We start from the raw sequence: 144,179 nt of genomic DNA, 5'->3' as shown, positions 1-144,179 counted from the left end.
TTCAGACCACGGAGCTGCTCATTGGGGGACTTTTTTGGCTCCACCCACGTGACCCAGCCAATCGGCCTCAAGAGCAGGAGGATTGTGGGAGGTGGAGAGAAGCTTGTGTGGGGAGAGAGAGGCTTGTGGAAAGCCGGTGGTGGCAGTTGAGGCTCTGAGGGTTTTTCCTGAGAGGCTGTTTTGTTTGGCGTGTGTGGTTCTAAAAATAAAGTTAGTTTCTTTTGACAGGTGGCTCCTGATTGTGCCCAGCCAGACTGCGGCAGGTATAAACCGAGGAGTGGGGTAACTGGAGAATATCATGCTAAGTGAAATAAGCCAAACCAAAAAAAAAAAAAAAAAGGCTGAATGTTTTCTCTGATAAACAGACGCTAATCCATAATGGGTGGTGGGGGATTAAGGAATTTTGGATTGTGCAGAAGGGAGTGAGGGAAGGGGAGAGGATGTGGGGTTAGGAAGGATTGTGGAATGAGACATATTATTACCCTATATACAGGTATGATTACATTCCCGGTGTGTTTCTGCACCACGTACAGCAAGAGGAAGGAGAAGCTGTGTTCCATTTGTGTACAATGTATCAAAATGCATTCTACTGTCATTTATAACTAATTAGAACAAACTTTTAAAAAAGAGTCATACTAATAATTAAAACACCTGAAAAATCAATTACCCTTAACAACTTTTGTTTGTTTGCTTGTTTGTTTTGGTACTGGGGATTGATCCCAGGGGCACTTAACCACTAACCCAGATCCCCAGCCCTTTTTAATATTTTATTTTGAGACAGGTCTCACTAAGTAGCTTAGGGCCTTGCTAACTTGGTGAAGCTGGCTTTGAACTCATGATCTTTCTGTCTCAACCTCCCCAAGTTCCTAGGATTACAGGCATGCCCCAACATGTCCAGCTACAACCTACTTCTCAAATGGAAAAAATTCTGGAAAAGGAATGTCACATGAATGTGTTTATCCAGGGAGTTATATTATTACCCAACAGAAATTCATATCTTTGTGTACAAAAACAATGAAGTAAATATGTACCAGAAACATCAGAGCAGAATCAGAGCCCCAATTGTAACTCTTAGCTACTAAGAGTAAGGGAGTGAATATGGGTTATAATCATACAATAAAGACACTGTGCAAAAATAGAAATGAAAAAAAAAACACCACTACATAGGAACATGTATGTTTTTCACAAATTTGATGAGTATAGAAGCTGAACACACATACAAAATATGGACTTTAATTTCATTGACATAAAATGCTCGTAATGAATAGTGGTGGACTAGTCTGACTGGTGGACCATGTAGGAGTGTAATGGGCTTTTAAGGTACAGTCAAAGTTTCATTTCTTGTTTTGGGTAGCAATTACTGAACAAATTTACTCTGCAACAAATTTGTTGAGCTAGACCTTATAATTTATAATTTTTTTATATTTCTTTATATAAATGAACTTCCATAAATCTTTTACTAAATAAAACAATTCTCATTAAAGAACTTCATGATAGACATATATGTATATATTATCCTTTCTCAATATTGCTTTGTTCTCATGTCAATAATTAATTTAGTTGAATATAATTGGCTCATTAAAAAATAATGTGTTGCTGTATTTGTATATCTTTTATACATATGTCTAAGACTAATAAAAAAATAACTCTATACAAAGTAGAATAGTGTTTCTGAGGAAGAGTTTTAAACTGGAAATGAACCGTGTTCTCCATCAATCAGAAAATATTAAATTCCCAATCTCCAGTAACAGAAATTAGCAGATATGACAATCCCCATGATTTAATATTTGGTTATCTATGTACCATAGATTTATGAAAGATGGTGTTTATTCCTCAAACAACATACTGTGTATGAGAGAAGATAGGTAAAAATACAAACAAAATAAATTGTGGTTGATTATGACAGAGGTAATGATAATTCAGCTTTAAGGGCTTGGTGAATGTTGAGCACTATTCTAAATGCTTTAAATAAAGCCCCATGACACCTTTATATGTTGGTAATCACTTTATGCATTTTTAGAAATAAAAAAAACATGACATACAATTGGGTTAAATAGTTTTCCCAAAGTGGCAAAGCAAGAACCAGAGCAACAATATAAATCAAGTTCCAACATCCATGCTCTAAATCATGTATGTGCTGTGTTGCAAATTTTCTATGAGAAGAGAGTAAGACCCCTTGACTCTAGACCATTGATGCTATATTCCAGTCTTCCATACCTTATTTAAAAATTCATTTAAAAAAATCACCCCTCTGCTTGCCTGTCTTCATGTGGACCACATAGGAATGGAGGATGTAAAGAAAGCAAAAGGGGAAACCAAGGACTAGAGATTGAATCACATGGGACAGGGCTCTAGGCTCACACTGGCTGCAGTCAGTCACATATTGAAATGTGGGGAAGGAAGGTGGGGTAGAGGAAATTATTTTACTTCTGTAGAACAAATGTCTTGCTCTCCTCTAATTTTTATGTATTCCTTAATTTAGGGACAGTGATTGGAATTTCTCAAAGACAATTGGGGAAATCACTCCCCCAAGAAATCCATTTGCAGTTCAGATCCTAACTGGTCTTTATTTGCTTCCATAGCTTGAAAGAAATAAACACTCTCCTACTAACAGGACTCAAGTCAAAGTTGGGGTGCAGACAGAAATCTTGAGGACCACTGTTAAAACTCCAAATCCCTAAGGCTCAGGGTGCAAAAATGATGTAAGAAAGGAGACAGAAAGAGAGGGAGGAGGGAGGGCAGCGAAGGAGAGGCAATTAGTGCCCTAAGTGAGGAATGGTCTCTGGGGACACATTTATGAGATAAATGTTTCTACTAGCCAGGCTCTGGTGCATGTTCTGAGAAGATGGTGTTATAACCAAATCCCTCACAAAGCTAAAGATTTGAAATTGCTGACAATGGCATTGAAGAATGGAAGAGAACAAGGTTTCAGGTCAGTGAGGGTATATATTGAATTTTCTCACTGAAGTCTCACACTTCATTGGAGACTGAAGGCATCAGCATAGAGTAAGACAGGGACTAGGTAGCCAGGATCTCAATAAGAAAAAAGCAATGGCATGATATGTGAAGATCAGCTGAATAATAATAGTCTAACGTCTCTGAAACCTGGCTACTTTAAGGGTTACCTCTTCACCTGTAAAACTATTCTTAGGAGAGATTCTGAAATACACAAGGCAAACAGGAAGCAACCTGGAGGATGGATGGGACGATTTGCATGCTTCTACTTCTTTCTCTCTTCCTGTCTGACCTTGTCCATTTTAACCCTGTGCTTTTCTTCATGGAAATCACTTTCCTACAATTCCAGATTAAGTTCCAAACAGAGACTCCCTACTAGATTCTTGAAGATGTGTAGCCCTGAAATCATCAGTAGTTCAAACACTTGCTGGATAAAAGTCTTTATTTGATCAGAGATCAATCTACCAAATCAAAATTGAGCTTGGGTGTAGCCTGGGAAAAATCTGCTTCTAGATCAAGTATGATATTTACATACCAGTGTATCTTTAAAGCCTGGAAAGAGTCCCAGTGTAAAGAGGCATTCAATATCTTCAGAATGAAAACAGGAGAGTTTTTTCTTTTTATAACCCTTATAAGGACCCTCATGATCTTACCAGGTATTGGGGTTCACAGCTTTACCTTCAGAATTAATGAGCCACCAGCAGGGTGCGCCAATCTATGTGCTTCAATGATTTGAGAACCTGTCAACATTCAGGTATGTAAGATGGTTAGAGGGTCAATCAATATGAGTAGGCAAACCAACCAGTGATTTAAAGAAAGAACACAAACTATGTGCTGGGCAGAATGCCAATATCAAGCATTGAAAATATGAGCCACAGGAAGCCAGGTAGAGAAGTAAAAGTGTGAATCATGGTTTATCCAGAAAAGAGGGATAAGAGACGATATTTATAAGTGACAAAAATGAAGGGAGAAATTAAGGGTCTTTGATAAAGGAGAGAGTGATAGGACAAGTAGGGAAAATATTAAAAATAAGGATGATGAGGAAAAGTCTCAGTAGGGTCTCTCTTGGTGTCTGCATGTGGCCCTCAATTTATGTGCAGGAGTTGGACACTTTGAATTTCACCTTCTCATTTATGAAACAAGTCCACTTTAAAGCACAGACTCTGGGAAAAGGTGAGTGATTGCAGGGATGCGGGAAAGGTCTTGGGTCTTTAACGCCTGCAGAACTCACAAGTTGTCTCATGAACCTCAGAGGCAGCTCTGAGTAAAGCAAGTAAATACTCAGTTACTCATCACAAAACACAAGTGAGGTAGCAAACCAGACTGTACTCCTAAAGATTTCACCCACGCCTGATGTCATCCTAACCTACAGTGGATGTTTGATGAATGGATTACCTTCATTCATGACCAATACAAATCTACAAAATAGCAGATGTTGGCTATTGTAAGAATTCTACCAAAAAATGAAATGTGTGCAGGGCTGCAGTGTCTTGACCCATGATGAAAACTCAACAATTATTCATCTCTTACTTTTGCTTCTCAGCACCATCTTCACTTTGTGTCCCATCTCTCTTTTTTTCCCCTCTCTCTTTTTCTTCATCTATTATATGTCTACTTATTATTAGAACACAGTCACTTAGATTAATATTTCGTGTTACCTTTTCTCCCTAGCTCTCTTAAGTCAGAATTGAAATTTACTAAGGGGAAAATTTATTTGTTTTCACCACACAATGAAAAAGAAAATAACCTTTTAGGTGATGGGTTTATTAATTAGCTTCATTATGATCATCATTTCATAGTGTTTACTTACATCAAAACATCACATTGTACACTTCACATGCATACAATTTATGTTTGCCACTCCTGCTTTCTTTTTATATATATAATGTATATATTTTAGTTATACATGGACACAGTATCTTTATTTTGTTTATTTATCTTTTATGTGGTGCTGAGGATCAGACCCAGTGCCTCACATGTGTGAGGCAAGCTCTCTGCCAGTGAACCACAACCCCAACCACACTCCTGTTTTCTTAACCCTGCATAAGTTGCCTATTTTCTGAGCCTTTCACTCACAGGCAGGGGCTAACAATTCCTGGTTTTTCAATCTTGAGAACAGAGTTGCTTGTCCCCCAGCTTCCCTCAGGCTAAATGCTACAGGGTCACAGTCCTCTGTGGCTGTGTCAGAAGTTCCCACACTCCCCACTGTCTTTTCATTTTCTCCTGACACCCAGACACATCAACTGCTGCTCCAATTAATTGGAATTTAATACTTTCACCTACAGTCTAAACCACCATCATTTCCTGTTTCATAGGCTTCTATCATTGGACATATCAGAATAATTCTGAGGTGTACTTACCATGATGTCTATATCAATATCAAAAACTCACAACTGAGAATACTTTACGAAGTTCCCCACAGGCAATTGTCTTCTAGTATCATTTACAGATGATGACACAAAATATCAAGATTATGTGACTTCCCCAAATTCACTATTATTAGAAGTTAGCAAAGGTGAAACATTAACCAAACTCTTTTGAATATTAAAGCACTATAATTTTAGATACATCCCCCATACCCAGAAATGGGCAAAAAGAGGTCAGGTGAACCATGCATCAGTTCACACCAAGATATTCTTTCCATACATGTGGACTGTATAGTCTATATCAACTTCAAAAGAAAGTAGCTTTGTTTTCTATGATTGGTACAACCAGAAGTTACCTTAACCGGATAATACCTTAGAATTCCAATGAGTCACAGATTCTTCTCAATTTTAATAAATCCTATGAGAATTTGTAGCTTTTATTTTTTAATTAAAAGCTTCTTACTACAGTGATAGATGCTTACCCATGTTTATAGCAGCACAATTCACAATAGCCAAACTGTGGAACCAGACTAGTGTCCATCAATGGATGGAAGAATTAAGAAAATATGGTATATATATATATATATATATATATATATATATATATATATATATATACACACACAATGGAGTTTTATTCAGCCATAAAGAAAAATGAAACTATGGCTTTTGTAGGAAAATGGGTGGAACTAGAGACCATGATGTTAAGTGAGACAATTCAAACTCATAAAGCTAAGGGTTCCACGTTTCTCTCATATGCAGAAGCTAGAGAGAAAAAGGAAAGAGAGATGGGTGTGGATCTCCAAAATGTCAAGGGGATAGCAGTAAAAGAAGAGAATCTAGGGGTGGAAGTTATGAAGAGCAGACTTAAATGCTGCAGTATGATATTGGCCCACTTATATTGTTATATTGTGTACGTGTATGAATATTAACAATAAATCGCATCAATATGTACAACAATAATGAATCAATTTAGAAGTGAGGAACTAAAAAATAAATAAAACCAAAACAAAACAAAATTTCTTCTTGAAATGCCTAAATAATCAATTTCTAATTCTGCATCTCTAATTAAGGGATATGCAAGAATAGTTTACCTTGTGCTTTTACCAAATAGTGCCTTGAAATAATTATCATAATATATCATTCTATTGCTTATTCTTATATCTATGTTATATAGTTTTGAATTCTTTGAAACAGTTCATAAATAAGTAGAACATTACAATGCTAGACAACTTAAAGTTTATTTTTTAGGAGATAACATACATGCAAATCAATCTGTTGACATTTTGTAGATTCCAAAAAATCTCTAGACCTTCATCAGTTCAGTTTTCTTTCCAAACACAATGCACATCACTCAAACCCTGAAATTAATTATTTCACTTTATTCATTTATTTTTTTTATATTTTGTTCTTTATATTATTTTGCCATAGCATGTCCAACATTGCTTAGAATCTTTTTTTCCTACTCATCTTCTAGGCTTCACATACTCTGGGAAAATTTCATATTTGTCCTCAATACCACCAATCACGATGAGGAGCAGTATGACAAACAGCCTGTAAGTACTGACTATTGACTTACAGTGATTTCTTCTTTCACTTTGTTTGGGTGGTAGAACACACCAGGACATCAATCAGGTCTACTTACACATATTGCAGTATGTTCCCCAATGGCCTTGCATATACTATAAGCCCTGAATAATATGTAGAGTTGTTATTTATACATCTTATTCTCTCATACCTAGGAATCTTTGAAAGATGATTAAATTATCCTCTTTGCTGTTACTGGAAATCAGAAAAAATGAACATCTTATGAACAGGTAGCATTCTCAGCGGACAACTTCTAAATAACTAGTCTTTATTTCTTCACCTGAAAAGAATATTTTCTTTTTTTTGCAATACTGGCCATGTGGTTCAACACTACTACCTCTCCATTCCTGCTCACAGGCTTCCCAGGCATGGAGAAGGCACATCACTTGATTTCTATCCCTTTATTGGTGGCCTACATCTCCATCCTCCTTGGCAACGGCACCCTCCTCTTTCTCATCAGGGATGACCATAACCTTCATGAGCCCATGTACTATTTCTTAGCTATGCTGGCAGCTACAGATCTTGGAGTGACATTGACCACAATGCCCACAGTGCTGGGTGTTCTATGGTTAAACCACAGAGAGATTGGCCATGGGGCCTGCTTCTCTCAGGCATACTTTATCCACACTCTTTCTATTGTGGAGTCGGGGGTCTTGCTTGCCATGGCCTATGACCGTTTCATTGCCATACGCAATCCCTTAAGATATGCTTTCATCCTTACTGACACCCAGGTAATAAAAATTGGGGTGGGAGTATTGGCCAGAGCTGGTCTATCAATTATGCCAATAATCATTCGCCTGCATTGGTTACCCTATTGTCGATCCCACATTCTCTCGCATGCATTTTGTCTACACCAGGACGTCATCAAGCTAGCCTGTGCTGACATCACCTTCAATCGTCTCTACCCAGTTGTGGTTGTATTTGCCATGGTCCTGTTGGACTTTCTTATCATCTTTTTCTCCTACATCTTGATTCTCAAGACTGTAATGGGCATTGCTTCTAGAGATGAACGGGCCAAGGCCCTCAACACATGTGTCTCCCATATCTGTTGCATCCTAGTCTTCTACGTCACTGTAGTAGGACTGACATTTATTCACAGGTTTGGGAAACATGTTCCTCATGTGGTTCACATCACAATGAGCTACATCTACTTCCTTTTCCCCCCTTTTATGAATCCTGTCATCTATAGCATTAAAACCAAACAGATTCAAATTGGTATATTTCGTCTATTCTCTCTACCTTGTTGTAAAGCAAGACTCACTGCTCTCTGAGTAATAATTCTTTGAAAATGATTAATCTGATTGTGTAGGCAGGAGCCACTAAGTAAAAAGATTTCAAAGCAAACCAACCAGTCCCTCTGCTATTTATGTCATCCTTCTTGGCTATTTAATTTTTATTTTTATATGATAAAATATATATACAATAATAAGAACATTTCTTAAGTGTAGAATTCCAAAGTTAACTGATTTCCCCAGGTAACCCATACATTCAGTGAGCCTATGGCACCTGTTACATAACTACACACACTTATGTGGTTCTCAACTCTGCAATATGGGTGACAAATATATGAGTCAAAGTTCATAATATTCCATATGGTCTGCAGGTATTGTCACTTATACATCTAGAAATAGGCTGTTTTAAAACCTCAGACATGCACCAAGCTCTCTTGCTCATATAGTGTTGGCTACTATTTCTAGAAAATAGCACTAAGTGAAGAAATGGGTGTTAATCTGTCCTCAGTTTAGTGTGGATACTCTGGGAAAATATATCTGTGAAAAGTATGTCCAGTTAAAGTTTTGATAAATAATTTTCAAATAATAATGCTGAAAACCATACTTTCACAACAGAGATAAAATTCCAATTCTGGAAAACCATCACCTTGATGAATTTGTCTCAGATATTGCTGAACAAAGATAAGTATTCTCATGTAGTGAAGTGGTACTAAAAGTCTAGATAGGAAATCCCTCATAAATATGACTTTGTGGGTGTTCTTTTTTATAATTAAAGTAGCAAAGTTGACATTGTTGATAAAGATGGAGGCATGATACATGTAGTAGCAAGTATCTGTATGGTAACGACTTAGCCATCAGGGTGCAGAACTCCATATAGGATCATGCAAGAGAAAGGATAATTCAATAGCCTAAAATCTGAACTCTGAATCATTGAACTACTATAACTCCATAACTGTGGTATGCATGGTGGAGGTAAAATCCAAGTCCATGTAAGCCAACCTGGAGAGGAGCATGGACTTGATGAGGGAGAGTTCTGTCTTTATCTTTTCTAGGATGATGGTGTTGCACACGAAGAGAGTGTTGACAAAGCAGAAGTTTATAGACAGCCAGGCAGGGAGGCCTCACAGCTAGAGATGTTATGAGAAGGAAATGGAAAGTTCTTTGTGTTTGTCACCATATGACTGGTGAAGGCATTATGGATGCTAACCCCGCTCTCTGTCTTAAATCTATTCCAAAATCTTGGATATTGTTAAAATATTTGAATTATACGGATGCAATCATGGATTTAGGAAATGTTCCACAATTCCTTACAAAATGAATGATGATCATTCTAGAAGACCCTGAGAAAATGGACAAATTTGGGAAAGTGGACTAAGAGCATCTTTATTGTTTTTGGAGCTTGGGAATTAGACTGGTAGTCACTTTATCTTAGTCCATAAAGTGAGAGCTTGAAATGACTTAAAGCGGAATATTGGCATTGAGTGGATTGATGAGGAAGCAAAATAAATAAACCACAGATAAGTAGGAATGTGCAACACCAGAGAGATTATTTGCTTTATAAATTCAGGCAGTTTTCTATGCAATCTGGGTCTGCATTTATGTCACAGTCAGATGCTGACGGTCATTTGGTTTTCCTGAGTGTTCTTCTCCAGGCAGTGGTCCAAAAATCCAGACTTTTTCCAGCCTTTAAGTTCACCATATCAGAGGGAGAGTTCTGTCCTTATAGAGGGAGCAAGAGTGAATGATAAGAAGTGCTTATGCTTTGGTCAGAAACACATTATTATCTCTACAATATTTGAGTCAGAACCTTACAGATGTTATCTTAATCACAAGAGCTGCTGGAAATCTAAGAGAAATACATAGATTTTAGTTATCAACATTGTATCTGCCATCATAGTCATAGTTTCTTAATCTGTAAAGGATGTTACTATAGTACCCAGCTTCCAAAGTTACTGTGCATATTAAATGTGCTAATATATCAGTAATGCCTTCTGCATAGTATCAGCCATAATAATTACAATTATTACTATTACTACTAATATTATTACCTTCTTGACATTTTAAAAATCTATGTTTAATTTTTACTTTCATGTCATTGTACATATTCATGGGGTACATTGTGATATTTCAATACAAATATACAATGTGTCATTACACAGGACATGATCAGATCAGGGCAACTGATATATGCATTACCTCAGACATGATCATTTCTTTGCTTTGAGAACATTTGAAATCCTCTCTATTTGATATTTTGAAATATACAATTAATAGCTGTCAACCATTTTTGACAACTTCTGTGCTATGGAATATTAGGTGTATTTCTCCTATGTGACTATACCCCTGAATTGTTAATGACTTCTCTCTATTTCCCATTTTTCCCCAGTTCTCAATCTCTAGTAGCCACTATTCTATTGTCTAGATCAAGGTTTTTATTTACCACACACACACACACACAAAAAAAAAAATATATTATTTGTCTTTCTGTGTCTACCTTATTTCACTTAAAATAATGTCCTCCAGTTCCATCCATGTTGATGAAAATAACATATTTTGTGAATTTTATGGTTGAATAATGTTCTATTGTATATGTACCACAAGGTTGCTACCATTCATCCATGGATGAACACCTGGGCTAATTCTATATGTTGGCTGTTATCAATTATGCTTATATTATTATTGCCATCTTTAGATGATCCTAATGTGTCTGTTAAAGTTGTGGGGGTTTGGAGCAAGAACATGAAGATCATCATATAGTCAAGAATTAAACATGTATCCTGCCAGTTACAGTGCTGTACACCTGTAGTCCCAGTGACTTGAGAGGCTGAGGCAGGAAGATCGTGAGTTCAAAGTCACCCTCAGCAGTTTCATCAGGCTCTAAGAAAGTTAGGGAGACTCTGTCTCTAAATAAAATTTTTAAAAAGGGGCTAGGGATGTGGCTTGCTTGATGGTGAAGCACCCCTGGGTTTAATTCCTGGTACCTAAACACAGAAAATAAAACAACAAACCTGTATCCTTAAGTATCCTTCTCTAAAAAGAGAAGTTTAGTTCTTTCTGGGAAAACATCATAGCAAGACCAACACCTTTCAGGAAAAATCACTTGCTCTATATTCATGCAGAACCAAACAGGGCCAAGCAGTGCTGAGATATGTCCCAAGGCTAAGAAAGGTTATGGAAATTGTGTGCCTGGGAAGAGACACGCTGCTCTGTTGGTGACTAAAAGGCAGATGTGAGGTAAACTTCTCTTCTTCTCAGATAAAATGATTAGTCTAGAAATATTTAGAAGGTTATACCCTGTTCCTTGTGTATAAGTATTCTGTGAAAACAGAAGGAGATCAGTGGAAGAGAGTAAGATTGAGGGGGAAGAAAGAAAGACAGGAAAAGGGAGAAACTATGGAATAAAAATGAGCAAATTATGCTATGTACATATACACATATACCACAGTTGATTTCACCTTTGTGTAAATTCACAAGACACCACTAAAAAATAAATAGAAGACCTGTAAAAGAGAGGAATAGAGAGAAAGAAAGGGGAACAGGAAGTACTAGGGACTGAAAGGGAACAATTTATATTTCATGCATGTATGGTTATGTCAAAATGAATCTCTCTACTATGTACAACTAAAGCACTTTAATAAAAACATTTTAAAAACAGAATACATAGCCTTGCCAATGTTTTTCCCATTTATATTAGAAACATCTACCCTCAGACACTCTTGGATATGATACCTTGAGTTACCCAGCCACAGAAATGTGAAGTCCAATGCAGAGTGTGGTAGATGGTCTGAATACTCTCAAGTTCCATCTGTCTAGCACAGAAAAAGAAAGAAACTTGTACCATGTACTCTTTCTATGGATGAATCTGTTTAAGTTGCACATTGTATAGTTTTGGACAAATTATTTTACTTATTTAAGTAATTGACACAATTGTCATGTCTTCATTATAATGAAAAGAAACCTGGAAGTATATATGTGAGAATCAGGTAAAAGTGCTCAGTACAATGCCTAGCAACAGTGTATCCTGAGGACCTAATTGACTTTATCCTGTTGTGATTATATCCTGAGCTCTTGTGAGAATCTAGGCTCTACTTGTCAAATTTCCTCAGAAAAAATCTGGTATTTCCCCTTGTAGTTATAAAGCTGAAAGCTAATGCTTATTCTTATTGCAATTCATTTTGTGAGTTTTGATTCCTGTTCTTCAGCTGTCCACAATGATTTTGGATCCAGCTGCTCCACAGTGATAACATTTAACACTGATACCAAGAGGCTGGGGCGGATGATCAGAGGCATCAAGACCAGTGAATACAGCGAGGGGAATTGGTCAGCAGCCAGATAAGGGAGTGGTTTGGGAAGGGTGTCTCAGGAGGGAATGCTCATGAGCTGGATGGAGAATAAAGAAAAGAGGAGAATGACAAACACAATATAGACATGCCAAGACGAGAGTGATTTCTATGAAGTGAATGAGTAAGACAGCAAAGAGAGAAGAATCTGGCCTTTCTATATATTTTTTGGCATGCATACATGAGTGTGGAGCAAAAAATCCCATCATTAGAACTATAATGAACCAACAAAAAAATGAGAAATTAAAGATAATAAATAATTTGGGCATGGAACCATTCTGACTGAGAGAAATACCTCAGGGATAATCATAGAAAAGGGTGGTCAAAATTGAGTAGACATGGAAGTTGACATCAACCAATTGAAAATAATTGAGAATTGACAGACAGTTACATCCATGTGATATGGGATCCATATAAATGGTACTACTTAATTAAAGAGGAGTGAGTTATTGATAAACCCAACAACAAAACATCTAAACCCAAAGGCTTTATACTGAATTATAGACTACATGATTTTTGTGGTAGGACACTCTTGAAAAGATAAAATAAAATAAAATAAAAAAACCTATTGAGATAGAAAACAGATCAGTGGCTGCCGGAGTTTGGGGATAGAGTTTGTTACTAAAACAGTATTGAGGGAGATAGCTTGGACTGATGGAACTATTCTATATTAATTTTACAGTATGCCAATTAACACAGAAAGACAGAGACATAGAGAGAAACAAAGAAAGAAAGTCAACAAACCAGATCCAATACAATTTGATTTTTTAATAGATAAGAAAACTAAAGAATGTCAAATGTCAGGAGAGAGATGAATCATCTGCCCATGGCTTCTACATGCATGCATGCCTAGGCATAGCCAAGCTCACAAACCACAAATGAAGAAGAGGGTGCATGATAGGACCTAGAGAAAGGACTGTTTAGAGGTCTGGTAAAATGTTTGGAAGTGGAATGGTGAAATAAATCTCTCAGATTTCAAGTGAAAAAAAACAAAAGGAAGGAAAGAAACTCTATAATATATTCACTACCATGTTTAAGTCATTCATTAAATATCCAAACATTATGAAATAATTGCCGAATTCCATGTCCATAAACAGTATTATGGAAGTTGTGTTGCTGAGATGTTTCTGCTGTCTCTTCTCAAAAAAACTGCAGAATGGGCACAAACATGAACTAAATTAGTTCCTGTAAAGCTCTTGGAACAACACCTGGAACAGGATGTTTGCTATGAGTGAGAGAAATTAAAGTGTCATGAGTTCTATAAATTAGCCCTAGCCACACCACACAAAAATTTTATTTTTCTAAAGAAGGCATTTGGGGATTAATAGAACAGTAGGAAGCCATCCCTGGGAAGATCTTAAGCTGACAGGGCAAATCACAGGATGTGAGGGAGAATAGTCTTCAGACTGCAGCCCTCAGAGAGAGAGATGGCCATGCTGCCTACATTCAGGTCAGTCCTGACTCAACATGCTCTGTATAAGGAGGGTCTAAGGCTCAGAAAACTGGGTGGTAATGATCCCGAGAGACTTTTCTAGAAGTTGTACTTCTTTTGAAGAACACTGTCTACTTCAGTTGTGCAATAAATGTCTTTATATATTGCTGTATCACTGATTGGATGTTGACCTATTCATGAAAAGGGTTTTTAAAGTAACCAATTATTTTAAAAAGGAATACATAGGTTATGAGTTTTATTTAATAGTCAAAATCCTTTAATGTGCATTTGTTATTTATTCACATTAAGTAATTTTTAATATTCATGCTTTTTTCATTGATTTTTTTTGCAGAGGAACCTTTTTTATTTCTATTCTTTGATCTTTTTTTTTTCCTTTTTTTATTATTAGCTGTTTAAAACATTATAAAGCTCTTGACATATCATATTTCATACATTTGATTCAAGCAGATTATGAACTCCCATTTTTACCCCGTATACAGATTGCAGATTCACATCGGTTACACATCCACTTTTTTACATACTTCCACACTAGTGTCTGTTGTATTCTGCTACCTTTCCTATCCTCTACTATCCCCCTCCCCTCCCATCTTCTCTCTCTACCCCATCTACTGTACTTCATTGATATAGGCTGTTTAAAGATCAAAACTGTATTATGATATCTCCTTTTTTCAATACATTTCAAAATTATTTATTTATTTATCCTAATTAGATATATATGACACTTTGATTCATTCTACACAACGCAGCATAACTTTTCATTTCTCTGGTTGTACACAATGTAGCATTGCACCATATGTGCAATCATACATTACCTAAGGTAATGATGTCCATCTCATTCCACCATTCTTCCTGCCTCCATGCTGTCTCCCTTCTCTGCCCTCCCCTTTGCCTAATCAAAGTTCCTCCATTATTCACATGCCGTCCTCCACCCCATTATGGATCAGCATCCGATTATCAGAGAGAACATTTGGCCTTTAGTTTTTTGGGATTGCCTTACTTCACTTAGCATGACATTCTCCACCTCCATCCATTTTCCTGCAAATGCCATAATTTCATTCTCTTCTAATGCTGAGTGATATTCCATTGTGTATATATACCATAGGTTCTTTATCCATTCATCTATTAAAGGTCATCTAGGTTGCTTCCACAGTTTCACTATTCTGAATTGAGCTGGTGTAAACTTTGATGTAGCTGCATCACTGAAGCATGCTGATTTTAAGTCCTTTGGGTATAGACCAAGGAGTGGGATAGCTGGGTAAAATGGTGATTTCATTCCAAGTTTTCTAAGGAATCTCCATACTGCTTTCCAAATTGGTTGCACCAATTTGAAGTCCCACCAGTGATGTATGAATGTGCCTTTTCCCCCATATCCCGGCCAACATTTATTGTTGTCTGTATTCTTATTAACTGCCATTCTGACTGGTATAAAATGAAATCTTAGCGTAGTTTTGATTTGCATTTTTCTAATTACTAGAGATGTTGAACATTTTTTCACATATTTGTGATTGAATGTTTATCTTCTTCTGAGAAGCATCTTTCAGCTCCTTAGCCTATTTATTGTTGTTGTTGTTGTTGTTGTTGTTTGGTGTTAAATTTTTTGAACTTTTTATTTATTGTCTATCTGACATGCATATGGCAAAAATTTGCTCCCAAAATGTAGGCTCTCTCTTCACCTCATTGTTTCTTTTGCTGAGAAGAAGCTTTTCAATTAGAAACCATCTCATTTATTGATTCTTGATTTTATTTCTTGTGCTTTAGGCGTCTTATTAAGGAAATTGGGGCCTAATCCAATGTGATGAAGATTTTGGCCTACTTTTTTTTCTACTAGGTGCAGGGTCTTTGGTCTAATACCTAGGTCATTGATCCACTTTGAGTTGAGTTGAGTTTTGTCCAAGGTGAGAGATAGGGGTTTAATTTCATTTTGCTATTCATGGATTTCCAGTTTTCCCAGCATCATTTGTTGAAGAGGCTATGTTTTCTCCAATGTATGTTTTTGGTACCTTTATCTAGTATGAGATAACTTGATTATGTGGGTTTGTCTCTCTGTCTTCTATTCTCTACCATTGATCTACATGTCTATTTTCTTGCCAATACCATGCCATTTTTGTTATAACTTTGTAGTATAGTTTAAGGTCGGTATTGTGATGCCTCCTGCTTCATTCTTCTTGCTAAGGATTCCTTTGGCTATTCTGGGTCTTTTATTTTTCCAAATGAATTTCATGATTGCTTTTTCTATTTCTATGAGGAATGACATCGGGATTTAAATTGGAATCACTTTGAATCTGTATGGCACTTTGGGTAATATAGCCATTGTGACAATATTAATTTGGCCTATCTAAGAGACCTGGTCCTTTTTAATGTTTTATTTTGAAACAGAATCTCACTAAGTTGCTTAGGGCCTCACTAAGTGGCTGAGGCTGGCTTTTAAGTCACAATCCTTCTGCCTCAGCCTCACAAGCTGCTGAGATTACAGGCATGCCCCCACTACACCCAGCTACAACCTACTTTTTAAATGGAAAAAAAATGCTGGAAGAAGTATGTCACATGAATGTATTTTTTGTTTAGGACCAACATAAATTCATATCTCTGTACACAATAACAATGAAGTAAACATGTAGCAGAAACATTGGAACAGGACCATTTGTAATAATTCCAATTGTAACACTTAACTACCAAGAGCAGAGGAGTGATTATGGGTTACAGTCACTGTGCAGAAATAGAAATGCTAAATGGGAACATGGATGTTTCTCACAAATTTGATGAGTGTAGATGATGAACACACATACAAAATATAGACTTTGATTTCAAAGACAAAAAAAATGAGGTGAAACTAGTCTGAGAGGTGGAGCAGGTAGGAGCACGAGGAGCTTTTAAGTTACTGTCAAAGTCCTATTTCTTGTTTTGTGTAGCAATTACTGAACAAACTTATTCTGCAACAAATTTTTAGCTAAGTCTCTATAATTTGTTCATATTTCTTATACAAATAAACTTCCATAAACCTTTCACTAAATAAAAAATGCTCATTAAAGTCCTTTGGGTATAGACCAAGGAGAGGGAAAGCTGGGTCAAATGGTGGTTCCATTCCAAGTTTTCCAAGGACTCACCATACTGCTTTCCATATTGGCTGCACCAATTTGCAGTCCTACCAGCAGTGTATGAATGTGCCTTTTTCCCCACATCACATTGTGTTATATATGTGTAATAAGAATTGTGATGCATTCTGCTCTCATGTATTTAAAAAATAAAAGCAATTTAAAAAATGTTCATTAAAGACCATATGCACGCGCGCGTGCGCGCACACACACACACACACACACACATCACTGTGTATGTATATATATATGTGTGTTTCTGACATAAATTATATGTATATAATTTCCTTTCTCAATACTTTTTTGTTTTTGTTACATTAATAATTTAGTTAAATCTAATATGCTTAATGAGAAAAGTAATGTATTTCTGTATTTGTATATCTTTTATAATATGCCTATGACTAATATGCAGTAGACATTTTTAAAAAATTCTCTGCTAAGTAGAATAGTGTTTCTGAGAGTTTAAAATGGAAATTATCTTTGTTCCCCATCAATCAGGAAGCAATATTAAATTGCCAATCTCCAGGAACAGAAATTGGGAAACATGACAATCCCCTATGATTTAATATTTGGTTATCTAAGCACCATAAATTTATGAAAGATAGTGTTTATTTCTCAAATAACATACTGAGTATGAGAGAAGATAGGTTAAATACAAATAATTTGAATAAATTTGATTGATTATGACAGAGATAATGATTATTCAGCTTTAAGGGCTTGATGAATATTGAGCACCATTCTAAGTGCTATATTTTAACTTAGTTAAATCTAATCTTTACATAAATTACATAAAAATTAAATCTAAGCCCCATGACACCTTTATGGTTAGTCATTACTGTCTGCATTTTTAGAAATAAAAAAAGAAAAGACATGACATACAATTGGGTTAAATAACTTTCCCAAAGTGGCAAAGCAAGAACCAGAGCAACAATGTAAATCAAGTTCCAACATCCACACTCCTAATCAGGTGTATGCTGTATTGCCAATTTACTATGGGAAAAGCGAGTAAGATCTCTTGACTCTAGACCATTGATGTTATGATTCCAATTTTCCATACCTTACTCAAAACTTCATTAAGAAATTACTCCGATTCTCTCCATGTCTTCATGTAGACCACACAGAAATGGAGGATGTAGAGAAAGCACAAGGGGAACCCAAGGATGAGAATGGGTTGCTCCACTTTCTTGTAATTGAATTACAGAAGGACAGGGCTCTGAGCTCACATTGGCTGCAGTCACACACAAAGATGAGGGGAGGGAGGGGGTGGAGGGAATTCTTTTATTTCAGTAAAACTGATGTCCTGCTTTCCTCTAATTTTTATAAATTCCTCATTTTAGGGACAGTGATTGGAATTTCTCAAAAACATTTGGGAAAATCACTCCCCCAAGAAATCCACTGTAATACAGATCCTAACTGGTCTTCATTTGCTTCCATAGCTTGAAAGAAATAAACACTCTCCTACTAACAGGGCTCAAGTCAAAGTTGAGGTGCAAACAGAGATCTTGAGAACTGCTGTTAAAACCCCAAATCCCCAAGGTTCAGGGTGCAAAAGTGATGAAAGGAGAGAGACAGAAAGAGAGGGAGGAGAGAGGGCAGTGAAGGAGGGGCAATTAGTGCCCTAAGTGAGGAATGGCCCCTGGAGACACATTTATGAGATAAATGTTTCTACTAGCCAGGCTTTGGTGCGTATTCTGAGAAGATGGTGTTATAACCAAATCCCTCACAAAGCTAAAGATTTGAAATTGCTGACAATGGCATGGAAGAGTGGAAGAGAACAAGGTTTCAGGTCAGTGAGGGTATACAGTGGATTTTGTCACTGTGGTCTCCCTGCAGGCACCAGGGCAGAGTAAGACAGGGGCTAGGTAGCCAGAAGAAGAAAAAAGCAATGGTATGATATGAAGATCAGATGGATAATAGTCTGACAACTCGGAAACCTGACTACTTTAGGGGTTACCTCTTCACATATACAAAAAAAAAGGCCTAGGAGAGATTCTGGAACATACAATACAAACAGGTGTGTGGGAACAACCAGGAGGATGGATGGGACAACTTACGTGTTTCTACTTCTTTCTGTCTTCCTGTTTGACCTTTTCACTTTTCTGAATTCCATTTTAACCCTGTGCTTTCCTCCATGGAAATCACTTTCCTACAGTTTCTGATTGAGTTCCAAACAGAGAATCTCTACCAGATTCTTGAGGTGATGTAGCACTGAAATCATCTGCAGTTCAAACACTTGCTGGAGAAAAGTTTTAATTTGATCAGAGATCAATCTACCAAATCAAAATTGACCTTGGGTGGAGCTTGGGGAAGATCTGCCTCTATTCAAGGATGCTGTATACATAGCTGTGTATCTTTAATATCTGGAAAAAAAAGTAGAGTGGATACAGACAGTTGTTACCTTCAGAACTGACAACAGGAGAGTTTTCCTTATCATAACCTTTATAAGGACCCTCATGAACTTACCAGGTCCTAGGGATTCACATTTCTACCTTCAGAATTAATGAGCCACCAGGCAGGGTGTGCCAGTCAATCTATGTGCTTCAATAATTTGAGAACCTGTTTGAAGTCAGGGATGTAAGATGGTCAGAGAATTAGTTAATATGTGTAGACAAACCAATCAACGACTCAGAAAAAGAACACAAATTATGTGCTAAGCACCATGCCAATAATCAAGCATTGAAAATAAGAGCTAAAGGAAGCCATGTTGAATAAACAAAAATGTAAATCACTGTTCACCCAGAAAAGAGGGATAAGTGACAAAATATAAATGGTAAAAAAAGAGGAAGGAATCGGTGCCCTTGATAAAGGAGAGAGTGACAGGATAATTAGAGAAGAGATTAAAAATAGGGATGATGAGAAAATCTCTGAATAAGGTCTCTCTGAGTGTCTGCATGTTGCTGTCCGTTTAGATGCCACATTTGGAGACTTTTGATTTTAACTTCTCCTTTATGAAACAAGTACACTTTAAAGCACAGACTCTGGGAAAAGGTGAGTGACTGCAGAGATAAGGGAAAGGTCTTCGATCTTTAATGCCTAGGGAACTCACAGGTAGTCTCATGAAACTCAGAGGCAGCTCTGAATAAAGCAAGTAAATACTCAGTTACTTATCCCAACACAGAAGAAAGGTAGCAAGCCACACTGTAGTCAGGTAAGGGTTAACAATTCTGCTTTTTCACCCTTGAGAACAGCTGCTGGTCCCCCAGCCTTCCTGGAGCTAAATCCTACAGCCTCAGAAGTTCCCACACTCACCACTGTCCTTTCATCTTTGCCTGACACCCAGATGCATCACCTGCAGCTCCAGATGAACTGGAATTTAATACTTTCACTTACAGTCAAAACCATCATCATCTTCTATCTGTTTCATAGGCTTTCTTTTATTATTATTATTATTATTATTATTTATTATTAGTTGTTCAAAACATTACATAGCTCTTGACATATCATATTTCGTACATTTGATTCAAGTGGGTTATGAACTCCCATTTTTTCCCTGTATACAGATTGCAGAATCACATTGGTTACACATCCACGTTTTTACATACTGCCATACTAGTGTCTGTTGTATTCTGCTGCCTTTTCATAGGCTTTCTAAGAAAATTCTATCATTGGACATATTTCAGAATGAATAATCATGAGTTGTACACACTGAAATCTCTATATCAATATAAAAAACTCAAAAGTGAGAATACTCTTTATGAAAAATTTTCCCATTGACAATTCTATTCTCTCTTCAAACTTTGTGTCTACAACATGATTGAGTAAGATGACAACTACCAGTGTTACTTATAGATGATGGCACCAAAGCTGAAGATTATTTGACTTCCCAAATCCACTACAGTTAGAAGGTAGCAAAGTTGGAACACCAACCACATTCTGAAGATTAAAGCACAGTAATCTTTGATAGACATATCCCCCAACAATAGGCAAAAAGAAGTCAGGTGAATCATGCATCATTTCACACCAAGATATTCCATAGCATGTGAGCTGTACAATCCATACCAAAAACAAAAGAAATTAGCTCTGTGTTCTGTGGTTGGAACAACTAGAATTTGATTGCCTGAACCAGATGATACCTTAGAATTTCAATGAGTCACAGAGTCTTCTCAATTTTATTAAATCCCATTAGGTTCTATAGCTTTTAAAAAATATTATTTTTAATTAAAGGCTTACTTACTACAAGCACACCCATGTTTATAGCAGCACAATTCACAATAGCCAAACTATGGAACTAGCTTGGTATCTATCAATGGATGAAAGGATAAAGAAAATATGATATATATACATAGTTCAGTTTTATTCTGCCATAAAAAAAACAAGTGAAACTGTGGCTTTTACAGGAAAATAGATGGAATTAGAGACCATCATGTTAAGTGAAATAAGTCACACTCAGAAGTCTAATGGTGATATGTTTTCTCTCATATGCAGAAGCTAGAGAGATAAAGGAAAATATAGATGATATTGGAGCTCCTAAGAATCAAAGGGATATCAGTAGAGGTAAAACCCTAAGGGTGCAAGTCAGTGAGGGCAGGTTAAAATGGTGGAGAATGATATTGGCCAAAATATATTATTATACTGTGTGCATGCATGAATATGTAACAACAAATTCCATCAATATGCACAACTATAATGCACCAATAAAAAAGGCAATAAAAAATAAAACCAAATCAAACAAAATTATCTTTTTTAATTTTCCTAAATAATTAATTTCTGTTTTCTTCTCCAAATAGTTTATCTATTGCTTTAACCAAACAGTACCTTCTAATAATTACCATAAAATATTTTTTCCTGCTCATTTTTATATCTTTAAAATATAATTTTGATTTTTTTAAAATTCAAATGCATCAGTAAGTAGAGTATTACAATGCTAGATAACTGAGAGCTGTATTTCTTTTGGAGATAACATACATCTACATCAATCTGATGTCATTTTGTAGCTTTGCAAAAGTCTGTAGAACTTCCTCAGCTCAATTTTCTTTAACATATTGCACATAACTTAATCCCTGAAATTAACTATTACATTTTATTTGTATATGTGGTTTTTTTTTTTATTTTTTTCTTTATATTATTTTGCAATACAGTGTGTCCAACATTGCTTAGAATCTTTTTTTCTACTCATCTTCTAGGCCTCACATACTGTGGGAAAATTTCATATCCACCCTCAATACCACCAGTCACGATGAGAAGCACAAAAAACACTCTGTAAGTTCTGACACTATGATAGCACTGTTGACTTACAATGATTCCTTCTTTCAGTTTATTTGGGTAGTAGAATATACAAGGTCTATTCTGCACATATTGCTCTATCTTCTGTGTATTCTCCAATGACTTTGCATATAGTAAGTCTTGAATAATATGTAGAGTTGTTATTTATACATCTTATTCTCTCATACCTAGGAATCTTTGAAAGATGATTAAATTATCATGTTTGCTGTTATTGGGAGTCAGGACCAAAGAACATCTTATGAACAGGTAGCGTTCTCAGCGGACAACTTCTAAATAACTAGTTTTTATTTCTTCCTTGAAAAGAATATTTTCCTTTTTTGCAATACATGCAATCTATGTGGTTCAACACCACTACCTCTCCATTCCTGCTCACAGGCTTCCCAGGCATGGAGAAGGCACATCACTTGATTTCTATCCCTTTATTGGTGGCTTACATCTCCATCCTCCTTGGCAACGGCACCCTCCTCTTTCTCATCAGGGATGACCATAACCTTCATGAGCCCATGTACTATTTCTTAGCTATGCTGGCAGCTACAGATCTTGGAGTGACATTGACCACAATGCCCACAGTGCTGGGTGTTCTGTGGTTAAACCACAGAGAGATTGGCCATGGGGCCTGCTTCTCTCAGGCATACTTTATCCACACTCTTTCTATTGTGGAGTCGGGGGTCTTGCTTGCCATGGCTTATGACCGTTTCATTGCCATATGCAATCCCTTAAGAGATGCTTCCATCCTTACTGACACCCAGGTAATAAAAATTGGGGTGGGAGTATTGGCCAGAGCTGGTCTATCAATTATGCCAATAATCATTCGCCTGCATTGGTTACCCTATTGTGGATCCCACATTCTCTCACATGCATTTTGTCTACACCAGGACGTCATCAAGCTAGCCTGTGCTGACATCACCTTCAATCATCTCTACCCAGTTGTGGTGGTATTTGCCATAGGCCTGTTGGACTTTCTCGTCATCTTTTTCTCCTACATCTTGATTCTCAAGACTGTAATGGGCATTGCTTCTAGAGATGAACGGGCCAAGGCCCTCAACACATGTGTCTCCCATATCTGTTGCATCCTGGTCTTCTATGTCTCTGTAGCTGGACTGACATTTATTCACAGGTTTGGGAAACATGTTCCTCATGTGGTCCATGTTACAATGAGCTATATCTGCTTTCTTTTCCCCCCTTTTATGAACCCTGTCATCTATAGCATTAAAACCAAACAGATTCAAATTGGTATATTTCATCTATTCTCTCTACCTTGTCCTAAAGCAAGACTAATTGCTGTCTGAGTTTAATTCTTGGAAGATGCATAAGCTGACCAAGTAGGCAGAAGCAACTAGGTAAAACCATTTCAATGCAAACCTTCCAGTACCTCTGCTATTTATGTCATTCTTCTTGGCCATTTATTTTTTATTTTAATATGATAGAATATATGTATGGTAATAAGAGCATTTCTCAAATGTACACATCCAAGTTAACTGTCTTCCCCAGGAAATTCTCACATTCATTGAGCATGTGGCACCTGTTACATACCTACACACACGTATGTGGTTCTCAAATCTGCAATATAAGTCACAAATATGAGTCAAAGTCCATCATTTTCCATGTGGTCTGCAGGTATTATCACTTATACACCTAGAAATAAGGTTTTATTTTCTTTAAACCTCATACATGCATCCAGCTCTCTTGTTCATATGATATTGGCTATTATTTCTAGAAAATAGCACCAAATGAAGAAATGAGCCTTACTCTGTCCTCAGTTTTTAGTGGTCCCTCTGGGAAAATATATCTGTGAAAAGTATGTCCAGCTAAAGTTTTGATAAATAATTTTCAAATAATGTTGAAAACCACATTTTCAAAACAAAGATAAAATTCCAAACCTGGAAAACCATCATTTTGATGAGTTTGTCCCAGATTTCACTGAACAGAGAGAAAGGAATTCTCACATAGTGAAGTGGTAGTAGTAGTAGTCTAGATTGAATCTAGTAATAGTCTAGATTGGAAATCCATCATAGATAAGACTCTGGGGGTGTTCTTGTTACAATTAAAGTAACAGAGTTGAAGAACAGGTGGTCACATGTGTGGAGTGGGGAGAAAGGGAGAAGATGAAGGTGATGTTTGTGACTAGAGGAGAAAAGGGTCTTTTCTGGCCCTGAATATCTTTCAACTTTGATTCTGTTCACTGTCTATGCATGGAGAGATGACGTTTATGGTTTTATGACTGCCTAAAGACCCATTACTCATGACTCAAATGACAAGATTTAAATAGAACCAAAAGCAATGCTTTTATGAGCAGAATATAGAGTATGACGTACTAGTATTAAACCAGGGACCACGCAGTGACCACTCAATTCCCTTCATACAGAGTTTCCCTGTCTCTGACTATTATGCCAACATCAAAGGGATCTATGGCTGCCACAGGTACTTTTGACATTAAAAAAAAATCATCATTTAGAGCTTCTGGGATTTATGAGTAACTTGAAGGAAATAAATATAAAATCATATCTTCAGAGCAGTTTCCAAGCCAGTAAATCTCTTTTCTGATCAGTCCAATAAACTTTTCTGTGTTTACTTTTGTTTGCTTTATGTTCTGTTCACTCAATTTGGCTGTATATGCATTTGTATGGTGTGAAAATTGTGGGGGGTTTTCCTTTAATAGCTTCTAAAGTGCTCTCTGTAAAGGTTAGGGATATGTCTTATTCACTACTGTATTGTAGAACTTACCAGCCAGATTATTTTCAATAAAATACAATTTTGATTAAATTAATAGATGAAATTTGAAGTAAGCCTTGTCTCTCTGTGTGACTGTTAATTCTTCTTCTTTATAGTGTCTTATAATGTCTTCCAAGATGAAGAACAACCTAAATTCTGGTATCATCTAATCACCTCAAAGATAGAAACTCACAATTCCTTAAGTCAGAGTTTTTTCCTCTCTCGCATTCTTGGGAATGAATTCAGGGGGAATCTCAGCCATATCAAAATAAATCTTTATTTCCCCTATACGTTCAGTGATCCTAAGGCTTGCTGTATCAGACTAATAAAAAGTATGTTGGGATAGAAATGTTTTTGGCAAAGTCTGTAAACAAATACTTTTAATTGACTCCATCCAGAAACTTTCTTCCTTCTCTTTTTCTCCTCCCTTATATTGAAGATGAGGGGTGGAGCAAGCAGAGAAAGTGCCGTAAAGGAATAAAAGACTGGGAGGTTGCATTTCTCCTTGTGAAGCCAAGTCCTGTAAAACAAAACAGAGCTCTGGGCCCATGATGGCCCCAGCAGAATATCTCAAGACTGGGGTCAATCGGGGAGGGTGTCAATCTACTGATGCACTGTTTTAATGTTCTGTTGTGTCCTATACTCACATAGGCATCACTAAGGGTGAAGATCCACAGGGTCCTGAACATTCTCAAAAACAGCTTGAACTAAAAGGCTCTTTTCCCTACTTTTTGTTTCCTACTCAGTGTGTGATGCTTAAAATTAATCATCTTCCTGGTTACAGGGCTAATCCTCAAACCTGGAGGTAGGAAGAGAGTCTGGGAGAATAATATTCTGAAGGTTCAAATCCCTCAGGCTACAAGGTAAGACAAGGAGGGAGGAAGTAAAAATTGGTCTTAGGAAGGAGTTTCTGAAACAAATATTCCTTGCGTCTCATTTGTGGACCTGACCTAAAGAGATGTTTTTTTAATTAGGATCTTTCATAGTCACATCTATGGCAACTATCACCTGTTCCACAGAACAGGTCAGAAAGTGGATCCAATGATTCTTGGCTTGAAGGCTTAGCATAGGCAACAGGCCATGGTAGAGCGGGCAGTACAGAGTTGGTTTCCTGGAACTTATATATATATATAGACAGGGAGCCAGTCAAGATATGATGGGGTATAGCAATGTATCTACAAGTCTCCCTAAAATCTTCAGAACTTGGTGTTTGAATAATTCCTTTCAGATATTTAGAAGAGGCAAAAACCTAAGTCCATTCTCTACCCTAAAAAACAGGTATATTTTGGAAGAAATAAAGTTGAAAATCCATAGAAAGAGGAGGAAGATATCTGTCATGTAGATCAGGAGTCTGGGGTGTACTATCATTTTCCTTTGTTGCTCTGTTTAGCTGCATAAGCCAGCTTCCTCTTTGCCCCTGTGTTGTTCCTGGTATTTATTCACCAAGAGATTAAATCAAACTGAGGGCAGGAGGCACTATAGTGACCTAGGCTACAGATTAACTGAAAAAAAAATATTTGCCAACTTGTCCATTCTCAGATTAAGGTAAAGACAAATCTTGACATTGGACACTAGGTTTTAAATTGCTCTGTATACCCAGAAGTGGGATCAGTGCCCATCAGGAAATCAGTGTGGAAATCCTATAAACCAAAGGCAGAGGACAGCTTCTCTGTCTACCCCTTCCATGTTGAGATACAGGCACTGCACATCTTGAGGATCTCAGGCCCACACAAGAAGTAAACATTATATCATTTGTGTACAATGAAATGAAATTCATCCTGCTATCCTGTATAACTAATTAGAAAAAAATTAAAGTTAATATATATAAAAAAAGAGAAAGAACACATTATAATGGATCTGGTGTTGAAGTGGGCTGACAGGCAAAGGTCATAAGTTTTACTAGCAGGAGATGCCACCCATATGACAACACTACTGCATGCTTTGAACAAAAGACCATTCTGAGCCAATATTCATTGGTACACAGGTCAAGAATTTATTGTTATTTGTAGAGTTAATAATTAGTCCATGGCTTTGGAAAAGCACAAGCATTATTCACTGTGTCATATATATATATATATATATATATATATATATATCAAAGAAACCAATTATTAAGTCAGGTCCACTAGATATCATATATAAGAACTGATAATATTGTTAATTGTAGTTTCCTAATGAGACAGCAAAGATGAGGTCAGTGGAGCAGAAGATAAAAAGAAAGTAAAAGTCAAGAATTGGAGACATGAAGGTTGGAAAGAAGAAGGAAAACGAGTCCAAGAAAAGACAAATATAAAGTTTGTTAAGAAAATGTCCAGGTAGTATTCCCTCATTTTAAAAAAATGGCTGGGGATATAGCTCAGTTGGTAGAGTGCTTGCCTCATATGCACAAGGCCACAGATTCAGTCACCAGCATCACAAAAAAAAAATTAAAGGAATTGTGGCTTAGTGGTAGAGTGCTTACTTAGCATGAGTGAGGGCCTGTCTTTGATGATCTCAATACAGAAAGAAAATAAAGACAAACAACAATAAGTGTTGGCGAGGATGTGGGGAAAGAGGCACACTCATACATTGCTGGTGGGACTGCAAATTGGTGCAGCCAAAATGGAAAGCAGTATGGAGATTCCTTAGAAAACTCGGAATGGAACCACCATTTGACCCAGCCATCCATCTCCTTGAACTATACCCAAAGGACTTAAAAAGATACTACAGGGACACAGCCACATCAATGTTTATAGAAGCACAATTCACAATAGCTAAACTGTGGAGCCAACCTAGATGCCCTTAAGTAGGTGAATGGATTTTTAAAATGTGGCATATATACACAATGGAATATTACTCAGCAATAAAAGAGAATAAAATCGTGGCATTTGCAGGTAAATGGATGGTCTTGGAGAAGATAATGCTAAGTGAAGTTAGCCAATCACCAAAAAGACAAATGCCAAATGTTTTCTCTGATATAAGGTGATAGACTCATAGTAGGGTAGGGAGAGGGAGCATGGGAGGAATAGACAAACTCTAGATAGGGCAGAGGGGTGGAAGGGGAAAGGAGGGGGCAAGGGGTTAGCAATGATGGTGGAATGTGATGGACATCATTATCCAAAACACATGTATGAAGATTTGAATTGGTGTGAACATACTTTCTACACAAAGAGATATGAAAAATTGGGTTCTATATGTGTAATAAGAATTGTGATGCAATCTGCTGTCATGTATTTAAAAAATAAAAGCAATTTTAAAAAATGAAGAAAGGAAAGAAAGAAGAAGATAAATATGATTTAAAGGAAGAAATTCTGAATATCTGCTTACAACCTCCAAATTAAAAAAAAAAAAAAACTCCAAATTTTTAGTTTTTGGAAAATAATGCTTACTTTAGGGAAAATAACTCTCAAGAGTTCTCCAGGGATGGACTCTACAAAGTTTAGTTTTCTAAGTCTTGGGGCCATTTAGGCCATTGTTTAAGAATCATAAGTCTTTGCTTCATGTGGTAGAATAGAGTACATGATCCTAATGGTCAAGTGATTTCTCCTCCTACCTTTAACTTCTTCACATGCACACACACCACTACCACCACTACCCAGCTCCATAAAGGGTGCTCGCTTGCTACTTTGATTAAAATCAGCACAGATTTGGAGTGTGAATGCAGAAAAAGCATATATTAAGGCTGATTTTGCACACAGATAGAACTGAGAAGACCACAAGGTTTGGAATCTTCCTTGTCTAAGTTGGCACAAGAAAAGAATAACTCTTCTATGAGCTTTTTTTGACTTGTAAAGGACAAGCCATAGGATGAAGAAATGAGTTATGGTGCCTTCTTTTCCACACTTCATCCATAGTCTCTCTTTTCCAATCTGGAGTCTTGTTTTTCATAGTCTGTGACTAGTTCACTACCATCAGCAGCCCACTGAGATCTATTGCTATTTTTACCAGCACCCAACTGATAATATTGGAGTGGGATTTTTTATGAAGGAATTCAGTTTCATATTAAGGAAATGGTTTCAGGAAAACTGCATATCCACATGCAAAACAATACAACTGAATCTTTATCTTATACCATACACAAAAGACAACTTAAAATGTATTAAAGACCTAAATGCAAGACCTGAAGCCAAAAAATTCCTAGAGAAAAAATGGAAAAAAGGTTCTTGACATTTGCCTTGGCAATGATTTTTTTTTTTTGGTTATCATTTTAATTTTGAAGGAAATTTTCACTGGAAATCTACATTGACCAGTTTTATTCTCACAATTACATAGGTAAAATTTTTTCTGACATCTGCATTTCTGATCATTTTTTTCTCATAATTTTCTTTTATGTAATGTGTCTTTTCCTATGTCTGACTTTTAAGATTTGTGTGTATTCGTATTACTTTCTACAATTTGCAATAGATGTGTTTAGTTGTATGCTTTCTTTGTATTATTTTCATCTTTTTTATTAGTGCATTACAGTTATATACAACCCTGGGGTTTATTTTTACATAATCATAAATGCAAATGTAACACATTTTGCTCCTTATCAACCCCCAGTTCTTATATGTTTTCTTTTTTATAACAACCTCGCTCAAGGTTTGCTGAACACATGAAATAACAGATTCTCTTTTATGTTCAAATTTTGAAAAATTTTATTTGACAATTCTTTAAATAATATCTGTCCTATTTTCTCTCTTCTTTTGGGGTTATAATTTTGCATATAGTAGATAGTGCAATATTTTACCCAGGGTATTCTGTTAGGTTCCCACCCCTAAGCTTTTATTTCACTCAATGTTTTTGACCCTTCAAGTTCAGCTATTCTTAATTCTGTGTTGTTCAATCTACTCTAGATCTTATCCATTCAGTCTGTGATTCATTGTTTAGCCTATTGGCAGATGAGTGGCAAGTTTGAGTCTAACTTTTTGAGAGACTATTTCCAGACCAGGAGAGTACCAAAGTATGCTCTTCAGTTGTTGTCCTGACTAGAGTGTGGAATGGAAATTGAGGTAGCCCTTTAAAACCTAAAAAATCAGAAGGGGTCACCTTTTCAATATTCTATTAGAAGTCCCCTTGTGGCACTACCTTATCCTACTATTCTCAGGTATGTGAAGTATAAATGGATTACAAAAGGAGTCTTCTAACCCCTGTTCTTCTCTAGGTTGTTGAAATGGGAATATATTTTTGTTTTTATAGAACTTTCAAATAAGAGATTTGAACAGACCATAAAACAGAGAGGTCCTGGTTTGACCAACTTGTGCTGGGTAGCTCCCAAGAGAGAATAGTTTGTTAATGGGCAGTTCAAGAAACTACTGTCTTGATTTTCACCTCTTTCCCTTTGTAATCAGCTTATCTATACACAAGTGGTGTGACAGTGTTTCTGTAGAGTTTCACAGAGTAGAAATCTTCCTGTTTATTCACAGATGTATCCTAGAATTTTCAGAGGGCCTGGCATGTAAGAAGTACTTAAAAGCTTGAATAAGTAAATATTTGAATAAGGGAAATGTTTGAATAAGTGAAAATTCGTGGGCTTCCTGGAAAGTATCATGTCTCTGAGCGTATATGTACAATCTGTTAAAGTTCTCAGGTTTTAATGAAAACATTTGTTCCCCAGCTTTTAGTTTTCCTGTGTCACATGTCAGGCACTCCCTCAAACATGAAAACCCAGGGGCACATGCTACAATGATGGTTGTCAGTATGGGATTAATTCCAAGGATCAGAGTCAATGTGTTCGCTACTGGCAAAGACCAGCTGAAGAGATTGTGTCTGCAGGCCATAGATAAAGAAAAGAAACCAATGAGCAGTATAAAGGAATTTTGAAATCAGCCTAGAATTTAAGCCTCAAGAGTGGGAGGAGGAGCAATGCAAAGTCTATGCCAGACAATAGTGTGATAAGGTACTAGAGACATTGTAACAGTCAAGCCTATTGTCACCAGTAGATAAGCTCAGCCCCTTTCTCATGTGCATAAGCCAGGAAGATCCTCAATGTTAAAACCACTCCATTGACCACCTAGCATACAAACCTGCATGGCATAGATAGGGAAACTCATGCTTTAAGCTTCCTCACTATCGTAAATGAGGAAGCACAAGAAGAGGGCCACAGCTTTGACTCTTTTTCAGGCTTCCTAAGAAAATGTATATGGAGTGGTTGGTGTTAATTCAATACATACATAATTGCTTTATTTTTTTTCAGAATTACCACTTCCTGGTTCCACTTGATGGTCCGAAGAGCTTCCCCTTTATGCTTTATTCACGTAAGCATAGTTTACTGGAAGAGTGATGCCAGGAGAAGTCAAATCACTTGCTCAATGAGGACATGGATATGGCAGGGATGTCAACAAGTGATCTGACTTTGCATTTAAAAGCCCTATGAGGTTCTGTTTCTTCATGCCACCTTCCAAGAAGATGAGTTCATCATTGAAAAATATTCCAAATGCTACTTGTATGTTTGGAAAATTTTCCCTCACTGTTTTCTGTGGTTAGTTCACTGCTATATCATATATTGATCTTGCCTGGTTATTCCCCAAAAAAGTCTTTTTTAAGACCTGTGTCTGGTTAAATTTTATATTTCTATGGGAATATTTACACCATGCTGGTGCAATAGATTGAATACCCTTCCGTCTTTCCATGGAGCACATGAACTCTTAATACCATTTCTTAATCACTTTGCATCTTTAATGCTTAATATATAACAGGTACTCAGGGCATGGAGTAGCATAAAGCAATGTAAGGACCTTCTCAAATTTGTTTGAGAAGGCACTCGCTTTTAGGATACTACAATGGGCAATCTTGCCCTTGTATGACTTGAGAATGAGTGTTTTCTTAAAATCCGCTCTCCAGGTGCCTACCTTGCTGACCCTAGGCATGGCCGGATGGTCAATATTCATTTGTGGGAAGAGATGGGATACTCATGTCTTTTCAAGGTTTTAGAAATAGTCTTTCTCTGGAGAGAATATCATACTCATTCTAAGAGCCTGTTAAACCAATGGTATCCCTTGATTATTGTCCTGCTGATAGTATGTTTAAGATGAGAAGAAAGAGAAATGAGGTAAGAAGACTTAGAGAAGGTGAGAAAACAGAGAAGGTTAGCAAAGATTTCCCAAGCAAATGTTTTTTTAATATGACTTCTTTAAGATGTGATGGAATGGCCTAGGAAAAATATGACTGGGCAATATCAGACCCGCTTTGGTGAGATAGTGTTTGGGTACTTTAAGATAAACAATAAGGTTAAAAACTGTTTTCAAAACAAAACAACTGTTTTCTTCTCAGAATTATTGGAGAGAGATAATGTGTAGTGAAAGAGGAGATTTCTTAAAAAATTGCTCTACAAAAATGTGGAGAAAACTTGTCTGGAAATATTACAGAATATCTATGCTTGCATAGAAGCAAGTATCCAGGGAAAAGGACAAAATAAACCCTAACATGAATTTTCCAGCCTGAAAGACTCACATTAATCCCACACAGAAACATGAAGTTCATCTAGGAGGGCCTTTTTAATAACAGACCTGGGACTTGGATCAGGGGAAAAGTGAGTTGATGTTGTAGCCATTTCCATGAGAGACCCCAAAAGTTAGGCTTCGAATCTGGAGATATTGAGGACCCCTGGTAAGGATTTCATTTAGGTCTGTCTGTGTCTCGTCAGAATGGGGATTGAAGGCATGGTCAATAACACTAAGATAAAAGACCACTTAGGAGATATTTGTCACATGAGAGTGTTGCTTTTAAAATCCGACAAAGTAGTTAAAAATATTGTCTCCATCATTTTCAGAATTTTGTGTGGATATGTAAGTGTGGGCATATATTTTTTTTTTGTATCATGAGCGGTAGATCATTTTGAAAAGGAAGAATAAATTCATTGGCAGTTCTTCAGTCTGTGGAGCTATAGAGGTGACATGGACAGTGGTGCTGGGAAGGTACCTTGGTATTGGCCTCAATTTGTTTATCCTTAGACCAAATGCTTCCCCTAGTGGTTACATTGGAAAACTACAGTACAATTGACCAGACTTCTGGAAGAACCTGAAACCCTGCCAAGCCTGGTTCTGTGGGCTAGGTACCAATCCTGGAAAGAGGGACCTTTAAAAATAAACTGGTTCCTTAAAAGGCACAACAAATACTCTTTTTTGTGTCTGTATCTCTCTCTCTCTCTCTCTCTCTCTCTCTCTCTCTCTCTCTCTCTATCTATCTATCTCTCCTTTCTCTCTTTCTTTCTCTCTCTCTTACATACAGGTACATTTGCAAACACCATCACATGCGCACAGTTGCACCAATAGATTTAGTAATGGATTCTAGTACATTCAGAGTTACAGCCTGAATGACTCACAACATATTGATACTCCAAATCCCCAACCAAAACACACCACATTCACTTCTATTCATAGTCACAAGACTCCAACAACACCCAAAGCAAAAAAGATGGGCCAGGGGCTGTTACTTTATTTTCCCCATCACCCTCTAACCCACACTAGTCTTCAAAAATCAACTCTTGCCTTCCTATCTGGGGCCAGTCATGTTATTGCATAAATTCTATTTAACAATCTATGGTATTTACTAAACGTGAGCTTCATTAAGGCAAGATCCTGCCATAATTATCTGTGTATCTGCAAAGCCATGCTCAGGGTTTCTCACAAGAGGCACTCACTAGATTCACAGGAATAAAAATTGATAAGAAAATTTAAAGTTTAAAGAATTTCAGTTGACACTGGAAGAAGGCTATTTTGTTATATGACAAAATAAATCTCAAGATCATTTGGGTAATAAAGAAGCAAAAATGCTTTTCTGTTGTTTTTTTGAATTTTAAATGGCCTTTGCTTGGGAATAAATTCTTCAATTGCATAATTCAGAGAACACTATAAAGCTATTATGTAGATTTTGCAAAAATTACAAGGGAACAAATGTTATAAGTCTCTAGATAAAGGGCAGGTTATCCATCATTATATTTATGAAAAGTTACTAGTTGCATATCCTCACCTACCTCCATACAACAAAATAATACCTATTGCCAGTGTAGACTTTAACCTTTTTTGTATATTGCTTAAAATTCACTCTAAAAAAATAAGATACAGTCATCCACAGCCTACTCATATCTTGTCATCCAATGGCACATAGACTTTGACATGTCATGGCAAACCTTTCAGAGAGTCTTGTTATGTAACCTGAACTCATTCTAATCTATTACTTTTCTTAAATTTTATATTTGAATATTAGAAAATTTTATAGTTCTCAAGACACTTAAAATATCTCTACTTTTATTCTATTGTTTAAGCAATTCTTTCTTCCTGAAAACCCTTTCTGTAATGCTCATATTATATAGCTCAGCTTGTGTGCCTTTCCTGGTCCTCCCCAGGGACAAGTTGGTACCCACTCATATTCACATAATTTCTGTGCCCATCTCTTGTGTTTCATGTTTGGTAATTGTTACCCTACCTCTATGTGATAGAGACTCTAAAACAATAACAATACTCATTGTTGAAGGTAATAATAACAGCATTTTTGCTATGATGCTATCCCTGACTAGACTTCCTCTGAAAACTAGCAGAATCTGATTTTCAATTTCTCTAGTAGGGATTCCCTCTCCTGCAAGCATAAATGAAAATACTCATCTCCCTCCTTTTGTACCCAAGTTGGAACCCTCTTTATGCACTACCATTTAGTTAAGACATCCTGCTCTCTGCATTCTATTCTAGAATCCTGACTCTGCCTCCTGAACTCTAGCCATAACCCTTGGACTAAGGTGGAGGTACCTCCTACTTGGTTGTGTTCTGATCATGCTGGCATGTCATGGGCTTCATGGGTGCCTGTCCTCACTATAGACCCATTTGGGGCTTTTCCTTACAATTCTGACCAATTGTCCCCTGAATGTAAGATATAATTCTGGCTTCGTGGCAGTTTCTAAGAGTGCCTGTTTTGAAAGGGAAGAGAAGCATATGCATGATCTGATCACCTTGATCCAGGTTTTGTAACATAGAGGAAGAATAAAATTGATTTTTTAAAAGATGGTGAGATTTTCTATTAGAAAAAGACAAGAAGTGTTATAAAGGGTCCTTGTTGGGAGACTTGTGGAAGAAGTGAGCAGAGAGCCTTAGGAAAGCCTGAGACACTGGTATGAACCTGCGTTTGGGTTGGTTCCTACAGGAAAGGGCTTAATTGGTCTATTTCTAGGCGCAAAGAAAGTGGTTGGCACAGACTGAAGGCAAATTCTTTAATTTAATTTTAATTTTTCTTTAAAAACTTGTGATAATAAATGTGATCTTTATTTTCGAATAAAAGAAAGAAATAGAAAAATGAGTACAGGACTGAGAGGAGCTTGGGGTAGTTGTGATTGTGGTAGATGGGCATTCAGAAGCCAGTGGGCTACCACAGGGACGCTCCTCTTCTTCATAAACAATGAAGCCACAGCTGTCAAGGATTGGTTTCTTCCTAAAGCAGAAAAAAATAAGCAATACCAATTTTGCTGTTGCAGACATGTTCACAACAGGGCTTTTCAGCCTCAGGTAAATAAGATGGAAGTCACAAGACTACAGCCCACATGGGTTCCATCCCTGGGGACTCTTTGCTTGTCTTCAGTTCTCCCAGCTGGAAGGGGGTATTTCTCTTGTATGAAGGAGGAGGATAAATGCTTCCCTGAAAGCCCCCAGCCTGGTGCCTCTCCCTGACCTGGAGCCTTCCTTGCCTGCAGTGCAGACTGCCCAGGCTTCAGTGGTTTTTAAATCAGCAGAGCTGGTAAGCTTCCTCCACTGTCCTGTCCTGGGGCTTCTGGAAGGAAGGTGGACTAGGGAAGCATATGAGAAAGAGGGAGAAAATGCAGAAAGAGGGGGATACATGGGTGTCCCAAAAGAGCTGTGATCCAGAATGGAGGTGGTCTCAGTTCTAATTCTGGGAAAAAAAATAATTATTTATGACAATAGTAGAGAGCTAATTACCCACTGTATACTAAAAATCCTTCTTTTCAAGAGTTTCTCCTCAGGTCTTGCTTGTATCTCCTCTGCTCTGAATATTGTAATTACATTTCAATTAAATGTGTGGACAGGATTCCTCTGTTTCTCCGTGGAAACGGGAAAACATCTGCTACTCTTCCATCAAAGACAATTTTCTCTCATTGCTCTAAGAATTTCCCTAGAACTTCCTTTCCAAAAGGAGTAATAACCTCATGCCTGTCATTGTTTCTCTGTAGAATTTTACTTCCACCAGATCCCTCTACCTATCCATCCAGTCACTCTGGAGTCAGTGAACACAGAGCTGAGCACAGAACTCCAGGTACAAATATATATTTTCATGCAAAATATATATATATATATATATATATATATATATATATATATATATAGTGGTGTGCACCATGTGATAGACTCTGTCCTGGGCTCCAGGAATCTTAGAGAATCCCAAATTAGTTGGTTAAAATAAAAGGTGAGTTTAAAAAATCATTAAGTGAAAAATAAATATAAGTATATATAAATACTATATGTATTACCCTAATAATGTTACATAAAGTTATATAACTAAAGATGCCTATATTAATGTATAATTATAACTTCATAGATTTATGTAATTATATGTACAATACATACTTATACTTTTATTACAATCTTTATACTTTATATGTAAATAGTATCTATGATGCATATAAAGAATACATAATAAATATGTAAATAATATATAGTTTCTTAAGTATATGAGTAAATTGATAAACACATACCCTACTTGTATATATTTTATTTATACTAATGCATGTGTATTCTATATAAAATTTTTATTTTATATAAGTAAAAAAGTATATAATATGAAGAATATAGAAGAAATTTGTATTTGTGCTTAATAGTGCTGCATGTAGTATATATATTATATGAGTAATGAGAAAAATGTACTTAAATATATAAGGAAGTCAAGAGAAAATTTTAAGAAAAAAAATTGTACTAAGTCTTAAATTATTAGGAGTATTTATTTACTGGTAAATGGGATTTCTTTCTTTCCATGGGGAGAAAAAGTAAATAACATTAAAGAATACAAATGAAAGTATGGGAAAATAAAGAATAAATGATATGGCTGTGTTGACTGGAGTAGAAAAAAGAAGATTGGTTTGGAAAGATGTCAAAGCAGGAAGCACTTAAAACAACTATATTTAATGGTACAGACCATTATATTGCATCAGGTTGCAATGAGGCAGATGTGGACTCAAATCCCATTGCTGATGTAAGTTCAGTCTGAGGATAGAACAGGGAATATAAATAGAAATAAGACAAGGTTGAGCCTTGCATGTCATTGTGAACTTTTTTTGTATTTCATGTCAAATTTGGTTATATGAGCATCTCTCTTGCTATAGTGTAGTGAACTACTTAGATGCAAAACTAGAAGTTGTTGGAATAATCCAGGAAGAGATGACAATAATCTTAATTAAGAGAGCATCAATGAATATGTGAGTAAACAGACTTGAGATTTTTCAAAAATGGAAATTTACAGACTTGTTTGTTGATTGATAGCATATTGGAAAGAGGTACAACTTGGAGGAAGGCGTCCAACATAAAACTAAATTTGGAGCTGGGAATGTATCTCAGTGATAGAGTACTTGTCTAGCATGTGTAAGACCCTGAGTTCCATCACCAACACTGCAAACAAATACACAAAAACAAGTCTTTTTTATTTATACCACTGAAATAATAAACACAAATAAGCAAGAAGGATGTTAGGGAAGAGAAGACATATTTCTGACATACATCTGAGGTGAATATGAAATACTAAGATACAGATGTTGAGCATGCTGCTATAAGTACTAGTCTGGAAATCAAAAGAGAAGTCTGGAGCTATAGACTTCATACTTACCAACACATGGAAGACAAATAAAGCTATGAGAATGCATGATATTGTATGAAGAAAAATAATAAGAGTTTAGCCAAAGAATTTCCAAGAATTAAAACAGCTATATTTAAGGAATAAATAATGATGGTGAGCCAACAGAGGACTGAGGAGGAATAGAAATCTGGAGGAGCAGTGGCCAAACCTGTAATCCCAGAGGCTCTTGAGGCTGAGGCCTGAGGGTCATAAATTCAAAACCAGCCTTAGTAATTTAGTGAGGCCCTGTCTCAAAATTGAAAATAATAAGAAAAGGGATGGGGATGAGGTTCAGTGGTTAAGGACCTCTGGGTTCAATCCCCAGTATGGAAGGAAGGAAGGAAGAGAAAGAGAGAGAGAGAGAGAGGAGACAATCTGGGAGGGTAATGTTAGTGACATTAATAAAGAAGGATGCAATAATATAGTGAAAATGATAAATTTGAGTATATTATAGTGAAGGTAATTATGGCCATGATGTTGCTAATGGTGATATACATGTTAGTAATGCTGAGCAAGTATTAATCAGAAATATCCTTTTGTTTCCAGCTCAGTCCTTGAGGAATGCCAGCCCAGTATCCCCTCAGTCCTCAGGTCATGGTCGTATCCAACATTACTTACTTCAGCCCCATGTTCTACCTCACTGGCTTTCCTGGTTTGGAAGCCATAAAACACTGGATTTTCCTCCCCTTTTTCTGTATGTACTTGGTGGCCATCTCAGGCAATTGTTTCATTCTGATAATCATTAGGACCAACCCTCGCCTGCACACACCCATGTACTATCTGCTATCCCTGCTGGCCCTCACTGACCTGGGACTGTCGGTATCTACCTTGCCCACCACCGTGGGAATCTTTTGGTTCAACTATCACAGCATCTACTTTGGAGCCTGCCAAATCCAGATGTTCTGCATCCACTCATTTTCCTTCATGGAGTCCTCAGTGCTCCTCGTCATGTCCTTTGACCGCTTTGTGGCCATATGCTACCCACTGAGGTACTCAGTCATCATCACTGGCAGGCGAGTGATCAGGGCAGGCTTGTTTGTTATCCTGCGGGGACCTGTGGCCCTCATCCCTATTGTCCTCCTCCTGAAGGTCTTTCCCTACTGTGGCTCTCTCGTCCTCTCCCACTCATTTTGCCTGCACCAGGAAGTGATCCACTTGGCCTGTGTAGACACCACCTTCAACAACCTGTATGGGCTGATGCTGGTGGTATTCACTGTGATGCTGGACCTGGTGCTCATCGCACTGTCTTATGGACTCATCCTGCACACGGTGGCAGGACTAGCCTCCCAAGAGGAGCAGCTCCGAGCCTTTCAAACATGTACTTCACATCTCTGTGCTGTACTTGTATTCTTCGTGCCCATGATGGGGCTGTCCCTCGTGCACCGCTTTGGGAAAGAGGCCCCACCTGCTGTCCACATTCTTATGGCCAACATCTACCTCTTTGTGCCTCCCATGCTCAACCCAATCATATATAGTATTAAGACCAAGGAGATTCGCCGTGCCATCAGCAAGCTTCTAGGCCTTAGAAAAGCCAATGCTGAGTCCTGGGGCTAAATTTCACTGAGTACCCATATAGGCCTCTAATCAGCATTGAGGGCTTATGATAATACACCCCATTCAAACAGACTTCCCCCTGCCCTAAATAAAGCATGGGTGACTTTCTATTTTGAGTTATAGCTTAAAAAGGCTGATCTTCTCTCGTTTAAGTTATAATGCCTCCTCTTACATCTGAGGCTTGGCATTTTTGGTAGCACCAAAAGAGCTATAGAGAGGAAGACTTTATCAAGGATCATCAATTGACATACAAACACTGAAATTAAATGAAACAAAACAAATACTAAAATGGAACAATAAATAACAAAACACTCAGATCAGATCTTGGCAGATACTAGAGAAATGTAATTTGTGCTAATTGACCTTAGAAAATAGACCTCCTTCCATGCTCCTTGGGACTGCTTCCATCTTCTCTACCTGGCCAAGGTCCTTGTCATCTCTTGCTATCCTGGCTAAGCACTAACTTTGGGATCCCTGAGTCACACTGGTGCATAAGAACTCCTATATGCTTCCTCAAACCTGGTTCAGATAGAACTCCCCCAACTTTTTCTGCAGTTGAACCCTTCTGACCATGTTCTTCTAGTCAAAGCCCTGGACTCTTCTTATCTCTGGTTTTCACCTTTCCTGTGGACAACTGAGTCCTATAATTCAATCTTGACATTAAGCTGAATTCAGTGTTTCATGAATACATACATTGGCAAAAGTATATTTATTTAGTATGTACAACATGCTGTCTAGAAATACAAATGTATTGGGTAATGACAAAATTTAGCTAATTAAGCATTAGCTTCTTCCATGTTATAGTGACAGAATCTCATCCTTTTATTGGCTGAATAGTATTGCATATAATATACATATACATGTGTGTGTGTGTGTGTGTGTATATATATATATATATATATATATATATATATATATATATATATATATATTTCTTTACACATTCATCTTCTGATTGACACTTAGGCTGATTTCACATCTTGGCTTTTTTGTATAGTGCTGCAATAAATATGGAAGTATAGGCATCTTTTTGTAATACTTATTTCAATTGACTACATACCCAATAGTGAGATTGCTGTATCAAATGGCAGTTCTATTTTCAGTTTTTTATTAAAGTACCATAATATGTTCAATAATGGCTGTACTAAATTGTATTCTCACCAACAGTATGCAAAGATTCCCTTGCCTACACTTGTTAGCATTTGTTTTTCAATAATAGCCATTCTAACAGGTATGAAGTGATATCTCATTGTGATTTTATTTGCATTTTCCTGACAATTAATGATGCTGAGGGGTTTTTTTCATATGTTTTTTGGTCATGTCTTCTAACAAATGTCTATTCAGATCTTTTGCCCATTTTTAAACAGGGATATTTTCAAATAAGAATATATATTCATTTTTAATATATATATATATATATATATATATCACTATTAAATTGAGTTTCTTACATATTTTGAATGTTAAACACTATTAGACAAACACTTTACAATTATTTTCTCCCATTCTATAGGCTGTTTATTCACTTTGTTGATTATTTCTCAGGCTCTTGAGAACTTTTTACTTTGATGTAATCTAGTTCGTCTATTTTTATGTTTATTACCTGTGTTTTTTAGGCTATCTCTTAAAATCATTGCCCAAATGTTGAAGAATTTTCTTCCATATTTTCTTCTACTACCTTTATAGTTTAGGATCTTAAATTTAAATGCTTAATCCATTTTGACTTGATTTTTATGTAAGGCATGAGTTAAAGGTCTAATTTTATTGTTCTGCATGTAGATATCCAGTTTCCCCAACATAATCTATACAATAAAATATTTTTATATTTCCATCATGGATAACTTTATTTTGACATCCAAAAGGAGCTTTCCAACCTAGCTTTTTAATCTGCATTATCCTTATCATATTTGGGAACAAAAATAAGTTCTAAGATACTGTAATTTTTTTCACCATTTTTAAATTCTCCAATTGCACAAACATACTTAATTTTTGTCATCCAATTTTACATTTTCATATCCTCCAACCCCCTAGTTTACCTTCAAAAATAGTAAATACAAAGATAATATGTACATCCAATAAATTCTTCTAGGAAAAGGAAAACTTATCACATAATAGAAGGTTTTTTGCCATAATAACATTATGGCAAAAAAGTAAGATAAATTTAGAATGTTTACATGCTAATAATAAAAAGTAAACAGAGGCAAGAAAAAGGATTGAGAAAAGAGTAGGGGAAATGGATGACAGAAAAAGCCAGAGTGTCAGTCCCATAAAATAGATGGTAGGGGAGTTTTAAGATGGGAGAAAGGACATTGATTCCCCTGGAAGAATTGTGACAGATTCAGATATATGTGTTGGAGCAGAGGAGAAAGTTGAAAGAGTTCTCATTTGGTGGCCTGAATTTTCTTCTGATAGACCCATGAAACATTTTGATTCCAAGTCATAAGGCTTTTGACTCAAAAGCTTTCTGTCCATTCTCCCAGGTTCATCTATGCTAAAAAAGTTAATTTATGGAAATCTAAAAAAAAATCTGTTATTCCATAACTTAAACTATCTGTTTCTCTTGGAAAGCCCTTCCCCTTTCCCAATTTGTATAGTCTCTTCCTATTCATTGGTTTCAATCAGAGTCTGGTAAGGAACACAATGCTGAGGATATTTTTAAATGGAGATTTCATAGAATGACTTATTTACAAAATTTTAAGGGATCTAAAAAAAGAGAAATGAGAGATTCTTGGAGAAGCACTTAAAATTCAAGGGTAACATATAGAAATAGCACAGCTGCTCCCACCCTGGGCTCACCATGCAGCATGACCCTGCACTTGAAGTACTGGAGATTCGGCCACTGCTGAGAACCTACGCTGCAGATGCTCTGCAGGCACCAGAGTGCTGGCAGTTCAGGAGTTCTGACATCACTATTGCGAACATATAGGACATACAGTCAGCAACACCCCACCAACCTCAAAATAAGAAACCTCTCTCATTTCTTCCTGTTACTGATATATCAAAAAGACTTCCCACGAACAGACAGGATGAGAGATGAAATTTACCTCAGTAGTTCTGAACAGAGTTCAGGACCTAAGGAACCTGGGAGCCCATAAGTAAAGGACATCATCCTTTAGATCTTAAAATTTAACTAAAATGGCTTCCATCAGAGAACTTTTGTTGATGCCTGCTGTAGTGCTTTGTATATTGCAATATATATATATATATATATATATATATATATATATATATATATATATTATGAGAGAGAGAGAGAGACTGTGTGTGTGTGTGTGTGTGTGTGTGTGTGTGTGGTGCTAGGGATTTAACCCAGGGCATTGTGCATGTGAGGCAAGCACTCTACTGAGCTATATCCCCAGCCCCTGTGTTGCAGTATTCTATAAAAATCTTTAGGAAACTGGATCTCAACCACTTGCTCTGTCTTTAGTGCTCACCAGATTATGAGCTCTATGAAGACAAGACACTCCATGGTCTTCTGCACTACTATTTCCTTGTGCTTATCGACTTACAAAGTGGAACTGAAATTCAATATCAAGTGTGGTCCAGCAAATTGGCATAAAATGAACCAAGGTCCTGGGTCACACATGAATGGTTCAGAACAAGGTCACCAATCAGATTTTCATTCCCCTCATGGAGATGAGTGAGTTCAACTGTGAAAAATAATCCTTGGAAATGATGATCCATCAGGGCATGGTTTTGAGGAGAAGAATCCTGTAAGAAAACATAAGGTTGGGGATTATGTTACAGGGCTTGGGGGTTTCCCAGAAATTGAGGAAGCACAAACCCCACTTCCCCTCTTCAAATCTCTATTCTTGTGATCAAGTCGGAAAAATTTAAGACATGTCACTCAGAGTAACATCCATAAATTTATTGAAAGGATAGGTAAGGGGAAAGGGAGAAAGTAGGTCCTTTCAGAGAAGAGAGGGACAGTGTGCCTCTCCTTTACTCCAGTTTTATTGGGGACCCCAGGGAAGTTTCCAGAGAGCCCCCACCCAAATCCACCTCTTGACTGACTGCAGGATAACATCAGACTTTCAAGTCCCCATTGACATGACAACTCTAGGTCACTTTGGTCCATGCTGACTGGTTATAATTGTATTTTTAACCATAAATTCTTACAGGTTTTATGTTAGAAGAACATATTCTTATCTCCATGAGTTTCTAGATCTGGTCTTGAGAGGGTCATGAAAGTCTCCCCCTTCATGGTAACATGGGTTCTTATCAATATTATTTCTGGCTTGCATTTTCTCTTGCAGATAACAGATAGTTTGCTGAGGAATATAACATATCCTGTCCCTTAAGGCCAGGAAGGACTGCAGGTAGATGGCTTCTTGGAAAAGAAAGCATAAGGGGGTCAGCACAGTGGTCACATTTTATAGAATTATTCCCTTAACTTTGTCTTCTCCCTTTGTGGGGGAAGATGTGTATTCACATCTGTTTGTCCCCTTTGTGAACCTTCAATATATAGATGCTATTTAAATTCATAAAAATGGGAATATTATTCATGGAAAGTGAAAATAAAAGCCAAGGTGAGAGGTCTTCATAGAGAGTTACTCCTTTAACATGTTAGGACAATGAAATATCCCCATGGTGTTAAAAATAATCTCCTTCTTTGGAGGAGACCCCGATTTTATTAATTCACTTCTTCATTCTTAGTCATCGAGTGACAATTATTTGCCAAGAACTAGGCTGCCATTTGAAACACAATCGTCAACAATAAAAATATGGGATTCCTTCCATTTGTGTGTCCCCTTTCCAGATAGGACAATTGATCAAAAGAGTAAATGGATAAATACAACGGAATGTAGACTATTTTGTATGCATGATTTGGGGGGATCAGTCATTTTAGTTAAGATCTGAGATTTGTAAAAAGTCACCTGTGATAAGCATGACTTGAAAATATATGCCAGAAAGTGTTCCTTCATGTCTGAATAACTTGACAAGGAGATATTGTGCAGGAAGCATGGATATATGTCAATTTCAGCACAAACAGATACTGAACTCTTCAGTACCATGTAAGTCATTGCAAATAGCTGGGATTTCACTTATTTGTAATGGGACACTATTGAAGTATTAAACAAGAGCATCATAACAGCTCTGGGGGAAAATGGCCTGAACACAGAACAGGAAGAGGTAGAGAGGACAGTTATAAAGTGATCAAGAAGTTTGAAAGAGGGTTAGTTGTAGTGGCGGTAGAAGTGAAGGAAGCATAAAAACAGAACCTGAGAATGTGTTTGTGGTCTAAATAAGAATATGAGAGAATAGAGAAAAAAAGAAATTAACAATGATGTACAGACTTCTGACTAGTAAGCAGATGGTGACACAATTTACTTAGATGAGAAAAATTGACATTGTGGAGAATTAGAACTAGGGAAGGAGATTAAGAATATTGTTATTAGCATGTTGGGTTTGAAAAGTCTGCAAATTCACAGGTGAAGTCAATTTTTATTTGGATAGAGATTGGAAATGTGATTTTGTGGATCTTCATCATATAGATGCTATTTAAATTCATAAGAATGGGAGTATTATTCAGAGAAAGTGAAGAAAGACCAAGGTGAGAAGGTCTTCACAGATAGCTACTACTGAGTTAGAAGAGTTAAATGTAGCAAAAGAGAAAAAATAAAAGGAAGGACATAAAGATATAGAATCACCAAACCCATGAGAGGGGAATGTTTTAGAAAAGGAGGAAGTTGTCAACTCACTGAAGCTGTCAGATATGATGATGTGCAGGCAAAAACAGATTTGCCAAACAGAAGGCAGGGCCTGAGAGGAGTGGGGCTTCCCTTTATGTCAGATTCTTCTTGTTGATTTGAATTGTTATCCTATACAGATATCAATTTAAGCTTTAAAACTCATTTAAAATCTTAAGGGATGGAAAAATAAGTATATTAGCCATTTTGGAGGAAAAAAAACTAAAATGTCACTCTCTTTAAACAACAAACTTTGTTTTTTCTTTCTCAGATTACTTCTTGGTGCTCTTGCTCTGTGGCACCTCTTCTACATTCTGGAATACTAGTTAAGTAAGTCACAAAATACAGGGAATATCATTCTGAGGAAAATGACATGAGAAATATAATGTGGTTCTTTAGGCTTCTGTTCAGAAATGGCAGTTGTTACTTTTCCTCACCAATGAAGAGCCCAAAACAGTCAGTGTTCAAGCCTGATAATGTTAGGGTGGTGGAGTATCTTGTACTACCTGTAAAAGGTCAGATAACCTACTGTAAATGATGGACAATTGGAAGCAGTGATGCAATATACCAGTTTTCCTTCTCATCCATAAAATACATGCTCCCTTGTCATTTACTTTAGCAAAAATAAAACTGAAATAAAGATACCTCAAGTGTTCCTTTAAATTACAACATCAGGTTCAGAGTCCAAACCTTATGATTCTTTCTTCATTAGATATAAATGTTGTTTCTCACAATGCAAGAAACTTTGGACTTCAGCAAATTATTTGTCCAAAACACTTCAAACATAAAATGGTTGAGTCAGTCAGGCTAATTAAATATTCCTATTTGGAAGGGTTGGGCTAGAGAGGAAGCTAGTAACCAACTTCTGATGGCTGTCCTAAGACTTTGCGATCAGAAACTTTAAAGAACCTAGACCTTGTAAGTAGAAAATATTCCCTATGTCTGTTTCCCATTAAAATTCATCTACAAAGTGCTCATTCTTCAATATATCATCTTTGATGATTATAATAAATTTCCCATTCAAGAGATGATTACCAGCATTTACCATATTACCTTTATGATTTAAGATAATTTAGCGGCTATTTGAACAGTTGCTAAACAATCATCTGCATTTTGCTTTCTAAAAATAAATGTCTTTGGTAAAGTGATTTTTTTGGTAGTTTGCAGTCATAAATATACAGCAAGCTTTTATTTATTTATTTTTATGTGGTGCTAAGGACTGAACCTAGTGCCTCACACATGCTTGGCAAACACTCTGCCACTGAGTTACAACCCAGCCCCAGTAAAGTCATGTTTATTCACTTATTTGATATTTATTGTAGACATTGACAATGGTCTATTAAAAATAAAAATTTTATAAGCAACCAATCACATTTTAGCAAAGTTTATTAATAGATGAATGATTCTGCAATTTTCTCCTTTGGGTATACAATTAAAGGAGGAGCACAAAAAATGAAGAAAAATAAAATAGCAGAAGCTAAAATAAAAACATAGTAAATAAATTCAAAGATTCAATATATTACATATATGCAATGGTAAGCTAGGCAGAGTATGTTGGGGATTATGGGTCAAATTTTCTGTTTTATAACAAAAATATTGCAAATACTTCCTGTGGCAGGTTCCTTTCCTTGTATATGGAGCACAGATGGAACATACCGATTCCCCTAACTAAAAAGCTAGCAGCCAGATGAGAAATAAGTAAACAAACCATTAAAACCTCTTACTACCTCTAGCACAAGACATGTTGCAGCCCAACTCTGGGAGGCAGATCTTTGCTGCCCTCTGCTGGACTATACCTACGACTATGTTCTTGAGAATATGTGTTCTCTGTCCCCATCTATTCACAGTGAATTATTTAGTCCCTTTTTACCAGCTGTGATCTCTCTCATGTATTGGGGTGGAGAGACAGAACAATGTCTAGTTGGTTTCAATGCTCAGGGAGTTTTTGAATTTAAAGTTTACAGATGATGCTCTTTTCCAACTCCTCCTGTCTCAGATATTGATCTCCATAATCTCAAAATACTGTTTTATTTTTTAAATATTTATTTATTTTTTAGTTGTACACAATACCTTTATTTTGTTTATTAGCTTTTATGTGGTGCTGAAGATCGAACCCAGGGCCTCGCATGTGTTAGGCGAGCACTCTACCACTGAGCCACAACCCCAGCCCATTATTTTATTTTTCTTGTTTTTTAGATTTGTCTGTTTTCTATATTGGCTCTAAGATTCCCTTGAGTTCTCTCTGTCCCTTTTGTATTTCTAAGTATTTAGCAAAGTTGATTTTCTGCTTATTTATCGAGTCAACTATCTGTTCTCCAAACTTATTCATACTTTCTAATCCACCATCCACTCACTTATGATTCAGTTCTTATTCATTATTTGAACAAGAACTTAATGTATTTTCAAAGTCCAAGCAGTAATTCCATACTTTAAAAAACAGATTCTCTAATCCTTTAATTTCGCAGAAATTATTAATTTGTTAATATCTAGAAATGCTCTAAATTTGTGAAAGCTAATATTTCAATGACCCAGAATAGGACTCTGAACAATGGGTGACATGGTGAACAAGGGTCCTGCTTCTTCATAAGCACAAAAAACAAGGGAAACAGCCAGAACCACACGGGGGAATTAAGACTGAAATTTTATCCAACCCGTAAGTGATGAGGTGATGAGGTATATCCCTGAATCAATAACCTAAGGAAAGAAGTCCCAGCTCTGAGTAAAAGCTGCAAACCTGTACAAGTTTACAAACTCTGAGTTCAAGTTTGCAAGCTGCAAACTCAGAGAAGGCCTTAGACCCTTCTCTGCCAACTTTAGAACAAGGTCCTTTCTGTCTATGCCCATAGAATACATTGTTCTTGACCAATGAAGATTAAGATATTAGAATGAGTAGGAAATAAACATTAAAGTATTTAAGAAGAATTTGGAAAAATATGCATGTACACTACACAAACATATGTGAAAAGATAATTGCAATACATGCATACACATATAAAGACATGAATGTATACACTTTCAACTGGTACATGTGGAAAGATATACATGTTCATGGATTCATGTAAACTTGTATATAAAATTCTACATGAACAAGCACGGTTATGCCTGTACCTGAATATAAATGAATGAATATTTATGTGTTCATATATATATTTACATAAACTTGCATGCTTGGGCATGCACAAAAATCATGTTCATGTATACACATCTTTTCCTATATTTTCTCATAATTTTCTTCTCTGAGAACACCTCTGAGATCCTCTGCTCTTGATCCAATTATTCCTTCAGTCCCAGAGGCAGCTTATTCTTTGAAGCCTGGTTTGCGTGTGTCTCCCAGGAAATGGACTACCAACATTGGGAGAAGAAAGATTCATTCTAAATTCGAGCTAAATACAAAGGTCAGTCGTCACTGTCTCTGGATAATGAGCTAAAAACTAAGCTGAGACAGACTGCCCTCAAATTCAGTAATTCTTCCACTAGGGTCTTGATTCTAAGTTGGTTTTCATTCTTTAGAGTTGTTACCCTCCTCTTTTTGCCTTCTCTAAAGCATCCTTGTGGCCTCCAGTTTCTATCTTCTGCAGCTAGCTGCACATACTGTGGGGCCTGCTTACCCCATAATCCCAGCTCCTCTGAAGATCCCTGCTGTCCACTCCTCCCTAACAGAACTCTGGTGACCCAGCTCCACCCCCACTCCTGCTTATCTCTTCTCTCTCTATAGGGCTTTCCTCCAGCTTCCTTCCCTCCTAACTTTAATGACAGTTTTGTCAATGAATAACTCTGTGACTTTGGCAAATCACTTGAAATGCCAATTTCTCACTCTTTCAAGGTATAAATGAGTGTGATTAGATCATTCAAAGGAAGCAATCAATAATGTGAAGATGAATGGGAAAAATCTTTACCCCATGCACCTCAGACAGAGCATTAATGTCCAAGATATAAAAGAACTCAAAAAACTTAACACCCAAAAAACAAATAACCCAAATAATAAATGGGCTAAGGAACTGAACAGACCTTCACAGAAGAAAAAATACAGTCGGTCAACAAATATATGAAAAAATGTTCAACATCTCTAGCAATTAGAGAAATGCAAATGAAGACTACTCTAAGATTCCATCTTACTCCAGTCAGAATGACAATTGTCAAGAATACAAGCAACAATAATTGTTGGCGAGGATGCAGGGAAAAAGGTATACTGATACATTGATAGTGGGACTACAAATTGGTGCAACCACTATGGAAAGCATAATGGTTGATTATGTGGAGATTCCTCAGAAAACTTGGAATGGAACTACCATTTGGCTCAGCTATTCCATTCTTTGTTTTATACCCAAAGGACATAAAATCAGCATATTATAGCAATACAGCCACATCAATGTTTATAGCAGTACAATTCACAATAGCCAAGCTATGGAACCAACCTAGATGCCCTTCAACAGATGAATGGATAAAGAAAATGTGGTATATATACACAATATAATATTACTCAGCCTTATAGAAGAGTGAAATGATGGCATTTTCCAGTAAATGGATAGAGCTGGAGAATATCATGCTAACTAAAATAAACCAATCCCAAAGAACCAAAGCAAAATTGTTTTGTCTGGTATGCAAATGCTAATTCACAATGTGGGGGGAAGGAAGAATAGAGGTACTTTGTCTTAGAGAGGAGTGAAAGTAGGGGAGGGGGTTTAGGAGTAGGAATGATAGTAGGATGAATAGGACATTATTACCCCATGTGCATGTAATATTACAAGATTGGTGTAACTCTACATCATGTACAACCAGAAGAATAAGAACTTATATTCCATTTATGTATAATGCATTCAAAATGCATTCTACTGTCATGTATAACTAACTAGAATTAAAATAAATTTTTAAAATAATTAATAAGACAATGTATATAATGAAAACAGACATAAAACACCTTTCCATGATGCCTGATATGCAGTATTAAATTAGTGCATTTTATTTCCATTCCTCCTTGCCCTCTTCTCTACCAAACACCAGGCTTTATCTATAATACTGCACAGTTGACCCTTATACCTCACTCATTAGCACTCATCTCTGACTTCCTGCTATCTCAGCTCCACACATAAAATTAAATTAAAAGGGAAATTAAATTATCTTTTTCCTTCAAAAGTTTCTGTAGTCAACCAAAGAAGACAAAGTATTTTTTCACTAATTCCTATCCCACTGTGTATCAGTATGCATCTTTCTTCCTGCTTCCTGCCACGCTTCCCTTTCCCTTTTCATGCCGCAAGCCACAAAGATATACTGCAAAAATGGGCTCTAGTCTCTGAAGAAAACCACTAGAAGAAATTCATCTAAGTCACTGAATTGCAGTTAGAAACCAAGTGCTAGGTTAGGGAGACGTGCTATGAGAGGCGTGCCTGAGTGAGGGCAGACATCATAGAACTGACATCTGAGCAGGATCTGAAATAAGGAAGGTGGGTGCATTTGAATTAAAATAGAATTTCTAGTTAAACTGAAGGCTGGAGTGCCCAAGAAAGGGAAAAAAAGAAAACAGAAAACGTTGCAGAGAAAAGTGGGTGGGGAGAAGAAAAGCAAATGATAACAACCACCAAAAAATAATAAGTGAAACTAACAAATAGCAATAGACAGGCAAGGCAAGGAAAGAAAAAAAAAAAACAAAAAAACAATGCTGCATTGGAACACACCAAGGAGCTAAGCTAAGCCTCCATCAGTAAAGGCTCACAGGCATTAAGAAGTGTCATTCAATGAAATTGCATGCATGAGACAGACTCTTCCTTCCGTCTTGAACAATGAGATGGGGAGCAAAACTCATCATTCTTCTAAATAATTCAAATTGATGCCACTTACTTCCCCTGCACCAGACTCTTCTAAAGTCCAGTGGGTAGGTATTTTAGAATCACTTTTATTCACCTTTTAATTGATACTCATGAAATGAACACAGCAGCAAACAGACTATAAAGATGATCATTGTAAGTTTTAGGCTGGAGTCCAAAGAAGATCTCCCTCCCTGTAGCCTATATTATGGATGGGCTTATTTTCTCTCTGGTTCCTTCTACATGTCAGTTGACGCTCAGTGTTGTCACAGTTTTACACACCAGCTATTAATTTCTCATGCAAATAATTGTGTTGTTATCATTCTCGAAAGCTCAGAGGAACTCATGGAAAGTAGTGAAACTTTATAACATGTGAAAATCATTTTTTGTTCTGTTTCAGAGAACAAGATCATTTATTTCTTGGAGGCATTCTAGATTCTTGAAAGATTTCAGTATAATAAGTCTGGGTCAAAAATTCTGGGTTGATATCTTCAATATAAACAATTTTAAGCAACTAAGAAATTGCTTGATATTTAAAAATCAAATATTATCCACAATAACAGGGCAGTATTAAACGAAAAAAGCATGACAATTGTCTCAACTGTACTGATGATATTATAATTTCACCAACAATAGCAGCATTTAGCAGAAATGTATTATTTGCAAACTTCTCTTTAAGCCTAAGTTCAGACTATAGGGCCAGACTTATAATACCCTTGTTTTACAGATGGAGAAATGGTGATCCAGACAAGAAGTGACAGGCTAGGTCTCCACTTGGGCAATAAGACCCAATATCCTACAGTGTTACCTCTTAAGCATACTGCTCTAAAATCCAAAAATACAAGACATGAAGTCTGAAATCATAAATAAAGTATATAATTAAAATAACTAGTGTCATATAAGCAATCAAAGGAAATTCTCGAAACTGTCTCAAAATATTAAGCATTATAAAGAAGAAGAAAATTACTTAGGCTACCAATATGCTTCAGTGAAGGATTGAATTGAAAAGGAATACACACCCACTGATATCATTTAGAGAAGAAACAAAGCCCCGAGTATCAGGGTGGTCCTATAACAGGGAAGACTTTATGTCATTATTGACGTTCATTCCTCAATGAGAAGTCACGTTCTACTTGGAAAACCTGTCTCCCACATGGTTAATATTACTTCCATGTAGCCAATGATTATTGCAGTTTATAAGGCTCTTTTATATGTGTTAATATATTCACTCCCTTAGTATATATATATATATATATATATATACATATACATATATAACACACACACACACACACACACACACACATCCCTATTTTACAAATTTAAAAGGTCGAGTTCAAAGATTTATAGAAATTTGAAGCCAGAGGCTTAAAACCACATCTGCTGGTTCAACTCTGTCAGCAGTTCAGGACTGAGAAAGAGATTATTCAATTTTTTCTTATTTTTTTCCTAACACAGATTTTGATTAATCTTCTATCTTAAGGTGTGGAGGTTTTCTCACAGGTACATCTTGATAAACAAAGGTCTCTTCCTGTCTTCTTGAGAAATGTATTTCTTTTGGATAATGTAAGTAGATCCATGCTGTCTTCCCAGGTAGGGGTTCAGAAGATATCAGCACATGAATTTAAATTTGGGATCCATGATGGATTTAAGTTTCTGTCATCATTTTTGCAGTTTCTGAAACATGCTCTGAAGGAGTCATAGTCTTGTCCAGCCTTCCATACACATAATAAATATTGATTAAATATGTTCCAATATGTAGGTTGGCAATGGAAAACATTTCCCACTGGATAGAATACTTCTTTGCCTTAAGAAGGATTACAGTGGGCAAATCCTTCTTTCCACTAACTCTACCATAGTTTTTTTTGTCCTATACCTTCCTTCATCCTCATGTGGAAAATCCAAATTAATTATCCAGAAGATTGTGGAATGAATATTTTAGAGATGTTTTATCCAAGAAAAGCCAGATAATTTGCATCTCCATTGGACAGCTGGGTTTGATAATGCTTGGAGTGGCAGAGATGGGTACTTGGAGTTTTCTCTGTTTTTTGAACTATGTTAATATTGAACTAATTTCTTTTTCTCTCCACTCCTCATCAGTCACTGAAAATTCAACATGCTATTAACAAGAATTTATACAGTGTCAGAAACATTAGAACTTTATGTCAGTATTTTCAGTCACCTTTTTAAAGCTACTCAACACCATCTATTGCTAGTTAAAGGGGGAACATTAAATTGTTACCAGTTATATATGATGAGATCACTGTAAGAATTAGTTTGAACTACTTATATTATCTTATTCCAGAGATGCCCCTATTTCTAAGTCACGACTCCACATTTTCATATTGTGTTAAAGACCAAACTGAAGTCATCATGGAATGGGAAAAAGGAAATGAGTCTGTACATAACAATAAGCAGAATTTGCAGGTCCTTCTCATTGAGCACACTTGGTGTTCTCTGGATGTTCTTGGTGTTCTCTGTGCCCTGCTCCCTTCTTGATAAATACATGTTCATAAAAGTAGTAGTTAATAATCACAATAAATTGTTATATTGTTTCTCTAAGATACAATTGTCCTACAATCATTATATAGCCAATATCTGAGGTGTGCTTTTCAAAAGTCATTTATTTGTACATGTTAATTACACAGAATAATGGATTTCATCTGGCACATTTGTCCATGCATATAACATAGCCTGGTTAATATTACTCTACAGTATCTCCCCTTACCCTCCTTCACCCTCCCCTGTTCCCTTTGCTCTACCCAGTGGTTTCTCTTCCATTTTTGTAACTGCCCCTTTTCCCTTTGTTTCTCTCTAGCTTCAACATATGAGAGAAAACATGATAATTGACTTTATGTATCTGGTTTATTTCACTTAAAATCATACTCTTTAGGGCTATTCATTTTTCTCCAAACTACATAATTTCATTCTTTCTTAGCTGAAAAAAATCTCCATTATACATATGTACCATATTTTCTTTATCCACTTATCTGTTGATGGACATCTAGGCTGCTTCCATAACCTGGCTATGGAGAATTGTGCATACCCATGTTTACGGAATGCTTTTTTTAAGCAGCATATGTTATAAGTAATTTATGTACCTTAATTATCATACTAGGTAAATATTATTGTGCTCATTTCTATATCTTTGCTTATTTCCTGTAGAGGTCTCTGGATATTAAGAAAGGGTGATGTAATTACCTGGATAATTTCTCAGTGGACCTGACTCCCTGCCTATTACTTTACTCTCAGGGCTTCTGATCAGCTTACAAAGAGGGAGGCAGCACCCCAGCCCAAGAACTGGGAAGGTAATAATGCCAAAGTGGTGGTTGCTAACATGAGCTTCCCTGGACCATTTGATGCCTGTGGTGAGTAATCAAGCCACAATCTCCCATCCCTGCCTCCTCCTAAAGCAGTTTCCAGGATTCCCACCCCTGCCTCACTCTTTGAAGCCCTCTAGATTTTTCCCTAATCAGTACTTTCCCTTAAGAGGGATTACAGAGGGCAAATCCTAGCTATCTGAACCTGTATGGTAGAATGAGCATAGTGTTTTCCTAGGCTTAACAGCTGGTGAAGAGCAAAACAAAAATATCAGATGACACCATGGGTCAAAATAGTTTTTCCATGATATTATTGTGGGTTACTCTCACAATGCATATGTCTTATTTATATGCTTATTTGTTAAGTGGGAACTTTGTCTTCTTGCTTTCCTCACAGATGTGCCCTGAGTATCAGTGAGTGATAAGGGAAGAACACTTTTAATAGAAAGTAAGAGATAAGCTGACCATGATTGATCTTTTCAAAGAATGCCTTGGAAAAGAAATAGTGGGTTGAAAGGATACTAATATTTACTGATTGTTAAAGGATCATGTTGAATAGTCATAGCCATTGTCTGTGGTAGATAGTAACATCTTTATCTTAAATAACAACAACAAAAAAAAAAACACAAAAGTGCACAAAAGTAAAATAAGTTACGTTGCACATAGGAGTCACCTCCAATCCAGTCTTGCTTCAGGGATATTAGAATCACTGTATCATCTTTTTCTTTCTGCTGATTTTTCTGTCCTGTTATACTGGAGTAAACACTAAATGACCCCTTTTGTTATCTCCCATACTGGAGTGCTCTTGTTGAATAAATCCTAAACTCGGAGAAATGATTGTGCTGAGGATCTCTTTCAAAAAGGCCTGGCCTTATACTATCTGGTTTGGGAGACTTGAGATAAAGGTTGACATCAATGCATAAATGCAAGAAGGATAGAAAACAAAACAAAATAGGAACACATGAGAGAGCGAGGTAGGGCAGAGAAGACCGGGAAGTAGAGACTTCCAGTATTTGCCAAGATTTGTCCCTTCTAATATCAGGTCACTTGAGATGTGGTAGGCAAGACAAAGAATGCAGTTAGGAAGCACAGAGGAAAAGTTGTGTGATCCAGGGGTTTGCTGATACTCTAAGGAACTAAAAATAAGTTGTGCTTATGGAAAGAAGTATACAAAATGGACAGGGGAAGTTCCCCAAGCCTCCATCCCTGGGATGTTATGACATGTGTGATCATTTTATGAAGTCAATGATTTGCCTCTGAATTTCTCTACATTAAATTTAAGTGCAACCCTCCACAGAGAGCATTTCCTAAACTAGTATCTGCTTAGTTAAACTGCATCTGGCCATGGTAAGTGCCCAGGGATCCCCTATCTGGGCAAAAAAAAATATTTTTTAATTGTTTCCTCCCTATATTTTCGTATTTCTTCACAATTGTGAAAAGTCAATGATTTGAACATCATAGTATATTAATGGTTTTCATTTTCTCCATGTTTTATTCCAGTCTTTGTCAAAGTGTTGTCTTACATACCTGTAACAGTGTCATTTTTTCCCTCTGTGTCACACTTCACTCAACTTCTTCATTTAACCTGGAAATTTTTCGCTAATTCCTCAGGTTATCAGCTGAAGTGTCACTTTCCAAAGAAGGCTTTTCCTGACTTTCAAAATAAATTAGGTTTTTTCCTTTAGGTCCCCTTTATGGTATCCTAATTTTTTTTTTCCTATGGAACTTAATACTATTGGGAATAAAAAACCTCAGGGTATTTAATGATTGTGTGTGAATATGTGTGGGAGAAGATGTACTCTCTGATCTGTGGTTGAAAGTTGCAAAGATTTATTAAGTAGGTCCAGGACTCTATGTTGCCCGAGCCCTGTATGGTGCTTCACACAGAATTCTGGCTGGTTACAGATCTGCAGGACAGAGAAGAATTTAGTAATAACCAGCATGGGTGACTGCTGATGGCATGGGGTCACTGTTGCTAGGGAAATTAAGCAGTGGCTGAAGGAGAATTCATATCAGGATTTTCAGGCATATTTTCATTGAGTTTGTAAACTATGTTCATGTATGAATAGTTAAACAGGTGTGTGTGTGTGTGTGCGTGTGTGTGTGTGTTTGTATTTAAGTAAATGAGTTGAAAACTACCTTCCCAGCCCCAGGATTCCTTGTGTTATTACTATATTATGACTAGTAACACTCAGTTCAATGTAGGCAGGTGGTTTTCTCCTCTGTTGCCTTCCTCTCCTGTCAGGAAGCATTCCTTGAAAATCTGTTTAGGTTCCTGGTATTGCTGTTAGAGAGAATTGAGAAGTGCACCTGAGCCAGAAAGAAGTTTCATTTGGGTAAGGTAAGTTATTTTCGGGAACTGTGAGTCAAGGGACAATATTCATGAAAATATTTTCATGAACCTGATTCCTTCTGAATCATCCAGACCTTTGCACACAATCATTATGGTTGCTTCCTATAACTTTCAAAGCTCAGACTGGCTAAACCAGTGTAGATCCACAACCCATGTTTTTCTAGTTTAATTCTGCAGCTCACTCCAGGCTCTGTTCACTCCATTGTCTTGGCTTTGCCTTGGACTTTAATCATTCAATTACCCATACACACTCGTTTAGCTGTTTTGTATGCCATACTCTGTGCCTTGAATCTATGTATTTATAACTAATATCTGCTCACCTATTCCCAGCATTAATTCATAACTCTTGCTGAAATTGTGTCCCTGTTTGTCTCCCCAGTGACGTTCTAGGGTCAAGCATCTTGATGCCAACAGGGCAGTCATTTTTTCCTCAGCTGATTCAAGGTCACTTCAGTTTAGATGCGGACTTTTCTATTAGCCAAGAACGTCCCTGTAATGGAAACTGTAAACTGCGTCACAATGGGAATCTCCTGATGATGGTAATTTGTCAACTTCCAGAAGTGAGACCGTTGGCCACATGAATCTGAGTTTGTTTTCTTCTTCCCTCCCTAAATGCTCAATCATCTTTCTCCATAATAATGTCACCTCACTAGTTTATTTCTAATTTTCCAGGTGTCCCAGATCCTGTGGGATGAGATTTCAGCATGAAGAATTCCAATAGCTCTTTGGGGTTCTTGCCTACAACATTCATTTTGGTTGGCATCCCAGGCCTGGAGGCCGAGCACTTCTGGATATCCATTGCTTTCTGCCTGATGTACATCATCATCTTCCTTGGAAATGGCACCATTCTTCATGTCATCAGAACAGATGCTTCCCTACATCAGCCCATGTATCTCTTTCTTGCCATGTTAGCACTAGCTGAGGTTGGTGTCTCTGTATCCACCCTGCCTACAGTGCTAGGTATATTCCTTTTTGGCACCACTGAGATTAGTTTTGAAGCATGCCTTTTCCAGATGTTCTCCATCCATTCTTTCTCCATTATGGAGTCAGCTGTGCTGCTGGCCATGTCTGTAGACCGCTTCGTGGCCATCTATAGCCCACTGCGCTATACCACTATTCTGACACTGCCTCGTATCTTTGGCACAGGAGTTATTATTGGACTGAAGAGCATTGTGCTCATGGCTCCATTGCCCATGCTTTTATGGAGGCTGCCGTTCTGTGGCCATAATGCTCTCTCTCATTCCTTTTGCCTCCACCCTAACCTTATCCATCTACCTTGTGGGGACATTTCTATCAACAATATCTATGGACTTTTCATTGTTACCTCCACTTTTGGGCTGGATTCATTGCTCATAGTAATCTCATATGGGCTCATACTTCACACTGTATTGGGTATTGCCACTGGAGAAGGGCGGAAGAAGGCACTCAGCACATGTGGTTCACATATTTGCGCTGTATTAGCTTATTATATACCTATGATTGGCTTGTCTATGGTGCATCGCTTTGGAAAGCATGTATCTCCTCTGCTGCAAACCATGATGGCTAATGCTTACCTTTTCTTCCCACCTGTTGTCAACCCCATTGTCTATAGTATTAAAACCAAGGAGATTCATCGTGGCATTATCAGAATGCTAGCAAAGAAGAGATCCAGAGTTTAATCAAAGGCCAAATTAAAAAGGGAGTTTTATTGTTTGGTTTTCTATAGTTACCTTATGTGGTTGTAACTGGGATTGCCTTAAAACATGGTGTCTAACAGGAGGCTTTCATAGTCTGGCAGTGAACTGGAATGGAAATGCAAGTAGGCACAGAATATGCATAATTAAACAGTTGGAAAACTAATAATATTTTTAAAAAGATCATGTGACATGAAGTTTTCCATTACCTCACATACTTGAATCAGGATTGCAAAAAAAGATTGTTTATGAGAACACATTCAGAAGGTGTCCTGAGAAATCTGTTGAGTCCTCTGTACCTGGGAGAGAGGAAGTAAGTGTGTTGCATTCTCTTGAGCTATTGGCCCTTTGATTCCATAGCAAGGGAACACCAGAGCTAGCTCAAAGGAGGCTTCCCCTACATGCTTTAATGTGGCATTTACCCTACTTCACCAAGGTTGCACACTGGGAGAGACCAAAAATTACTAATCTTGTATGTTGTGCAAAATTCTGACGTTCTCCCCCAAGATGGCAGAAACTTTCAAATAAACATCCTCTTTGAAGACATTGATAATTTTTGTTTGGCTGGATATTCCTTTTCAGACCCTTGAAATAATATGAAGAGCTTATACTTATATTTTTCAGAGAAAGAGATTAAGATCTTTGAGATGCAAATATATACTGGGTACTTTATATTTATTATTAAATATGAACATTATCAACAAACCTGAGGTAGGAAATGACTAAAATATTACAAAATGATATAGTTATTATTCTTCAGATGAAAAGCTGATGTTTAGATATAATAAGCATCTTATTAAACCTACATATCTATGAGTTAGAATCTCCTTGACCTTATTAGTAGTCAGCCAAGTAGAATTTACAGAACACAATCAATGCATCAGACATGATCCAGGCCCTAAAGGTAAAGCAGTAATAAAGAGACAAGGCACCTTGTATTACAGAGCGTAGAAAGGAATTTACCCACTACTATGTTCACCATCTTTGCTATATTTTATGCTTCCTATGAAAAAATGTTTAGAATCAATTTTATGCAGACATTCGAATGCCCCATATATAAATAACACAAATAAAAAAGCTTTTGATTATGAATTTTAAATATTTTAAATGGTTCTGTTTTACATTGCAAGGATGGCAAAAATTGGCAAAGACTTCTTGTAAAAGTTAATTCTGTGAATTTGTCTCCAGGTTTTCCTTTACCAGTTTTCCTAGATTCTGACCTGGGGATCTGCAATTGCCTAAAACTAACCACCAGTGGCAAAGTTCTGCAGAAGACAATGATATTGAATTATCAAGGAAAATCAAGCAGGTAAACCCTGGCAATCCTATAGATAGTCAGAGGATTGAGAGAGTGATTCTGAGAAGAGGGATGAAAAGGGGGAGTATCTTTATAGAATCCGAAGACATCCCATATCTAAAGATGTGCAGAATAGGTGATGGCACCAGGTTGTTAAATGGCTTGGCATAAAACGAACATCTTAGCAAGTCATTTTTGTTTCTAAAGATTGTGTTGGGAATCTTTAGGCTTCTTAAATATGATTGCTCCTACATTTGAGCCTGTTGCAAATGTTGACTCTAAATCTCATCCTTAGATGTTTGTCAGATCACGATCAATTTAGTGTAAACCTTTCAATCCCATCATAGAATGGATTTGCACATATCCACAATCTCCATTTTTTTTCTAACTTTTATTGTTCCATTGTCCTGAAATCCAGGCTTCTGTCAATGTCAGATTCAGACAGGGAGAATTTTGGAAAACCATATGCTGAAAACAGTCTAGAAATCAGCTAGTGTCTATGACATTGAATTCAACAGAATTCAATATGACTTTATGGAAAAATATCAGTTTGGGCTCCTTTTCTGCCCTTATAATTACTACCCTAATTTATAATCTAGACCTTTTGAAACTATGTTTGATCTTTTTTATCTTTTCAACAGGACAAAATTATCCACCTTTATATTTAAGTATGTAGGAAAATAAATTAAGAATTTGGACACTTTAAAATGTAGGAACGTTATAGGTTATTTCCACACTTATCAAGGGAATATTATTGTGTCAAGCCAATCATCCTGCCCACAATTAGAAAACTTAGAGAAATACTTTCAAATAACTTCAAAGAACATCAACAATGAGTGCATAAAGGCCAAGATTCCAAAGAAGGGAAGCCTAAAGAATTGAGCCTGGAAGTTTTTGTTATTTTTCCCTTTAAGGAATTTATCTATTCAAAAGTAAAAGCTGACAAAATGAAAACAGCTGATAACAATCTCAAAGGGATGATATGCAAAGGACAATTTGTAAAACTAAAAGTTAATTAGATGAATCCAGAATGATTCATTTTATTATAGATTTTATTATAGTTTTCCAAGTAATGAAACTGACAAAAAAAATATCAACATTTTAAAAACTTTGGAAAACATTATTAAAATTTCTATCTAATTAACAATTCCAATAAGCAATTACATAACAAATACTCTTTTCACTTTTTTCATTTTTCCTTCCACATTTTTATTTGTTCATTATAGTTGTACATAATGATATAAAACACTCTTTCTAAATGCATAAGAAACACTTCCCAAAATAAACCATCAGGACATAGTAGTATTTTATACCTTGATTGGGATTGAGGTCAGAAGATGTGATGTATTTATTTTGTGAATACTTAATGAGCAATTTACATATAAAATGAATACATTTACCTATGATTATTATATGCCAATAAAAATGTGTAATGTGTATTAAAAAGAATGGTGTGCAACATTTTTAAAGTGTAAATACCATTTGTCTGTGTGGTGGTGATGGGTGCTTATCTGCACATTGATTTTCATAAACTCCAGTTCTGAGTCCCACTTGGTTAACCTCTCTGAGTTAGGTTCCAGATGCCTCAAATGAAACTTTCTGAGTTAACAGAGTTAAGTTCTTGTTCACTTGTTTCTTTGTTGTCAACAATGTTTCATATCAGTAATCTTTATAGTTCCAAGTTATTAATAATTTCTTTCACTCTTTGTGAATAAAGAATTTAACATGCCTTTAAATGTTATTTAATTTCGTAGCTTCTATTTTTCTTATTAATGATTAATTTTATATCTGCATTTTATAAAATATTGACAAGTTTACACATTCAAAAGACTCAAATTTTAAAAACATAGAGTGTATGTATATATATTTAAAATATTCACTTTTAGTCTATATTTTATTCATTTTCGCTTCTCCAGACACACACAAAATTTGGTTTATTATATTTCCTTTTAGGGAAAAAATCATGCATAAATAAGAAATTATGTGAATTTATACTTTTTTTCTATTGAAAATTGTGTGCTGCCCTCTACTTAATTTTTAACATATATATCTATATCTTTGAGGTCACTCATAAACAACATTTTCATATCTAAATATTTTATTTTGCAAATTCTGGTATACTATATGTTCCCACAATTTATTTACCAATATCCAGTTAATGAATATCTAAATTGTTTCCATTTTATACTCTTACAAATCACATTATATTGAAAAATCTTGTCTGTAAATATGCCAGTTTGCACCTATATATTTAAAAATACAATTGTAAACTCAATTTCTAGAAATGGAATTGCTGAGTAAAGAATTGTGTACTTACATAACTCTGACACAATTTTGATACAAATTTTGGTTACAAAGTTTGTACAACTTTGGTAAAATATTTTCAATGTCCTCTATAAAATTCACTTATTAATTTGCCCATGGATGTGTTTGAATATTCTTGGATTTTGCTAAGATGATGAATAAAAAGCTGTATCTCAATTTCATTAAAATATTTACAGTTTTTTCTGCATATAAACTAGATGAACATTATTTTTATTGTTCAAATATGCATTAGAGACAAATCTCTTATATGTCTCATTCTTCTTCATTTTCAAAAATTATAATACTATCAGTTGTACCAATTTTACCAATATTCCTTTTACTGATAAATATACTTTATCACTTTGTCAGTTTTAAATTGTCTTTTGATCCTCAACCACTATAAGTAAAATAATCAAATACTTTATAATAACTTCCAAAATCTTTACTCCCAATTTGTATTGGTTGTTTAATTTCTTCATTTTCAGGGTTTATAACAATTTTTTGCTCTGCAATCACAATCTCCTTTCCGACGAAGCAGTAGTGGTTTAGAGGTGGAGCTTCTCCAAAACACAAAGGCAAGCCATATTTGAAGGAAGCACCCTGGACCTTCCTTAATAAAACACACCTAAATAAACACCTGCTGGTTCTTATTGACTATGGAGAACACAGTCTCAATAAATACACATGAAAAGTCCTAGGTCAATTGTCTCTAGATAACACCACAAGTCACTTCTGGCCTGAGCAGAGATCCAGTCTTTCCTGGGGAAGAAGTTCAATGCATGACACAGCTGCTCCCTGTAGATCACTGGAAAAGGAAATTCCATTTGTCTCTGTGATTTGAGAATCTACCACATCAACTCTGAGATTGGTCATATTCATGCCATGACAATATCAAAGGGCAACTCTGCTCCAACTTTGAACAATCCCTCTCAAACCAGATAAGGCACAGCAGTAAGCAGGAAGGCACTAATGATCGCTGAGACAACATCTGCTAGGATAGGAGTTAGGCTGTTTCCATGTACCTCACAAGATGTTTAGATTTCCATGTGTCTGTCAGCTCATTTGTGGTACATATAGATCAAGCAGAGAACTTTATTCGTGGTTTTACATATTGTTACTATTAATTTTATTTCCTTGAACTATATGTCTGTATATTTATTGAAGTCAAGAGATTTTACTCCTTGCCTTTACATTTTTATAATAATTTTTAAATGTTTTTAATTTAGGATGTGTCTTTAGAGGGGAGACAGCATATGAAAGTTTTAACACTTCAAGTTTAAGTTTGAATGAGTATTTTTTTAAGTAAACTGAAAACAAATTTTTCGTCCTTGACAACAATACTCTTAAGAAACATAGTCAACCCTTCCCTAAAGGGCACAGATCTTGGAATTTACTTTCCAACCATTTCCCCATATTAACCAACCCAGGCTGGAGAGTTTCTGAGAGCTAATTTCCACAAGAACCTTTCAACCACATCACATTCTCTCAAGGTTTGGAACCTGACTATAATAAGGTTTTCTAAGTGAAAACGAATGATTGGCCTCCTGGTTCTCTCCCTTAGGGCCTTAGGTCTCAGAGCACAAGTTTTACACTCTTATAAGATCCTGGCACAAGTCTCCTCACTCATATCCTGCATTCCAGGCTGCAATGTTCAGGAACATATAATCACACTCAACCACAGGGCAGAGAATAGAAACCAAAGAGCATTGAGAAACAAACAAACAGAGAACACTCAGGTAAGGCTGGACTGCTCCAGTGATGGTTAGCAATAAAAGTAAGAGGAGGGGATGAGCGAAAGGAGGGGATGCTCTGTAGAGACAAGGGGAAGAATTAAACAGACTCATTTCAGAGACACCCTAAAAGGAGGTAGACTAGAGTGAGGAGATAGGACAGGTAGGAAACATGAAGCATTTCATGCAGAAGTTGTCACTATGCTCCCACTGAGTACAAAGTGGAACTCTGATGTCTTTATCCCTTGTTATCTCAAACCTGTGACCATCAAAGCTGAAGTAGTCTCAGTGCACAAGAGTCTTCCTCTCTGTCCTGCAAATGGTTCATCAAATGTCTCAGAAAGAGGTGACTTTAAGGAAATATGGGAAATTGTGAATGAAGAATGAACAAAAGTTTGCTTGAAATTAATCAGGGTCTTACAAATTACTTTGCCCCACAGTAAGGGTTTGTGAGTTTAGAGCTGACATGAAATTAAGGAAATAGTTTCCTTAATACTTCCCAGCTACTGAGTCCAGATCTTACTGCACAAGGACAACTGATAGAAAGAAGCATATCTAGGAGGAACTAAAGATTAAGTACAATTCAGAAGTCCTCACCACCTGCTTGGAAATTCTCTAAAAATTTTGCTTATCTAAAGAATTACTTAAGAAAGTAGAAATAATTGCCTTGCAGAAAAGTAAATGTATTACAAGGTTTTCACTGGTATTAAGCCTTACCCTTCCCTTCCTCACCTCCCTCCCTTCTTTCCTCCTTTCCTCCTTTCTTACCTCATCCCTCCTTTCTCCACTCCTTCCCATCTTCTCTTGTTTTGTATCCTTTGGTTTTCCTAACACATATTCAGTAATTTTAAATCTGTTCTGAGTTCAAAAATACCAAGTATAAACCTTTAAATATTCTCCAACAGACTTTGGAATCTCGCATCTATCTCACCTTCTATATGATCTCACCCCTACCAACCGACATGTGTACATGAATGCTCACACACATGCACATACTTATGAATGCACACACTCATACATTTCTCACCTGCTTGTCTTCAGAGAGTTTGTGTCCCCCTAATTCTCTCCTGTTTTTACCTGCCCACATTCTCTTTCCAACAACAACAACAACAAAAAAAGTGATGATGTCTCTCTCTGCCTTAAAGCTCTGTGAAGACTCTATCCTCCTCCTCTGGAGCCCTCAGTTCTCACTACTTCCTGTCTTGGTTCCCACCACACCTTCAGTCAGGTCCATCTTGAGACAGCTAAGGAGGTTGCCATTTCTTGTGTATGTCACTACATCATCTTGTCTCCCATCTTATCACTTTCTCCACCCTTTTAAAACCACAAAACAGCTGGTAGATCCCTTCTTCCATCAAGAATTCCTGGCTCTTCAAAAAAATAAATACATATTTTCATCAGCACAACACATTTTTTATTATTTAATATGAAAGACAGTCATTATGCAATTATTAAGTGAAGTGAATTAAAATAAGAAAAGTTCTAGAACATCACACAGCACCAAGGAAACTGGGCAAACATTGTTGCTCTGCCATCATCTTCATCTCTCTACTCTCTGTCATTCAGTGATAAGCATGTCACATGGACAGTCTCAGTTGTGTTCAAGATATTTTACTTGAGAGAGAATATTGCAAGATTTTAATATAAATTTTATTGTGTACATTTCAGGTATACAACATGATGTTATGGGAAAAAGTGTGTGTAGTAGAATGGTTACTGTAGTGAAGCAAGTGAAGCTATCCATCATCTTACATAGCTACCCATTCTTTCTTTTTTATTTGTTTCTTTTTTAGTTGTGTATAACATTAGGAATCATTCTTACATAATTAAGAAAGCATGGGATATGATTTATTCAAATTCATTCTTTTTGTTGTTGTTTGTGAAGTTTAAAATACTGAAGCTCAAAAAAAATATTTGGAAATCTTGATGTCAGCTTACAAGAATCCTTTCAATATGGCAATTTACTCAGTGCTTTTTAATTCCATTTAAGACCTTAGTTTGTTGGCTCATAATCATTATTCTCTCAAAATGAAGTATAATTTCATTCCCTATTAATATTTATATTAACCAAACTAAAAATAAATAAAATAAAAAACCTGCAGTTTAAGAACTAGGGGAAGTATCATATATGTGAAGAAAAGATGTGTGGCTACCATCTAGGAAAAAAAATTAAAAAGACATAGGGGCCAAACTGTGGCCAAAAGTGCCTGTGAGAGCACGGGAATGCAGTCACTAATTGAAGGGCTAAAATGTCTGGACCACGTAGCCCCACTTGATCCCCGTGCAGCTGCCATTTCCTGGCTGCAGACACATTTTCCTCCTGCACAGCATTTGGATGGGCAGCACCACAAATTGTCTCAGGTTTTTCTTTACTTTATGCTTCTACAACTATTTATCTGATTAAATATATTTATTTGGAATATCTGATAAATTGTTAACTTTTCAGGTATATTAATCAAGATCATTAGTACTCAGTGCTAGGAGACTTTTATAAACTTTTGCTTTTGCCTCTTGTCTTTTGATGTTGTTATTGCTGTTCAAGTACTGGGGATTAAACTCAGGGATATACATAGCCCTAGCTACATTCCCAGCTCCTTTTATTTCTATTTTCAGACAAAGTCTTGCTAAATTTCCAGGCTATTCTCTAACTTGTAATCCTCCTACCTCAAATTACTGGGATTACAATCATGCACCACCACACCTAGTTTATGACCTCTTGTCTCTTGATTTACAGTTTAAATCTCAGAGGAAATTTCAATTCTTGTTGTTTATTATTTGATCAGTGATTCTCACTAGTCTCTATAATCTCACTACAATTTTTGCTTTCATATTACATTTCAGTTCCACCAAATAATTTCTAGAGGTTTCAATATTTTTATTTTTCTAATTTAAAAATTTATTTTATCTTTATTTTCTTCCTCCCATTTCTCCCAGTTTCTTAAATTCTTAAGAGATTTTTCAGAGGATTATACTTTGACACTTAGAAACTCATCAGGGGGGACATGATTAGAAAACATGTTTATTTCTTATAACATGTTCTGAGCTTTTATTCCCAGAACACTTCAAAGATTAACAGTTCAGTCATTATATTTTTTTCATTAAAGTCTGCATTCGCCCATAGGGGGCAGTATAACCAGATTTGAGAACACAGTCTACAAAAACTACAAAATCTCTCCATTTTTCCCCCTTTAATTTATCCCTCAGACCACTAATTTGGCTTCTTTTCCCATTACTCTACTGAACTGTTCCTCCAAAATGTTACTAGTGATATTCTTTTCCCTAAACTAAATTCTTTTCAGTACTGATTTTATTGAATATCTGTGTTCAATATCTGCTCTAAACTGTGGTGGATATTCCCTTTAATTAATCGGCTTTTGATTTTTATTTTCTCTGTTTTCCTCCCTTATCTTTAGACAGTCCTCTACAATTGCCTTTAATTTTTCTTCTACTTATACTTACCTGCTAAATTGTTCATTTTCTCATAAATCTGCCTTAGGACTCCTTCTTTTCTCATACTGAATTCTTGCTTAAATTTTGATGTTAACTTTAGATTCTCTATTACCTGAAATTACATTAACCCCTAGCAGACTTCTCCTCTCTGTCCTATGGGGCCTTCTATGAATCTGGTGGTAGTTTCTCTCAAGTAGCTTCTGTGAAGAACAGACTCAACTTGCACAAACCAACCCTGTACTCTTTCCCTGGAGTCTCCTCCTGCTCTAGTGCTAAAAAAAAAAAAAAAAAAAAAAAAATTCTTACTTTAATCTACTTGTGTTCAACTTGGGCATCACTTTGATATTTACCCTTTAAAACTATTTCTATTCAAGTAAATAATATAAATCAGTAAAATTTTATTTTTCTGTATGCCAAGTAAAATGTGGGTTGTTTATAGACTTGATTGAAAGTTATTTAAACTATTAATAAAACAAATTTCCATAATTCAAAACATTTATGCAGGTATATATGTACATATGTACAAGAGTCATTGGGATGTAATTATATATATATATATATATATATATATACAAACCATATATATATGGTTTGCAGGAAACATGAAGCTAAACCTCAGTGCGTAGCAAGGGGTATGAAAATTGAAAACATGAATTTACCTGAAATAAAAAGTTATAAAAAGGCATGCCTATTTGTTATGTTTCTGGCTAGTGTATTGCTCAGTGGAGTTAGAAAAAGCAATCTTAAAAGCATGCTTGTATCCTGGATTTAATAGATAATGATTCTGTGGTGGTAGCATACTGATGAGATTCTTAATGTGGAACACACAGATTCTGAGTTCTGCATTTATCAAGAATGGGGCCTGTGACTAACACCACCCACACTCCCTTCTACTTCATCCTCACGGGCATTCCTGGATTTGAAGCTTCCCACATATGGATCTCCATCCCCTTCTTCTGTCTCTACGCCATCTCCATCATGGGAAACACCACCATTCTTGCTGTCATCCGTATAGAGCCGTCTCTGCACCAGCCCATGTACCTGTTCCTCTCCATGCTGGCTCTGACTGACCTGGGCCTCACACTCACCACTTTGCCCACAGTCATGCAGCTCCTCTGGTTCAACATTCAAAAAATCAGATTTGAGGCCTGCTTTGCACAGTTCTTCTTTCTCCATGGATTCTCCTTTATGGAATCTTCCGTACTGCTGGCCATGTCCTTTGATCGTTATGTGGCCATCTGCCGCCCACTCCATTATGCCTCCATCCTCACCAGTGAGGTCATTTGTAGAATTGGGTTAGCCATTATTTGCCGCTGTGTCCTGGCTGTTCTTCCCTCACTTTTCCTACTCAAGCGCCTGCCCTTCTGCCGCTCCCACCTACTCTCTCACTCCTACTGCCTCCACCAGGATATGATTCACCTGGTCTGTGCTGACATCCGAGTCAACGCCTGGTATGGATTTGCCCTGGTCCTGCTCATTATTGTAATGGACCCTCTGCTCATTGTACTCTCCTATGTACTCATCTTGAAAAATGTGTTGAGCACAGCCACCCGAACTGAGCGATTTCGTGCCCTCAATAACTGTCTTTCTCACTTTCTGGCTGTTCTGGTCCTTTATGTCCCCATGGTTGGTGTATCTATGACTCACCGCTTTGCCAAACATGCCTCTCCACTGGTCCATGTTATCATGGCCAATATCTACCTGCTGGCACCACCTGTGATGAACCCTATCATTTACAGTGCAAAGACCAAGCAGATCCGTCAGGGAATTACTCGCCTCCTATTTCAGAGGAAAATGCACTAACTATTGAAGTTTAGATTTACAGGAGTCATTTTATTAGGTAATGCAGAGTCAGGAGCAAAGACCATTACCATCACAATTTTAAGTAGCATAGATGATAAAAGGAGCAGATGGTATATAAAAAGCTTCCATTGTAAATAAAAAGATATCACTATTGCTTCACCAGAAATTATAAGAAATAGGTTTTGTTTTTGTTTTCTTTGCAGGGCTGGAGATTGAACCCAGGACTCATGCATGCCAGGCAAGTGCTCTACGCCTGAGCTACACCCCCAACCCCAATAGTTTTTTAAAAACTCAACTTTGCACTTCACTAATCATTTGACTTAGCGAAAAGAAAAAAAATTAAAATATGATTCAAACTATGAAGTCTTTCCTTCCTTCTTTGCAGTGTTAAGTATATGATAAAATATAAAATTCTGCTTTATAAAATTTAAATTCTGATAACTATATAAAAATTCTCATTGAAGCTATAACATGTTCATATCCTTATAAGTAATTTCTAAAGCAAATGTCAACGTTTAATTAACACTGGTTCTCATATAATCTCACACTGAAATAATAAAAGACAACCTTCATAAATTAGGAGACCAAACTGAAAACAGGCAAAACATTATGGATAATGGTGCTATGTGGAAAGAAAAAAACAAATACTAATCACCAAAAGCCAAAGAGAAAATACTCTGAGAGTTTCAGAAACTGTAAAACTAATTTCCAATTCAAAGTTCACTTAAACTTAGTGGTGGAGTCAAAGATTCAGAAATGGAAACTCTTGCTTAAAGAGGATGGTAGGTACAAGAAGGAACTCCAAAAAATCATCTCTGGAAGATTGCAAGAAACTTGTCAACATTTTGTGTGAATATACAGAACCAACTCAAAATGGTGGAAAATTAGCTTTGCCTTCTACACTGGCTCAAGCTGTGCTCTCACTATGGTGGATACCCTTGATTTGTCATCATGATTTGTTAATCAATGAGTTGAAAAAGTTGTTTATCATTTTGCAAGCAGTTTCTTTATCTATAAAATCTGTACAATTATGCCTCCATAAGAAGTTTTAGTAGATATTGGATAGAAAACACACATAAACTGTCAGGTTTGCGAGAATGCTTTTGATAGAGAAACATGGAGTCAAAGGAAGGACCACCTTCATCAAAATTGTAAATACTATCAATAAAGAGTAAGGAATAAAGGGTATGAAAAAAGCTTTGCTTTAAATTAAAAAAAGCCCTGTTTGGAGTATAGGCTGCTCTTAGTATTATATCCTTCTTTTAATCTCATTCTGTGATATTTTTAATTGTCTCTCTATGGATGATAGATAGATAGATAGATAGACAGACAGACAGAGATAAAGGCCCCAACTTAAACAGAGATATAAATAGAGATGCATTTGAGGTTTTCCCTAGGAATGTCCACTAACCCACTCCTGCATCTGGGATATTTCCAATGCTACTGCCCTCTTCTCACCTCTTAGTCACCATATGTCCAGAATTATCAGTAACAAATTCAATCTAAAAATAAAGATGAACCTCAGAACTGCATATAGATTGAGAATCTTCCTAGGAATTTTAAGAATAACTTTATTCAGGTGTCCAGCATCTATGGAAAAACAGAATGGTGAGTCTTCCAAAGTTTATCATGGAACTACCAAATGATCTAGTAATCCTACTTCTGGGCACATATAAATCAAAATTAGGGTCTTAAAGAGACTCTACATCATCATATTTGTGAAACCATTATTCACAATAGCCAAGATATGGGAACAACCCAAGTGTCTATTAACATATGAATACAAAAGTATTACCTTTCAACAGTCTATAATAAATTTCAAAATTAATGTCCCCCAATATATTGAGGTATGTCTCAGAAAATGTTCTCAAGTTCAAAGGATTTTTGTAATTTGCACCAAGGCCCCAATTCAACAGCATATTCAGGGAGACCTACGGAATTGAATCTGGTCACAATGTAACACACATATATAGGATATCCTTTCATCAGCTAGCTAAAAGATTAGTTGTAAAATTTAATTGTGACAAAAGCCACAGCAAATAGAAACCCAGTTTTGGAAATTAGATGTTTGGGCTCAGAAACGTCAAGAGAGTTTTCATTGTTACATGGCTATTACAAGAAACAATTGCTAGAAATCTACCTGAACTCTTTTTTCTTTTCTTTTTTTTTTTAATCTTTCAATCTTTTTATGATAAGGGAATTCATTTGTTAAATTATACAGAAATAAGAGGAACGTATATTCAGAATTGTGAAATAATATATGTAAAATAAAACCCCATAATATTACTGAGGGGGTATACATGGTCCTGACTTGTGGCAGGAGAGTTTGGGGTAGTAAACTAGAAACAATGATTCTATACAAAAGAGATGTGCATCTGAGTTGATGAGAATTCTAGCACATTGACACTAACACCTAAGCTATACTGTCCTTTTTTAATGTCTTTTTGTATTATCCCACCTAAGCTATTCTCTTAGGGGGCTCTTCTCCAGAATGCACATCAATTCTGGTTCCGTTCTCCTGAATCACCACATTGAGTACTGAGTATGTTCTCTGAGTTTCCATTGCAAAATAATTATGAACTTCATGGAGGATTGAGTTTGGACAGATTAATTGGTGAAGATCAGGCTTATCAGCCATTCAGATTTACCTAGTCAACATGCAGCCTGATTTCAGCAGAACAAGCAAACCCAATAAAGAAGTCTAAAATCAGGGTTGCAGGGCAAGATCCCTCAGAGCGAGAATCGGACTTTTGCCTAGCTGAAGGTTCTTAGAACTGAAAGTTCAAACTTCAGCTAAGATAATATTTTCACAAAATGGGCTCATTTTCCCCCACCAAAATCAGAATTTCTTCAAAAAAAAAAGGCAGAAAGAAATAAATGTGACAATGGCCTTAATATGGCACTACTTAGGAGCAGATTCCCCTGGTTATCATGGACTTTATAGCAACAAAGTTTCGATTATAAGAGATATAACTTAATGTTCATAAAACATTATGAGGAAACTGTACAGGTTCTCTCAGAAATACCATTTTTTAGGGACACCTGTGATTTTGGTCACAGATTCTTATTACTGGACTCCTGGTACAAGTGGTCAATATTAGGAACAACTCAGATTTGAACTAGAGAAAATAAGGCTTCAGTGGAAGCATAATGCAAAGAAAGAATAGGAGGTAAAAGGCAGAAAGAAAGTAGGCAAATAGCATAGGGCTTTCTCCCACATTCTTCTCCCCCTTAGTTTTTCAAGATGTTGTGTAACTATTTTAAACTGACTATATTTATAATATAGTCCAAAATGCATGCTGAATACCTGTGAAAATTTATGAGCAAATTTTTTTTATATCAAACTGGGAATTGTTGAGAAGGTATATAGATTTTTTTTGTTCTTTATTTTAAAAAGTATATAACAAAAATTTTATGACCACTATTCCAGACAGACGTAATTTCTTTTTATTCCAAAAATTCACTGTGTAAAGGTGGACCTAGTGAGTTAAATGAGTTGGGGGAAATAAAACATGGTGAGGAAAACATTCTTGCTGATGTTAGAGGGCCTAAGTGGAGAGAGGCTGAAAACTTGACACTAGTTTCTGATTAACTGGCACAGTCCTATTAACCCATTCTACACAAAGAGCTGAGCTATGTAGAAGAAAGGATGATTTCCTATTTGGCCAAGTTTTCTAGAAACCACAGACAGAAGGAGGCAGGTCCAAGTAGACCTATCCTAGAGGTTTGTGGGAGGAGAGGGGTCAGGGAGGCTTCAGGTAGCATAGGAAGGCCACTGAAGGCTTAAGGGAAGAGAGGAGAAGGGAAGAGGGGACATCTAGGGACAGTGATGCCAGACAGCAAATGTTTACCTAAAAAGAGAGCATGGAATTCTATTATGGTAAAACTTGTTGCCTTTACTAGAATTCCTAGGATCTGTAACCTGTGCATTATAAGATTGTCCACAGTTTACTTATGCCTCAGTTGAGGTCATTTAGTTAGCTGTGCATCCTGAGAGGCTGAAGTACATAAATTCTGCATGTGGAGACCATTGGATGGTGGGTTGCTAGAAGAATCTGGCTTCTTTTATAATTGGAGGTTACATCATAGGTGTTCATCATGTCTTTCATTATTTAAACAAGGATATTTTGGGGAGTGAAAGAGAGCATTATTACTAACAATGTTGAGAAAAAAAGTGTGAATTATGAATATCTGGGGCAAACCAGAAAGTATGCTCACTTTATTTAAAGACTTGCTCCCAGGATGATCTTTCTTTATGATGGTAGGAAGGCAGTGTTCTTAAACCCTAGCTATCCCATAAAATAAAATTTTGTTTTATTTCAATTCAAATATCACAAGGTTTCAGGCCTTTACTGCTAGCTTACCATTTTTTAGGCTTCTGCTAGAACTACTAAGAGAATGAGGTGGGGAGGTAATTTCATTATTTCTGCCCTCAAGTTGTTATATCTGCTTAGAAATGAAGGGTATATAGGTGTGCCCACACAGAGGCATATATAGTAATAAAATGTGAGAGGTAAAGGACTTAGGAGTAATTCCTGTGATTCAGATTCAAGCCTGTTACAATGCTTCGAATTTCTCCTTCCTATTTATCCTCAAAGTTCCTAGTGTTGTGTTTTTCCCATAGCAGAAACACAATCAAACTTTTGGATTGCAGAAGTGACTTAGATCAATTTCCTCTTGCAGGAGAATAAGATGGCAATTCCTTGTTGGATTGGCTGAGTCTTAATGCTGTAGATGATGGGATTGAGCACCGGTGGCACAAAGAGATAGATGCTAGACATCAGCGTGTGAACCACAGGTGAGGCATGCTTGGCAACCCGATGCATGACAGACACACCAATCATAGGCACATAGTACACAAGCACTGCACAGATGTGTGACACACATGTGTTGAGAGCCTTCCATCTTCCCTCCTCAGAAGCAATACCCAGCACTGTATAAAGAATCAGCCCATATGAGACCACAATGAGCAGTGAGTCCAGCCCAAAAGTGGCCAGGACAATGGCCAAGCCCAGGATGCTGTTGAGCATAGTATCAGCACAAGGCAGCTGGATCAGATCTGAATGGAGGCAGTAGGAATGGGAGAGGATGTTAATGTGACAATAGGGCAATTGCCTCAACAGGACTGGAAGTGGAGCCATGAGTGCTACACTCTTCAGTGTAATGCCTAAACCCATAGAGATGATGCGGGGCAGGGTCAGGATGGATGTATAGCGCAGTGGATTGTAAATGGCTACAAAGCGGTCATAGCTCATGGCCAACAGGACCCCTGACTCCATGCAGGAGAAGGTGTGAATGAAAAACATCTGGGCCAGGCAGCCATCAAAATCAACCCTGCGAGCATCAAACCAAAGAATGCCCATAACAGTAGGCAGTGTAGACACAGAGACGCCCACCTCACTGATGGCCAACATGGAGAGGAACAGGTACATGGGCTCATGAAGGTCAGAGTCTGCCTGCACTGCTGCCATGATTAGGCTGTTTCCCACAATGGCCACCATGTACATGGTAAAGAAGGGGATGGAGAACCAGCCATGTTGGGCCTCCAGTCCTGGGATGCCAGTCAGGAAGACAGATAGGCGGTCAAGGCTTCCATTGCTCTGAGTTCCCATGTCATCGACAGCAGGTATTAGTCTTCACCTGCCATTTGAAAAAAAAAATTTAAAAAAAAAGAAAATTAGCTCGCACAAGTTGAAGTCGTCTGCCTCAGTAGCCCACTCTAAAGGCTGAAAAATGAGATAGGAAGGGTGGGTGAAGCTGGAGTAACACACAATCTCATCTCTACTCCTGTTCTCCTGAGTTCTACATTCCTAACATGTTAGAATATGTTAGAGATATGTTAGACTGCCCAATTTTGTGGGAGATAACACAGCTTAAAAATGGGACACAAACTCAAATAACTCAGATCTGAGTCAGATCCATACTCAGCCAATCACTAGATAGGCAATTACTTTAATTTTAAAATGAAAGAAAATAGTATTATTCTCTTTATTTGAACATAAGGAAAAAATGAGAAAATTAATATACATTCAGAGTTTATATTCATTTTCACTACAGAGATGAGAGCAAACTCTGATCTAGGCTAGAGTCATCAAAAAGAATTGAGTTTGAGCTCTGCTGACATGGATCTGAGATGACAAAAACACCTAGGAAAGTGATAGTCTCCATGAGTCCCTGCTGAATCCTAGGGAGGGAAAAATGTTTCCAGTAAAATTGTAACTGCAGTTTCAAACTGTTTCAAAAGAGAAATATGGACTATGAAGGAAATTAACAATCCATCTTGAAATTATGCTAAAATACAGTGACCTTCCAGTATAAAAACAGAAAGATTATCAGAGATGTGTTCCTTTCGAAATGAGCAGATTCGACCTAGAGACCATGGAGATCAAAGACTCAGAGATAAAAGATTCCATCTGAGACCAAGAGTCAGGGAGCAATAGCTAAAAACCAATCAGGAATTGGAAGTCACATAAAATTTAAAGTAATGCAATGTGAAATAACATAATATAGCATAACACATTGAATATAATAACATAATATGATATATTAAATTTGTAAAATAAATTTTAAAATAGTAGATAGGAAGATGCAGTCACAATGAGCATGAAAGCTGAATTGACACCAATCAGTTTACTGTTTCACTCGGCAGATTGGATGTAGGAATCACTGATTTTGTATCAGTTCTTTATCCTGTGGTCACATGCTGCTAATGTGAAACGGCTCAAACATCTAAATAATTGAATGATAATACTTTGCTGGAAGGGATAAATGATTGAGAACTGGAGAGCCCATGGAATACAAAGAGCTATGACTATGGACACTAGCATAGTCATAGTCATAGTGTAAGAAGAAGGACAGTCAAAGAAGCTGCACTCTTATGATAGTCACTCTTCAGATACAGCTCTGCTAAAACCCCTTGCACACTCTCTCTGGGCCTCCCTCAAAACTAGCAACTTCTCTGACAAATGAAATACACTACCATGTGCCTCTTATCCACAGATTTCTCTTGGGTCGACCTTATAGATCAGTGGTTCTCAATCTTGGCTACACATTAAAATCACATGGGGAGAATGAAAAATCCCAGTGCCCAGGAAACATCTCACAAATTAAACTGGAACCTCTGGGTAAAGCATCAAATTATGAATGTTACTAAAAATTTTCTGAGATGAATTCAGTGTTGAGAACAACTCCAGACTCATTTTATGACATTCTAATCACTATAGTGACATCCTTTTAGACCACAATGAAACCTTCAAGCATTTCCTAAGTCTCCTCCACACACCTTTTATTTCAGAAAGTTTCCTCCCTAACTTCTAACTACAATTTCACATTTCCTTGTGTTTCATCATCCATCAGATTCTTCAGAACCCTAGAGCTCCTTTAAATAAATATAGATTCACTTGTAATACTCTAAGGTGGCATCCACAGCAGTAGCCTAAATTCAGGGCTACTGCTGCACTTGCTTGAAGGTGAATCAGACCAGAGCCCAATCTTGCATGCACTGTGAGAAGCTTCACCATGACATTCTTATGCTTAGTCTGAACATTCTCAATGTCTATACTCTTATTGCTTCCTGAAACCACTATCCTTGTCAGGTCTCACTGACTTATAGAGAACTTTCTTACCTTTGGGTTAAATCTATTTTCTCTGTATTATAGATACTGTTGCAAACATGGAGGCACAATAATCTTACTCAGCTATCACTTGAATTTTGCTTTTCATAGTATCTGTAATTTTCTTGCAACACTTATCTTAATTTGTAGGCATTTATTTACATGTATATTCTTTGGTTTACTGTTTGTATCCCCTACTAGATTGCAAACTTCATCAAAGAAAGAATAATGCTTTTTTCCCACTACATGCCTAATAGTAACACGTGTCCAAGTGCATAGCAAATGCTTAATAAATATATAACTGAATGAATAAATAACTAAATTGATAAATATTATCTGAACGTTTCAGTCATGGTATCCTATAATCTTCCCTTCTCCATATAACCTATCCTAAATTCCTTTAGCTTCTTCTTAAAGTTTCTGACTTTCCATTTCCACACCACACAAGTCCTCTTGTTAAGGTGACTAATGGATAGTAAGTGTAATAGGAATGAGCAGTGTAATATGTATCTTACTGCAAATTGACAACTGTTCCTAATACCATTTAAGCAGGAATAGTAATTTTCTCATCTGAACTTTTATATGAACTTTTCCTATTATATTAAAATGACATTTATGCCTCTGTCTTTCCTTTGAGACTGAATTATTTTAATATCAGATTTTATATTAAAGGGCCTCATTTACCTCACCTCCATGGCTATTCCCATGTTTGTGACATAAAAACATTCTTTAAAAACCATTAACAAATAAAATGTATTATTATACTACTCAGGACATAACTGAAGCACATTCAGTTCTGAGTTCTGTACTCTAGATAAGAGTTAAACCAACTATGGCATAGGCAAAGGTAAGAGAAACTAAGACATATGGAAAGAATTGAAGGAACAAGGGACGCTTCATTTTGACAAGAAGGAATCATAGCAGAAATGAATGGGAATGGATGTGACAGGTGGTGAATGATAGGTGGAGGTGGCCAGGAGACAGTATGGGAGTCATGTAAGGGACATTTTTCTCAAAGTCAAAGCTATGTGATAAAATAATAAGCTTCGGGATAATGAAGATATTCAGAGAAAGACAGGATAAACTTGAAAGGTCCTTTCAACTCTCCTCCTGCCTCAGGCCTGAGGTTCCAGACTGTCAAGTTCTCTCCTGTTCAGTGACAGAAAATCTTATCTCCAAATCTGTGTGGAAAAGACAGAGATAAGTTTCCAATGCCTGTCATCTGAAGGCGACTCTGGAAACCCTGTTTGAAAGTAGGTGGGAGACCACAAGGGCATTTGAATGCCTATTGCTTTTTCTTTCTTTTTTTTTAAATTATATATATATTTATATATATATTTTTATATATGTTGTATATGTATATATATATACACACACACATATATGTATGTATATGTATATATATATATATATAATTATATATATATAATTTTATGGACCTTTATTTTATTCCTTTATTTACATGTGGTGCTGAGAATTAAATCCAATGTCACACATGCTAGGCAAGTGTTCCACCACTGAGCTGCAAACCCAGCCCTGCAGATTCTTTTTTCTAAAAAATGAAATTTGGGGATTTTTTGTTTGTTTGTTTTGCCTTAAACCTCTCTATCATAGGCTAAACATATTGTGGCAACTATTGAAACACACAGGCATTGACAGAAACTCACTCAAAAATATGATCAAAGAGACTGAGAAATTCATACAGGAACATAAACAGAATTGTCAATAAAAACACACTTCTTATACACATCTGGAAAACAAAGACAGATTCAAACTCACTGGATGGGGCTTTGTGAAGCAAGCGACTGTTAGGATGCAAGAGGGCCAGAGCTTACAACCATCCACAGTGAGCCTCAGGCAGTGAGTAACCAGGGGAGGAGGCAGACTTAATGTCTCTGAATCAGAGTTCCCAGAGACCCAGGCCTCCAGAGTACTCTTTGCCTGAGTGTGATGCTCCATTGGTGAAGAAAAAAGGAGGGGGTTTGATCTCCCCTTGGAAATAGAAAGATAAGAATGTATATGAAAAATACTTCCCCTGGAAGTGTCCTCTCGCCACACACACAAATTACATTAAATTAAATTAAAAATAAAAAAAATAAAATTTAAATTTCTTTATTATGATGAAGAATATGGAGAAAAAAATTTCTAAGCTTCATAGATTCACATACCTACACACAATTATCCAATCTAAAATTTAAAACTGTGTGCCCAGAATTCAATGTGTAGGTTCCTGAACTTTGAGCATAAAACACAGATCTCAGGTAGATCCTAAAGCACAGAACCCAGAAGAAAAATTTTGGAGCTTAGATATCAGAGAATAGAACTTGGAGCCCAGAGAAAACCCCGGAATTTAGAGTGCATGCCCTTGGCTACCCTGATCCATTTATCCCCACTGTCCCTTACTTAATTTCCACTGCCATCCCATCTCCATTGACCCTTCACCATGTTCCACAAGTTCAGGGTCTCTTCTATGACAGACATTCCAGGGCAGCAAAGGAACACGAAGTTCAAAGTCACAAACCTAGGTTTATGTCCTGGCTTTACTTTAGGGTTTTGGGATACTCATATTCCTCCAACTTGAACTTGGAACCTAATTTGTAAAGTATATATTTCTGTCTACAGGAAATAGAGATTCAAATGAGAAGGAAGTAATAGGCTTCTTTGTTTTTAATTAATTGTAGCACACCTGATAATTAGTGGTAACTTACTTCTGCTGCAGGTCTCAATTTCAGATCCCCCAAATATGTTCTTTTCCCCAACATTTGTTCTTCCCATTAAACATTAAATTTAACCTCTTTTAATTTCAATTTTTCATAAGAGTAAGAGTGTACTGAGGAAAAAAATGACAGGAATTTCTCTCCCTCTTCTATCATGTGGTAGAATGTGCGTGGAGAGTCAAACAGAAGATGGACATAGAGAACTTTCTTTTCCCCTTGTGGTGCTCTGAAGTATCAGAGCAACTTGAGAAAGAAAAAAAAAAAAACTAACTGAAATTTTTCTCTCTAGTTTCTATGTACCTAGGTGGCAGACCTAAAATCAGAGTTTGTCTAAACTTTGATGCCTGGTAGGTTGGGATGTCAGGAATGGGAATTGGGAGGAATGGAAGGGAGTCACTTCATGGGGCAGTGACTGTGACGTGGGTGAAGATAGTTCATCAGATTCCTCCGAAGTTGTTTCTATGTTCCACTTGCATCGTCTCATAGAGATAGTAAGGTATTAAGTCTGCATTTCTCTTCACCACCAATACCATACACTTAGTTATAAAGCACTCAGTTTCTCCCAATTTTAAGTCATTCACATGTTAATTTAGGCAATCTTTAAAGTCCTTGCTCTCCAAGCTCCTCAATGAAAGACCTCCCTGTTGCAGGAAGGTCTTTCATTGAGGAGCTTTCCCAAATATTCTAGGCCAGTATTCTAGGTTAAAACTACCAGAATAAGTTAGCGAGCTTTTTAAAACTCAAATAGCTCTGTCTACTGTCCAGAATTTTTGGTTTGGGAGGTCTGAGAACAATTCTCAGAATTTGTGTGCCCAATAAAGTTCCAAGCAATGCCAATGATGCTGATCTGGGAGTTTTACTCTGAGAATCACCTTTCAAACTTTTGTTAATTATGTGTTTGTTTGTTTTTTTTAACTCTTGCTGCCCAGCTGACATATAAGAATCTAATCACTGGGAGTTATTAGAAAGGAGAATATTATGCTTCAAAAATTTTAGTCACCCAAGGCTCTTACTAAATGCAGTTAGTCAGTAAGTTGAGTGAGGGGCCTAAGATTTTGTTTTTCTAACAAGTACCAGATATGCCAATGCTATTGTTCATTGGACTGTACTTTGAGAATTAAGTTTCTGTCTTCTGTCTAAATATTTCCTCTCAGGTGATTATATCTGTCCCTTTACGCTGTTATCTTGAACCAAGCACTCTAAATGCTCTCATCCTTCACAAGCTACTTCATAACATCCAAAATAAGCTTTACTTATTTCCATGTGAAATAGATGCTCTCCTTTACACAAGAACAGCAATTCTCCATAGCCCAAAACCTCTGTCTTTAATTTTTATTTTCTTCCTCATTCTCATTGATAGTAGAATTATTTGTGTTCAAGCCTATTTGCCCTGAAGGACTTCCATTATTCCCATATATGCTAAAAAAAAAAAAAAAATCTCAGGGTATTTGTTGTTCTTTTTTATGCTTTTCTCTTGACATGTGTATCTGTTTATTTAACAATATGCTATCCTCACCATTATAATATCCTTAGCAACTAAGGATGCAAGGATTTTCAGACAGTGAATTTTCATTCATATATATATATATATATATATATATATATATATATATTAGTTTTAGATGGACGCAACACCTTTATTTTATTCTTATGTGGTGCTGAGCATTGAACCCAGTGCCTCATGCATGCCAGGCAAGTACTCTACCACTAAGCCACAACCCCAGCCACATACAGTGAATTTTCAATAAATAGTTTTCAATATATTCATCACTATATTGAGTTAGACATGTATTTATTCATTCTAAATGTAGAACTCTCAAGAGCTTGGGTCATCTTCCTCCTTGTTTTAGCATTCCAGGTTAGTAGGCATATCATAGTCCTTCCTCCAAAGGTGCTCTCTTGGGATCCTCAGCCTTCCTCAGGCCTAAGACTTATGGAAGGCCTTGAGGATCCCTCTACGGATCTCCTTGGTCTTCACACTATAGATGATGGGGTTGAGCATGGGGGGTACAAACAGGTAGACATTGGACATCATAACATGAACAACAGGCGGGGCACTTTTCCAGAAGCGGTGGATCATGGAGACTGCTATTATGGGTACATAAAAGGTCAGCACTGCACAGATATGTGACATGCAGGTGTTGAGTGCCTTCAACCGCTGCTCTTGAGATGCAATAGCCAACACAGCTCTCAAGATCAATGCATAGGAAAGAAGGATGAAAACTGAGTCCACACCATAGGTGAAAATGACCACTAAGAGTCCATAGATGTTGTTAACATGGATGTCTCCACATGCCACCTTCATGAGATCTGGATGAAGGCAGTATGAGTGATGCAAAATATTGCCCTTGCAGAAATGCAGTCGTTTCACTAGAAAGGGGAAAGGAAACAGAGTTGTGAAGCTCTTAGCAAGGATACTCAGGCCCATGGCCAAGATGCGGCTGTTGGTGAGCACAGTGGCATAACGTAGTGGATCACAAATAGCCACAAAGCGATCAAAGCTCATGGCCAACAGTATGCCCGATTCCATGAAAGAGAAAGTGTGAATGAAGAACATCTGGACCAGGCAGGCATCAAAGCCAACATAGTGGTAGTTGAAGCAGAAAGTAGCAAGCACCGTGGGAAGTGTGGAAAGGGACACTCCCAGATCATTGAGAGAGAGCATGGAGAGGAAGTAGTACATGGGCTGGTGAAGAGCAGGCTCCCGAACCACCAGAGCAAGGACACTCAGGTTGCCTACGATAGAGATCAGGTAGAGGACACAGAAAATCAGGGCAACCCAGGCTTGACCTGTCCGCATCCCAGGAATGCCTGTCAGCTGGAGCATAGCTGGCTGGAAGGGAGTGCCATTGAGGCCCAGCATGGCGGGGAAATGAGCCCAGAGGGTGTCAGGGGAGTTCTTCACTTTCCTTCTTTCAGATATCCTGTCTCCAACACAAAAGACAAGAGATTGAAAACGTGTATCTATATTCCTGCCTCCTCCATCCGACTCTGAGTTCTGTGAGGAAGAATCTGAGTTCTATACATTTCTGTACCAGCAGGGCCCAGCATGCCACATAGGCCATGGTGGAAACTCAAAGGAGTGCCCAAAACCTGGCAAGGCAAGGTGGGAGACGGCATGAACAAAGTCCTCTAACCTTCAACTGCAATATCTCTTCCCTTTCCAATCTACCCAGAAATTACGTCTAGGAATTTGGGGAAAGTAGAAATTAAGATACACCATAAAGAGGAAACATTGTCCATGCCTTTGGGAACTCTTCAGCAGACGTTCTAAACAATTTACAGTCATAAAATTACAGCATCAATAGCCTTCATCCACACTTCACCTCAGCTTCCCAATGCCTTGGCCACATTGGTCATCATCAAAATCTGTTCTCTCTCTGAAACCATAAATTTTAATACCTCTCATTTTGATCATAGACTTCTATCTCACAGTTCTCTGACCTTCTCATGCTTGTACACTAGTTCTGAAGTCTCCAGGATTCTTTTGATTTGTTTTTTTTTTTAATCTATTTGTCTATTAACTCTTAACTTCTTCATTTCTTTCCTGACCTACTCCCCAACGGGGATTTGTTTCTTTATCTCTTTTCCTCCCTTTTATATGAACATGGTAAACCCTAACCTTTTTTTTTAACCCTAACCTTTGATAAGGTCTATAATCAAACTGGGTGTGCAAAACTGAAGAAGCAAGTTCTTTATTGAAATAAAAAGGAGGTAATTATTTCTTGCCACTGCTTAAATTTTAAACCTATTTATACATTGATCTAGCCTTTTCCCCAGTCTTTTGAGAAAGAGATGTCCCTCCTTCTCCAAAGACTGTCCCTTCATCTTCAAGATCCCATTTCTGGCCACCTCCTTTAGATCTCTCTTCCATTAGTCCATTGTATGATGCCTTCTATCTCCTCCCCTTTCTGCCTCTTTCCTGACAGGCAACAACCATCCCATCATGAAAACTCGAACCTTCCCTCTCTAGCTGCTATCAATTCTTAGTCATATTTTTTTCAACACTGTCCTTCCTGATGCTAAGGGAGAGGATCTTGCACTTACCTATTTAATGTGCCGGCTTTTGCAACAGACTTCTGAGATCCTCTATATCAGGGATTCAATGTCATTGGCCTTTCCTTCTATTACTGCTCATTTCTATAGCTTCTACACTTTCTCCCTCCCCAAAACATATTTTTCTATGGTGACAACTAATCTCCTTGCTTCTAAAGGTAATGAAAATATCCTCCTAATCCATGTGACTTTCCTGCTTGCATTATCAGTAATTCACCTTCCCCAAACTGCCTTCTTTGTGGAAGTGCACCATTTCTCCTTGATTTTCCTTATGCCTTGGCTTTCCTATTTCTACCTTATTCACTGGATCCTCTTTCTCTGTGTTTGCCTGTAAGCAGCAACAGCCTAACACCAAGTAAAATAACCAATAGTCAGAGTGATGAAAATTGGAAAAAATGTATCATTAAAGACTCCCTTCTTCATATTTATTCAAAGTATCACTGCGACTGTATTTTCATACTACCAACTAGCTCAAAATGAAAGCTTTATTCTATAATTTAGGCACAATGGCTTTTTTTTTTTTTGTCCTTTTCCTTTTCTAGATTTTCCATTCTTTGCCTAACACACCTGGTAAACATGGTGAAATTGATCATGACAGGGGCTGGATAGTGATATCAGTCACAATCCTTAAAGTATATAAACTATCAGAAGAAATTTATGTATTTTTTTTAATTTCTCTCTCTTCCACCTGAGAAATCAATGCACTTCTTTTATCAGTAAGATTTATAGTTCTTTATCCTCTATAAACTTTCCCCCCCTCCCAACCCATGTTTAAAGTCAATATCTCTAAGAAGTCTTTTTGGACCCAGCCTGTCCAGATCTACCTTTTTAAAATCACCTTTACTCCCAGATGTTGTCTGAGTCCTGAAGAAATGGGAAGAACCTTGACAGCACCAAGAGATACTAAAACCTATTCCAAAAGAGAGGCTTGCCCCACTTTTCTTAATGTTTGGTGTGCAAGCTGAGGTAGTCTAGATGGTAATATTTCTTTTGTGCTGCAGATTTTCCTGTCTGGAAAATGAAAACATTTCTAAGGAGAAAATGCCCAATGCCACCCAACAACCATTGTTTTCTCTGCTTTGTCCAGGGAGTGTCAGTTAAAGCTTCTTAACTGTGACTTTTCAGTTAAAAAAAAAAAAAGTTAGGAAGGTAGAAACACAGCATATACATGAGCCTGCACATGAATAAGTGCCTAAAAAGGCAATGAAAGTGCACATTTTTACACTTCTACACTCACTTGAACATCCACACATTCATAGAAACTGTCTCACATCAGTCCTGGTCACACGTAACACTATCACACCACAGAACTCAAGAAGACTCATGACAGCTCATGGATTAATATAATGTTTCAAATATCCATCCTCCTTTGTTTATACTCTCATAAACGCACACACACACACACACACACATAAGCAGGGTCACAAATGATCACCATTAACAAACTCACATCAATATCTCCACTAAGGATAATCCCTTGACACACAGTGGAAATCAACCTGATTGAAGACCACACATTGTTGAATGACTTCAGCTCATTTGCCTATGTGATTTTTTTTCCCCATGTACATACACCCAGAGCCAGGTATAGGAGATCATAATTCAAATTGTAGGTTTCTAAATGAGAAATATAAAATACCCTCAAGACAAAATCTGATGCATCAGTCCCTTGGCCTAATGGTAGGTGGTTTGGTGTTAGGGCTTTGATTCAGATGGGAATAGGCATCATTTCTCTGTGATCATGGACTTTGGAAGGAAATAGATTTGGCTCATGTTTGTAGAGAAAATATAAGAGGTAGAGTTTGCTTTACTGTCAGTAAAAATTCTCAAATTTTGGATAAGGCTAGATAAAGAGTCCAGGTGGACAGTCTTTGGGAAGAGCACTCACTGGATGGGAGACGTCTCTTTTCCCTGTAGCTGGATGTACTGCACTGTGGATCTGGCCGCGAGAGCGGCATCAACCATTCTCTTATGACATAAATTTATGAATGTGCCAAAATCCCAAGACTCATTTGGTTCAAGAGGGAGAAAAGTGGAAATAATTGGGATGGTGGCATCAATGAACTGAGATGAGCCATAGGAGAATCATTCCCAGGGGAATCTCAATCTTGGCCTCAGGATTTCTGATGTCATCATTCATATCCATTAACATGCCAGTCCTTCCTTGATCAGAAATACAAACACGCTGCATACAATATACACAAACATGCATAGTCCCAGACATGCTGAGACCCCCACAGATGTACCTTAGACACATCCAGCTATTTATTCATTAATATTCATATTAACTCTTAATGTATATGCAAATAAGCTCCTGAAACTGCCCAATGTTCTAGTCACTAATCACATTTCTTGATATATCAAACATACACTATAGCTGACTGTAGTGGGTCATGCCTTCTAGAGGCTGAGGCAAGAGAAGTGCAAGTTTGAGTTCAGCCTCAGCAAATTAGCAAGAATCTCAGCAACTTAGTGAGACTCTGTCTCAAAAGATTAGAAGGACTGGGGATGTAGCTCAGTAGTAGAGAACTCCTGGGGTCAATCCCTTGTACCCCTTGCCCCAAAAGCACCCCCTGTAATTTGTGCATACTTACATTAATTATAAAGGCTAACATATATTATGGACATAATTTTAGAAATAGAGACTCATACACAGACTTGAAAAATGTCTCAATATATTTCAAATATACTCCCATTAACACATAACCAAAAGTAAGTATTTCAAACACATACCTACATTATTATTAACATATCAACAAAACGTTCAACACATTAATACCCCCACATCTATCCACAGATAAATATATAGAATTTGAATGCACCATATATTTTCTGCACACATACAAGCATCCATTTGGCATGCTTCTTCTGCAAGTGTTTCCTTTACTAGACCACTGTACAGAATAATAAAAAATTACAAATTGTTCATTTCAACTAAAACTAAACAAACAAATGAAAGAAAAACACATTAGTGAGCAATTTTAAAATGTTATCTTCAACACTGATGATTATAAAGATTAATAAAGATATAGCACCTATTCTTGCAAAGTATTGAAAAATTGATTTAAACAGCAATTCAGATATGCTTCCATACCTTACCTACAAATATGTCATAAACATAGTCTACAATAAATTGATGCCTGTGTCAAAATTTATATTGTGTACATATAATATTTGTGTATTAGGTGTTTAAAAAATCTAAAAAGTTCCAGAAACTCTTGAACTCCAATTAATTATATAAACACTGTCAAGGAAGTTGTATTGATGTCACAACTTATTTTACAATAATGAGAAAAAATAAGATGATTTATAAAAGGTTAGGGGATGAATAATAGATATAAGATAAAGCTTTCATAATAAAAAGATTAATGATAGGTGTTTTCAGAGGGAGCCGTTACTGAATGGCTGTCCTGTGACCAGCCCTGTAGGAAAAATGAAGCTGGGGAATAAAGGACCACAAGACGCCCCCCCCCCCCCAAGGGGGAGCAGTAGGCCCCATGGGCACACTTCCTGCATCCAGGATCCTCCCAAGAACTCTATGACCTGTTACCATTCTACAGACCATGTGTGGCAGGGGATCGGGGTGAACAGAAAGGCCAGAGGAAGTCTGGTGGCACTTGGAAGCCAAAAAGCACGGGTTTGAATCTTGCCTCCACCGTGTGATTTCTGCATCACTTGCTTGAAGTCCCATCAGATCCAGTTGTCACATTTGACGCACAGCGTTTCTCCTGGCGCCCGGCGAGTTCTGCCTGGGGAGAAGGTGTGGGCGCAGGAACTCAACCGACTCCTCATGACATGCTTTTTCGATCAACAAACGCCAGATGCTCGTGCAAATCGATCAACAACAATTAGTTTTTTAAAAAGTTAACAGCACAGAACCTGCCTCACAGGATTGTTTAAAAGACACAATTAAGATAATGCTCGAGGAGGCCTAGTTATGGTACGGGCTTCATGATCACAGCTAATAAGTAAAGTTTAGGGAGCTGATCCCAAAGGCTGGGACGTCACCTCGTCCTCTATCTCATCGAGTACTCTCATGCGCCAAATGAAGAGGTGCTGATGTTTGCCCCATTTTATTTATTCACTAAAAACATTTTTTGGGGGGTACCTGGGATTAGGGGCACTCGACCACTGAGCCCCATCCCCAGCCCTATTTTGTATTTTATTTAGAGACAGGGTCTCACTGGGTTGCTCAGTGCCTCACTTTTTGCTGAGGCTGGCTTTGAACTCACAATCCTCCTGCCTCAGCCTCCCGAGCTGCTGGGATGACAGGCATGTGCCACTGCGCCCGGCTGATTGCCCCATTTTAAAGTTGAGAAAACTGAGACACAGAGGCTAAGCAACCTCTCTTAAGGCCCAACATCTGGTAGGAAGGCCAGTGTCTCTTTAAACTGGACACACTCTCTGGGGGAGGAGAGGGAGGGCCTGGAAATGGCCTTTCTACAATATTGTCTTGAAGAGGGCATTGTGTGCTCAGGGCTGCAGGAAGAAAATACGCCCAAAGAAAGTGGTTAAAGGTAATTGTGCTCTGATCCATTACATCTGGGATTGGCTAGTTTTCATGGCCTTAGTGAACCCCCTTCTGTTGGGTGTAATTGGCTGGAATTCCTTACTGAGGAGTTCTCCAAAGTTCAGTGTGTTTGATTAGTAATGTCTGCCATGGGCAGAGGAAGGAAGGCACAGGCCTGTGTGATATGAATCACTGACCCCACCTTATTTGTATGCTTTGAAGTTTTACTCTGGGATGGCTGTTGTGCTTCCTTTTGAAAGATCTGGGGTGCCCTTCATGGGTATCCCCATCTACCACACACAACTACATATTTGAACAAAGCAGTGCTGCTGGATCATTTGAGTGGCTGTGAGCCTTACTCAGGTTCAGGTCTGCCAGCGCCTCTCCACCACGCACCCAGGTCTCTCTCTTAAGATCTTTTCCTTTTAGTTTCATTGATCAGGATTTATGATTCCCGATCTCCAGAACAAAGGCTCAGAGAGGTGAACTCACTTTCTCAAAGCCACCCAGGACCCAGCACAGTGTCTGACATGGAGGAGACGCCTGATAAGGGACGCAATGAATGATCAGCTCAGGAGCGACAATAGTCTTCAGGCTTTGAGACGGACACTATGGCACAGTAGCGATCTCAATACTCAAGGAATCCTGAGACTTATTCCTTCTCCGTCCTCCCTGCCGAACCTCAGAGATGATTCCAAATATTCTAAGAGAAAGGAGAGGTCCCTGTGTGGTATTTGGTGACAAAGCATTAAAGGGTGAATTGCCTCTAGGATCTTAAATCGCTGGCACCTTTGGGTTCACCGTGAATGCAAGGACGTCTTTCGGGGCCAGTGGTCATTTGTGTGCTGATGGTCTAGAAAAAAGAAATATGGTCCAGACAGCAGGCAGATGACAAGTTTGGAGCAGTCCCAAGGCTCGTGGGGTCTAAAGAGAGCCAACGATTCTCTCTGGGCCTGTTGGCTCCTTAAGAAATGACACTGGATTTGTGCCTTGGTAACCACAGCAAGGGCGGGTTACAACAAGGAGTCTTGTAGCAAACGTGGAGTTCCACGCACAAATCACACACCAACAATGCAGAGGAGAAGCCCTCTTTGTGTTAGCCGTAAGTCCCTTCTACGTTTTCAGCCCTCAAACGTCTTTCAAATCTTGGGCCATCACAATTAATCTGGAGGTTGGTGAGATGGTAGCCGCAGAGTCTCAGGGACGTGGGGACACTACCCAAGGTGATACAGGGAAGAGAGGGACAGAGCCAGGCTTCCAACACACAGCTAGCTGGGTCCCAGTTACTTCACTGCGTTGCTGGTGCTCAGAAAGAGAGAAGATTAGGAGACACTCCAAACCGAGGAAATGTTTGTTGAATGAATGTCAGTAATTGAGTAAGGTTCTTCCTGGGGGCAATTTTGATAAGTGCATTATAAGGCTCCCAAGTATAAATTCCCTCTGATCCTATTCATTCCCCCTTCTAAGAATTTATCTCAGGGAAATAATCAGATAAGATGCGAAGAGGTGAAGAGGCGGTATCCAGACATTCATATTGTTATTCAGAGGAGCTAGAAATTATAGGTAATCAAAATATCCAGCAGGAGGACATTGGTTAAATAAATGAGCAGATCCATAAAAAAAAAAAAAAAGATTAATGATATAATATAGGTTAAAAATTTATGATGAAAGACATATAGTATTATTCTGAAAGTATAGACCACATTTTAAATAGCAATGAAAGCATTCAATTTAATACAGGGCATCTCCTCTCCCATGTTAAACCAAACCTGAGCATATTTAATTAATATCTACCATGTTATAATATGCTACAGGCTAAATTTTGTGTACGTGGCATACTGATATCCTTTTATATGATTAAATAAAAGAATCAAATTTCTCAGTTTCAGCTTTTTCTGTCCAAGATCAATTATTTACATTCACCAATTGCTGAGGTTCCCCCTACCACATTCAAGTCTTATTCCAGAGACATTGGGTTCTCTCATAAAGTTCTCTCAGCACAGAGTGCAGTAACTGTTGTATTGCAGAAATAAAGTGTTATCAATGGAATATTACTCAGCCATAAATAAGAATGACCTCATGACATTTGCTAGTAAATGAATGGATCTGGAGAATATCATGCTTAGTGAAATAAGCCAATCCCAAAAAACCAAAGGTCAAATGTTTTCACTGATATATGGGGGCTAAACCACAATACAAGGGGAAAGGAGAGAAAAGTTTAGTAGATTAGAAAAAGGGAAATGAAAGTAAGGGAGGAAAATAGGAATAGGAAAGACAATAGAATAAATCTAACATAATTTTTTATGTACACATACGAAAATACCTAAGTGAACCCCACCATCATTTCTGTCCACAAGAATGGGGTCCGAAGTAGAACAAGATTTATCTTATGCTTGTATAATCTTATCAAAATGGATTCTACTGTCATGTATAACTAAGATGAACCAATAAAATAAAATTTTTAAAAAAGAAACAGTGTTATGAATAAAGAACCATCAATTCTACTCAAGTGAGTAAAATTTTAGAGATATAAGTAGGCTTTGATGGCCTATCCATCCTAAAGCAGCTCCCAGAGAAATTAGATGCCTGGATTTAAGAGAGAAGATCATTTTATACAACAGAATCTCTACTGCTCAGACCTTGACAAGTCAGATTTCTCTCACCATTACTGGTCTGCCATGAGTTGATGCTTGGTATGGTGCAGACTATGAAGAGGAAAGCACTTATCTTATATCAATGAAACAGTAAGAGCCAGATGAACAAATTGTGCTTCTGTTCTCCCAAGGTTAGGTCTGTTTATCCTCAAATCTGCTCCTTGCCCTTCTGAGTTTCTTCTCCATATCACAGGGTTCCCATCATTACTTGATGAATATTCCAATCTCCTGTACCAGATGCCTTCCAGGTGGATTCAGCAGGAGGAAGCACTGATAGATGCAGGATGTGCCTCTCAGTTCTTGGGCTCATCTTGGACAGTGGTCTCTAGCATGGTCACACCTCTCCCAGCTTCCCCTGGCCGGGCTCCCTTGACTGCAGCTGCGGTAAGCCCACCTTGGAAAGGTCAGAAGAGCTTCTGGCTGTTGCACGTCTCTAGGCTGTATGGCCATCTGCTGCTCAGTTTCTCTGTTCTTTTTAAATCTGTATAAACAATTTTCAGGGCTAAATTCATTCTGGTTTATTGTACTAGATATTGTGTCATTGTCTCATGGTTTAAATACCATCTTCTATGCCTTTATTAGTGACATTGGGACTGAAGCACTTCAAACTGCATTTCTTCTTTATCAACCAGATCCCAAGATCTGTAAATAGGGGACAGAAGCTGGGCCAAAGAAGTGTCCTATACTCTCCTGTGTACTTTTGGTTGTTATGTTACCCCAGATATATTTCTTCATTCAATCACAAGTGGTTAATTCCAGCTGCATGAATTGATTCCATTTTACACCTTCTCAACATTCCCAGAACCCCAGAACAAGCCAGAGAATCCTCTCTCAAACTCTGGTCTCACAGAAGTAAGTCCCAATCATAGGTAATCTCTCTTCTAAAGTCATGAGACCCTAGAACCTCCAAAACATTGTGCATTGCTCAAAAGTAAAAGTTTCAAGCCAGGCATGGTGGTACACACTTGAAATCCCAGCTGCTCGGGAGATGAGGCAGGAAAATTGTGAGTTCGAAACCAGCCTCGACAACTTATCGAGGCTCTAAGCAACTTAATGAGACCCTGTCTATCAATTTTTAAAAAATACAAAAAAGGGTTGCTAATGTGGCTCTGTTGTTAAGCATTCAATCTCTAGTACAAAAAAAAAAAAAAAAAAAAGAGTTTCAGGTTTATAGAACTCCTCTTCCAAGGTTATATGGTTTAATAATTCCAAGCCTCTACTTTTGCTTCCAATTCTAGGGTTAAAAGCTACTTCTCGAAGCGGCTATCTTCAATGACACTTTTGGATTCCCTTTTTGTCTTGTGAGCTCTCTAAAACTGGTTACTTTTTTCTTTATACTTTTTTTCCAATTGAAGGAACTGATGTAGTTTTCATGTTCTGACTGGACTGCTGAACCCTGTTTGTTTGATTTTCCTGTGTTAGATTATGACTCATGTATATGAATTCAACAGTCACTAAAAGAGATGCAAAACCAGTACATGTTAAATCTAAATGAATAAAATATAAAATTGAAAAAAGCTGCTCTTCTGTATTCAAAGCAGGATTGCGTGAGAAGCAATTGTTGCCTTTGGGTAGAGCATTTGTATGACAGAGGAAGGCTGTCAATTTCCTGCATGGGTTGCGTCCTAGAGAAAGTGGCATGGCACTGTGAGAGCTGGGAGAAAAGGAAAAGCCATAATGCAAAATTTGACTATTACATAAGACTAGGCATTCTAATTTTTCTCCAGAGGCTATTTTATTATGTGAATGTGACCAGAAAATGCAAGGAATTGAGTTTAAATCTGGGATTAAGAAGTAATTAGCCCTTTTTAATTAATACATTTAAAGAGACAATAAGAGTAAAAACAGTTACTTTCTGATTATACTTTATTTCTTGGGTTTACTTGTTGCATAAACCTGGTATCTCTTAGAAGGTAATGACCTCCTCTCTCACAACACCTGCCCAACTATGTCCAGATAATTGTGTTAGCTGAAGAATTATTCTGGAAAGTGCTGAGTTGATTTTCAGCTAAAAGAGTATATGGTTCATTCCTAGCAGCCATTAAAGACCTCAGGAGACTAAAACCCCATTGAATAATTTTCCAAAACAAAGTAAGCATCACTGTTCTCTCCCTGGGGCTTAGCAATAGATATAAAAGTGGCAGGCATGAATTCACTTTAGCAGATTGAAGGACATGTTGTTCTGAGGGAGAGTGCCTCTCATCTGTCTGTCTTCTGGTGAGTTCTGAAACCATGAAGGGGTGAGTCTCCTAAAGCCTGCTTCAAGAAAGGGTTAAACTGGATAGAGGTAGGCGGAGGAGAAGTGGGAGAGCCTGGTGACAGCAGCAGCTTAGTAGAGTCAGCAGAGCAGATAGAAAGATCCCTGGACTTGGAGTTCTTGTCCTGATATTGCCACTAACTGATTGTGCTACCCTAGGAAGTTTCCTGTGCTTCTCTAGACAACTCACTTGCCATCATCGAATTCTCTGTGACTCCTAGCTTCAAAAGTCAGTTTCTATAATTCATTAATATTACTGAAAATTCAGGGAGGGAAGCAGGTCTCTGTAAAGATTCATGGATTCATAAGGCATCCATGGCTCAAACTAACAGCACACACACACACATGGTCTAGCTTTGCACTTGCCTTATGAATAAAAAGTTCCAGAGATTAAAAGAATAGTAGTAGTAACCTCAGATGGGCCACAAATAGCTGTTTCTAGTTTTTTGCTATCTTTAATAATGATTGGAAGCTATGAATTTTTAGACAAGTCTTTCTATATTCCATCTCTACCTTCTTGCTTTACCCTATCAAACCCTTCTAGATACTTCTTGTTTGACAGGAAATTAAAAAGCAAAATAACATAAAGAGTATCAGTGCCAGAAAATTTCTTAGAGAATGTCCTAAAAAAAATCAAAACAATTACTTAGAAGTTCTGGGTTCCAGGAGCAAAAGAAATGGAGTACAGGCTATCAGTAGTATATTTTTGGCACCATTTTCTTCTCTTCTATTTGTTTTAAGCCACACCCAAGGGCATCCTCCTTCTGGAAAGGTACCTGAGAAATTTCCAACATGCACACCTCTATTTTCCTTTATTTTTTCTTTTCTAATGTCTTAATAATGCCTCACAAACCTGGATGAGAGAGTAGAAAGTCCTACAGATCTTTATGTAAATTTTGCTTTTATCACTTACTCACTACAGTTTGTAAGGCAGGCTAATTACACTGAGCGTTAGTTTCTACATCTGTCAATTATTAAATGGTAAATTTTTGTGCAGTTTTCTGCAGAGTACCTGGCACATAGCATGCCCAGCACATTTACTTTCTCTTTCTCTTTTTCTTTATCATAGCCACCCAGACAACCCACAATATCAGCGGTAAGAGTACAGGAAGGAGTGTGATCCTGGGATTGTCAGGCATCTTTCTTTCAAAAGTTTCTAAAACTTAGGTCTCCAGACTCAAAATGATTTTGGCCTTATGATGAACAGAGTTCTTCTTTGAGTCTGCTTTCTTTGTTCTTATCCTCATGTTTTCTTCATTTTATCTCAGTTCTCTTCTTTGTTATCTTCTGTGTACCTCATTACAAAGAATGAGATTGTAGTCAGGTGGGAGAAACAAAAGACAAGTCAGGTTGGCAAGTCCTGAATCCTAAAGAATCACAGTTCTGAGGACCACAGGTGTCCAGAGACTGAGCTCTAAGAACAGAAGGGTTGTAATCATTGTAAACACAGAGCAGTGGCCTCTGACTTGCTGGGAACCACAGAGCACATGAGTTCGGCACTGTGCTGGAAAGCCCAGAAATGCTCCCTGTGTTGTTCTACACACAGTTACAGCATCTCTTTGTCACTGCAGCTCCCTAAGGCTCCCAAGTTCCCCTCCTCCATCACCCCTATCAGAAGGGATTTTTTAAAACATAGTCTGATCTTGCTTTGTCCAGGGTTGGGGAGGAAGGAGAAGGGAAGAGAGTGGTATATATTGCTGGAGTTTCCCCACAGGAGGATTCCCTGAGAGCCCTCAGCCTTCACTGTGCTCATCCACAGCAGGCAGTGAACATGACAGCATTTGAGAAACATCTGCATGATAGAAGAATGAACAATATATAGTTAATACCACAGAGAATGGCTGTAGGAATTAAATAATATGAGTGAAAGGATAAAAAAAGCTTTTGGCAAATACATAAGGGTTAAAAAAGTTCCTATGGTGGTGACTGGATGAATACCATGGGCATCCTGCAAGCATGTGGGTAGAAATGCAGTGTGAGTACACAAGTCTATGTACACACTTGAGTGTGTTTGCGTATACAAATACTGCTTGTATGTCAGTGTGGGCGGAGAGTATTATCAGGACAAGATCTGTGCCCATTAAAGAATGTGAAGGTCAAGAAGTGTGTGAATACATCTGTACATGAGAGTGAAATTGTAGGAGAAAGAGTATTTCATTAGCAAATTAATGGCATCCAGTGTAAGACTATTGTGAAGGCGTGTGTGTGTCCTTGTGAATAATAGGTATTTTGAAAGTACATATGACTGCATAAAGGTATGAAAGTTTGCATGTGGCACAATACCTTCCTATAAAGTGAATGTTAGTATACCTATAGAATACTTAGGATTCACAATTTTCCAAAAATAGGAACAGTCTTTGCACAAATATACTTTTATTATTTTTATTTTGCTTTTTTGCAGCAATTCTGCCATATTCAGAGATAGTCAATTCCTTCCACACGCCACTATCCCTTCTCCACACTCATGATTTACACTAGCTCTGGGGAATTCTTTCCTTAATTAGTGATACATCTGAATTAAACAGTGCTTTTAAAGAGATATTTAAGCACTTCCAATAGCTACTGATCACTCCAATTCCTGATTTCCTTCTATAATAATTATGTATGAATTCTTATTAACACTCTTCTACTGAATGTTGCTTATAATAATGTGAAGGAAACATTTTCCTAATAATCAATGGATATTTTTGAGGTATTGGGTAATGTCTTTCTTCTTCCATGGAACAGAGAGAAGCATTAGCCTAGCCTATAGTCCAGTGATCATAAAATATGAAGAAGTTGGCCAGCATCATCTCTGAACCAGTGAGTTCGTGAGTGCATCGGTTTCCATCAGTTGTCCCTCTTACTTCCCAATTTTTTGTCCTTCAGTAAGTACAACTTTTAGAATTCTCCAACTCGGATCCGACCCTGAGAAGTACCCTGGGTTCTTCCTGTCATGGGGTTGTTCAATGTCACTCACCCTGCTTCTTTCCTCCTGACTGGTATCCCTGGTCTGGAGAGTTCTCATCCTTGGCTGGCAGGGCCCCTCTGTGTGATGTATGCTGTGGCCCTTGGGGGAAACACAGTGATCCTACAGGCTGTTCGAATGGAGCCCAGCCTTCATGCACCCATGTACTTCTTCCTGTCCATGTTGTCCTTCAGTGATGTGGCTATGTCCCTGGCCACACTGCCCACTGTGTTCAGAACGTTCTGTCTTGATGCCCGCGACATTGCTTTCGATGCCTGCCTAATCCAGATGTTTCTCATTCACTCCTTCTCCATGATGGAGTCAGGTATTCTACTGGCCATGAGCTTTGACCGCTATGTAGCCATTTGTGATCCCTTGCGCTATGCCACTGTGCTCACCAATGAAGTCATTGCTGGAATGGGTTTAGCTGTAACTGCTCGGAGCTTTGTCACCCTCTTCCCTCTTCCCTTTCTTATCAAGAGGCTGCCTATATGCAGATCAAATGTTCTTTCCCACTCCTACTGCCTACATCCAGATATGATGAAGCTGGCTTGTGCTGATATCACTATCAACAGCATCTATGGACTCTTTGTTCTGGTATCCACCTTTGGCATGGACCTGCTTTTTATCTTCCTGTCCTATGTGCTCATTTTGCATTCTGTTATGGGCATTGCTTCCCGTGAGGAACGCCTCAAAGCTCTCAACACATGTGTGTCGCATATCCTGGCTGTACTTTCATTTTACGTGCCAATGATCGGAGTTTCCACAGTGCATCGCTTTGGGAAACATGTCCCACGCTACATACATGTCCTGATGTCCAACATCTACCTCTTTGTGCCTCCTGTGCTCAATCCTCTCATTTATAGCGCCAAGACAAAGGAGATCCGTCGAGCCATTGCCCGCATGTTTCACCGCATGAAAGTGTAATTTTTGACATCCTGCTTTAGGATCTGATGTTTATTATGGGCTGGCTTCTCATCAGAGGAGTCCTCATTGTTATATTTATCATCATCTTCATCAGTTACGAGATAGATACCTCTACTGGAGGAAAAGTTGTAAGACAAGAAATGGAGACACAAACTTGTAACACAAAATAAGGAGTTCCAAATGAAAAGAACATTCAGGAAACACCAGTAGCATTCACAGAAAGGAATAAATTGGAAAATATTGATGATTCAACAAAGATAGAGGAAGATTAACCTAAGCTAGGAATTATCTTCTACATAGAGTTTTAACACAATACTTAGTTTCACTAGTATTGAAACCAGTCAGTGTGACTGGTTCTATTTCAAATTATTTATGTGGATTAGTTCAGTTAATATCAGCAATTATCACATGAAACACAGAGAATTGAGTTAATTGTTCATGCTTGCCAATAGATTATATATGAGATGAGATTCAATATGAGTTTATTTTCCATATTAGCATGACAGCAACCACACAAATATTGCTTCTCTGTCTAATCGGCATCACTGAAAATGACCACTGTGGTCTTGCATTTTACGTTTTCCCCACCACTGCTATTCTCAAACATTCATGAGTTGCTTCAACTTTACAGAATGAAATCTGATGCACTGTCAGAACTCACCACAAAATGCACAAACAAAGGTGACCCAGGAAAAGTGATAGTGATTGACATTTAAAAGAATCTTTAAACTCGCTTTAAATCATTTCTAGGCATACCACTCAATCCCTTCAAAAAAAAATGTTCATTATCTGCAATATCTGAGTTAGTTCTTTTGGCAGGGAAGGAAGCTTCATGCCATATGCCTAATTTCTCTTTCTCTGCTCTTCATGGTATTATAACTTTTTTCCACACAGTGACACATTAAGATATGGCAGAAGTTATCTGTGTCTAGGATTTTCAGCTCCAAAAAGACAAGGAAAAAGCAAAATAGAGCACTTATGGTTTTAGGTGTTGGAAAATGATTCTTTTAGACTCTTTCTTTGACTGGCTAATTTTAGTGATCTCAGACTGTTTAGGCTTACTTCAAGACCAAAAAAATATATATATAAATAAAATAAAAAGGAAATGCTCTAGATAGTGCAACCTAACTTTCCAGGAAAACTGGCCTGGAGATCTCATAGCAACAAAGCATACAGTTACACTGGATTTTTTTTTTCTGGGCAAAGGTCTGCTGAGAAAATGTTAAGGAGAAGTGGCGGGAGTAGAGGAAGGAAGCTGTTTCTGAATGGAAATAATGTAAATATTTGGGAGCCACATTTTCAAAAATGCCCATAACTACAATAAGGGACTCATAATATATGTGCCCTGGCCCACAAAATAAGGTATTTTTAGAGGAATGATAGAAAACAATTAGCCACCAGAGGTATCTCTTTTTCTTCATACATATGCACAAAGAAAAGCCATATTAACTTGGAAAGAAAGGGGCCATCTATGAGCCAGGAACAAAGGCCTCACCAGAAACAAACCGAGTGTCATCTTAATCTTATTGGAGTTCTAGCTTCCAAAGCTGTGAGTGAAAAAAAAAAAAAAAAAAAAAAAAAAAAAATATATATATATATATATATATATATATATATATATATATATATATATATATATATATATTTGAACCAGCCTACTGGTGGTATCTTGTTAAGGCAGCCCAAGTGACTAATACACCATATGATTCCAACTATATGACATTCTGGAAAAGATAAAAGTATAGAAACAATAAAAAGATCAGTGATTTCCAGGAGTTCAGGGAAGGAATGGAGGGATGAATAAATGAATGCAAGGCATGTTTAGAGCAATGAAACTATTCTGTCTGATACTGTAATGGTAGATAATGACCTTATATGTTTGTCAATCCTGTAGAATTAGAGTGAATTCAAAGAGTAAATCCTAGGGTTATGGTTTAGTTATGGGTATTGTTCTCGAAAGGACCACATGTTAAAGGCTTGGTCCCTAGGATGGCAGTATTAGAAGATGCTGTGGATCTTTAAGAAGTGGGACATAAGGCTGGAAATGAGGCTCAGTAGCAGTGCTTGCCTAGCATGCCCAAAACCTGGATTCATTCCCTACTAGAGGGTGGGAGCCAGAGGGTGGGAAGTCATGGGAGGTCCTTAGATCACTGGGGACAATGCATTCAAAATGGATTGTGGCCCAGGTGTGGTGGTGCATGCCTGTAATCCCAGAAACTCAGAGATTAAGGCAGAAGGATTGCAAGTTTGAGGTCAGCCTCCACAACTTAGTGACACCTGCCTCAAAATAAAAAATAAAAAGGGTTGGAGATGTAGCTAAGAATGCCCTAGGGTTCAATCCAAAAAATAAATAAATAAATAAAAAATAAAACAGTACTCTCATTCTGCTTCAGATATATATATATATATATATATATATATATATATTTTCTGTCTGATACTGTAATGATAGATACATGACCTTATATGTTTTTTTTATATATATATATATATATATATATATATATATATATATATATATATATATATAAATCACTTATTTGCTCCCAGAATGCACTCCTGCCATTGCTATCCATGTCATGTGGTGATGCAATCAAAGGCAGCATTTGCTCAGCATGCACTATGCCATATGGACTTTAAACCTCCAAAACTGTGGGCTTAAACAAAACTTCTCTTTATAAGTTAGTCATCTCAGGTATTTCATTGCAATAACACAAAACTAACTAATGCACTTAATGTAAACTCTGGATTATGGAGAATAATAAGATATTAATATTAGTTCATCTATTTTAACACATGTACCACATTAATATAAAATGATAACAATACAGAAAACTATTGTGTGAGGGGTAGTTTCTTTGCAAGTTTTCTGTAAACCTAAGACTACACACAAAAAAAATTACATCTATTAAATTTTTTAATAATAAAAAAGTCAGCATGATTTCAAATGGAAAATAATTAAGATATTTATTGGTTTGGGGTAATATATGGTATTCATTCAACTTAAATAATAAACTTTCTGATTTATATAAGAAGTTCCTATTGCAACATCAAAACTTAATTATTTTAATGAACATGAGATTTAGGTTTTAAATGAATACACAATGTGAAGGGCAAGGCTTCAGGGGGCTAAAATACAAAATTGGGACAAACACCCATTGGCTGCTGCACCATGGGCAGCAGGAGAGACATTCTTTTTTAACATAAGCCTGACCTTAAAACCAGATGGTAAAACAGGAGAAAAGACAAGAAGGAGGAACACACATGCCTCCAAAAATAGCATATGATTTCTCTGCCTCACGACCAGCACGCGAGCTTCATAAAAGAGGTCCGAAGCATAGAAATTAACTAGTGAGTTTTAAAATTAAAGAGGCATATTCTCGTTACCTTTAATGCCCAGCTCCAGAGAAGGCTTCTCCTAGCTCCTGCCTCCAGCCACCTAATGCGGTGGCGAGGTTTACACAAGAGGCTAGCGAGAGAGCTAGAGCACGCCAGGGAGTGAGCTTTTATTGGGGAACAAAAAATTCAAGGGAAAATCCCATCCAATGAAGGTCGAGGGGGGCAGCATTCCAAGGTCAGGGTCAGTGATTGGTCTTCGGGTCAGTGGCCAGGCACACCCCCACATGGACAAGCCCTAGCACCTGGGACAGGGTAGGGAAGGCTCTGACACAGTTGTCTAAAGCGCCTCTCACCCAGCCAGGGAGGTAACTCAAATCACGTGGGAGAATGGCTTCCCACACCTTTCCACTTGATTTATCTCCGCCTTTTCCCATCATCTGTTGAAGCACTACTGGTTTTCAGGGTCTATGAGAAAAGACACCTTTTAAGGTTTTCATTTTCCTACAAGGCAAAAGAAACACCTAGGACTGCTCCTGCAGCTGTAATCCTAAACAGATCTAAGCTAAGCCCTGGTTTTTACCTTGAATAGGAACTCTTCCACTTCTTTTTATTTAACATGCTTTTTAAAAACCTCAACATTCTTCCCTATTAAAATAACAAATTATCTAATTTGGGCCCAGAAAAAAAAATAGGCAAAAGAAAATTCTTATATTTTTGGAGGTCCCTTAAGTTTACCTTTAACTTAAGAAAATGAAATACTGAACACTTTAGCTAAGCTTGTGAGGGGACTAGCTTGAGGTTTATGGAAAAAAAAGATAGTATCTGAGTGGTAAAAGCATGTCCCTGTAATGAGTCAAGGATCATCCTTCAGCATGGCCTCTGGTGAATTGAAGAAGAGATAGAGAAGACAAACAAGGTGGAAGAATTTAGGGTAGAATAAGACATTTAATACATGTGTCCCATAGGTAAGATTTACAGAAGGGCTAACTAAGTAGAATATAATAAAAAATGAAAAAATACAAATCCATTTGCTTAGGATTTAGCCAGTTAATTAGTGTGGACCTAGGAAGTGGGACCATCTTCAAAAAGTAGTTATTGAAAGAAGAGATTAATGTCCAGGCCCATCAGGCTCATCTTCTGAATACCTCAAAAAGGTCTTGTGCCACTCCAATGAACTAATTTCCAGGTCTGATCAACTTGGCTAAGAAAAGGTGACTTTGCTACTCCAGCCTATAGTTCAGTTAGGTAAGAAATGATCTCCACTCAGCCATGGTTTTACAAAGCAGTAATTAAAAGCCAGCCACAGAGAGTTTATCTTCTCAGTGAGGTTATGTACAGCAAGGGCACTCCTCATAAGGAGAATATCCACTACCTCATTATCATTGTCACTTGGACACATTTACTGTGTACCCAAAGGACTCAGAGTCCTAAGTTTTTTTACTTCTTTCTCAGATAAGGGATCTGTGGTTGCTGCTTGTATATAGAGCATGCAACCCATGACCTCCAGAAAGCTTAACAGAGGATCTGCTCCTAAATGCTTTCATGTTTCTTAAAAAAAAAAAAAAAAAAATAGTTCATGAAGTCAGCAGTTACCTTGTGAATCATCATCTTCCTGAACACCAACAGAGAAGAGTCACTGCCCGGGAATGACCCTCTTCAGAGGAAGAATATTAAACAACTACCAAATGGACATGAATATCAGAAACCAAAATTTTGTTTCATGGTTTTGTCTTACTAAAAGTAGAAAAGATTTGTTTTGGCTCATATTTATAACATACAGTCTTTTTTTTTCTTTTTAGGAAGGTTAGTTCATCAAATGCATATAAAAAAAATAAAAGAAATAAATTATCCATTGTGTAATTATTTAATTCAGTTCATTAATCTGATTGGTACATATGTAATTCTGATGTCTACTGACAACACCTGAATATTTGATATTTCATTGAAATTCACACAAGTCTCCAACACTCTTCAAATGTAAAATACAATTCCCAGCTAAGAGTTCCTATAACCCTTTAGAGTCATATGTCACTCACCCAAAGAACTGGTAATGGCAGACTTAGATGACAAACAGTTCTCCATTACAGAAATTCAAAAAGCAGAGCTGGATATGAGACACCCTTGCTGTTACATCATTTACTGCTGGCAATGTTGATCAGGGAATTCGCCCTGAGGTGCTTCTCAGTCTTCATTCCTTCTAGCGGAGGCAGTGGTCACTGCCTTTGATACACTCCAGCTAAACAGTGTGGAGGCTTTTATTGGGGAAGTGGTGGAATTTTGGTGGTAAAGTATATTCCTCTTTTACCCAAAGGAAGTTAATACACTATGGAAAGTATTATTTTACCAAATTGAACAAATTTAATTTATCTCAGAAAGAAAAACATTTATTTAACAAGTCTTTAAAATAGGGATTTTGTACATATTTATAAGGCTGCAACAAAACAAAATATGTATACGTTTTTATATATGGTAGAAATATCTTTCAATGTTACACAAGTCCTTACCTTCCCATCCCTGTGCCCTGACTTCTCAATTATGTAGTTGAGACAGAGTTGAAATTTTTCAGAAGCATAAAAAATACTGGACTCAGCAATATGGTTCTAATTTCAGATACAGATCCTGAAATGGTAGAATATAAAGAGCCAATTTTGGGGGGGGGGAGTAGTGCTGAAAATTGAACCCAGGGCCTTGTGCATGTGGGGCAAGCACTCTACCAACTGAACTATGACCCCAGCCCATCATTTTTTTTTAAATAAGAAAGGAGATACCCGTTGTCACCATGACTTTGAGGGATGTGATTCATCTGTCCTTGATATTCTTCTTCCATTTTTGCTCATAACTGTGTATTGATTCATTTCTTTCCATTTTTAATCCTAATATATAAATCATGAAGATATTCCAGGATCACTGGGAGGATGGCCTGGAGGGGGAGGGGATGGCAGAATAGTTCTCTCAGTGACTTTGCTGTTACTTTACCTCTGTAGTTGTGCAAACAGCACCTGCCTCTGAGTAGCACCCATCTCTGAGGCCACCTCTGTATGTCAGAGCTGAGTCTGCTCTGAGAGATGTTCTGCCCTCCCGTTTCCAGCCATGAACACTACAGACTTTGCTTCCAAGTTGTGCCTTCAGCTTGAGAACTGTGTTGTGTTGTGGTAGAAGTTCCTCTATCTGCTTCTTCTAAGCTCTTTCCCCTACATCATCAGAGCCTTCTTTGTCCCTTGCCTATACACTTATTTGTATATGTGGTTTCCTTCAGGCTGAAGCTCTATCCTATTGGAAGGGTTCATTTGCTGGATATTTCTGAGATTCTCCAGGGCTTAGGACCATGACCACACTTCTAGATCCTCTCCTATCTGTGAGTTCTTAGAGACTTTAAGATGTGTTCCATTCTCACCGATCAGTCTCAGAGCCATATACCAAACATTCTGTTGGGATTTAGTCCTCTCCAAATGGGAACGGTCTCCCTTGGATTTCCTATTACTGGGTTATGTTAAAGATGTCATCTGTAAGTTCTAATTTTGTGTGATTTTTCTGTCTCAGTTGCCTAATATGGAATTCAAGAGATATCTATTGAAAATTTAAGTGTATACTTCATTTTAGTTCTTGTTTTTATTATGTGGTCCATATAGATTTTTTTCAAAACTTATTTGATGTTCTTATGAGAGAGGAAAAAAAGGTAAAGCAATATCTATGAAAAATTAACCTTTTACCCCAATTCTACTTTTTTCAATTATTCCTCAGGGTTGAGTTTTGCCTTGGTCTGTCCACTGTCCAGTGAAAATCCCACTTCTTACAAGGGTTCACCAGGCTGTGTGGTCTGGACCATTTCCTTGGTATGGATTGCAGAGGGTTCTTCCCTTTCCATGGCTGCTATTCTCTATGAATTTCCTGACATCCTTCAGATGCTCCCCTCTCTGAACCAGAATATGCTGAAATCTCTGAGCTGGGCTGCTCAACCTAGGACAGGAGCCCATGTTGCAGCCGACTGTGGAACCAAGCTGCATTGCCACCTCAGGGACTTGTCCTCCACTGATCACCAACATCTGTTGTTTTCCATTTAGTGTGCTATTTAACTCCCCAGAGAAAACTGAATTGTCCCTCTGCTCGTATCTGAGAGATGACAGCTTATGTCTCTTTTGTAAAATATTTTTCCTTATTCAAAACTTCTAAATACAAGGATTCGTGTGTATTACGTTTATGTAAATGTGACAAGAATGTGTTCCATCCTACAGCACATAGGAGTACTCATATTTCAAAAATGTAAATTTGGTTTAAAAAGTCATTATTGTGCCTTTAATTTTAAAATTTACGTATATTCAAAACTATTATTCTTTTAACAATTCTTGAGTAATACCTATAATCTCAAGTCACATAATCCCCAATTATAAATAAACATGGTATATATGTATGACACAATTTTTAAAGTATTTTAGTGCATTATAAATAAACATAATAGTGGGGTTCATTTTGACATATTCTCATCTACATGAAATATAATAAGATTCATTTAAGTCCCCAGTACTTCCTTTTTTCTTACCTCCTACCTCCTGTTCTTCCCTGTCCGCTACTCTACTGTTCTGTCTTCCTGTTATTTAATGTTTTTTATAGATGCTTTATACAAATAAGACATTCATGATAGCATATTCAAATATATATATATATATATATATATATATATATATATATATATATATATTGTATAATGGATATGTACCATTATTTTTTGAGATTCACTAGAAAGCATAAGATCTATTAAAAAACTCTTTCATGTTGAAAAGGTATTTGGTGCAACTGTGAAATTTAAAGTAAAGTAGGGCAGCCTGATGTTTTGAGTTACAGGCTATAGCAGAATACACCAGAAAACTAATGCCAGAAACCCAACTGTCACTCCATGTCTAGAAGGAGATTGAAAGAATCCAAAGGACTAACCTGATACACCCAAGCATAAACAATAGCAAGACTCCTTAACATGTATGATTTTCCAGAACATTTCTTACTGATCAGAGCTTGGGTCCAAAAAGCATCTTGTGTAGCCTCTTGTGAATCTCCTTAGTCTTGATAGAATAGATAATTGGGTTCAGCATTGGAGGAACAAAAAGATAGATCAAGGACATGAACTTGGGCACATACTCAGGGGCATGCTTCCCAAATCGATGAACCATTGACACACAAAGCATGGGTATATAGAAGATGAGCACAGCACAGATATGTGCTACACATGTGTTAAGTGTCTTGAGCCTCTCTTCCTTGGAGGCAATGGCCAGCACAGAGTGCAAAATGAGCACATAGGAGAGGAGGATGAGCACTGAATCTATACCAAAGGCAGCAATGACGACAAAGACACCATACATGCTGTTGATGGTGGTATCTCCACAGGGCAGGCGGATCATGTCAGGATGCAAGCAGAAGGGGTGGATCAGGACATTGGCCCTGCAGAAGGGCAGCCTCTTCAGGAGGAGAGGAGGTGGAAGCAGCATGCAAAAGCTGCGGATGATAATGGATATGCCTATGTAGGCTACACGGGCATCAGTGAGCACTGAAGAATAGCGCAAGGGGTTACAGATGGCCACATAGCGGTCAAAACTCATGGCCAACAGGATCCCAGATTCTGTCCAAGATAAAAAATGGATGAAAAACATTTGGGCCAGGCAGGCATCAAAAGCAGTCTCTAGAGCATGAAAACACATAGAAGCCAGGACAGTGGGCAGTGTAGAAAAGGACACCCCCAGGTCAGTGACAGACAGAAGGGACAGGAAGTAGTACATTGGCTGGTGCAAGCTCTGCTCCTCCTTGATGATGAAGAGAATCAGGGTGTTGCCTAGGATGGAGACAGCATAAAGCAGCAGGAGGAGGGCGGCCAGCCAGTGCTCCAGGCTTCCCAACTCTGGGAAGCCCATGAGTGTGAAGCTGGTGGTACTTGAGAGGTTAGTCCCCAAACTTCTCATCATAGTTTCTGAATGCCCTTGAGGGAAATACAAACATAAGGAAGTGAGGACAGACAGTGCAAAAAGTGAAGATCATAAGTAGTTTGTATCTTGGGAAATAAGTGACAATGGCTCAATTCCAATATCAAAGATCAAGGGAAAGTTGGAAAAGAGCAGATTGTACTTCAGACCCTCTACTGTCCACAGTACCCCCAGATATGCCATGGGCTCCAACTTGTTCTCCAAAGACATCCTAGTCTCCTTTTGGGTCATTATCCCCCATTCTCTCTGTATCTGTGTTCTTTACAGAGGATCTATTTTTTCCCTAGTGATGGAGAATCATTGTCCTTTTTCTTTCCACTGGTTCCTAACTATCAAATTCTTCAATAAATGAGGTACAATGTGTCTTAAAACTCTGCACCTAATGACGCCTGCTCTTTCTTACATCGTCTCAGGCACCTCTCCTGTCCTCCCTGCACACCAGCATCACTCCAGGTCCTCATCTTCTTTTTGTTGCTTGAGCCTCCCACTCATCCACTGGGAATCTATCACTCACCCCTACACTGCTGATTGCTCCTGGTGTTTCTGTCCCATGTGTTCACACATTCTTTCTCTCTTTAGATCATAGATTCTCAAATCGTAATGTATGTTAGATTTCCTTGAGTAGCTTTTTAAAAACTCTATGTCCCTACCACACCCATACCAATTAAATGACACTCTGTAGAGAGAACTGAGGAATCAGGTTGTTGTTCTGGTTGTCTTTTTCATCCTACAGTCAATTCCAATAGGTAACCAATGCTAAAAAAAAATAGCCTTTTCAATACTGCTATCAATATTCAAATATGTTCCATTCCCCCCTAACTCTGTGTTCACTGAAAATCAATCTCAAGAGCTATAATCTTAGGAAACAACAACAGTAACAAACTCATTACTCTCTCTTATCCTTCTGGTAATCACCCATTTCTATTCTCTCTTTCACAAGTAACATTCCCAAAGTTATTTTTAACTCATAATGTACTCCTTAGTATTCATTTGTATATCAATGATCCCAAATATATGTCTCTATTCCAGGCATTTCTTCTAGCTTTGAATTTTATTCATCACTGTCTAAACAATTGTGAAAACTCATTGGTATCTCCAACAAAAAATAGGGAAAGTTTTACTTTATGTTGTCATACTTGACCTTCTTCAATATTTGTCATCTCATTTAATTATCCATCAATCCACATACTGCACCTCATGAAGCATATAAAGTCTCATTGACCTCTCTCACACTCTCCTATGCAGAGATATAATTAATCTATCATTCACTTTTCTAATACATACTTACACCTAACTTCTTGTCTCGGTCTCACTTCCAATGTACACTCATCTCTCTGCATCTTCAAAACAGGATATTGGCACAGCCTTTCTTACTGACCACCTAGCTTAAGGCCAAGCCTCTCTGGAATCCATTCTACACAAAACAAACAAATTAATTGTTTACAAGTAATAATAAAATAATGTTACTTTCCTGCTGAAAATCTTTCATTGGCTTCCCTCTTTTTGAAGTAAATATTCAAATAAGAATGCAAATCAGTGTCATGGCAAATAGCAAGAGCAGCAGCATTTTCAGAAACTTGTTATTTGCAAACTATACTAATCATTTATTGCTTCTCATTCTTGCATTGCTTGTTATATATCCTTACATATATATATTTTATATACTGCTTTGATCATACTTTAAAATTAGAGTGAAATACATTTTTGGTTGTCTGTATAGTATCTTTCTCTCTTAATAAGTTCAAAGCTCCCATAATTGTCTGTATTTCTTCTCATTTTATCCTCAAGGTGTAGATAAGGATAATGGTATAGACAACCCTGAAGTAGAATTCTGGGATGACCAATACCAGTTTTAATTTTTAAACATATTTATCAAATAAACTTTTTAAGAGGAAGGCATTATTATCTATTGCTGATTGCTATGTAAACCTATTTCTAGTATAATAGTTTTCAGATAAATAAAATAACTCCCCTAATATCTAAAAACCAAGTTTTATCTCACCTTTGCCACGTCCCAGCTGTGAATTTAATTAACCTCCTCATTGCTTATTTTCACAATTATAAAATAGAAAAAGTAATACACAGTGAAACATTTAAAGTGCATATTTAGGTCCTTGGTCCAACAAATGAGTAATACTGATTAAATGGCAACTGAGAAAATATTAAAGAAGAAATTTTAGGGGCTGAGATTTCTTGGTGCAGTCTCCAAACTATCTTCCTACTTTCAGTTTTCCCATCAAAGGCTCTCTTCTTTTGAATCAGTTTTTTATCTACTATTCATGAGACCATTGAAGTATGAGTTAATCATACTTATACACTCATGCCAAGCAAAAGCTTAGATGTACTTCTAAGCCACTTCTGTGCATCCCAGGAAGGACCCACAGTGTAAAGCTGCAGAATAAGCCCTGCACAGTGGTATTGCAGGCACACATGCCTCTAAGCTCATAAATGAGCCATATCTATGCATCTTGGGTCCCACAAGGCAAAGGTGTAGAGTTAGACTAGGACAGTGGGGTTTCAGGTAAGAATGAATATGGAGTATGAATATAAAGATAGAAGTGAGATGCATGAAAAAATCTGTAAAATCACAGACAGCCTACTCACATGAAATTTTTACACTTCTGATGATTTATGATTTGAATGATGTGCATGAGGATGTCCATGATGAAAGAGCTGAAGTACCTCCTTACCTCCTCAGGGTAGATGTGATGGATCTGGGGAGAGAAGTAGCCCTAATGCCTGCCTCAACAGCTTCCTGTTCTCAGTACTATAAAGTCCTCTTAAGAGTCCCCTGGGTCTGATAAGCTCAGGGATTTAAAGAGATAGCTGGAGCTATAGGGAGAATGAAAAATCTTGAGGAAATGACTTTTCTGTGTCCTGTCATTTCTCCCCATTAGAATTTTCAAATAAATTAAGAGTCAAACTTAGTTAGTGATTAAAATTATTCAACTCCTCTTTTTCTAGAGCTGAGGCCCAGAAAGAATTTATTTAGTAAATCAACCAGAGAACTAATTTGACTTTCTTACCCATGGCTTATCACTGATTCCTACATTAGGGCTCTTTCCATTCACCATGTCACAACTCAAGTAGATTTTGAGAAAATAAAATCACATAACCACACTGACATTTTCTTTCTAGAGTCAGCATATGGGGTGGCCATGTTGCTTTGCTTAGAATATACTGGTTTCAGCACTGATCATCTTGCACCAGGAGAAAATCCTCAGACTATACACACTACAACAATTTGTCACCATATGGTCAGACCTAGATCCAAAACTAGATCCTTTGCTGAGTGAGCACCATTAATAAAATTGTAGATGAATTCTAGATAGGGGAGAGGGAAGGGAGGCAAAAGGAGGAGTCAGGGGATTAGTAAGGATGGTGGAATATGCGGGACATCATTATCCAAAGTATATGTATGAAGACACAAATTGGGTGTTAACCTACTTTATATATAAACAGAGATATGAAAATTGTGGTATATATTTACAATAAGAATTGTAATGCAAAAAAAAGTACATGTATAAAGACATGAATTGGCATGAACATACTTTATATACAAAGATATGAAAAAATGTGCTGTATATGTGTGATAAGAATTATAATGCATTCAAGTGTCGTGAATTTAAAAAATAAAATAAAGTTTAAAAAAGAAAATTGTTTGATATGTTTAGATATCTAATTCCTCATTTTTTAAGTCACATGGTTCCTCTCTAGATCATCACATCAACATTTCAATTTTGGGTTATGAAAACACCATCTTGACTCATTTCTCCACTTGACTTAGCCCTCTTATCCATTTTCCACACCTTACATACATATTAAATCAAATTTAGTTACACTTTTTCCATTTCCAGTATGATAATGTCCAAATTCTGATGTCACCTATAGGATGCTGTGACATGACCCCTGCCTTCTTTCCAAATTCTTGTACAATCCTTTCCCTCTTATCTATTTCAACCGTAATGACTGTCTTCAGGTCATTGAAAGTGCAAGGTCCAGTGCGACCTGGAAGCCCTCACAAATGCTGTTTCCAGCACCTTAGAAACCTTCCTCCATGCTCTCTCTTTCTTCTGTCATTTCATCTGGGTAGGTATTAGCCTCATGGTACCATCTTGCAAAATGATCCACACTTGGAACCTTACTTGTTTTTTTGCTTTAATGAAACTTGTTTCCAGTCCAAAGTCTTTTTAAATGTCTAGTATAAAATATCTTAGTTAATCCAATCCCATTGCACTAGCAAGATACTCTGGCCCTATTGTTTATGTTAGATATGAATTTTCTCAGATATTACAAATAGTAAACATGGTGTCTTATCTTTCTAAATTGTACCTATTGTTCCCCAATAGTAATATCCATGAATTCTTTCTTTTTTCACATTTTTATCGGTGATTCCTAGTTGCACATATTGATAGGATTTGCGGTTATGTATTCATAATGTACAAAATATAACAATATAATTTGGCTATATCACTTTCCAACGTTTCCCCCTTCCCTCCTTAGCCCCTACTCCTTGGTCCCTTTTACCTACTGATCTCCCTTTGATTTTAGGTGATCCATCCCCACCTTTGTTTTCCTTTTTCCGCTCAAGCTTCCACATATGAGAGAAAATACAGGACCCTTAACCTTCTGAGTTTGACTTATTTCACTTAACATTATGGTCCCTAATTCCATCTATTTTCCTGAAAATACCATAATTTTATTTTTCTTTATGGCTGAGTAAAATTCCATAGTATATATATGCCACATTTTCTTTATCCATTCATCCAGTGATAGACACCTAGGCTGGTTCCATTGTTTGGCTATTGTTAATTGTGTTGTCCTAAACATGGGTTATAGTGTCCATACATTTTTTTATTATATCTTGTATTTATTTTTTAAAATATTATTCAAAATATTAAATAACACAATGTCAGATATGAAAAAATCACTGCAATAAAACAGTTCAGGTGTATTTCCATTGTGCTTCCCTTCCTCACTGGGACAGTCAAGTGTTCAACCAAGAGGAAGGATGAACGGTGCTGCTTCTTCCATCTCTACACAAAGCACATGACTATGGCTCACCTGGGCTTTAACTAACACACAGTAGAGGTGATGTTTTCTGATAAGTTGTAGTTACACTTGTAAATCAAACATGGTTCAAATCACTTATTTACATACTGATCAATTGTTTGTCACAGACTCAAAGAAAATATAGTAAATAATTTCCAGTTGCTATAAAAAAATAAACAAGAAAATAAAACCATTCCAGGAGAGGAAGAGATCATTGTACACACATATCTTTTATTTACAAACAACTTCACTCAGGTATAATTTTAATTTGAAAGACTGAGATAGTCTTATTTAAGTGATAATGGGCACTAAAATTTACTCAACCTTACTATACAATAAGAACCAAAATGAACAAGTCATATGATTTTAAACTCTGCCCACTGCTTGAAACTTTTGAGGAATCTGTGGTACAATCAACTGCTAATTACAAGTAATTCTTCATCTATTTAACATTTCATCAGTTTCTACCTATAATTTAATTCAGTAATTAAAACCAAAAAATAGCATCTATATAACATTTTATCTAAGTTCATCAAAAATTTAGTCTCTTCTGCCAGAATTTCTAGACACATTTAATATGTTATCTAAAACTAGTGGGATTGAGCACTCTCATTATCTTAAACTGTATTTTAATTGCCTAAAATACACAAAGCAGTTTTCTGTAGAGAAAAAAAGCATGTTACTTGAATGAAAAATATTATTACATACACATTTGCACATTTTGGTTTGGGACCACAAAGTAATATGTGTTTAAAAAATAGTATCTGGGTGGCAGAGAATTAATCTAAGTCAATAGTACTATGGTAGAATTTAGTTACAAGTTGGAATATTTTAAAAGTAGCATTACTTCCAGAACAAGTACAATGAATGGAAAATAACAAAAACTACCAGTGTAAATGCAAGGTAATGCTTAACTCAAATTTCAGACACCTGATTGGATTCAGCTCTAAAAATGTAGATTTTAAAATTATATACTCCCTATTTGTGACATTCAATTTTCAAAGCACCAAGGCAAAAGAGATCTGCCTCTCATTTAAGTACCAACTGCCTGGGGCAAACATCTGCACAATATCATATAAAACTTCAAGCAAATAAAATTATATAATGAGTAAACTCAAATCACAGTGCGTTAAAAAAATATAATCATTGGTAATCTTTAGAGAAGGATGGCCTCATTAACATTCTGGTCTAGATGATGATATTCCACCATTTTGGAACAAAGGCCATCATGCCATTTCCTGCTTTGAAGTGGGAGGAAAATCTTCCTTTTGTTGTGGTATGTAACATAAAGAATAGCAATACAGAAAGAAAAATAGTAAGATGAAAAAAGAAATAGCTGTCTTCCTCTTCTACATTTAAGGATGGGGCCTTAGAAGATATCACTGACTGTTCGATTTCCATTTAACCCCTGTTTGCTTCTGAAGTTTCATAGGACTCATCATCCCTGGGGCTGATGGTCCAGTCACGGTCCAGTTTTCCATAATCTCTATTGTCTAGAGTGTCTTTGGCTGGTGATGGAGAACTATTCAGTGAGAAGATCCTCCTCCTCTATGCTTGGATATTCATATTATCAATGGTACTGATTTGGGAAATAGAAGATTTGGTCAGGTTTTCTTGTGTTAAAGCATTCATAACACAGTCTGTCTCTCAAATAGAAACATCTGAGTTTCATATAGTTTGGCCCAGTGAATACTGATAGAGCAGTGGACATGGCCCATCCATGCATTCTTAATGAGAGTTTTGTGTAGTGATTGACTGTATCATTTCATTTAAACTCCAGAAACGCCTTATAAAAATACTAATATTATCTATATTGTACCTCTGAAGAAACTCAGGTACAGTGAGTTAAATCACTTTTTCACAGTCACAGAACATTTAAGTGACAGAACTAGTATTTAAAACCTAAGCACTCTTAACCAGTATGCTGAATGGTCACAACTGCTAGTTCAGAGGGTAAGTGACAAAAAATTCTTTATTCTCCAAGGATTCTATTTCTAACAAAGGGTCTGGCATGTCATGAGTGTTCAACAAATAGTTCCAGAATGAATGGATGAGTCCATTTGTGTTTTGCCACCTTGTAGGTATCCAGCATAAAGGAAGACCATCAGTGTGAGACAGGTCTGACTGTAGAATACAACAAAAGGACAGACAGGAATTGCAAGCGTTTCCTCAGTGGTGTTACCAACTCCAACTCCAACTAGTCTTGACCTTGAGAGACAGACTGTGTTAGTTCACCACCTGCTTCCCCTCCCATAGGCTGTGTTATCCTGAGCAAGTCTTTCCATCTGTTCTGTTGCCTCACAGATGTACCTGTAATACAATAAAAATAGTTCTGCTTATCTCATAGACTTGCTGATACAAGCTACATACATTTTTTTTAAATAATATAAATAATAATCCTCTTAACTTTACTTGACACATAACAAAAGCCATCAGGAAAATGAGCATGTGTTTATCAAAGGTTATAAAGTTTCAGTTAAGGAGAATAAGTCCTAGGGATATACTGTACCTCACAGTGCCTCTAATTAACAAAGCTATTTGGAGAATCCATGCTTTACAATTTTTTAGAGACTAGATATTTTTCTTTGTTAGTTTTGGTTACATTTTGAAATGTCTCCCTGGAACATGTACTTACCAAGAAAGTCCTCTAACACAATTAATAAGGAGAATGGGAGGAAACTTCAAGAGATAGGTAGGTTAGAAATAGATATGTTTGTAGTATAGATTATGGTGATGTTTTCATGACTGCATATTTATCTTCAAACTCATTACATTGTATATATTAAATGTATGGAGTGTTTGAATGTGAATCACACCACAGTCAAGTGGTAAAAATAATAGTATTATTTGTATGAATATTCTGTTGAAGCTGGAAAATTAGCCTAGAAATTTCAAATCACTGGTCTAGTTAGCCCACATTAACAAAGAGAAAACATGGGATTGGTAGTACTGACATCAGGCATGCCATAGATAGAATGTTCTGTTGTTTTGTTTTAAACAAATTATCTGATGTTATTCTTTGATTACAGGGGATACATTCTGGCTAGCACTGCCTTCAGGTGAAGTGGGATGTAAGCAATGAAATGTGATGTGTTCCCAAAGTGCACTCAACCCCTGAGTGCCAGGGGAAGAGGATCTTGAAGTTTCCATGGATAGTGGTTGGGCCCTCCACAACACCATGGAAACACCTGGAAGAGAATCACTGTGCTAGGACCAGGAGACACTTGGTCGTTGAGAAGGGGAGAGAGGCACCAATGTACAGCAGGACACCAGTGTTCAAAGCCAACTATGAAACTGAGCTCCTTAGAGCTCCCAAACCACTCTCAGTTGACTGTTTCTCAGTGTCTCTCCCTCCCCCCCACCTCTCTCTATCTCCCCTCCCTTCCTCTGTCCCTGTCTCATATTACTTCAAACAAAATGTGAATGTATTATACAAAAGTAGAAAATAGAGTAGAGTAGAAAATACATCTTACAAAATCTCACTAACTGCTAAACTAACCTATATTATGTTTATACTATAGTTTATTGTATAGTATAAACTACAGAAAGTGATAAAAATATTCTGTTCATCCTTCCATTTTTTTGTACAAAAATTTACAAACGTTTAACATAACATATATTAGTTATTTTTACCCTCCAAAAGTCAGAATCTATAAATACTATTTAATGACTGCCATAGTGGTGATGTAGAGGTAAGACAGAATGTATCAAAGTCAATGTAGAATGGCTAGGAGTTAGGGTTCAATTGCAGATATAGCAATAGGTAAAATCACTCATTTCTCTCACAAGTTCTATGACTTTGATCAAAGATACCTTCAAAATGGTAAATAAGATAGTTTAAGAAATGGAAAAATTATTTTTATCTTATTTTAGCTAGAAAGTGGATGATCTAGCAAATAAAGAAAATAAATTTATTTATTTATTTATTTATTTATTTGGGGGGAGGGTTACTGTGGATTGAACTCAGGGGCACTCAACCACAGAACCACATTTCCATTCTTATTTTATATTTTATTTATAAAATAATATATAAAATAACAGGGTCTCACTGAATTCCTTTGCACTTCACTTTTGCTGAGGTTGGCTTTGAACTCACAATTCTCCTCCTGCCTCAGCTTCCCAATCTGCTGGGATTACAGGTGTGTGTCACCACACACAGCCTAAATGGATTTATTTTTATGTAGGATGTATTTTTTTTTTCATTTCACCTTTATTGAAATCTGCTATTAGTTACATTTTTCATTATTATCCTCATTAATATGATAAAACACATTGAGAGATTTCTATTATTTTAATTTGAAGATGTTTTATTCTTCTGTCTATATTCTTTACTTGTATTCACAATTATAGTGCATATACCTGCTTTCATTAATGTAGCTTACAGGATTTTTTGCTGATATGATTTTACTCAGTATACTTCATCAGGATTATATTTGCATTTTTGCAGAGTTTTACAACAATTTTTCTTTTTTAAATTTCTTTAAGAGAGAGAGAGAGAGAATTTTAATATTTATTTTTTAGTTTTCGGCGGACACAACATCTTTATTTGTATGTGGTGCTGAGGATCGAACCCAGGCCGCACGCATGCCAGGAGAGCGAGCTACCGCTTGAGCCACATCTCCAGTCCACCAACAATTTTTCTCATTAAATATGTGTGTGTGTGTGTGTGTGTGTGTAATGTATATGGTGTATAATATAAGAGGAATAAACTCTTAAAATGTGGTGCTTAAAGAAAGGGAAAGATTTTGTACTGTAATGTTTTAGATGTGATTGGCAGTATAATTACTCTATAATTATTTATGTGTTCTTTAATTATCACTTAATTCTTCATATATTTATATTTTGTTATTTCCCTCAATATATCAAGTTAACCAAGATTTAAATTCATTAATAAGTTATTCCACTATGATTTCAAAAACATCTCTAACCTGCTAATATATGTGACATGATGTCTTCTTATTTTTTTCATTTCATTCCGTCTTCCAGAGGTACATCTGTTTTGAAGACTGTTAAAGGATCACTTTCTAATAGTTTTCTCTCCTATTGATTCACACCAATTTACTTCTTCCAGGTGTTTTCACTCATGTCACAAAGTATTTTATACTTTTTAATGCCTTAAATTAAATACTCAATTTCTTAATTTTCTCTCTTTTTTATTTTTTTTTTATTTTTGGTCTTAAATAGATACCCCCAAATCTTAACAGACCATAGAAACCATATATATAGAGAGAACACATCATTGTACCTATTTCATAAGTCTTGTTACATAGTCCTTCCACTTCATTATTTCTTTCATTGCTTGTTAACATACACACATACATAATATACTTTAAATTATAATATAAACTTGTCAAATATTAATATTATTTAAAAGTTAAATCATTGAATTTATGTAAAGTTAAAAGACCAGGTGGATAGGGTGTGGTATATAAAAAAAATTACCATGTCTAATTTTTGGGTGTGTGTCTGATTATCACTAATATTCTATTGGATAAAATAAATGTGAGAAAAATCCCTTGCTCATCAAAACTATGTTTCCATTGGTAATAAATAATTTCCTATGTGATGTTTCACTTTAAACAAGATAACAAACATATAATAAAAAATGAGAGACCAATTATGAGAATGTCCATTTTTGCGATTAAAAAGAAATAAAAGAAACCTGGTATGGTGGATCACAACTATAATCCCAACAACTCAGGAGGCTAAGGCAGGAGGATCTCAAGAACAAGGCAAGTCTGGAAAACTCAGTGAGCCCTAAGGAAGTACTGTGACAGTGTCTCAAAATTTAAAAGACAGTGGAGTTGGGGATGCTACTTAGTGGTTAAGCACCCCTGGGTTCAATACCCAGAGTACCAAAAAAAGAGAAAGGGTTCAAGTATTTAATAAATTCTAGCTCACTATACCTTGCAAAACTTTTGGCTTGATTTGAATTATTTCCAGGCTTACAGCAAATATCTCTTGGCCAGAATCTTAATGGTAAGATAAGTGACAAAAGGATATTAAAAATTCCTCATCAGAACAGTCTTGAAAGCAATTTTGTGAAATAATGGCAAACATACCCTTGAACTAGACTTTTCAAATATTTTCTGTTCAAAACTTCCTTCTCAGAAGAATTTTGCAAAGCCTTCGCCGAATCTCTTTGGTTTTGATGGAATAGATGACAGGGTTGAGCATCGGAGGCACAAATAGATAAATAAGGGACATGAGTGTGTGTACATAGGGTGGGGCATGCCTCCCATAGCGAGCAGCCATGGACACGCCAACCATGGGCACATAGAAGATGAACACAGCACACATGTGTGACACACACGTGTTGAGCGTCTTCAGTCGTTCCTCCCTGGAGGCAATGGCAAGCACAGAACGCAGTATGAGCACATAAGAGAGGAGAATGAGTGCAGAATCCAGGCCAAAGGTACAGATGACAATGACTAGACCAAAGATATTACTGATGGTGACATCACCACAGGGCAGGCGGATCAGATCTGAATGCAGGCAGTAGGCATGGGAGAGCACGTTGGCCTTGCAGAAGGGCAGCCTCAACAGAAGCAAAGGCAGAGGGAAAATCATGCAGAAACTGCGGATAATAGCAGACATGCCCATCTGCACCACACGGGCATCAGTGAGCACTGTAGCATAGCGCAGGGGGTGACAGATGGCCACATAGCGGTCGAAGCTCATGACCAGCAGGATCCCAGACTCGATGAAAGAGAAAAAATGAATAAAGAACATTTGGACCATGCAGGAATTGAAACTGATTTCTCTTATGTGGAAGCAAAATGTGGCCAGTACTGTGGGCAGCGTGGAGAAAGACACACCCAGGACATTAACTGAGAGCAGGGACAGGAAATAGTACATAGACTGATGCAAGCTCTGCTCCTCCTTGATAATGAAAAGGATCAGGCTATTGCCCACGATTGAGACAGTGTAGAGGAGTCCAAGGAGCAAAATCATCCAGTGCTGGGAGGCCTCCAGCTCTGGGAGTCCTGTCAAGGTGAAAGGTGGAAACCCTGAGCTGTTGTGGGTGTCTCCTCCCATGCTGCACTGCTGCCTAGATGGTAGGGCCCCTGGCCTGCAAAGAAGACAAACCAAGTGTTATGCATGGCCTCTGCCTAGTATTTCTAATCTCTCATACATCACCTAGTCCCTCACTTTAGAGCAATAATCACTATTGTTCACTCTAACACTCATCCATGCCTCTCATTGTTACTAAGATTTCTGAAATCTGATTTTCCTCAATGTGCCCGGCTGGCAAGACAAGTGAAGTGACCCTCCTTTATACATGTGTCTAGCACTCTTTCTCAGATTAAAACTATAAACTCTTTTTCTGTTCAATTCATGGATATCATTTTTTCAAGACAAGAAAAAAACTCCTTGTCACTTCTTTCTCAACTCTTATGCCATTCCAGAGCAAACCTCTTACTCATTAGACCACAACCTTTTCCTCTTCCCCATCTTTCATGCTCTCGCACCTCCACTACCTCACTATGACTCCCAGCTCCCTAACCACATACTTACTGGTTTCATCCAGATGGAAGATAAGTGCACAGGAAGATGAATATCCATGGAGTCAAGCTTCCAAGTGTTCCTCAAGATGTGCTGGACTTCCATGTCTCCTCCCTCCGCTTTATTCTTCATCCATTTCACTTATGGCATTCCTTTTCTCCCTGAAGAATTCAATTCACTGAATGTAATTTCTTTTTTATTGGTTCTGTATACTTAAACATAATATGAGGATTCATTTTGACATAATTATAGAAGCATGGAATACAATTTGTCCTAATTCAGTCCCTGGTACTTCCCCTTTCTGCCATTCTTCCCTCCTTCTGTTCCCTCCCCTGTACTGATATTTCTGCTATTTGAAAGTAATTTCTTAAAGATTATATCATAATCCAATAGTATCTCATTCCTGAAAGCTATTAAATTCATTAAAATTTATGTATATCCCAGAATCGGTCTTTCATCTGTTTTCTCTTTCGTGTTATTATGCCCAATGTAGAGACTCAAATTTCTAATATCACTTTGCCTTCTCCTTTTCCTTTGCCAAGTACTTTAAACAAGATAACAGTTTATGAAAACACTGACCCCAAATGTCTCTGTTAGCACCTTTCTTCTTTTCTTTCCACACTTCAGACCCAAATTATCACATTATTATACCATAATAAAAGCCTCTTAATAAATTCCTAACCTCACTCTAATTCATCTCCAATTTTAACTACAAGCATTTATTTATTTAATTATTTACAATGGGGATTCTACCCAGGATCACTTTACTACTGAACTCGCCAGTCCTTCTTATTTTTCATTTTGAGACAGTATTTCAATAACTTTGCTCATGGTTTTGCTAAGTTGCTGAGGTTGCCTTTGAACTCACAATCTTCCTGCACAAAATCAAAGTCATTAGGATTAAAGGTGTGTGCCACCATACTTGGCTAGAATGAATATTTTGAAATGATATTATGACAATGCACTTTTCTAATTAAATCTTTAAGTGGACTATCATTAACAAATGATCACATTTTAATTCATTAGCCTAGAATTAAAGGCCCCTGAATTAAAGGTCAGTATTAAATCAATATTTCTAGCCTTGGTTCTCAAAATTTTCTTCCTCATTTATATAAATAGATACTCACATATGGCTTCTTGGTGTTATCCAAATCTTAATACACAGCTGCAGCACTTAGTGTTTGCCTGATTTATGTACATATCTGTTCAAATCATCTTCCTTGTCTGAAGTCCACAGATGCCCTCTTTCATGAATATGTGGCTGATCTATACCAGTAGAGATAACTCTCCCTACCCCTCATAGACCTAGACATGCTTCTCCTATCATGTATACTTCTTTGCATGACTTGCATTATAATGTTGTGAATCTTCTTTCCTCTGTCACCAGCTCCAAAATTCAACCCTGATCCTTACTCATGGTTTCAGTCACTACCAATGCTATACGTATTGCAAGGGACTGATGAAGAGAAATTCTCAGTGAGTCACTCAAGCTTCTGAGTTTTAAATCTTTTGTGTCAAAATGGAGATGCTAATGCTAATAAGTTTACCTAATGTGGTTGTGAAAATCCAAAGGGAAAAATTGTGAAAATTCTCAGGAGCAAATAATTTGCAACTCTGGTCTTTAAAACCTGCTTATATCTCAACTCCAGACTTTCATCTGCCTTTGTTCCTGCATCTGCATTCAGGATTCCTCTGTCCTTTTATCTCAGAACAAAATTTTGTCATTATTCCACATGTTAAGCCCACTTTGTTTTCCTTACCTGTAAGCTTTCCAGTAAATTTTGGTTTGCCTCTTTGTGCAATAAATAGACTCTCCCCTCCTATGGAATCTTTTAGAATAAATAGGATCCTTCCCCATGACTTCTAACACACCAGGGTTTTTTCATGCATCTTCTGATACCAGATACTTCTGAGATAAGTATGGGATGCTTGTTTACATAAAGACATCCACCTTCAAAATGCAGCCTGATGGGATATCCCTATGAGGAAGTAATGTGTGAATCAGAAACCATGGTGGGATTTCAGAGATCAAGAGCAATGGATAGAAAATATGAAAGCAGGAAGAAAACGAAGAGAATTGGCATATAATAAATAATCAGGGTAGGGATAGACTTTTATTCTTCAGATTGCTATATCTTAGCACTTGGGTTTCTAAGTTAAGGATAGGTGGCTTAAAATCTGAATTTGGAGTTTCTAGAACTTCAACTTACCTACTCGAGAGAGCTCTTGCATTGAAAGGGAGAGCAATACTGGGGGCCCTGCATGCCCTGATCGTAGCCCATAGTTACCTCTGCCAACTCACTGGCCTTAGCAATATATGGCTGCTTCCAGGAAGTCCCTTATGCTGTCATCAGCTCAGGTGTTCATGGACTTCTGGGAATACAGACCATCAGCAGTGTTCCACACCTCCCAGCTGGTACTTCATGTCTTATATTAGTATGCTGGAGCAAGAGTGATCTTAACTAAAAGGAACTTGCAATAAAATTGCATGTGGACCCACATTTTAGCAGTTATTAGCATCTAAGAAGTCAACTATCTCAATTATATGCAATTTGTTAGTAGCAAAATAATAAATAGTTAAATATCTCCTAATTCAGGGTTTGGCTTTCCTACTTTACATCTATGATCAAATCCACTGAAGTCTGGATACAAAACAAAACAACAGCAAAAAACAAACAAACAAACAAACAAAATCCACTATATAGAGTTCATGCCCAATATAAATGAATTGCAGCATCTGAATTTACTAGAATATGTGAAATTCTCACCTAGATCATCCATAAAATTGACCCTCAGCATGATGAAAACCCAAGTGTGCCTTGCCTGACCAATGCAGAATGTAATTATAGATTAAATATGTTCCTTTATATTGTGTTGGTTTTTCACAAATGTTTATTAAATACCTAGTAGGGAGACAGCAAGGGTGATAGGGGCTACTTAATAAAGTTCAGCAACTGATGTGGAATCAAGATTCGACCACGTGCCTTGAAAAGGTGGACCTGTTTGAGTCCAGATTCTACCACTGGTCTTGACAAAGTCTCTAAACCACAGTTTCGTTTTTCACCCACAGTTAATAATCTCATATCACAATGATTGGAGTGATTAAGGGAGTGACTTGTGTAGGAAGCAGGAAGCCTACTAGCTGCCATACAGCATCAGTGGAGATTGGTGATTATGTTTCAGTTCCAGAAATTAACTCCTGAGTAAAGGGCCTGAGATAGACACTGACCTCTGTGTTCAGAATAATAAGAATAAATACTTGGAGTAATATGAACAACTGAATTCTAGGAAATACCAGCAGATACAGCTGGAAGGAAGAGTGCAGACTTACACTTGAAACAAACCAGAAGAAAGTTGCTTTTTAGAAAGACCCTCTCACATACCCAGCATTCCTCTGAGACTAACAAGAAGAAAATGCAGGCACTTTTCAAGAATCCCTCTCAGAGATGAATCAGAATACAAGGTTCAGCAACTCCTTAGTTAATTCTAACATGTTCCCACACCAGTCTCATGCACCCAGGTCAGGAACCCACCTGAAACCTGCTCAGTACACAGGGATTTGGCAGAATTCAGAGACCGCTGTTCCTTGTCCAGTGTCTTTCACTTTAACTTTTTCCATGTTAAAAGAAAAAAAAAATTCTCAACAGTGACAATGTCAAGTTCCTACCCTCAAGGTCTATAAAATAAAATGTACAAAACACAAATGAGAATAAATCTGGAAATGATATTAGTAATGAAAATGTGTATATGAATAAATATACCCATTTGTGGTCTGCCTGGGGAAACTTCTAAGGAAACATTATATTCAATTAATGTAATATGACGAGCTGCAGGAAAGATTTTAGGGCAGAATAGCAGAAAACTTGCAATATTATAAGGCAGTCATTGAAGGTTTCCAGGTCACTTTCAAGTGCTACCATCTCTCAAAAATCAAGCAAATATTATTGAGATTGATCCAACATCAAAATGGACTTTGCAGATGCAATTAAAATTTTACACCTTAAGACTGGATTTTTTTTTCTTTTGGATGATTTAGATGGACATAATTTAGTCACATAAGTCATGTAACAGCACAGAGTTTTTCAAGCTAGAGCCACAACGATGCGGCAGATCAGGCAGAGATTCAAAGCATGAGAGGCACTCATTCCATCATTACCTGAAGGACTCAACTGGAAAGCATGAGAAGTAATGTGGGCAAGTCACAGCTGAATCCCTAGCAAAGGAATGGAAACCTCACTATACAACTATGGGGAACGGACATGAACCAAGTTTTAAAGCACATTTTCCCCTAAAGATCTGACCTACAAAAACTCTAAGAGATCTTTGCTGTTTTAAGCTGCTAAACAGGTGATTGTTTTTAGGACAACAGTAGGAAACAAATACATTTAGCCTTAGGCTGGAAGAATAAGAAGGTAAAGAACAAAGAAGAGTCATTCCTCACAGAATGAACAATACAAATGCAGGGATTAACCTTGAAGAGAATGATGGAGGAGGAGGATGGGAGACAGAAGATAGGGATTCTAAGACTTCAGAGTAAGAAATTTGTTGATATTGACCTATGAGGGCAATGAATAGTAATAATGGTGCAGTGATCATTTCTGATGTCATTTCCTAAAAAGACTGGCTTAACAGTAGTTGCAATGAGCATGTTCAGAAAGGTCCCATGCCTTGCTTAATAATCTTCTATCATCATGAAAGTCTTAATTATTTTTTCTTTGAACACGCATTTTGTAAGATAAGTCTAATGGTACAATGTGTGAATACACATCCAACATCAGTATTTGCCTCATCATTCACATCAATTTCTCACTATGCCTCATGGGCACAGAATTCTGGTTGATCTACTATGAGTGGGCATTCAAGGAGGCTCACAGAAGAGAATAGGAGAGAAAGGGTGACAAAGAAAGGAGAGAAAGTAAGAGATCAGAATAGAGAATACAATATACAGATAAGATATTTTATTTTTCTCATTCCTTGTGAAGTTACTGGAAATTTTTTTCTGGTTCCTTTCTTCATTTATCAACTAATTATCTTCTTTCTGTCCCTCAACAGATATGCTACAGAACAAATCCCTAGAGAAGGCTACCTGAGTTTTCACATCTGAGCATCACAGAGAGAAGCAATAAATAACCTCACTTACCAAGACCTTTGACCAGAGGAAGCTGGAATATGGAGATGAACTGAAAACATATAGTGAGCTCACAAATCCGAGAACACGGGTTACATATTCAGACCCTCCCGTGTCTCTTACCACATCTATCTGAACCTGCAAAGAGGCATAGCTCTCACTCACCCAATCAAAACTCCACCCAAGTCATTTCACGACTATATTGTGCTGCAGAGCTTCACATGGAGACTGTATATCTTTATTCAGAGCTCCAAACACAGCCTGCTCCACCTGCAAGTGCTTGTCTGTGATCCAAGTAAGTTCTTGAAATCATATCCCGCAACAACTATGTTCAGTAAATAAACTCAGAATTAGTTTACTTCATTGAAGTATAGGACTGACAGTAGGACCTGCTCTTACCCAATCTTTCTGGTCCTCATACCCATAGATTTTGAGAGTACTTTCCAACACCCATTTGAAATCTTCCATGGATGGAAAGAATAAGCCAAGAAGATAAAATGCACTGACTTCAGCTCTCCTCTGAGTGTCGTTCCACTAGTGTCAGAGGTAAGTATCAAGGCTAAACCCAGAATCATCTGGTGTCAAAATTGAGAATCTAATGCAAATTGGAAGGGGCTTTCTACTTCTCTTTACTTATTTGATGTTTAGATAATGAGTAAAACTATTGCATTTTTAAATGGAAAGAAATCGGTTTCTTTGGAAGCATTATGAATTCAAGTGTTGGTCATACTAACGGATTGTAGGGAAAGATGAAAACCCCAAACTCTGAAGCTAGAGATATAAGACGTACTTTTAGTTCCACAAGTAACATGCCTGAATCTAAATTATATCAGTTCAAATCTCTGGACTTTTGGTCTTCCCACTGGTAAGAACTGTAGAATGATATTTTCACACTATTGACTATTCATTGTTAGGAAATAAAGGTTATTTTTTAAAGGGAGGGGAATTATTTGGGGAATCCCAACATTTAATCCCATAAATATAAATCTTTGCTCAACTTTCTATGAAGGTGTTAAGCAAGATGAAATCTTTCTCAATTTGGAAATAGCAAAGTCACAAAAATGTTGCATTTTTTCAATGTGACTTGGTAAACAAAAAAGCACAAAATGACTGTAGAATCATGCCCTTTAATTAGAAAGCTATAGAGAAGAAAGAAATTTGTTCAAGGTGACACAACAATTCTTGTTATAGAATCTGGACTCAAATTTGGGTTACATGGCATAATTCTGAAGGCCCTTTTAAGTACAAAATATGTTAAGGAGACTATATGCAATAATAACTATTCCTTTACAGACAAAATAGAGTCCTACTCCCGAATGTCTTTGTGGATGTCAAATCTAGAAAACCTACTTTCTCCCTCCATATGTATCTATCAGGATGTAGCACTCTCGGCTGGCCATCACATCCTGAAATTACACTAGTAAGTTTGCAGGATGAGCTAACTCTGACATAGATGTGTGTATTATCTCCGCAGAAAGTAGAACTGATTTATCAAACTTTTCTTTTTCTTTTCCTACAGAAATGCTCATATCACTAAAGTACTAAATTAGGAGGTATGTAATCATATCAAGATCATCTACCTTCTTACTAGGCACTTTAGGTGAAATATAAAAGTAAGTCTTTGGGCATATATCTCAGAAGATAGATTCAAAGAGGAAAAAAAAAGATTAATGCATCATTACATCTTTGCCAAAAAGAAAAGGACATGTATGTTAGGACTCAGAGTGAAATATTTTTCAGATGCTTGAACAAGTAAAAAAAAAAAACATTTTTCACAGTCTAAAAATTATTATTTCACAGAAAAGTCATCATTTCATATGAATCAACCACATGCCTGTTGTTCCAGGGTAGACATACCATCAACCCTTGGAAGGAACCCTTGATTTGCCAGAAGGATGTCAACCTCCAACATCAGTGATAAGAGTCTCCCAGATACTCTCTTCCTGACAGGAATCCCAGGGCTGGAGTTTGCCCATATCTGGATTGCAATTCCATTCTGTGCCATGTACCTGGTAGCACTGCTTGGCAATGCTGCCATCATCCTGCTCATTGTGATGGACAGTGCCCTGCATGCACCCATGTACCTCTTCCTTTGCCTTCTCTCACTCACTGACCTGGCTCTCAGCTCCACCACTGTGCCCAAGACACTTGCCATTTTGTGGCTCCATGCAGGTGAGATTTCCTTTGATGGATGCCTGGCCCAGATGTTTTTTGTCCATTCTATCTATGCTTTGGAGTCCTCAGTTCTCCTGGCCATGGCCTTTGATCGATATGTCGCTATTTGCAACCCACTGAGATACACAGTTATCCTCAACAATACAGTAATAGGCAGTATTGCACTTGTTAGTATACTCCGTAGTATAGCTTTTGTCTCCCCAACTATCTACCTGCTGAGGCGACTGCCCTACTGTGGCCACTATGTTGTGGCTCACACATACTGTGAGCATATGGGCATCGCTCGGCTGGCCTGTGCCAACATCACTGTCAATATTGTCTATGGGCTGACTGTAGCTCTGCTGGCCATGGGTCTGGATTCTATCCTCATTGCCATCTCCTATGGCTTTATCCTCCGTGCCGTCTTTCGCCTGCCATCCCATGATGCCCAGCACAAGGCTCTGAGTACCTGTGGCTCCCACCTTGGTGTCATCCTCGTTTTCTACATCCCTGCCTTCTTCTCCTTCCTCACCCACCGCTTTGGTCACAACCGAGTTCCCAAGCATGTGCACATCTTTCTGGCGAATCTCTATGTGCTGGTGCCTCCTGTACTCAATCCCATCATCTATGGAGCTAGAACCAAGGAGATTCGGAGTCGACTTCTAAGATTGCTTTACTTGAGGAAGATCTCAATATGAATTCCAAACCGAAGAGATAAGAAAGATAATTGGAAATAAGAAAAATAAATGGGTAGGATCACTTTTCAGATTCATTTGCATGCATGGGGATCTATGATATGACAAGACTAAGTTTAATTGTCTGTAAGCTCTGGGAGGAACAGGATGAGCCAGATGACATGGAGGTACTGTTTATCACAATGAACATGTTGCATTCCCACTGCTCCTTGAGGAACTCAGAATAGCCCAGAAAGATGATCATATTTTCACTGCTGTCTCAAAACTGGCTATGAACTACTAAGGAGCAAGTCAGTCCCTGATCATAAGAGGAGACAGTTTCATGAGAATAACTTCCTTCATGAGTTCAAAGGCAAAGAAAAAGGTGTTTAGAGTGAATTTGAAGCAGAATTCTACTTATTTGGTTTCAGTTCAGGGCATAGAATGTGAATTTGGAATGCCTAGGTTTGAATCCTGGCTGCTCTTTTTACCACATTTGTGACCTTAAGCATGGCATTAAATGTCTCTGTCCCTCAATCTGACTCCTGATATGTGGGAATAATGAAGCATCTAACTCTTCATGTTATGGTAAGAAATACATAAGAAAATAAATGTACCAAACTTAAGAAAATGCCTTACATGTAAAAATGTTCAATAAACAAAGAAAAAAGAGAGAGAAAAAAAAATCATGTAACCTTTATGGAGCAATTTATTTAACTTTTCTAACACCTTAATTTTTGTCTCAGCTCACAGATTATAGTGGTAACTATATTACAGAGTAACTCTATCATATTTAAACAGTGCTTAAAATATTGTCAGTGCTAAATGGACCCACAATTTCACCCTTTCTTCCGTCTCCTGTGCCTTTTCTTTCGGTTTTGAAGCCATCCTTTGTTCAAGGTTCTGGGGAGCTGGTTTTGAATCTATGTCCTCCTCCTTCTTCTTTTTCTTCCTCCTCCTCCTCCTCCTCCTCCTCCTCCTCCTCCTTCTCTCTCTCCTCTCTCCTCCTCCTCCTCCTCCTCCTCCTCTTCTTCTTCTTCTTCTTCTTCTTCTTCTTCTTCTCCTTCCTTTTTTTTTTAAGTATGGGGAATTGAACCCAGGGAGGTTTAACCACTGAGCCCTCTTCTCAGCCCTTTTTATATTTTATTTTGAGATGGAATCTCGCTAACTTGCCAAGACTGGTTTTGAATATGTGATCCTTCTGCCTCAGCCTGCTGAGCTCCTGGGATTACAAGAATGCACCACCACACCATTTTCTTTTTTAATAGTCTAATACTTTAGGAATCTCAGTTCTAAAATATAAATATCTACCAATACCCCTGCCAAATGTTCAACATGATGGTTGTTGTTTTCATTTTAAATTAATACCTTGCAAATTCAGAGAAACTAATAGTCTGTCCACTCCTTTGATGTAGATAATATCTCATACTTTTTCTAGTCCTGTATTATGAAAATAGTATGAAATATAAGTCCATATGACTATGAGTTTTAATCCCATCTACCTTACCTACTGGCTGCATGGATTGAGCATTATACGTAACTTCTCTAGTCCCAGTAAAGTGCTCACTATATAGTCAGAAACAAAGCAAGCACTCAGTACAGACTGGAGAAGTCAGTAATATTTGGTGAATAATCCTTAAATATACAAATGCATACTCTATTTCATTATATCTACATGACTTAATCTGTAGCACTTATCTATTCTCTAATTTGTTAATTTTTATTCTAATTATACTACTACAACATAGTAGTATTTCATCTGTGACATTCACATAATTAAAAATTAGTCTATCAATATTATAGAAAAGGAGTTATACATCATACTGATGTGGGTCATATTCTTTGTTGAATTAACAAACAAAATGGCATCTGCATTATGCCACTGTAGTGAGTAGTGAAAACATGTCTTGCATAGGTGCCTGAAATATAGTATATATTTAGTGATTTTATTCCTATTCACTTACATCATATTGATACTGTTCAGATAGAGGCACAGCCATTAAACTGGGATGAGCTAAGGAAAGTAGGAAAAGTAAGTGGAGGAAAAAATAATTACCATGTCCACTGGTGAGACAAGAAGAAAAGTGTCAGCTCTGGCTGCAGGGAGCTCCAAGTCCAGGAATAGAGGCAAATCCTTGTACAAAGAGTTGTCCTGGGCCAGGGCCAGTCATGTCTTGGCACAGAGAAACCCAAAGAAGAAAGATCAGATGTGTGGAGCTCTGTGTGAGATTAGAAGAGAAAGAGGGACAGGACAATGGCTCAGGAAGGAGGAAGCAGAGAGAATACTGAGAGAGCTTGCGGCAGCCTGGTGAGACTCAAATTATAGGGAGCTTCAAAATCCAGGCCAACTTCAGAGATATGGTCAGCCCTTAGAAGTTTTATGAATCAGTCTTTATTGAAGCACATAATGGATCAGTCTCAATGACTTAAAACTGAGTCTAAAGTAATGTGAGGCTGGTGTTTATTTAGAGAAGGCAAAAGTTCTCAAAGTGACACTTTTCTGACTACCATAAACCAATATTCACATAACCTTTTGTTAAACAGGAGTAGCATATTGTTATCTGAGGACGTAACAGAAAATTCAACTTTGGAGAATAGTCAAAGGTCACCAGTTCTAGAGCATGTGCCAGTGACTCAGCCTGTTGTCTCTGAACTGATCCTGCCAGGGCCTCAGTCTCCCAGCAGGGCAGTAATGCTCCCACCCTTGTTGGAGGCTCAGCTCCTTAGAACTCCCAAGTTACCCTGGGTTTTGTGTGTGTGTGTGTGTGTGTGTGTGTGTATATATAATTTTACTTTAAACATAAAGTGTATGTACTATATATAAATATAAAAAATATCTTGCCAATTATCACTGACAAGAAATAATAATAAAATTTCAGTTAATCCTTCCAAATAATTTTCTAGAGAAATGTATAAGTATTCAACAATAATGTGCTATGTTAGTATTTTTAGCCAACCAAAATCACACCACCCAAAAGACTATTTGATAGTATTATAATGGTGACTGAGAGGCAAAGATTGAATAAAACAAAATTTAATTAGATTTATTTGAATTTAGCTTGCAATTGACTATGATACATAGGAGAAATAGCTCATTTCTGTCCCAAGTTTTATGATGGTGGACAAAGAGTCCTTCACAATATTGGTAAATAATATGATTTTTAAGAAATGAAAAATCATTTTTCTCTTAATTTAGGTAGGTTGCATATGATCTTACAGATTAAGAAAACATATAGTGCGACCCACCAGCAGAAGAGGAGCAGCGGCCTGCTGAGAGGCAGAGCCGCCCCCTCCCCCTGCGCCGGCAAGGTAGAGGGAACTGTGACCACGCACAGAGCAGGCCCAGCGGCCTGCTGAGGGGCAGAGCTGCCCCCCACCCCCCGCGCATGCCAGGTACGCGGAACTGTGACCACCGACAGAAAAGGCCCAGTGGCCCGCGGTGGGACAGAGCTTCCAATCACTCCTGCAAGGTAGGCGGGCCTGCGACCCACCGGCAGAAGAGGAGCAGCGGCCTGCTGAGAGGCAGAGCCGCCCCCTCCCCCCGCGCCTGCAAGGTAGACGGAACTGTGACCACCATCAGAACAGGCCAGACCTGCAACCGACAGACAGAACAGGCCCAGTGGCCTGAGGAAGGGTAGAGCCCCCCCCCACACGCCTGCAAGGTAGGCAGACCTGCGACCCACTGGCAGAACAGCCCCAGAGGCCTGCAGAGGGTCAGTGCCGCTGCCTGCGCCTGCAAAGTAGACAGAGCTGCGACCACCGACAGAACAAGCCTAGCGGCCCGCAGAGGGACAGAGCCGCCGCCCGCGCCTGCAAGGTAGGCGGACCTGCTACCGACCGGCAGGGCAGGCCCAGCGGCCTGCCGGCGTGGTAGGCACATTGCCCCAATTGGAGGAGGGGCAGAGCCGCTGCCCGCGCCTGCGAGGGAGACTTTGCAACTATACAAGACCAATATAAATATATAGGGGGAAAATTCAATAGCACAACAGTTTCACCAAGTAGAAAGGAACGCGAACAGTATGAAGAGACAAGGAAAGAAAGGACCACAAGCATTGCAGGTCAACTCAACGTTAGAAGAGGTAATAGCTGCAGCAGATGGAATGTCAGATAAAGAATTCAGGATATACATGCTTCAGATGATCTGGAGTCTCAAGGAAGACATCAGACAGCAAAATCAGACAATGAAAGATCACTTCAACAATGAATTACATAAACAAATCCAAGAAGCAAAAGATCAACTATACAGGGAGATAGAGGTTATAAAAAACAAACAAACAGAAATCCTAGAAATGCAGGAAGCAATAAACCAACTTAAAAACTCAATTGAGAATACTACCAGCAGAGTAGAACACTTAGAAGATAGAACATCAGACAATGAAGATAAAGTATTTCAACTGGAAAAGAACATAGACAGCTCAGCAAGACTGTTAAGAAACCATGAGCAGAACATCCAAGAAATATGGGATAACATCAAGAGACCAAATTTAAGAGTCATTGGGATACAGGAAGGGACAGAGTTTCAAACCAAAGGAATGAGCAATCTATTCAATGAAATAATATGAGAAAACTTCCCAGACAAAAGAATGAGACAGAATCCCAAATCCTAGAAGCCTACAGGACGCCGAATGTGCAAAATCATAAGAGACCCACACCTAGACACATTATAATGAAGATGCCCAACATACAGAATAAGGAGAGAATTTTAAAAGCTACAAGAGAAAGGAAGCAGATTACATTTAGGGGTAAGCCAATTAGGATAACAGCTGATCTTTCAACACAGACTCTGAAAGCTAGAAGATCCTGGAATAACATATTTCAAACACTGAAAGAAAATGGGTTCCAACGAAAAATTGTGTTTCCAGCGAAATTAAGCTTCAGGATGGAAGATGAAATTAAAACCTTCCACGATAAACAAAAGTTAAAAGAATTTGCAGCTAGAAAACCATCTCTTCAAAACATCCTTGGCAAAACATTACAGGAAGAGGAAATGGAAAATAACAATGAAAACCAACAGTGGGAGGTAGGACACTAAAGGGGGGAAAATAATCAAAGAGGAAAACAAACCATGTTTAGTAACAGAAATAAACAAATATGGCTGGAAGAACAACCCATATCTCAATAATAACCCTAAATGTTAATGGCTTAAACTCACCAATCAAGAGACACAGGCTAGTAGAATGGATCACAAAACAAGACCCAACAATATGCTGCCTACAGGAGATGCATTTGATAGGAAAAGACATACATAGGCTGAAGGTGAAAGGTTGGGAAAAATCATATTACTCATATGGACTTCGGAAACAAGCAGGAGTGTGCATACTCATATCAAATAAAATAGATTTCAAGCCAAAGTTAATCAAAAGGGATAAAGAGGGACACTACATACTGCTCAAGGGAACCATACACCAACAAGACATAACAATCATAAATATATATGCCCCAAACAATGGTGCAGCTATGTTCATCAAACAAACTCTTCTCAAGTTCAAGAGTCTAATAGACCACCATACAATAATCATGGGAGACTTCAACACACCTCTCTCGACACTGGACAGATCTTCCAAACAAAAGTTGAATAAGGAAACTATAGAACTCAATAACACAATTAATAACCTAGACTTAATTGACATATATAGAATATACCACCCAACATCAAGCAGTTACACTTTTTTCTCAGCAGCACATGGATCCTTCTCAAAAATAGATCATATATTATGTCACAGGGAAACTCTTAGACAATATAATGGAGTAGAGATAATACCATGCATCCTATCTGATCATAATGGAATGAAACTGAAAATCAACGATAAAAGAAGGAAGGAAAAAGAATACATCACTTGGAGAATGAACAATAGGTTACTGAATGATCAATGGGTTATAGAAGACATCAAGGAGGAAATTAAAATTCTTAGAGATTAATGAAAACACAGACACAACATATCGGAATCTATGGGACACATTGAAAGCAGTTCTAAGAGGAAAATTCATTGCTTAGAGTTCATTCCTTAAAAAAAGAAAAAACCAACAAATAAATGATCTCATACTTCATCTCAAAATCCTAGAAAAAGAAGAGCAAAACAACAGCAAAAGAAGTAGAAGGCAAGAAATAATTAAAATCAGAGCTGAAATTAATGAAATCGAAACAAAAGAAACAATTGAAAAAACTGACAAAACTAAAATTTGGTTCTTTGAAAAAATAAACAAAATTGACAGACCCTTAGCCATGCTAGCGAAGAGAAGAAGAGAGAGAACTCAAATTACTAGCATACGGGATGAAAAAGGCAATATCACAACAGACACTTCAGAAATACAGAAGATAATCAAAAATTATTTTGAATCCTTATACTCCAATAAATTAGAAGATAGTGAAGGCATCGATAAATTTCTTAAGTCATATGATCTGCCCAGATTGGGTCAGGAGGATATAGACAACCTAAACAGACCAATATCAATTGAGGAAATAGAAGAAACCATCAAAAGACTACCAACTAAGAAAAGCCCAGGACCGGATGGGTATACAGCAGAGTTTTACAAAACCTTTAAAGAGGAACTAATACCAATACTTTTCAAGCTACTTCAGGAAATAGAAAAAGAGGGAGAACTTCCAAATTCATTCTACAAGGCCAACATCACCCTGATACCTAAACCAGACAAAGACACTTCAAAGAAAGAAAACTACAGACCAATATCTCTAATGAACCTTGATGCAAAAATCCTCAATAAAATTCTGGCGAATCGGATACAAAAACATATCAAAAAAATTGTGCACCATGATCAAGTAGGATTCATCCCTGGGATGCAAGGCTGGTTCAATATACGGAAATCAATAAACGTTATTCACCACATCAATAGACTTAAAAATAAGAATCATATGATCATCTCGATAGATGCGGAAAAAGCATTCGACAAAGTACAGCATCCCTTTATGTTCAAAACTCTAGAAAAACTAGGGATAACAGGAACATACCTCAATATTGTAAAAGCAATCTATGCTAAGCCTCAGGCTAGCATCATTCTGAATGGAGAAAAATTGAAGGCATTCCCTCTAAAATCTGGAACAAGACAGGGATGCCCTCTCTCACCACTTCTGTTCAACATAGTTCTCGAAACACTGGCCAGAGCAATTAGACAGATGAAAGAAATTAAAGGCATAAAAATAGGAAAAGAAGAACTTAAATTATCACTATTTGCAGATGACATGATTCTATACCTAGCAGACCCAAAAGGGTCTACAAAGAAACTATTAGAGCTAATAAATGAATTCAGCAAAGTGGCAGGATATAAAATCAACACGCATAAATCAAAGGCATTCCTGTATATCAGCGACAAATCCTCTGAAATGGAAATGAGGACAACCACTCCATTCACAATATCTTCAAAAAAAATAAAATACTTGGGAATCAACCTAACAAAAGAGGTGAAAGACTTATACAATGAAAACTACAGAACCCTAAAGAGAGAAATAGAAGAAGATCTTAGAAGATGGAAAAATATACCCTGTTCATGGATAGGCAGAACTAACATCATCAAAATGGTGATATTACCAAAAGTTCTCTATAGGTTTAATGCAATGCCAATCAAAATCCCAACGGCATTTCTTGTAGAAATAGAGAAAGCAATCATGAAATTCATATGGAAAAATAAAGACCCAGAATAGCAAAAACAATGCTAAGCAGGAAGTGTGAATCAGGCGGTATAGTGATACCAGACTTCAAACTATACTACAGAGCAATAGTAACAAAAACAGCATGGTACTGGTACCAAAACAGGCGGGTGGACCAATGGTACAGAATAGAGGACACAGAAACCAATCCACACAACTACAACTATCTTATATTTGATAAAGGGGCTAAAAGCATGCAATGGAGGAAGGATAGCATCTTCAACAAATGGTGCTGGGAAAACTGGAAATCCATATGCAACAAAATGAAACTGAATCCCTTTCTCTCGCCATGCACAAAAGTTAATTCAAAATGGATCAAGGAGCTTGATATCAAATCAGAGACACGCCGTCTGATAGAAGAAAAAGTTGGCTACGATCTACATACTGTGGGGTCGGGCTCCAAATTCCTCAATAGGACACCCATAGCACAAAAGGTAATAACTAGAATCAACAAATGGGACTTACTCAAACTAAAAAGTTTTTTTCTCAGCAAAAGAAACAATAAGAGAGGTAAATAGAGAGCCTACATCCTGGGAACAAATCTTTACTCCTCACACTTCAGATAGAGCCCTAATATCCAGAGTATACAAAGAACTCAAAAAATTAGACAATAAGAGAACAAACAACCCAATCAACAAATGGGCCAAGGACCTGAACAGACACTTCTCAGAGGAGGGCATACAATCAATCAACAAGTACATGGAAAAATGCCCACCATCTCTAGCAGTCAGAGAAATGCAAATCAAAACCACCCTAAGATACCATCTCACTCCAGTTAGATTGGCAGCCATTATGAAGTCAAACAACAACAAGTGCTGACGAGGATGTGGGGAAAAGGGTACACTTGTACATTGCTGGTGGGACTGCAAATTGGTGCAGCCAATTTGGAAAGCAGTATGGAGATTTCTTGGAAAGCTGGGAATGGAGCCACCATTTGACCCAGCTATTCCCTTCTCGGTCTATTCCCTAAAGACCTAAAAAGAGCATGCTACAGGGACACTGCTACATCGATGTTCATAGCAGCACAATTCACAATAGCAAGACTGTGGAACCAACCTAGATGCCCTTCAATAGATGAATGGATAAAAAAAATGTGGCATTTATACACAATGGAGTATTACTCTGCATTAAAAAATGACAAAATCATAGAATTTACAGGGAAATGGATGGCATTAGAGCAGATTATGCTAAGTGAAGCTAGCCAATCCCTAAAAAACAAATGCCAAATGTCTTCTTTGATATAAGGAGAGTAACTAAGAACAGAGTAGGGTCGAAGAGCATGAGAAGAAGATTAACATTAAACAGGGATGAGAGGTGGGAGGGAAAGGGAGAGAGAAGGGAAAATGCATGGAAATGGAAGGAGACCCTCAGAGTTATACAAAAGTACATACAAGAGGAAGTGAGGGGAAGGGGAAAAATAATATAAGGGGGACAAACGAATGTCAGTAGAGGGAGCAGAGAGAGAAGAGGGGAGGGAGGGGAGGGGAGGGGAGGGGAGGGGGTATAGTAGAGGATAGGAAAGGCAGCAGAATACAACAGACACTAGTATGGCAATATGTAAATCAATGGATGTGTAACTGATGTGATTCTGCAATCTGTATATGGGGTAAAAATGGGAGCTCATAACCCACTTGAATCAAATTGTGAAATATGATATATCAAGAACTATGTAATGTTTTGAACAGCCAACAATAAAAAATTAAAAAAAAAAAGATTTTTTCTATATACTTCATCAGGATACTTACCTTTCACAGAGCTTCCCAATATTATTATTTAATAAATATATCATAACAGTAATAATCTCTTTCTTGAACCATTGGGGGAAAAAAAGGAAAAAAATGTGTACTATAATGCTTATCTGTGAATGGCAGTAATATTGTTTAATATTTTTTGTCTTCCTTAATTATCAAATATTTCTAAATGTTTATATTTTATTACTTTCTTCCTTAATTATTACATATTTCTAAATGTTTATATTTTATTACTTGCCCAAAACATCAATTTAGAAAGATTTAAATTATTTACAGAAAATTCTATCATAATATTTAAAATATATCCACCCTTCCAACATTTGTGATGTTGATATTCCATTGGAATTCATGTTCCAGAGGTTCATTTGTTTGCATTCTTCTTAAAAGGTCAGTTTACAGATTACTTTCTCTCTTTCACATTCACACTGATTTACTTCCTTATTGCCTTCCATCATTTTACAAAATAATTTTTTAATGTCTGAAATTGAATGCTTTAATTCTTTAAATTTCTTTCTTCCTTTTTTTTTTTTTTTTTTTTGGCATAAAAACAGCCCCAAGTGTTACCAGACCATAGATTTAGGAAGAATACATCATTGTTTCATATGTTTTGCTACACATCATCCTACTTTATTATCTCCTTCTTTGTTAGATATACACATATGTATATTTTGAAGTATAATATAAACTTTAACAAGTATTAATATTACTTTAAATTAAATCATTTAATATAATTTTTAATAATTACATTTATCTTCGGTTCATTGCATGTGGCATATAAAAAAAATAGTGGTGAGTAGTATTTATTGTGTGAGTGTGTGTATGTGAGTGTGTGTGTGCGCATGTAATTTTAACATATCTTAGACATAAATTTGAGAGGGAAAACCCCTTCCCAAGTATGAAAGTGTTTCTATAATAACAGGTAGTTTGCTGTGATGGTTCACCTTAAGAATAATAGCAAGATAATAGGACACAATCAAGGACTGAGAATGAGAATGTTTAATTTTGGATGTAAAAAAAAAAAAAAGGAAATGAACAAAAACTTCTCACTAAATTCTGGCACATATTAACATGGCCAAAACAAAACAGTTAACTTGGGGGCTGGGGTTGTACCTCAGCGGTAGAGTGCTCACCTAGCACGTGCAAGGCATTGGCTTCAATCCTCAGCACCACATAAAATAAATGAATAAAATAAAGGTATTTTGTTCAACTATAAGTAAAAAAAAACAAAATTTAAAAAAAATAAAACTATAAACAAAAACCAACAATTAACTTGACTCTATCTTACAAATATGGACCATTACCTTATTTACAGCCTCAAGTTAACTATTTTGGCCTAAGTTTACATGTGCCAGAATCTAGTGAAGAATTTTTGCTCGATTATTTTCTTTTTAAATCCAAAAATATACATTCTCATTCTCAGTCCTTAATTTTGTCTCAGGCTATCATGAATTATTTGAGTCTTGCTGTGGGGAAATAGGAGGCTGTGTCCCAAAGACAAGATTAATAAAAGGACTAAGATAATTAGAACATATTTAAAAAATGGAAAAATGCAAATCCATTTGCTTGGGGTTCAGTCCAATTAATTAGTATGAACTCAGGAAGTGGGACCATCTTCAGAAAGTAGTGATTGGAAGAAGAAGGTAATGTCCAGGTCCATAAGTATGGCTGACCATGAATCTCATCTTCTGAATACCACAGAGAAGTCTTGTGCCACTCCAAAGAACTAACCTCCAGATCTGATGAGCTCTGCTAGGAAAACATGACTTTGCTGCTTCAGTGACAGTTGAGCTGGATGAGAAGTGCTCTCCTCCCAGCCATAGTTTTACAAAGCAGTAATTAAAAGCTGGCCACAGAAAGTTTATCTTCTGAGTGAGGTTAGGTTCAGCAAGAGCAGTCCTCATGAGGAAAATATCCACTACTCTTTTATCAACTGAACACATTTACTCCTTCTGCCAGAAATATTGATGACTGTCCTTGAAACAACCCCAATTGTAAAACAGTGTGGAGAATTTTATTGGGGGAGTGGTAGTAATTCTGGAGGTAAAATACCTTCCTTTTCTACCCAAAAGAAGTTGATACACTACAGAAAATATAATTTTAACAACTTGAACAAATATAAATTATCTCAGAAAGAAAAATGTTCATTTAACCAGTCTCTAAATAGGGTACTGGTCCACAGTTGTAAGGCAGCAGCAAAAGAGAGTATAAGTTTTTATAGATGCTAGAAATATCTTTTATTGTTGCACAAGTGCTCACCCTTCCAATCTGCATGCTTTCGATGTGACTTCTCAAATATGTAGTTGAGACCAAGTTGAACTTTTTCAAAAGCCTAAAAAATAATGGACTCAGAAATATCTAATTTCAGATACAGATCCTTAAATGGTAGAATATAAAGAGCTATTAAAAAAAAAGGATATATCAATTGTCAGCATGACTGAGGGATGTGATTCATCTTTGTCCCTGATATTCTTCTTTAATTTTTGTTCATGACTGTGTATAGGTTAGTTTCTTTCCATTTTTGTCCTAATATATAAATCATGAAGATCTTCCAAGATCACTGGGAGGATGGCCTGGAGGGGAAGGGAGTGGCAGAGTAGTTCTCCCAGTGTCTTTGCTGTTACTTTACCTCTGTAGTTGTGCAAACAGCAACTGCCTCTGAGTAGCACCCATCTCTGAGGCCACCTCTGTATGTCAGAGCTGAGTCTTTGGTTGTAAGGGTTGTTCTGCCCCCTCCTGGTTCCAGCCTAGAACCCTACAGACTGCTTCCTGAGAAATGTGTGGAGTTGTTGTAGCACTTCCTGTATCTGCTTCTTCTGAGTTCTTCTCCCATACCATCACAGCTTTCTTTGCCCCTTGCATGTGGTTTCCTTCAGGTTGAAGCTCTATCCTATTGGAAGTGCTCATTTGCTGAACATTTCTGAGATTTCCAGTGCTTAGGACCATGATCCTCTCATTTCTATGAGCTCTTAAACTCTATAAGGATTGTTCCACTCTCGCCAATCAGTCTCAAAGCCATGTACCCAGAGTTCTGTTGGGATTCAGTCTTTCCAAATGGGGACAGTGTCTCTAGGAATTCGTATTACTGAGTTTTGTTGAAGATGTCACTTTTGGTTCAAATTTTGTGTGATTTTTTCTCTCTTGTTTGCTTAATTTGGGAATCAAGAAGGGTATATTGAAAATTCTAGTGCATTCTTCTCTTAAATTTAGAACTTGTTCATGTTACAAAGTCCATATGACTCTGTTATTCAAGAATTATTTCTTGCGAAGAAATAAAGGTAAATGAATATCAGTGAAAATTTAACCTTTTGCCCCAATTCCACCTTTCTCAATTGTCCCTCAGGTTGAGTTTTGTCATGGTCTGTCCACTGCCCAGTGAAAACCTCACAGCACTGAGCTCATTTCTGCCAAGGGTCCACCAGCCTATGTGGTCTGGGCTGTTTCCTTAACATGGATTTCAGCACATTCTTCCCTTTCCATGTCTGCTATTCCCTGTGAACTTCCTGACATTCTTCAGTGGCTCCCCTCTCTGCTCCAGCATGTGCTGAAATCTCTGGAGTGAGCTGCTCAACCTAGGACAGAAGCCCATTTTTCCAGGCAAGCTGCACTGCCACCTAGCGGATTTGTATTCCACTGATCACCCAAGAACTGTTGCTTTCTATGTAGTGTGCTATTTAGCTCCCCAGAGAAAACTGAAACTTCCCTCTACTCATGCAGGAGGGATGACAGCATATGCCTCTTTTGATATTTTTCATGTTTAAAACTTCTAAATTTCCGAATTAATGTGTCTCATTTTACTTAGTAAATGAGAAAAGAATGTGTATTCCATTTTAGAGGATGTAGAAATATTCGTATTTCAAAATTTATACTTTTTTTTAAAAGTCCTTCTGTACAAATAATTTTTAAGATTAAAGATATTCAAGACTACTATTCTCTTAACAATTCATCGGTGACCCCTATGGACTCAAGTCACATGCTCCCCAATTATAACATGGTATATATGTATACCTCTATTTTTAAATATTTTATTAATTCATTAGTTGCATATAATATAGTAATTCATTTTGATATAATCATCTGTGTATGCAATATAATTTGCTACATTTAAGTCCCCAATACTTCTACTTTCCCTTCATGCTATTCCTGATTCCCATCCTTGACTGACATTCTTCTATTTATTTTTTGTTTTATAATTATTCAAAAAACTGAAATTCACTGTTATATATGTATAGGTATAAATCATACTCTGTTTATACCATTATTTTTTAGATTTATTTGAAAATATAGAGATTAATACTATAATATAACAAAAGGTTAGAATTAAAGACCCTTTTCCATTAAAAAAATGTATTTGTGAAACTTACAAGAATTAATTACAAGATAGAGCAGCCTGAAGTTTTGAGGTATGGCCTGTAATGGAAACATAATATAGTTTATGGTCAGGTAATATCAGACACCCTATTGTCTTTCTATGTTTAGAAGGAAATTGACAATCTCCAAAGAATTAGTCTGTTAAACCCAACACAAACAATAGAAAGAATGTCCAACATGCATGGATTTTCTAGAACTATTTCCCAATCAGAGCTTAGGTACAAAAAACATCTTGTGTAGCCTCTTGCGAATCTCCTTAGTCTTGATGCAATAGATAATTAGATTGAGCATTGGAGGCACAAAGAGATAGACCAAGGACATGAACTTGTGCACATACTCAGCGGCATTCTTGCCAAATCGATGGACCATTGATACACTAACCATGGGCACGTAGAAGATGAGCACAGCACAGATATGTGATACACATGTATTAAGTGTCTTGAGCCTCTCTTCCTTGGAGGCAATGGCTAACACAGAGTGCAAAATGAGCACATAGGAGAGAAGAATGAGCACTGAATCTACACCAAAGGCAGAAATGACAATGAACAGGCCATACATGCTGTTGATGGTGGTATCTCCACAGGGCAGGTGGATCATGTCAGGGTGCAAGCAGAAGGGGTGGATCAGGACATTGGCCCTGCAGAAGGGCAGCCTCTTCAGGAGGAAGGGAGATGGAAAGACCATGCAAAAGCTGCAGATGATAATGGATATGCCTATGTAGGCTACACGGGCATCAGTGAGCACTGAGGAATAGCGCAAGGGGTTACAGATGGCCACATAGCGGTCAAAACTCATGGCCAGCAGGATCCCAGATTCTGTCCAGGAGAAAAAAAATGGATGAAGAACATTTGGGCCAGGCAGGCATCAAAAGCAGTCTCTGGAGCATGAAAACACATAGAAGCCAGGACAGTGGGCAGTGTAGGAAAGGACACCCCCAGGTCGGTGACAGACAGAAGGGACAGGAAGTAGTACATTGGCTGGTGCAAGCTCTGCTCCTCCTTGATGATGAAGAGAATCAGGGATGGAGACAGCATAAAGCAGCAGGAGGAGGGCGGCCAGCCAGTGCTCCAGGCTTCCCAACTCTGGGAAGCCCATGAGTGTGAAGCTGGTGGTACTTGAGAGGTTAGTCCCCAAACTTCTCATCGTAGTTTCTGAATGCCTTTGAGGGAAATACAAACATAGTTAAATGAGGACAGACTGTGCAAGAAGTGAAGATCAGAAGTAGTTTGTATCTTGGGAAATAAGTGACAAATACCAAAGATCATGGGAAAGTTGAAAAGGAGAAGATTGTATTTCAGACCCTCTACTGTCCACAGTACCCTCAGATATGCCATGGGCTCCAACTTGTTCTCCAAAGAAATCCTAGAATCTTTTGGGGGCATTATCCCCCATTCTCTCTGTATCTGTGTTCTTTAGAGAGGATCTGTTTTTCCCTAGTGTTGGAGAATTATTTTTCTTTTTCTTTCCACTGGTTCCTACTATCAAATTCTTCAATAAATGAGGTATAATTTGTCTTAATACTCTGCATCTAATGACTCCTGCTCTTTCTTGCATCCTCTCAGCCACCTCTCCTCTCCTTCCTGCACACCAGCATCACTCCAGGTCCTCATCTTCTTTTTGTTGCTTGAGCCTCCCACTCATCCACTGGGAATCTATCACTCACCCCTACACTGCTGATTGCTCCTGGTGTTTCTGTCCCATGTGTTCACACATTCTTTCTCTCTTTAGATCATAGATTCTCAAATTGTAATGTATGTTAGATTTATTTGAGTAGCTTTTTAAAAACTCTATGTCCCTACCACACCCATACCAATTAAATGACACTCTGTAGAGAGAACTGAGGAATCAGGTTGTTGTTCTGGTTGTCTTTTTCATCCTACAGTCAATTCCAATAGGTAACCAATGCTAAAAAAAAATAGCCTTTTCAATACTGCTATCAATATTCAAATATGTTCCATTCCCCCCTAACTCTGTGTTCACTGAAAATCAATCTCAAGAGCTATAATCTTAGGAAACAACAACAGTAACAAACTCATTACTCTCTCTTATCCTTCTGGTAATCACCCATTTCTATTCTCTCTTTCACAAGTAACATTCCCAAAGTTATTTTTAACTCATAATGTACTCCTTAGTATTCATTTGTATATCAATGATCCCAAATATATGTCTCTATTCCAGGCATTTCTTCTAGCTTTGAATTTTATTCATCACTGTCTAAACAATTGTGAAAACTCATTGGTATCTCCAACAAAAAATAGGGAAAGTTTTACTTTATGTTGTCATACTTGACCTTCTTCAATATTTGTCATCTCATTTAATTATCCATCAATCCACATACTGCACCTCATGAAGCATATAAAGTCTCATTGACCTCTCTCACACTCTCCTATGCAGAGATATAATTAATCTATCATTCACTTTTCTAATACATACTTACACCTAACTTCTTGTCTCGGTCTCACTTCCAATGTACACTCATCTCTCTGCATCTTCAAAACAGGATATTGGCACAGCCTTTCTTACTGACCACCTAGCTTAAGGCCAAGCCTCTCTGGAATCCATTCTACACAAAACAAACAAATTAATTGTTTACAAGTAATAATAAAATAATGTTACTTTCCTGCTGAAAATCTTTCATTGGCTTCCCTCTTTTTGAAGTAAATATTCAAATAAGAATGCAAATCAGTGTCATGGCAAATAGCAAGAGCAGCAGCATTTTCAGAAACTTGTTATTTGCAAACTATACTAATCATTTATTGCTTCTCATTCTTGCATTGCTTGTTATATATCCTTACATATATATATTTTATATACTGCTTTGATCATACTTTAAAATTAGAGTGAAATACATTTTTGGTTGTCTGTATAGTATCTTTCTCTCTTAATAAGTTCAAAGCTCCCATAATTGTCTGTATTTCTTCTCATTTTATCCTCAAGGTGTAGATAAGGATAATGGTATAGACAACCCTGAAGTAGAATTCTGGGATGACCAATACCAGTTTTAATTTTTAAACATATTTATCAAATAAACTTTTTAAGAGGAAGGCATTATTATCTATTGCTGATTGCTATGTAAACCTATTTCTAGTATAATAGTTTTCAGATAAATAAAATAACTCCCCTAATATCTAAAAACCAAGTTTTATCTCACCTTTGCCACGTCCCAGCTGTGAATTTAATTAACCTCCTCATTGCTTATTTTCACAATTATAAAATAGAAAAAGTAATACACAGTGAAACATTTAAAGTGCATATTTAGGTCCTTGGTCCAACAAATGAGTAATACTGATTAAATGGCAACTGAGAAAATATTAAAGAAGAAATTTTAGGGGCTGAGATTTCTTGGTGCAGTCTCCAAACTATCTTCCTACTTTCAGTTTTCCCATCAAAGGCTCTCTTCTTTTGAATCAGTTTTTTATCTACTATTCATGAGACCATTGAAGTATGAGTTAATCATACTTATACACTCATGCCAAGCAAAAGCCACTTCTAAGCCACTTCTGTGCATCCCAGGAAGGACCCACAGTGTAAAGCTGCAGAATAAGCCCTGCACAGTGGTATTGCAGGCACACATGCCTCTAAGCTCATAAATGAGCCAGATCTGTGCATCTTGGGTCCCACAAGGCAAAGGTGTAGAGTTAGGCTAGGACAGTGGGGTTTCGGGTAACAATGAATATGGAGTATGAATATAAGGATAGAAGTGAGATGCATGAAAAAAATCTGTAAAATCACAGACAGCCTACTCACATGAAATTTTTACACTTCTGATGATTTATGATTTGAATGATGTGCATGAGGATGTCCATGATGAAAGAGCTGAAGTACCTCCTTACCTCCTCAGGGTAGATGTGATGGATCTGGGGAGAGAAGTAGCCTTAATGGATGCTTCATCAGCTTCCTGTTCTCAGTACTATAAAGTCCTCTTAAGAGTCCCCTGGGTCTGATAAGCTCAGGGATTTAAAGAGATAGCTGGAGCTATAGGGAGAATAAAAAATCTTAAGGAAATGACTTCTCTGTGTCCTGTCATTTCTCCCCATTAGAAGTTTCAAATAAATTAATAATCAAACTTAGTTAATGATTAAAATTATTCACCTCCTCTTTTTCTAGAGCTGAGGCCCAGAAAGAATTTATTTAGTAAATCAACCAGAGAACTAATTTGACTTTCTTACCCATGGCTTA

At 37.3% G+C, this 144,179-nt stretch overlaps 11 protein-coding genes and 1 pseudogene across 11 annotated transcripts; 7 read left to right on the top strand and 5 right to left on the bottom strand.

Annotated features, from left to right (window-relative positions):
- The first annotated feature begins 7,222 nt into the window (after positions 1–7,222).
- LOC124091129 (olfactory receptor 51B6) lies at positions 7,223–8,179 on the top strand. Its single transcript, XM_046442099.1, has one exon. It carries the CDS (start codon positions 7,226–7,228, stop codon positions 8,177–8,179), a length of 954 nt encoding a protein of 317 aa, XP_046298055.1. The 5' UTR covers positions 7,223–7,225.
- A 14,395-nt stretch (positions 8,180–22,574) lies between these two features.
- Positions 22,575–23,537, top strand: LOC124091127 (olfactory receptor 51B6-like). The gene has a single exon (XM_046442098.1). It carries the CDS (start codon positions 22,575–22,577, stop codon positions 23,535–23,537), a length of 963 nt encoding a protein of 320 aa, XP_046298054.1.
- A 14,767-nt stretch (positions 23,538–38,304) lies between these two features.
- On the top strand, positions 38,305–39,297 carry LOC124091176 (olfactory receptor 51M1). Its single transcript, XM_046442137.1, has one exon. It carries the CDS (start codon positions 38,305–38,307, stop codon positions 39,295–39,297), a length of 993 nt encoding a protein of 330 aa, XP_046298093.1.
- A 17,868-nt stretch (positions 39,298–57,165) lies between these two features.
- Positions 57,166–58,119, top strand: LOC124091103 (olfactory receptor 51J1). The gene has a single exon (XM_046442081.1). The coding sequence runs from the start codon at positions 57,166–57,168 to the stop codon at positions 58,117–58,119; it is 954 nt and encodes a 317-aa protein (XP_046298037.1).
- A 9,639-nt stretch (positions 58,120–67,758) lies between these two features.
- LOC124091262 (olfactory receptor 51Q1) lies at positions 67,759–68,718 on the top strand. Its single transcript, XM_046442228.1, has one exon. The coding sequence runs from the start codon at positions 67,771–67,773 to the stop codon at positions 68,716–68,718; it is 948 nt and encodes a 315-aa protein (XP_046298184.1). The 5' UTR covers positions 67,759–67,770.
- Positions 68,719–73,379: 4,661 nt separating this feature from the next.
- Positions 73,380–74,330, bottom strand: LOC124091248 (olfactory receptor 51I2-like). The gene has a single exon (XM_046442216.1). It carries the CDS (start codon positions 74,328–74,330, stop codon positions 73,380–73,382), a length of 951 nt encoding a protein of 316 aa, XP_046298172.1.
- Positions 74,331–80,972: 6,642 nt separating this feature from the next.
- Positions 80,973–81,911, bottom strand: LOC124091230 (olfactory receptor 51I1). Its single transcript, XM_046442200.1, has one exon. The coding sequence runs from the start codon at positions 81,909–81,911 to the stop codon at positions 80,973–80,975; it is 939 nt and encodes a 312-aa protein (XP_046298156.1).
- A 13,549-nt stretch (positions 81,912–95,460) lies between these two features.
- On the top strand, positions 95,461–96,399 carry LOC124091217 (olfactory receptor 51I2). The gene has a single exon (XM_046442185.1). It carries the CDS (start codon positions 95,461–95,463, stop codon positions 96,397–96,399), a length of 939 nt encoding a protein of 312 aa, XP_046298141.1.
- Positions 96,400–104,738: 8,339 nt separating this feature from the next.
- LOC124091234 (olfactory receptor 51I2-like) lies at positions 104,739–105,683 on the bottom strand. Its single transcript, XM_046442204.1, has one exon. The coding sequence runs from the start codon at positions 105,681–105,683 to the stop codon at positions 104,739–104,741; it is 945 nt and encodes a 314-aa protein (XP_046298160.1).
- Positions 105,684–116,849: 11,166 nt separating this feature from the next.
- Positions 116,850–117,794, bottom strand: LOC124091233 (olfactory receptor 51I1-like). Its single transcript, XM_046442203.1, has one exon. It carries the CDS (start codon positions 117,792–117,794, stop codon positions 116,850–116,852), a length of 945 nt encoding a protein of 314 aa, XP_046298159.1.
- A 7,491-nt stretch (positions 117,795–125,285) lies between these two features.
- Positions 125,286–126,242, top strand: LOC124091231 (olfactory receptor 52D1-like). The gene has a single exon (XM_046442201.1). The coding sequence runs from the start codon at positions 125,286–125,288 to the stop codon at positions 126,240–126,242; it is 957 nt and encodes a 318-aa protein (XP_046298157.1).
- Positions 126,243–140,207: 13,965 nt separating this feature from the next.
- Positions 140,208–141,143, bottom strand: LOC124091240 (olfactory receptor 51I2-like; annotated as a pseudogene).
- Positions 141,144–144,179: the final 3,036 nt, after the last annotated feature.

This window comes from Marmota monax, unplaced genomic scaffold, assembly GCF_021218885.2.
Source record: "Marmota monax isolate L192 unplaced genomic scaffold, Marmota_monax_Labrador192_F-V1.1 WCK01_AAM20220418_F8-fsc00068, whole genome shotgun sequence".
NCBI classification, from domain to species: Eukaryota; Metazoa; Chordata; class Mammalia; order Rodentia; family Sciuridae; genus Marmota; species Marmota monax.
This window is presented reverse-complemented; position numbering and strand designations above follow the sequence as displayed.

Coding starts and splice junctions, on each gene's coding strand:
- LOC124091230 (XM_046442200.1), bottom strand. CDS start 81,911: ATGCTGGGCCTCAATGGCACTCCCTTCCAGCCAGCTATGCTCCAGCTG.
- LOC124091248 (XM_046442216.1), bottom strand. CDS start 74,330: ATGGGAACTCAGAGCAATGGAAGCCTTGACCGCCTATCTGTCTTCCTG.
- LOC124091233 (XM_046442203.1), bottom strand. CDS start 117,794: ATGGGAGGAGACACCCACAACAGCTCAGGGTTTCCACCTTTCACCTTG.
- LOC124091129 (XM_046442099.1), top strand. CDS start 7,226: ATGTGGTTCAACACTACTACCTCTCCATTCCTGCTCACAGGCTTCCCA.
- LOC124091127 (XM_046442098.1), top strand. CDS start 22,575: ATGCAATCTATGTGGTTCAACACCACTACCTCTCCATTCCTGCTCACA.
- LOC124091176 (XM_046442137.1), top strand. CDS start 38,305: ATGCCAGCCCAGTATCCCCTCAGTCCTCAGGTCATGGTCGTATCCAAC.
- LOC124091262 (XM_046442228.1), top strand. CDS start 67,771: ATGGGGCCTGTGACTAACACCACCCACACTCCCTTCTACTTCATCCTC.
- LOC124091231 (XM_046442201.1), top strand. CDS start 125,286: ATGTCAACCTCCAACATCAGTGATAAGAGTCTCCCAGATACTCTCTTC.
- LOC124091234 (XM_046442204.1), bottom strand. CDS start 105,683: ATGAGAAGTTTGGGGACTAACCTCTCAAGTACCACCAGCTTCACACTC.
- LOC124091103 (XM_046442081.1), top strand. CDS start 57,166: ATGAAGAATTCCAATAGCTCTTTGGGGTTCTTGCCTACAACATTCATT.
- LOC124091217 (XM_046442185.1), top strand. CDS start 95,461: ATGGGGTTGTTCAATGTCACTCACCCTGCTTCTTTCCTCCTGACTGGT.